This window comes from Cricetulus griseus, chromosome 3, assembly GCF_003668045.3.
Source record: "Cricetulus griseus strain 17A/GY chromosome 3, alternate assembly CriGri-PICRH-1.0, whole genome shotgun sequence".
Taxonomy (NCBI): domain Eukaryota; kingdom Metazoa; phylum Chordata; class Mammalia; order Rodentia; family Cricetidae; genus Cricetulus; species Cricetulus griseus.
Genome location: NC_048596.1, coordinates 61768658 through 61888188, shown reverse-complemented (window position 1 = coordinate 61888188; position 119531 = coordinate 61768658). Strand labels below are relative to the sequence as shown.

Sequence of the window (119531 nt, the reverse complement as noted above, 5' to 3'; positions counted from 1 at the left end):
TCGATTACTTTGGGAGCCCTGGAGTATAGTGTTTGGGGGCTGCAGGGTCCCAGCCTTCCCAGTGGGCTCCCGAGATGGAAGCTCTGTTTGTCTTTGGCATCCTGATTGAGGGTGTGGGGCCCCAGCTTTTTTCCAGCGTTCCCATCTGCAGCAGTTGAGTTTGATCCAAGCTGCACTCTTGGGGACCCAGGAAGGTGTTCATCTCCCGTGCCAACAACTTACTGTTTCCCAACAGCTGAGAGCCTGTGGAAGTTCTCCATGCAAACACAGGCGGCAGGGCTGCTCCCTGACTCTGTTTTGACATAAATCAGCATGCTGTTTCCCCATCCATATGCCAGGGCCATTCCTTGCGCTACCCAGGGGTGTTGTTTCTGCAGCTCAAAAAGCCTGAGTCCGCACGCCTGCTGGCTGAGCTCCCCACTGCGAGTGCAGGGGTGGGATCAGGAAAAAGCCTGTTGTTACCACCCTACCCTCATCCCCACCCCACTCCATCCATTTTAGTTCCTCAAGCTGAGCCCTGGATATGTTACCAACTCAAAGGGTATCCCCAGTCTCACTGCAACCCAGTACTGAAGTTTCATTAGCTGCTCGCTCACCAGAGAGAGGACAGGCTATGGCCCTTGTGCTGACCTTCTTTAAACACATCACAGTGCCACGAGGCAGGTATTGGCCTCACAGCCACCACTTCAAAGGACATGGAGCTGGCAGGAGACTTCCAGGTGTGCTCTTCACCCTCTGCAGCCAGCATCTCCCCTGTGTGCTGCTCCATCAGTTCCTCTTGCTCTTCTTTGTTAACCCATGAGCTCTTGAGGAGGTAAGCATCAGTCTGTGCCTGCAGTTGTTGCTGTGGAGTCCTTGGTATAGCTCCTGATACACCCGGATAAACACTGCATGAGAGAGAAAATCAGAAAACGACTATGCTCACAGTGGCTAAGGACCGTGTCCCATCCGGCCACAACCTCGTGGCCCACTATGCTTCCCGGTGGCAGAGGCAGTGGAATATTCTAGGGTCACTAAGATCACCCCCATGCTGGACAGCTCACTAGGATTCACAGGTCTTGACCTGTTGTCCCACTGTGGTTGAGTCTTCATCACAGCTGTGCCATTGGACACACAGCTTCATCCATACAGGGGAAGCAGAGATAGGGTCACAGGGTCATGAGCAGATTTCTGTGCTCTTCCCTTCCCATGAGGTCTCTGTGGAGCACACTCTCCAAAGAAGGGAAACACAGCCACACTTATGCAGCACTGCCCCTGGGGGAATTCACCTGAGATGCATAGTTCCAGGCTTTTCGGAGGTTTGCTTGGTTGGGCACCCAACCCTGGTCCACTAAGTTTAGACCTGGGAGGGAAGGCAGGGCCTGCTGTAGTCTGATCGTTTGTGTGGTCCAAGCAGAAGTTGTATTCCCAACTCCAGGTTGTGGGCAGGAAAGTGGCTTCAGGCTTCCTGACCCAGAGGCACCTGTGAGTGAGGAGTTGGGGGTCTGAGCTAGCACTGGGCCAGCAGTTACATGTAACACTGAAGAGCCCCAGATACTGAGACCATACACACAAGATGGCTTTATTCTTGCTTATCCTGTGCCCTGCATGGCTCCAATCTGATTGGAATCTTGAGCTGAAGCTGAACTAGCATCTAGAAAGGGAGTAGATGGAAGGAGAATAGTATATTTTCAGAGCCTTGGGCTTGGGCTTGGGGAGTGGGGCAGGAGGGATTTGGGAGGACTAGAACCCTGGGATCAAAATGATGTCTCTGTGTATATATGTATGTGTACCCAGTATGCATGTTATATGGCTGTATGGGTGCATACATTGTGTGTGGTGCAGTCACAGGTGAGGGCAGAAATTCAGTCATTCTAGAAACTGTGCATGTGTATGCGGGTGTACACTGTGTGCCCATATATGTATATGAATGTGCTGTATGCTCCTGTGTGTGTTGTATTGTATGCAGATGTGCACAAATGTGCAACTATGTTCAGTGCGCTTGTGTAATATGGCACCACCATAGGTGAGGACAGAAAGCCACCCACTCTGGAAGCTGTGTGTGTACGTGTGTGTGTGTGTGTGTGTGTGTGTGTGTGTGTGTGTGTGTGTTAGCACTCATGCACCCGCACATGCAGTCACAGATGAAGGCAGAAAGCCATCCACCTGGAAACCAGTGGCAATGAATGGATTGTGTAAGCAAAAGCAGGGCAGCTACCAACTCAGAAAGCGATAGAGAGAAGGACCCCAGGCAATTGAATGTCCTTTGTCTCTCTCCGACTTCGGGAGTGGCTATTTAGGATTCTGCATTATTTTCAATGGATTTTTGTTTCTGCTCGTCATGTGTAGTTCATACTCTGGACAGTTGATCACGTAATCCATAGAGTCAGGGGTATGTGGTAAGAGCCTGGGGTGGGAGGGTTGGAGAATAGATCATCAAGGCCTCAGTCCTTATTAGCCTGAAGTGTCACCATGGGAATTCCCCCTTATCTCCTTTGGAGCTTTGACTTTGTGCCTGTGAAATAAAAGGTCTAGAATAGAAAGAGTCCCTTTCCCCCATATTAATATTCTAAAAATAGATGGCTCCATAACAACCTATTTAGAAGTGAATCAGATTAAAGGCAGAGAACGTGCTATTATAATGACAGCATCAATTCCAACTATAATGTGTGGAGAAGCTAGCATATGTACAATGCAACTGTTTATTTTAATTCTTTAAAAATTCTTACATTTTTATGTGTATGGGTTGTTCTGCCTGCCTGTGTCTCTATGAACAATATGCAAGCAGTGCCTGGGAAGGTCAGAAGAGGGCGCTGGATCCCATGGAGCTGGAGTTACATTAGCGCCATAGGGGTTCTAAGAATCAAATCCTGGGCTTCTAGATGAGCAACCAGCGCTTTTTAATGACTAAGCCATTTCTCCAACCCCTATTATTTTGTTCTATGTGAGGTAATATCCTCTTAGGTTAGTGCTAGCATCTGTGGTCCTGGGTCTCCCCCACCCACTGCAGCAGGGGCTGATCTACTTGAAAGAAACCTTAACAGCTCCTTTGGTGGCTAGGAACATTAAAAATTTGAAATTAATAAAAGGAAATGAGAAGCTAGCAGAGGCACATTTCTTAAGCTCAGAGAAGAAAAGGAAATTGAGAAGAAATTGGCAGCCTCCAGGGACCACTGAGGGAAGGTTCAGATGAATTCTACAGTGAGGGATACAGACTAATTCCACTCTGTGTGTGAATGTGCAGTATCCTAGGAGGCTGCCTGCTCAGCCAGAGGCCCCTGATGTGTCATTAGTGTGGGATCCACAAAGCCAGCACCACCATAATGGGGTAGGTACTATTGCCCACATGAAGAGTCAGTCTGATTGTAGCTCTCAATCTCTGTGCTCCTCTTGACACTACTCTTTGAGGGCTGCCCCATATTGTGAACACTCCTGTTTGTGTCTCAAGTATGTTACACTAAAGCCCTTGTTTCTACTCTTTTTATTTTCCAGAGAGAAAACAGTGCACCCTTAAGGATGGTTCAAGTGAGATTTCCACTACACATCCAGGAAAGTCTTGCCTTGTGTGGACCAGAACACATCCCTGGTTGGAGGTGGCCCTTCTGTCCTCATCACATTCTTGCTAGTCTAAGGTTGTCGCTCTCTGTGCTGAAGTTAGGAGGGTGTGTGTGTGTGTGTGTATGTGTGTGTGTGTGTGTGTGTGTGTGTGCATGTGTGTGCTTGCTCAGTGAGAGGTCAGTGAATGGATTAGAGCCCTTTCAAACACCTAGAATTTGATTGCACTGGATGGTGAGATTCACGGCCAGGTGTGACTGCTACATTCAGCATTGTATATTACAAAGCCCAGTAGCCAGGGGGAGGAATGAGAAGGTTGTCTGAAGGTATTAAGTTCATTTTATATTTGTGTCAGAAGAAATGTTCTGCTGTGGAGCAGATGACCGAGCCGTTAAACACCCCTAGGTCAAAATCAGAGGAAAGTTTACAGGATTGGACACACAGGCCTTTTCTTCAGTGGCTGCAGGATTTCTGCTGGGAGATGCACTAAGCACTTGGTTCTTCCTGTTGTCATTCATGCCATAGTTCCTGATGCACTCGGACAAGGCACAAACCCAGTCGTGGCTTCCCTAGCTGAGCCTGACATTGGGTTTGGCCTTTGAGTCTGAAATATTCCATCCTGAGTGCATGGAATTGTCTGATTTAGATGACTACCTTCTCTTGGTCCATTTGCTGTAGTCAGCACTGAATGGCAGCAATAGCCTGTATTAGTGATGCTGCCAGATTTATAGGTGAGGGAAACCACTGGGTTAGAGACTGATGGACTGTGCAATATGCCTATATGTCTGGAAACTGTCTCTGTTCCATGCATCTCCCTGCCTACCAGAGCTCCTGGCCCAGCTCCAAGTGAGCTTGCAAGAGAACAGTAGCTGATTGGAAACAAAAAATTTGCACTGTAAACTCACCCCACCCCACATCCCTCTGGTTTGTTTAGATCATGGCTTTGCACATTGTGTGAGTGTCTGGAATAACTTCATAATACCCCTAACACTCTAAATCACAGGTCTGGGAACATTTTGTTTGTTTGTTTGTTTTAAAGAAAGACTTATAAGAAAGAGAAGCATGTAAATAGGTACCAATGCTTATGAAGTCATTATTGTTTATGTGTAAAGTATATGTACATAGAAAGGAAAATGGCTCAATGAATGTTAGATAATATCCCACAAACCAAACTGCATTTCTACCCAGCTGTGTTCCTGAAAGCACATGTTTAGCTGGAAGGCTATACTCTCCTTAGATCTCATTGTTTTTATTCAATGTGTCATAAGCACCTTCTTGTCACATGATCCCAAAGTCTGGTCTGAACTTTGGGTGTGGGGGGTGTGCATGTGAGCCTTTGTTACCGATTCTTGCTGCCAGTGAGCATTTGAAGAGCTCAAGCATTTCAAAAGTAAGGTGCATTTTCTAAATCCCAGACTGAACCTTTCACTAAGTGCTGGGTTAGACGGGATTCCCTCCCACATTTGAGCTCTTGCTGCTAGCTCCTAAAACAGGACATCCATGTGCGATGGCACTGCCCTGCTGAAGCAAGAAGAGGGACCCTGACATGTCCCCCAGGAACTCAAACTGTGCCACTGAGGTGTGGGCCTCGACTTCACATTGCATTAAGTTGTCAGCCTGCTCACTCTGTGTGCACGACACAGAATGGCATAAGCCTTTTCATTTGTCTAAACTAGAAATCCACGTAAAACGCAGAGTCCTTCGTGAACAGCCATGTGGTGTCTACTTCGTTTCCATGGTCTAGCGTTCTGTTGCTGAAGGCCTATGGCTGTGACTTAAGTCTCTGCCCTTGCAGACTCTGTAGCCTTCAGGAAACCTGAGTGCCTTACACGGCTTGTAAACACCACCTGAGAGTCGGGAAGGAGGGTGGAGAGTGGCTTTGAGGAACTGATAGTGGATCGGCTCTTGCCATCACTCCGTCATTGAACCCTTACGGTGGGTTGTGTGTTATTATACAGTAATGGATTTAAGTTTAGGCTCAGGAAAATCATATTGTGAATATATGTATCAAAGCATATATTTATTGTATCTTTTCTAAAAAGCTTTATTGTAAACTTATGCAAAAAGGAGCAGAACTTGGTTTCTCATGGCAGAGTGCCAGGCAGTATTTGTGTTCAACGAAGCAATCCTTAACGCACCCCCCTCTAAACACGTGACCTTTCTGTTCAGTGCTAAACAGTATTCCCAGGCTTAATCTAGGTTTGTATGGTGGTCAATTATAAATTTTACACATATTTTTGTATTGTGGTTCCTATAATATATACCAGAGAATTTCTACTTATTTGTAAATTACTGTACAGTTTTAATAAAACTTGTTTTAAATCCTAACTCAAGGTATCTCCATGAGTATTATTAAAGTGTGAATTTATTATCTGTGTTAGCCTTTTCTGTCTTCACCATGTAACCACCAGTGCCTCTTTCTGTGCCAGAAAGGGAATTTGGACCGGCAGCCACATCTAGAGAAACCTAAAGTCGTTGGAAGGACAGCCCTTTAGTCAGAAGAATCTGGCAGCCACTAGCTAAGAGTAGCTACCAGGAAGGTCTCTTCTGCTGGCTTTATGCAATACGTAGCTTGGAGAAGAATTCAAGTAGCTAAGGAAAGGAAAAGAACTTTGGCATCTTAATAGGAACAGCTGGCCACATCCATTGCAGAGGTTCTCACACCGCTGAGGAGTGGATAGAGGTTTACAGGTACACTTAGGAGAGTGTGAGTCCAGGACAGGCAGGAAGATGATGGCCTTGGCTGGCTGACAGGCCCATGGTCTCCCAGTAGAGTGTCCCAGCAACTTACTGTCCCAGCATGTGTTTGAAAGGAGTTGACTGAGTGGACAATGTGAAGGTGGGGGTCTTTTTATTTACAGTCCATCACTGTAGACTCCACAATGACAACAATAATTGTCTGTGACCTTCTGGGGCTGAGGGTGTGTCTGAGAGCACCTCTGCCTTGTCTCATCCCAAATCCTTGGCCTTGGCTTTAGAATAGGCTGTCCTTGCAGATCCTTAGACCCTCTTCTTGCATCGTGGTCCAGTAAGAACGCTCCCATAGCACTTGGAGTAGAACACCAGCTTCATGGCTCTCTCAACACCTCTGAACACCAGCTTCATGGCTCTCACCAGGCCTAATGAGTTTGGGGAAGAAGTGCCCTGAAGGCAAACCACCAAGATTGTTTTAGGACAGTAAGTGCCTCTGGTTCTGCCCAGCTCATTCAGCACCCTCTGCTTTTGGACAGCATCAGCTCAGAAAGGCTTATGTGTGCTCTGGGTGGCGGACACACCATGAGACTGCTGCTGCACGCCCTGGTCCACGTGTCCTGTGCACAGACCTTATGCTGGGGGCTGAGGACACCTGGCCACAAATCTCCCACTCTCACCATGATGGCATCATGTCCCTACGTGTCTGGGAAACCCCTGGATGGGCTCAAATTTGGTGTTGTCTTCAGCTGCCTTGGAAAACAAGGCGCTACCAATGGATGCATAACTTGGCAGGCACAGAGGTCTTCAGGTCCTCCAGCCACACTGGAAGGACCCTGAAGAGCCAGGCATCGACCATTCAGACAACACATCCTGTCCCTGGGGCCCAGCAGGTAGAGGGAGCAGGGAGCCAGGCTGTGGGCTGGCAGCTGTAGACCAGCAGAGTGTCGTCAGTTATGATTCCACTGATTTCTCACCCTGAGTCTCCACCTCTGTCTTTCCTGCCCCCCAGTCCAGCCCTTCCATCTTCATCTCTCTCTGCTTGACTGTTTCTCTCTGCCCCTCCAACTTGTTCTCTCCCTCCTGCCCTAGACTGGTGTGACCTGCCAAAGAACAGTCTACCTAGGCACCACTGTTCCGCGGTCACGTCAGACAGGCTCTTGTGCTCCAACCTGAATCCATTCCTTGAAGATGTCTGGATTTTGCCAGAGATATCAGGCTAGATTCTGGCTCCTGCAGTGCCTCTGCCCAGATGCTAGAATTAGTTTTAAACCCTGTAGCCTGGGTTGCCTCGGGCCACCACAGAACAAGGTTAGGCGGGGCCAGGCTGGACAGGCATCTCTCCTCCTGTCCTTCCGCGAATGCAAACTCCATACAAATTGGTCCCGACAGATCGCAACCCATTCCTCTCCACTAAGCACAGACGGACTTGGGTGTAGTGGTCACCGCCTGTGGCCTCTAGGGTGCTCTTTTGGGAGGAAGGGAGGTGAGGGAAAGGGAGAGAGGGAGAAAGGGAGAGAGATCGCTGGCAAGCTAGCACAAACGAGAGCAGGGAGGAGGGGCCGGGATGCAAATGAAGGTCGATGGGCGGGGCATATATGCAAATGAGTCCATCGGAGCCCTGCGCCCGGCCGGCTCTCACTTGGACTAGCTAAGCTCCGCGCGTGTCTCCGCCGCCCCTTCTGGGGACTCACAACCCGCCCGCGGATCAGGATGTCCTTCCAAGGCAAGAAGAGCATTCCCCGGATCACGGTGAGTCGGGCCCCCGCCCCCACCCCCGCTGCGTCTGGCGCCCCTTGCCCACGGCGGGAGAGGTTTGCAAGCGCAGCCGACGATCCTCCGGGCCCAGCCTGAGTCCCACGCCGGCTCTAGACCCCGGCCAGGCGCCAGCCCTCCCTCTCCTCTCCTTCGTGTGCCGCCAGCTACGGAGAGAGCTCTCCAGGCCGCGCGGAACCCGTTGCTCAGCTGACGCACAGGCCCGGGGCCCACCAGCTCTCCGAACTCGCGGGTGAGGCTTGGAGAGGCGGGGTGAGCGGCCTGCTACCCGGAGCGTAGGTGGCCAGCCTCCCCGAGTCTGAAGTGGGGCAGATGGGGATCAAGCGGACATTGCCCCGGGCTCTGTCTCCAGGATGGCCGGTGGACACCGCCTTTGTTGGCCCCGGGCCTGAAGGCACTCCGATGTCGGATGCTGTTCCTAGAGCAGCCCGTGGGCAGCCTACCCCCTGGACGCGCGGCTTCCGTGTCTTTGGAGCTTTGTCCGAGACAAAGCGATTTAGCCCTGACTACTAGATCTGGTTGGTGCCCCTGAAGTCCCCGAGACCCTGCATGAAGCTGGGTTCGGGCTCTCCACGGGAAGTGAGTACTAACTGACCACTCCGACCAGCATCCCTGTGGCACCCGCTTTCAGGACAGACCTCCCCAAAACAGACACGCAGAAAGCAGAAGGTCAGTGTGTCCACCCAGCCGTCCAGGAAACAAAGCCTTCCCACCGGAGGGAGTGAGGGGTGGCCCGAAGCCTGGGAGGAAGAAAGGGAGGCTCCTGGGATCAGCTGGACCAGGTCAGGGAGCTGTAGGAGATCTCAAAAAGCTCTGGACTCGTTCTCAGCAGCGTTAAGAGCCCTGGAGTCTAATCAGGCTGTTGGGGAGGTCAGTTCCCTAGCCATCCGGAGGGAGTCCTCTCCTTTAGAAAAAAAAAAAAAGTAAAAAACACTCAAAGAGGAGAGACACCCTTCTCATAGGGACCTGAATTAGTTCCTGCCTACTACTCCCAGGGATCCAGGCCTAAGGAGGAGGTACCAGCAACCAGCTGGCAGTGAATTGAGATGGTGATGGCAGGGTCCTGCCTAGTCAGACAGTCCTGTTTATGTTGATGGAGAGGGCCCGCCAGAACCCCCATTCATCTAGATGGGGCCTATTACAGCATTACTTGTTCTCCCAAACCCAGGAGGACTCCAAAATACAAATTCTGGTGCTTGAAAACAGGAGTCTAAATAGGGACCCAGAACTCAAGATTTCTAGCTCAGATTTCTCCTAACGGCTGAATTTTCCTAGATTTTTCTGATAATGGCTAGAACAAGGGGGAAGAGAAAGGGTGTGGTCCATAGTAGCAGGCCTACAAAGAAAGTGGCTGTGGTAGGTAGACCTGGTGACCTCACCAATAGACACTAGTGCTCAGTGGGACTGATCAGTGAGCACCTACAGGCATTTGGAGAGAGACTTAAGCTGCAGCCAGGCTTGGTATGGTCAACAAGCTACTTCGACGATGGGCCAAGTGGTAAAGCCCCTTCAGCTTTGTGGGCCACACCATGTCTGACTCATACTTAAGGACCCCTGGGCAGGGTGGTTTCATGGACATGAATGAATCTGTGAACTTCACCTGTAGACGTTGAAATGTGGATTTCATAAAATATTTACAAGCCATTCTTTTCATTTTCTCCCCCAACCAATATAAAACTTGAAAACTATTTGTGATTCTGGCCTGTACAGGCAGAGGGCTGGGTGGTATGGGCTGGGCCATAGATGCCAGGCCTTTTGAAGACTGTGTGGTGGTGGTAGAACAGGAGAACCCTGAGAAATCAGCCCAACACTCTGCTGTTGGTCAAAACAATACAAAAGACCCCCCTCCCCATCCTTGTAGGCTCACAGGGTTCTGTTTGACACACTCTCAGCTGGTTCTCCTGGTCTCAGACTGACGGTATAACATAGCTGAAGCTGGCGAGGAGGCCACACGGGTCACAGGAATTCTGGCCAGGCTTCCTTGTTTAGTATAGAGTGCTGTCCCTGGTTAGTTCACAGGGGAGTGTGGCTCAAGATGGGTAGGAAAAGGACATCAGTAGGTCTCCCCTCTCACATGCGGGTCTGCATGTGCGTCTTCGTTTCTTGTGTTTCCACTGTTCTCCACCAAAGCTAGGCCATCGATTCTGAGGTCCATGCAGAGTTCATCTGCAGTTTCCACTTTCTGCCTGACTCGTTTCTCCTGGTTGGTCTTAGGAATGTCTGTCTTATGGGACAAAGAGCAATCAGAACCAATCAGATTCCATGCCTCCGTTTTTCTGAGGTTAGCACACAGGGAGCTGCCCTTGCCCACAAACTCTTCATCCATGTGAATGTCTTCACATTGCATCAGAGCCTGTGGCCATCTGATCCACCCCTGCTCCCGTCCTTCACACCCATGGCCTCTCTATCTGTTAGTTCTGCCCATCAATTCCCAGCACCCCCATCAAATCTGCCTTCTCATGCTCATGTCCATAACACTGACCAAGAGCCTCTCCCCTTCCCTGAACAACCTATGAAGTCACTCAAGCCGCAGCTGTGCTCTCTTAATCCATTTCTTCCTGACAGCCCACGTGATCTCTGTATTAGCAGAACTAATCAAGTGCTTCTGCCCCCAGTGTCATCCCATGGACCCCAAAACCTTGCCCAGCTCTGATGCCAGCTCTTCCTCTTGCTCTTCCCCTTTAGTTGTAGCTCTCATGTTCTGAGGCTTAAAGCTAACCCAAGCACCTTCCTGCCTCAGGGACCTTTGTACAGCTGCTCCCTAGCCTGGAACAATCCCCCCGACTTCTGCCACACCACACTAGTTCCCCAGAAAAGCCCCGTGATGCTCAAGGTGGTCCAAATTCTTCTCACCCTATCTTTGTGCTCTTCTGTCTGTTCCAGTTTGATGACCTGGGCCTTGGAGAGTAGTAGAGGCACACTACCTCCATCTGTCTGTCCCTAGGCTGTAACCTCTGGAGTCAAGACTAAGATGTCTGGCATCCTATCTGCCCCAATCTTCTGGCACCACCATGGGCCTGTAGCAATTCTGGTATACCAGCTTGGCTCTGTTAATTGCCCACCTAGCTTTGCCAATACAGGTGGGAGGGAAGCAGGCAGGTGCAGATTGAGAACGGTGAGGTCACCAGGTCTTCCCTTAGGCAGGTCTTCTTTCTGATGGTCAGATGGAAGGTTTCAATGTAGCAGCTGCTTTGCCATACTTTCACCAACACAGCTTTGCCCTGCTGTTCCCACTCAGTCCCCCTCCCTGCCACCTTCAGCATCTGCCCAACAGTAGTTTGTGCCAGGGCCATGTTGGACACTGCTCTGAGCACCCTGTTTGGAGTACTGCAAACAAACCTTTGGAGCTGGTTCTTTTTTAAAAAAATAATTTGTTTAACTTTATGTGCATTGGTGTGAAGGTGTCAGATCTCCTAGAATCAGAGTTACAGATGTTCTAAACTGCCATGTGGGTGCTGGGATATGAACTCAAGACCTCAGGAAGAGCAGTCGGTGCTCTTAACCACTGAGCCATCTCTCTGGCCCTGAGCTGGTTCTTAATGGCTACAAAACGCATCAAAATGTTTCAGTCATTCTAAGGTAAGAAGTTGCTAATGGTCCAGAAAGTCTCTGTCAGCACCCTCTCTTTTGTCTCTTGTCAGAGCGACCGCCTTCTCATCAAAGGGGGGAAGATTGTGAATGACGACCAGTCCTTTTATGCCGACCTGTATGTGGAAGATGGTCTGATTAAGTAAGTTTCTACACAGGGGTGTGTGTACACATGTGTATGTGTGAATGTTGGTTACTTGGCACCCAGGAGCCTGCTTTGGGGTGAAAACCATGCAAATGCTTTCTTTTCCAAAATCCTGACCCTGGGCACAGTCCTTGAGGCATGATAGTCTTACCAGAAAACCATGAAGCCTTGAAGAACACAATGGGTCCAGTATCCATGTATCCTTATATTATCATAGCACTTAGACAAGTCTGGGCTCCTGCAGATGAGCAGAAAAAACTGACCTATTCACGCCTCTGCTTTATGTGTCACAGAGCTCCAGTATGGGTCCATAGACACCAAACAGGGACTCCAGTTATGGTCAGTAGACAGCAAGCAGGGACTTCAGAGGAGAACAGGAGGAAAGCCATGTTGGCACAGCACTGGGCCCTACACACTGTCCTCCTGAGATAGTGAGTTTTATTCTCTAGCACCTGGGCAGGCGCTTTTTTCTCATGGTCACGTTGCCAGGCCCTCACTTCTTAGAGCCACTGCCATGGAGCATGTTCGAGTTGTGATCTGAGCTCTCTGTGAAGTGACAACTCTTTTTGTTGCTTTCAGACAAATTGGAGAAAACCTCATCGTCCCTGGGGGCATCAAAACCATTGATGCTCATGGCCTGATGGTATTGCCCGGGGGAGTTGACGTCCACACCCGGCTGCAGATGCCTGTGCTGGGCATGACCCCAGCTGATGATTTCTGTCAGGGCACCAAGGCGGCCCTAGCAGGCGGGACCACTATGATACGTGAGTGTGCAGGCCACTTGCCAGGTAGTCATGAAAACTTGGATAGCACAATGGTTCTGGCTCCCGTGTATATTTTTGTATTATCACAACACTTAGTACAAGGCTGGGTTCCTATAGATGCTTAGGCATGCTGGGACAGTGCATGGCCCGTTTCCTTGTTGCATGAGGTGGTTTTTCCCAGTTCTGTTTCTCTATTATATCTCCATCTAAAATATGCTGAGCACACTCCTGCTGTCCCTGCTTCTCTTTCTGGGCCAGTTGCCCTGGCTAGCTCTAGGATGCTGATGGGTTCTGGATAAGCAGATGTGTGCCCACTTACTCCTTCCAGGGGATTGGCTGCTGGCCAGGAACTGGGGTTCAGAAATACCAGTGCTCTGAACCAAGAGAGCTGAGCCTGAACCTTGCCTCTAATGTCTGTTTGCAGCAAGTTCTTGCCTGTGCTAAGCACTGAGGTTGTGGTGTTTGAAACAGGACATTTATACTACTCTGTTTGAACTGCTCCTGTGCACATCTCTATATATGGTCTCAATATTATGACCCCACATACTCACGCTGTATACCTTCATGGCAGGAGGAAAGGCTCTCTCCTTTCCTCTAGAGGCTGGGGATAAAAGATTTACCACACAAATTTCTTGTGCACTTGGAACACAGTAAATGCTGTCCTAGCTGCTACCAAGGAGTACAGTTTTGAAGACTCCAGGCACTCCACAGCAACACTCAGCCATTAGCTTGGTTTGGTTCACTCTGTCACAGACTGAAGGAAAACTAGCAGCAAGGCAGGCCACCTCAGGCTCCTGCTGCTCAGGTGCATGTGGTGGGCCAGGTGGGCCACCACAGCTGCAGTGTTAATATTACCTGTTTGGGAGGTGTCTCCAGAAACACAAATGGCATACACACAAGGCTGAAGCATAGGCTATGTAGGGCATGTGCCCACTCCCAGGGTCCTGGCTGGTGATCTGAGTGATGAACAAATGCGGTGGGGGTACAGGGGGTCTGGCATGGAGGTGAAGCAGCCACTGGTCCCTGAAGTGCACCATTTTGTTTTAGTAGTCAGAGCTCTCTCCTGACACATCCCAGGATTGGCCAGTGAGCAGTGTTTGTACCTTGGGATGGGAAGGAGACAACACAGTGGCCATGTGTAGGAATGCTTTGTACTATTTGGGGCTTGTGGAGTCAGTGAGACCATGGAAACCGACTCAGTGGAGGAAGTTTTCTAGACGAGTACATGTCCACAGGGCCACACTGTGGACAGCTGGAAACCCTGTCACTGCTGTTCCTGGGGAACCAAGGTCTGAAGGAAGAGGGGTGGTTTGAACTTGGGCTCCCCTCTCAGAGCTCTACTCAGAGGCTGGAGGGACATGGGACAGAAGATGCCTGTGAGCAGACAGGGGCACATGGGACAGAAGATGCCTGTGAGCTGACTGAAAGAAGAAAGAAGGTGGCAGGACAGGACCTCCCTTTGCTGTGTGTTCCTCAAGTCCCACCGTGGTCTCCAGAATGTGAAACAAATTCCCCCTTGGAGACAATAGTGGGGCACCCTGGCCAGTCTTGGGAGCCTGGCTGAATGTGCTGCCCCTCCACAGTGGACCATGTGTTTCCTGAGCCTGGTGTGAGCCTGCTGGCAGCCTATGAGCAGTGGAGAGACCGAGCAGACAGTGCAGCCTGCTGTGACTACTCCCTACATGTGGACATTCCCCGCTGGCATGAGAGCACCAAAGAGGAGCTGGAGGCCCTAGTCAGGGACAAAGGTGAGCGGCAGTGATGGTAGCCAAGGATCACTATGCCTACAGGCAGACGGGGGTGGGGGGGTCCCTTCTAGATCCCCTGGGATTTGCTGCAGTCTGCCAGCCAGATCCGAAGGCAGGCGTTTAGGAATTGAGTTGGAGAAGAGTCACTCAAAGTCAATTGTGCTTTCAAAGACTCTGAACGAGGAGGGACTATGCCATGAACACATTCTGTAATTGGTCTTTCCACTGAAGCTGCCCTGACCATGCAGTCCTTGGCTCTCTGTTTTCTAGAAAAAAGATGCCCAGAAGACAAAGAAGTAGCCACATTTACCATCACTTGGGTTTTTCTCCTAGGAGATTCTTTTAAGCTCTGTGTTGAAACTAATTCAAGTGTTAATAAAGATTGGCTCCATTCTATACAATCGTCCTAAAGCTAAAACCACACCAGATTTCTCAGTGGGCTTGACAAAAAGTCATACAGTGCTGAATGCTTGCCTTGTCACTGTCCCATGTGATGTCTGTAGCTCTCAGACGAGCACACTCATAAGGGACACTGCTACCTGTCTGCTGTCACCCCAAGGCTATCTCCTTTAGGTCACAGTTCCCAGAGAATGGCAGTCCTCACACTGGTGCCCTTTGGAGCATAAGGCCCCACACCTACTCCACCTGGGTATAGTGGAATCTGCTCTCTAGGTAACAGTTAGACTCCCTGCAGTCTCTCTGAACCAGGGGCCTGCAGAGCTCACTCTCCCTGTCAGAATTGTCTTCTAATCAGAATTTGCCATCAGACATCACATGCAAGTCATTACCTGGGAGGATGGCACAAAATGACTCAGTTCTCCTCAGTGTTACCCACATTGTTCCTTTCTATCCAGCAAGGGGGACAGGGCCTTTGGGCTGGGTGGGATTGGCCTGCCTTTATGCCTCAATGGACCATCATAGGTCCTGGTCCTGGGAGGTAGGCAGATTCTGGTTGTCCAGGAGTTGGGAAGGCTCAGCCTTGCTCCTGACTGGACTCCAATATTGTGGACATCAGCCCCTCTTCCTCCTGTGTGTCTGAGGTCTCAGCCCTGAGACTTGCCTGCCCCTCTCAGAGTGTCATAAACATTCACAATGAGCTTGGTATAGTGAAGCAGGACTCAGGACCTGTAGGCAGGTGATATGACAGATGGCCCAAGAGAGGCTACCCTGGCATGCCAGCCCTGGCTGCTTTTCCTGAAGAGAGCACATGGAGCTTGGACCACAAGCCAATTCCACTGCTCTGTGTCGTGTAGGAGTGGAGATCTGCATGACAGGTGGTGGTGGTAGTAGGTACATTCTTACCTGCGTGGCCACTAGGTGAGCAAACAGCCCCGAACTCGAACAGCAGTGAGGGAATGACCGGGGCATAGCCACCTCTGTCCATGGGGCCTGACTTATTGATAGGGAAGGTTTGCCTGTAGGATGCTGTGCTATGTTATCCAGCAAAGCCTCTGTGGGAGAAATGCCCCATCTCTGGGCTCTTCTCCCGGTGTCTGAGCCCCTCTAGCCTCTTTTCTAGGTGTGAATTCCTTCCTGGTCTTCATGGCATACAAGGACAGGTGCCAGTGTACCGATGGTCAGGTGAGGCCAAATTCAAAGGGAATGAACAAGTGGGGTGCCTTGGGCTGTTGTTGGGGAGAGCACCCTCCAAACACAGGACTCTGTCTGCCTTCCTTACAGATGTATGAGATCTTCAGCCTCATCCGGGACCTGGGAGCCTTGGCCCAAGTGCACGCAGAAAATGGGGACATCGTGGAGGAGGTGTGAGAGGCTATGCTGCCCCCATCAGGGTTGGCTGGGTGGGTCAAGCTGATGCCTAGTAGGTGAGCCTCAGAGGGCAGGCAAAGCTGGGTAGAGACCTTATGAGAGCTGTGACCTCTGTGACACTTGGATGGGAGGAAGGGAATATTAAGTCAAAGGTCAAACAACCCATGAGTTAGAGGGTCTTTAAAGGACATTGAAACTACAACCTGGGTTCTCCATGATGGTCACAGATCTTACCAAAGTACCCATGCCAGTCCCTTGGGAGATTACAGTGTGACAGCAAGGGCCAAGAAGGGCAAAGGGGGACTGATTATCTGCCAATAGCCTGTGCCTTGAGCTGGCCTTCCCCAAGCCGACTCTGGTATGTGTTCTTTGTGGTTGCTCTATTCTGGGATGTTCAGGGGACCAGGACTATGCTTAAGGTATGGGGCTTGCCGCCAGGCACCTCATGTCTGGAGCTTGGGATCCTTGGGACTGGAACAAAGCATCCTATTGATCATTTAGGAACAAAAGCGCCTACTGGAGCAAGGCATCACCGGCCCTGAGGGCCATGTCCTCAGCCACCCAGAAGAGGTAAGAATATTCTCTGCTCTGTAGAGAATACCATTTTTGCCCTGGCCCTGGGCTAAGTTGGTCCTGCTTCATGGCCTGTTCATCCTATCCTCATCTTGGGGGCTTAATGCAATGACTCTGCCTGCCCAGTATCCATGTCAACCACTTGTCACTCCACAGCCCTTACTTGAGGCAAGAAGGCAGTACACATGGGCCCTGAGAACTGTGTGGGTCAACCCAGATTCTAGATTCTGAGCCCTAGGCTGGGCCCTTGCTCCAACAGGGATGGCATGCCTCTGGTGCCTACAGTCTTATAGGTGATCTTTGGGTGCCCCAGAACTCACTTGGTCAGGAAGTCTCAAGGCTCTTTGTGTTCTGATTGCCCCTCCCTTCACCGTCTTCAGGTAGAGGCCGAGGCTGTGTACAGAGCAGTCACCATTGCCAAGCAGGCCAACTGCCCACTATACATCACCAAGGTGATGAGCAAGGGAGCGGCTGACATGGTTGCCCAAGCCAAGCGCAGGGGTGAGTGCCAGCGCTCGCTTCCTACATGTTCCTATCCTCCCTGAGCTCTGCTGACAATTGAGGACCTCTAAGTGCTAAAGAGGAAAGACCCAGTAGAAAAGTGGGCCTCTTCGTGGTACACCTGCTTACCTTGGTACTAGGGTCACAGGCTCAAGGGAGGTTTAAGAGCCCTGTGTCCCCATGAGGGATGGGGCTGGACCTGAGTCTCCAGCATTGTTAGAGTAATAACTGCCTGCTAGGGGTCCTTAGCAAATTGGGGCCCTGTGTATCTGTTCCCAGGTGACCCAAAGGCAGAATTCTCTGAGTAGGTATCCAAGAGGGATTCTCAGTTCCACAGCAGGGCTCACATATTTGCTATGGGTTCAGGAGCTGGGGTACACATTCTGAGGGCTGAGGGGCTCCATGACCCTCAGCACCTAGACTAGATAGAGGCAGACGCCTATGTTCTTGCAGGTCCATAGCTGTGGTTGCCAGGGGCTAGACTGTGTGACTCACAGAAAGGCTGTGAGCTCAGAGGGCCAGAGATGCCCCAGAAGTCACCAGGGCATCGGAGAGGGCCAGGATTGGGGCATAAGACAAAGGTCATGCATAAAAGGGGCAGCATGTTCAAAAACAATGCAGGATCTGGCATCCATTTCCCCACCCAGTCTCATAATGAGACCTCATTTCCTAGCTCTGCCTTGAGACTGTGAAATCCCTGGGGTGGAAGTAGATGTGTACAGGGACAAGTTTTCTTCCCAGAGATTGGCACAGAAACCCACTGTGTTTACAAGGAAGAGGATTGGTTTAGCAGAGCCTGCAGGGCTCACCCAGGAGCCATACTCCTCCTTCCAAGAAGTTACTCTGCAGCAGGAACAGTCCCCACCCTGCTCTGAGCCTGGTGCTTTCCCATTTACTTATAGGAACAGCCTCAGCCTAGTTCTGAGCTCTGGCACAAGGCCTAGGCCTGGGACTCAGAGCCTCTGAACTGACAGGTTTAATTGGTTAAGTCCTGCCTTGTGACCCAGCAGCCTGATCCCCAACAGAGATTGTAGGTATGGAAAGGATCATTGTCTCAGTCACCACACCTCCCAAAGAACCACCCCACAGGGCCAGTGACTAGTCAGGGGCTCCAGAAAAGAGGACAAACTTTCCCTGGCCATGAAAGCAAGGAGCAGAGAGGTAGCAGTGTGAGACCCATGCTGGGCTCTCCTAGTAGGTGCAGGTTGGTGGGTGTCTGCCATGAGCTTTGTTCACTTTAGGGGTGGTTGTCTTTGGAGAGCCCATCACTGCCAGCCTGGGCACGGATGGCTCACACTACTGGAGCAAGAACTGGGCCAAGGCTGCGGCCTTCGTCACTTCACCCCCTATCAACCCAGACCCTACCACTGCAGACCACCTCACCTCCCTGCTGTCCAGGTGAGCAGCCACCCCACCAAAGCTCAGGTCAGCCTGAGGCCTCCAAGCCTGTGCTTCCTCCAGACACCTCCAGAGGAATCCCAGGCTTCTGCAGGAAAGAGTTGGGGAGGTACAAGGCTCTCTGGTCCCAGCTGGGGTTCTGCACCCTACACCCTGCTCCTGGCCCCTCATGAGTCTGTCCATGCCCTCCATATTATGCCCACGTTGTCCATTCTATCCCTTCTCTACTTAAGTGCCAGCTCAGATCTCTCTCATAGCCTTGGCTGGCTGCCTAGGAGGCCGGAGCTGACCCAGCTATGGCCAGTTCAGCAGGGCCAGCCCCTGAGCCATTCTGACCCTGGCTTGTTCTCAGTGGGGACCTCCAGGTGACAGGCAGTGCACACTGCACCTTCACTACCGCCCAGAAGGCCGTTGGCAAAGACAACTTCACCCTGATTCCGGAGGGTGTCAACGGTATAGAAGAACGAATGTCTGTGGTCTGGGAGAAATGTGTGGTAAGTCGAGGCCTGGGGGCATGTGGGTGTGGCAAGGGCTGTCAGCAGCATGCTGTGGGAGGAGCCTACCACCAGAAATGCTCACGAGAGAGATGGGCCTTATCCCTTCAAGCCTGAGCTTAGCAGTCCACAGCACATAGATTCTACTCAGGATGATACTATCACATCTGCGGATTTCCCTCCCTGGAGGTTAATATCATATCCATCACCCAGTGCACCCTAAATATGTAATTGTTATGTTAGTGATAACTTCAGATTTTTAAAAAGAATTCATTATAGCCTGGCAAAGTGGTGTAGGCCTGTAGCTCCAGCACCCTGGAAGCTAAGGCGGGAATATTTAAAGTCAGCCTAGGCTACACAGCAGAATCTTGTCAGGAAGAAGGAAGGAAAGAAGGAAGGGTAAAGGAAGGGAGAGAGAGGAGGGAAGGAAGGAAGGGAGTATGAGGGAAGGGAGGGGAGGAGGGATGAAGGAGGGAGGGATAGAGGAAGAAGGAGGAAGGAAGGATGGAATGCAGGGAGGCAGGCATGTGGACAGGCAGGTAGAGGGCAGGTCTCCCTCCTTTGCATCCTGGCCCCGTCTTGAGATCGATCATCCCTCTGCCACAGCTACAAACCAGGGTGACTGTCACAGTGTTGGTATCAAAGAATCGTCATTTATTCGCAGAGGCAGCTAGAAATGGGGTCGTGTCCACAGGAAAAGTCACACCACTGGTCACTGTCATTGGTGCCCTGTCTGGGTAGGCATCCACTGTGTTATTGCCATGGTGAGGTCATGGCTGGAGCCCCTCCTGATCTTGGGATACCCCATGACATCTGTAGCCCACCCTTCCCCTCAACTGGTTCTTTTGCTTCTCAGGCCTCGGGGAAAATGGACGAGAATGAGTTCGTTGCTGTGACCAGTACAAATGCTGCCAAAATCTTCAATTTTTACCCCAGGAAGGGGCGTGTGGCTGTGGGTTCTGATGCTGACCTGGTCATCTGGAACCCCAGGGCCTCGAAAGTCATCTCTGCCAAGAGCCACAACCTGGTGAGGATGCCTCCCTCCTCCGCAGGGCCTAGCAGGACCTGCTGCCCAGAGGGGTCACCAGGATAGGTGGGTGGCAGATGTCACCCTCAGTGTGGCTAAGTTGGTAGCCTTGACCTGTCCAGAGCCACATCTGTTGTCCCCAAGGGTGTGTGACTGGGTCTGTTCACCCATCCTACAGATAAGGAGACTGAGGCAGAGGGTGCCACACCTGCCTAGGGAAGGACAAGTGACCCCTCAGTCCCTTCCCTTTGACTTCATAAGAATCTCATGACTAGGGGTGCCCAGTCAGTTGAGGGTAATTCCTTTGGCGTGTCACTTGTCTGCCTCAGTTGCCTTTTTTTTCTGGGTGGGGCCTAAGCACAGCACCTGCAGGTTACCTGTAGTGCTGGCCAGCTTGGGAGTCAGGGCTGAAGGAAGTTGCCTCTGTGGGCCTCTCTCCAGAATGTAGAGTACAACATCTTTGAAGGAGTGGAGTGCCGAGGAGTGCCCACAGTGGTCATAAGTCAGGGCAGAGTGGTGCTGGAAGACGGGAACCTGTTTGTCACTCCAGGGGCTGGCCGCTTCATTCCCCGGAAGACGTTCCCTGACTTTGTCTACAAGAGGATAAAGGCTCGGAACAGGGTAAGAGGCTGACCTGGGGTGACAGGACATCAAGTGGGTGGCAGGCGTGGAGTTCCCAGTACAGTTAGTGAGCTGTGGAGTGAGGTTCTGCCTCCTGGCTGATGTGGCTTTGGAAGGTACAATGGAAGCCATCACTTGCCCAAGGACTGCTGATCATTGCCTGTTGTAGGGGAAGTTGTCAGGAGGAGGCCATTGGCAGGCCTGGTCCCTCCTGTGCCCATCAAATGCCTACTCGGGGTGGTGGCGTATACCTTTTGTTACAGCTGTCTATAGGAAATATGGTTATAAACCCGTTTATGACCACCTCCCTGAGTGAATTACCATGAAGATGCTAGTACATTCCAGAGCACACCACCTGATCTCCACTCTGTCTCTGAGGAGGAGGGTGGGATTGGAGACCCTAGGAGCCTGTAGAGGACAGTTTTGTATGAGGAAGGTCCAGTCCTATTTGCAGAGGGAGTGGAGATACATGGTAATGGAAAATGGTTCAGTCCTACCTGCTGTCATCTACTGTGTAGTGACACCCCTCCTCCCTTGTCAATGGGATCTAGTCCTCTGGGGATGGCTCAGGCCAGATTGTCAAGTAGGCCTACAAATCCAGAGGGAGGTGCCAGCCAGGAGCACAGGCCCGCGCAACTTCACTCCTTGGGACATTGGTTCATACTGGGGCCCTGGGAAATGCTTTGGCTTTGGTAGTCCTTTTCAGGGCAGACAGAACCTAGAACCTCACTGCATATTGCTTCCTGACTGCAGTTGGGACCTGTATCCGATTCCAGTTCCAGATGGGGCTGCTTTGCTCTTAAATAGCCTTCCCTGAACAGTTTTGTGACTGAGGTTACCTCTCTCTCTCTCTCTCTCTCTCTCTCTCTCTCATCTCTCTCTCTCTCTCTCTCTCTCTCTGTGTGTGTGTGTGTGTGTGTATGTGTGCACATGCGCGCGTGCATGCTTTCGCACAGATATAACCATGTTTGTTGGTTGATTGATATGTGGGGAGAGCATTGAGGAAGCTGTGTGAAGCTGTGTGTGCTCCTCTATTGCAGGGGATCATGGGATTACTGAGCTGGGACAAGCTGGGGTGTAAAGCAGACAGGCAGGGTACTGCCTTCCATCAACTTAACTGACTAAACTCCCAGCTCTCTTGACCCCACAGCTAGCAGAGATCCATGGTGTGCCTCGAGGCCTGTATGATGGGCCTGTCCATGAGGTAATGTTACCTGCCAAGCCAGGGACTGGCACACCGGCTCGTGCATCCTGTCCGGGCAAGATCTCAGTGCCACCTGTGCGTAACCTGCACCAGTCGGGGTTCAGCCTATCTGGTGAGTTGGGTCTGGGCATGGTGTAAGACGCTTTTTTTTCCAGCGTCTTTTTTTTCTGGTCTAGCCAGCGACCAGAGTACTCTAAGCTCAGCTGGGCACTTGGACCTGTACACACACAGGGCAAACCCCAGGGGTAGGCCTGTGGATAGCCGGTATGGGTACTGTAGAGTAGGAGGTACTGACCTTAGTGAAGGGCCTCATTTGGGGCCTTATGAGGGGCACCCCTGCTATGGAAGCCCATTTGTGTCCTGAATTTGCCTTTGGGGTGCTGCTGAGATGAAAGAACCGGCACCTTGAATCAATCAATCTTGGAGAGTAAAATGTTCAGTCTCCATGGGAAGAGAGGTGTCACCCCTGTGGGGGCCCAAGTTAGAATACAACTTCCTCAGCTCCATAAGCTGAGACTCACTAGTGAAGTATGAGGCATGGGTCTGAGCTGTGTCCTTAGCCACTTGAGGACACACTAGAATATATCTGCCATGCTGACCCAACAGAGTTGGCTTTTACTAACTGAGGGGCTTCCCAGTCCCCCATCTTGCTTGAAGACCAAAGTCAGACTCTCCCCACCACTTTCCTCACCCTTGAGTGTGAGCTATATTACTATATTGTCATTGCTCTATCATGTCTCTGCTTGGGATGAAATAATAGTTCCTGGTCACTTGGTGATGTAGGATCAGGGGGAAGTCCTTCAGAATCCAAGGTCGTCTTGAAGGAGGGGCAAGCTCCTGCCATCACAAGGGCCCACACAGACCAAACAGGGCAGGCTTCCTGAAGGGTTGGCCTTTGCCTTCTTGTCCCCACAGATTGTAGGGTCTTTGCCTATACTTTTCAGCCTTTACCTATACTAAGCAGCCAGCCTGGCCACCTGACCTATCAATTGTGGCTTTGGGGAGAAAACCAACCCCGGGTGCACATTTCATGAGGTTGCATGGATACTTTGTGGTCCTGGTTTAGTGGGTGCAACCAGGCACATCTACCTTCCCTTTTGGATGGAAGGAGAGTCTGTATCGCGCCCCCCTCCCCATCCTCCTTACCACACTTACTTGCCCTTTCCTCAGGGTCTCAGGCTGATGATCACATCGCCAGACGCACAGCTCAGAAGATCATGGCACCCCCTGGAGGACGCTCCAACATCACATCTCTTTCCTAGACTTGGGCTCTGGCAAGCTGGTGCTTTCCCCACTGGCAGGGTGTGGGGAGCACTCACTTCAGTTAGCTCCTTCCTTTGTAGATGTGATTGTGAAAGGTGCTCAGCCTTGCCCTCCTTGCCCCATAAACTCTCCCTTTGGAGTCCCAGACCCCACTATGAGGGACTCCCTCCAGAGGGCTGAATCCAGTTCACTGCCAGAGAGAGAGGACAGGCATAGCAGTGAGCAGGTGCGTCTTGCCCACCTGCCCTCACCATGAAGACCTGCCATGAGAGCTCTCCGCCTCATTCCAGGGTCTGGGACTAGGCAGGGTGGGCATTTGCTGCTGCCTCCCTCTAAGAAATCACTGCCCCATGGAAGCCCCCAAGCTTCCACCAGCTTCATGTTTTTAAAGTGCAGCTACCCTTTGGGGCCTGTCCCCCTGACTGCCCCCATGTAGGGAGGAGAGCAGGTGAGTGTAGCCTCCGGCTTGCGGAGCTGCTGTGACTTCAGGGATCCACCAGTTACTCAGTGCAGGCTAGCTCCCTCCCACATACATACTTCCAAGGACCAACCCTGAGCTCCTATAGCAGCCCCCTCTAGGGAGTTTTATGATCCCTTAGCTAAGACAATTTCCTTTTCCTACAAAGTCTGTTTCCATAGATTTATTAGCATAGCAGTTTTGTACTGTCAGGAAACCATAGCCAGGGATCTGCATGCTGCTGTACCAGATGCCGGCCACCGGCCAAGCCTGATGTGAGTCGGGTCAATAAAAAGTCTGGGTTAGAAGCTGCTTGTGTGTTGCTAGCCAGACTTCCCTCCTCACAAGCATTTGCACAAGGATCAGGGAGCCCCTGCAACTACTGCCTCCTCTGCCCAGCTGCATGCTATCTAGCAGTGTGGTCTCTACCTGCTCTGGGCCATGGGCATTACTGGACCTGAATGGTGGGAGGGGCCAGATGGTCAGCAGGAGGATGTTCATGCTCTGACTGGCGGGACTGAAACCACTCCAGCTGTGATGAGGCAGTAAAGGGAAAACAGACATACATACCCTGCAGATGGGACGCGGTGTGGAGGGCAGCCCAGGAGACTGATTGGTGCAGGCGCTCATAGCCAGGCCCCATTCCCAGAAGGAAAGTGGCGAGGCAGGTCCTATTGGTGCCTTCCTGAGGTTGGAATTGCTGGGCTAGCCTCCTGGCCCTAGCCTCTTCTCATGGAGGTGGTCTCAAGTTCTTTATTCCAGGCAAGGGATCCCCCTAGAAGTGGGAGGTCTTTCCCACACCGCCTGTCCCTTCTCCCAACATCCATTTTCAGCAGCAGGAGCATTTCTGTGGGAGCTCATAGCACGGTTGGCATCCAGGATCTTTATAAAATTTCACTGGTCCTAGCAGCAACTCTACTGAAGGCCTGCCTTGGTAGCCCTGCCATCTTTTGGGGTCACATACATATGGTCAGTAAGGCTTCAGGCTTGTGTCGTTTGTTTTGTTTTGTTTTGAGACATGGTCTTATTATGTAGCCTCAGCTGTCCTATGGAGCCGGCTGGCCTTGAACTTAAGAGATCTGCCTGCTTCCCAAGTGCTGGTATTAAAAGTGTGCACTCATGCCCAGCAAAGCTTTAGAACTTGAAACCCCAACTTTGGCCAGATGCTGTGCTCTATGCCAATGTCTTTGTACTTCCCCAGCAAGGACAGGGGTGATGAAGGGACCCAGGAAGTAACTACATTCCTGCTACAATCAAAACAGAGAGTGCACTCTCACCACAGTCACACCTTCCACACTTAACACAAACCCCAGAATTATTCCCTTGTGCACCTGACCTTAGTATGTTTTCACTCAGAACCTGGCTACCTGAGGGGGCTGCAGAGAAGTGGCAGTGATTTGGGTACTTTGTCCATCCTCTTTCATGTTCATGCTGTACTTCTTAGGTGTGGCCCCACTGGGAGCCCAGTGGTTAGTCAATCCTGCTGAGAGGTGGGGGGTGGGACACAGACAGGGGTCAGAGCTGCCTTCCCAGTCCTGGGGCTTCAGCTGTTCTCAGCACAGCCAGCAATTCAGATTCAGATACTGTGGTCACTTTGGCCCCAGGTCACTTCACAGTCTGACCAGGCAAGAGGGCAGCATTTAGTTGGGTTGACTAGAACCACAAACATAGATAGAGATACTTAGTATGGTAACCAGGGTGGCTACTGTCCTAGGAGGGTACCATACGTGAAATGGGATCTCCCAAGTGAACCATGTATGCTTGTGAAGCCCTGGACTAGAGGGGCAGAACCCATCCTGAGACAGGAGAGGCCAGTGTAGTGACTTAGTCACAGTGTCCCTCTGACTACAGAATCACTTGGTTTGAACCTTGATGTTGTGCTCAGTAGCCCACTTCCAGTTTCTATCAATGCTGGGGTAGCTGCTACACCACTGTCCTGTGGCACCTTCTATCTTGCTGCCCCAGTCCATTAGACTTTCTCCATGGAAGACTGCAGGCAATGGATGGCATCACTCCACAGGCACAGAACATACAGAGCCGGCAACACAGCAGTTCTTAGATTGTAATTCTCAGAGGTGAAAACTATACACAAATTGCAGAAATTGACAGAGCAGTGTGTATCTCTAGAAAAAAAAAAACCGTTCTGTGCCATCCCACCCACTCCCTCCCCCAATCCCCACCCTCAATAATATATCAGAATCAGCAAGGCCTGTTCCCACCCCCACAGCCTTGAGCAGCAAACTCAAGGATGTTCTGGTCAGGCCACAGCAAAGACTGGCCACAAGGCTATGTACAGCCAATTCCAAAAGGGTCCAGAAAGCCAAGGGCTCCTGTCCCCGTGTACCACTCTGGCCATCTGTAATCTGCCAGCCTGCAGTTAGAGGGGTCAGCCATTGTGATGGCTGCATGACTCCCTCTATGTTGCAAGTAACCATGGTCTAGGTACCGAGGACCCTCCTTGCCCAACCACGACTCTCGACGGGCACCCATGGCTCCCAGCAGCTTCACCATACTGACAGCCTCACGGGCAGGCTGGGCGGTCAGGCCTTTGCCCCACTGCTGCTTCCTCCTGGCCATCCTGAGTCTTCAAAGCAGCCTGAGAGAGAACTGCCCTTGGACACAGTCCAGATGGCCTAGCTGCTCCCAGATGAGGGGCAGATGGAGCCACACATGGGCAGGGCTGTGGGCTCTGTCTCACTGTCTGCAGTGGAATCTGTCATATCTGGAGTCTCAGGGCATGGGAGAGGCTCGTTCATGAGTTCCTGGCTCCTCTTCAGCCTGAGGGTGGGATGGGGGAGGCAACACACAAGTGGATCTATGTAGCCCACCAAATGGCACAGCCCTCCCAGCATCCCCAGGACCCACTGACGTAGAATATATGGTTTTGCCTAGGACCCATGGGACTTGTCCTTCAGGGATGTGGTGTGGGATGCCAAGAAGGTCCCTTGTTGGAAGCCCTGTTCTGGCACATGCTGGGAACACAGGGAACGGGAAAGTGGACATGGATGCTGAGACCATCAGAGGTATGGGACGCTCAACCCTCTGCTGATGGCCACAGCACCATGAGGCTGGGAGCCACAGGCTTGTATCTCAGCTCATTCAGAAGCTGTTTCAGTAGGCAGTATTGGAACAGCTTTTCAAAGAGATGGCCAAGCCCATGATTCGTGTTGTCCTCTAACCACAGGATGGGGTCAGTGTCCTCAACCAAGCCCACATTGCTCTGTGCACCCTGCCCAGCCTAGTATAGAGCCACTGCCTCCCAGAAGACCTCCCTGATTCCCAGGAAGGAAGAGTGTTGACCCCTCTCAGGCCCCACTATATCAGGCTCTCTCCACTGAGGCATGTGTCAGCTGTCTGGGACCTGTCAGCCACCTGTGCCCTGTCTTTGCCCTTGGTTCTAGACACCAAGGGAAGATTTTCTGAGGGAGTGACCAAGGGTCCACCAGGAAGTGACTGGGTCTGCTCTGAGCCAAATGTGTCACCGAGATTCTAACTCCTGAATCTAAATTCACCTAGAAGATCCCCCAGGGAGCCCCTGCAGGGGCCTGAGAAAGAGGCCACTCAACTCTACCTTCCATATCCACTGCTTGTCCTTCCCAGAGAGTACTGGCCAGGCCTCACAGGCCACAAGGCTGCTGGGATATCTGTGCTGTGTTACCCCTGTTCCCCTCTGTGGTCCCTCACATAGATACACTCACTTTTCTCTGTTAAAAATCACAAAGTCTTGCTGGATGGCATCCAGGCAGTCTTGCAGGTAGTCATTCTCCTGTGGACAGAAAGACCATCTAGTGACTTGTGCCAGACGCTATGGGCAATCCCAAGTACTCCTGAGTTCTGGGAAGGAAACTCCTGGCTTCCAAGGAGCTCTGCTCTACAGAGGCCCATCTCCTACACCTGAGAACAGATTCACCAAGACCAGCTATGGGAGACATGACAGAGGAAAGACAGCTTCCTCAACTCTCCTGTACTCAGTGAACTTACAGTGGCCCCGGTCTGTGTCCCTTCCCAGAGAATCTGGTAGGGACTCTAAAGGCACATTACTCTCTCAGTAGCTGCCCCCACTTACCATTCTACATCACAACCTTATTTGTGTCTCCCAGCAGCACAGCCAGGCTCAAAGGTAATGAACTCGGGGGAACTATAGGGCACATCTATTGGGCACCAGTGAGAACAAGGACAACAGCCTGAGAGTGGGCTTTAGGGCCATAGATGGGCTGTAAGTCAGAACATGAGGTTAAAGAGTGGTGTCTGCAAGACACATTCTCCCCTGGCTTGGAATCAGTTTCCTGGTGTGAGCACCCAGGTTGGGTTTCAAAACACTACAGGACAGCTTTTGGAAACCTGGTTATAGGGCTCAAGGGAGGATCCTAGATCTTCTTGGAAGAGTGCTGAGCAGTCAAAACACATGCATGGGTAGGCTGAAGATGAAAAGTCAAAGGACCTACAAGATGGCCATGTTCTACCACAAGGTGGTAAGCAATGAGCTGGGGAGGGAGATACTGCTAGAACCCAGTCCCTTCTGTCCATGGTGGTGATGGCATATCCAAAAATCCGAAGACCCAGGGGCACCCTGATTCAGGAGGAGCCTGTGGTGATAGCTAGCAGAGCCTGGGGCTCTTGTTGGTCAGAGAGATCAGGGTTAGATAGGCAAAGGCTACCAGATGCTTGGGGGCATGCAATACAGTTATGTACTTGCTTTTCAGATCCAATATCAGTTCTAAAATCCTTTACCTGGAGGGGTTAGGTCCCCTGGGGGTGGCAGCTAGGTCACAGCAAATCATGCTGTGGGGACCAGGCACCTGCCTGCAGCTGTCTCCACAAAGGGAATGTCTAGTGCTTAGAAGTCTGCTGAGTTAGTCCTCAAGCCCTTCTCACAGGGCCCAAGGCCCAGAGACCCACCCTTTCTCTGGATGCTGAAGGCAAGACCCAGGTAAGGTTTATGGCATCTGTCATTGCTGGCTTTCCTACCAACTCGACTCTGGTAGCAGCTGCTATGACAAGGGAGGTGAGGAGGAAGCAGATGTAGGTTGAGAATAAAGTGTAAATTATGCAGATTAGTATATTTTAAGGACAGAGTGTGTAGCATAGTAACAGTAGTTAACAACACTGTATACTTGAGATTCTTAAAGGATAGATTGGGAAATTCAACCTTTCCCCCACATGCATACAATAATGATGTGGAGATGGTGAGCACATTACTTGGCTTTGCTTTGATGATTATTTACCATTTTTGCTTGTAATAGCATGGAGTTTGTAAATCTTAAGTGTCTCTAGCTAAATAAATAAATAAAACTCTTAAATAAAACTGTTTTAAAAATAGCTGTTGTAGAGGGCTTTGTCACAGGCCCATGAGAGATACAGCAGGTGATAACTAGTGTTCAACAGGCTGACCTACCAGATGAGTGATTCTCTGATTGGAGCCTCACCTGGCAGCAAAGCCATGGAGTTACTGGCTGTGGGAACCAGTTGCTCCTGTCTGTCATTCCTCTCATGAGTCACTTCATTTCTTCCCTAAGAAATTCATTTCTTCCCTAAGAATAGCTTTGGGTGTTTTCTCACTGCTTGTGTGTGTGTGTTTATCTCGTGAAAATACTCCATCTACGGGCACACATATCTGTGGATAGTCAGGAAGATGACTTTTCACTTGTATAATTTTGATACATAGAATATAGGCTGGGACATGCTTCATAGCTGGATCTCTTTGTCCTACAAGGACTATCAACACTTAAAGCCTGCCTTGTTCTTTTGCTCAGACTACTACACACAATTAGCTCACTTTCATCTCAGAGCAAATTCAAATTAGATTAAAGGTTTTTTGTAAATAGAACATAAGTTTAAAACTTTACAGCTTGCACAAGGTCAGAGTTGCAGATATCTGGCCTGGTTGTTGCACAGAGCACCCTAGGAAGGGCATGCTGGTTCTTTGCTTGCTAAGTCTGTTAACAATGAACCTGTGTCTCAAAGTTGTCACTGGGCACTGTGCCCCCCACATCAGATCACAGTCTTGCTCTTATGGCCTTGGGGCCTTATATTGCCATGGCAATGGCTCTATCCCTATCGCTTACCCTAGGAATGTGCTTTTGACCAATGAGCAACAACTCTTGTAATTTTTTTTATCACTTCAAAGCTCCTGAAGGAGAAGAGTTTTTAGAATAGAAGAAGAAGGAGCTAGGAAAAGTTAGAAGTAGGATAGGAGACTTAGAATAATGGCAGAAGAATAAAGAAACTGATTCGGAGAAGCACATGTGGAGAATTCATTTGCCTTTAGAATTTCTAAGTCCCTCGCTTGCCAAAGCATCCTCTCTGAACCCTAAGGGGCATTGAGGCTTCACCTCAAAGGCTCCCATTAGGGCTTGGGCTTAGTGTATAAAACATTGCAATGCCAGAAGGCAGAGGCAGGTGATCTCTGTGAATTTGAGGCCAGCCTGATCTACAGAGATCTACAGTTCCAAGACATCCAGCATGAGGACAAGGATTCTGATTCCTGTCGCCCACATAAAAAGATAGGTAGGCATGTTAGCCTACCTATAACCCCAGTGCTCTGGAGGCAGGGGATTGCCAAGGCAGGCTGACTATCTGCACCAGTGAGCTCTGGGCTCATCAAGAGCTCAAGTTAAGGGAGCGACAAAGAGACAGGACATCAAATTCTGTCCCTCCCTATATAACGTGCCCACATACCTGGCTGGACACGTGTGTGCTGCCCCAGAGCACACACATTAAAAGGCAGATGCTGTAATAAATACCCCTAGACCAATTGTACCCCACCCCTAGACCAACCAGCCTATACAATCACTGAGAAGCTTGGCACCCAGGCTGAAGTGAGCAAAAAGAGCCACAGTCAGAGACGTTTATCTTCACCTCTGTCTTTGCATTATGGTGTCTCATAAACTTCCCATTCTGCACAAGTCATTCTGCAAGAACAAAGATCCCCTGGAAACAGCCTTCGAGAGTCAAGGATGAGTGGCTATATCTCACATCTCTTCCTACTGGGAAAATGGCACAGACCCTGGCCTGTTTCTTAACCTGTAGGAGGCAGCTGGTTTTCTTCATTCCTGTAGAATGAACCCACAGAACCCATCTTGATGCCATGTCAAGGGTAGGAACAACACTTGTGCACCTGATCACATGCTGTTTGATCTTTTCTTGTGGCTTTGTTCCCCAGTTGGGGGTCTCCTCTTTTTGTATCTACAGCAGGTACAGACCAGGAAGTACTTGGCTGAAGGCTTGAAGGAACTCTGAAGATCTTCAGATCTCTGTAGCTCTCTCCTTTGCAGGAGATACCACACACCCAACCTCCTGCCCCACCACTGTGGCCACCCTCTGGGTCTCCATTCCAACAGAGGATCTGACTTTAATCACCAAGAAGAGACTCCTAGATGGGCCTAACTGCATCCCTCAGAGTACTCTCTGATGGAAGCAGACAGACACAAAATTCTAGTCTGAGAAGTAAACGCAGTTTTAGGCTCAGGCCCCTCCAAGATGAAGGTCTGAATGAATCATGGTCTTAGACAGGATTCATCCAACAAAACGCTGAGGTTATCAGAGGTGTGTTGTAATGGGAAGGAGCCAAATCTGAGGTAGTGGTGTAAAAAACAAATATCAGCCATGGCCTGGCCATTTGAGCAGCACCATAGCAGGGGTGGTGGTCTGTTCACTAACCTCCACATTGACATATTCTTAGGAAAACAAGTGCCCAGTGGCCTGAGGAGCCCCTGAAAAGACATCTAATAAAAGGGACTCCATGAGCCTCTTTCCTACAGACTATTCCTCTTGAGTATTCCAAGTGCTGTCCTCAGAAGGGCTCCTATGGTGTCCTCCTATGCTGGTTCTACTGGGCCTCCATGCTGAGCATCCACATTCAGCTCTTCTCCAGTGGCCTACGGTGGACTGTTGGAGCCTTTGCCAATATGGAGCCACCAAAACCTAGATTAGGTACAGGAACGTGAAAGTGTGGCTCCTTCAGAGCTGGTCATGTCTGCACCATAGTCTGCGCCCTTGCTGGCTCAGGCTGAGGTGTGGAGCCTTAGTGACTGCTCCCAGGCATGCTTCCTTAGTGGCTTGTATGTATGTATGTGTATATGTATGTATGTATATACATATGTGCACATGAATCCTCAGGTTGGGCAGACATCAGCAAAACTGAATAAATACTCAGACTCAGCACTAGACTCCAAATGTCACCCATGCTGACAAAGAGCCTGGGAAATGGAGACCAGGTCCAACCCCTAACCCTGTTGCAAACAGCTGTGTTGAGGAGCTCGGGTACTGTTCCTAAACAGTTCAGAATTCACTAGAAATGCAGCAGCAGACCTAGACCAGCACAATAATCTTGAACAAAAATAACAAAGTGGGAAGAGTCACAATTTCTGGTTTCAGCACTGACTTCCAAGTGACAGTAATGGAGACAGCAGGTGCTGGATGAGGACGGATCAATGGGGCAGAAATTAATCCATAAATAAACCCTGCTATTTATGGTCAGATTGATTTTTGAAAATGGTGCCAAGAAGTTGGGAGAAGAATAGGCTTCTCAACATATTTCTGCAACCATCTGATATCCACATACAAAAGAATAAAGGTGGACCCTCCCCCGACACCAAACATAAAAATCCGCTCCAAGTGGATCACAGACATAAATATGAGGCCTGGAGCTATCAAACACACAAGCAAAATCCTCACGACTACAGGCTCAGTGACTCTCCCCCACACAACAATATACAAGCAGTGAGCTCCCAGCAGCCAGGCATCAAAGACTCCAGCTGCAGATGACACACCCACAGAGAAAAGGCAGTCTGGCAAGAGAAGCAAGCACATGACAGTCTCCATCTGACAAGCATTTGCACCAATGTGTAGAGAAATAACTCTTAAAAGGAAACAAAAACCATAAAGATTTCTGCATGGGGTCTGCTCTGTAAACAGCTTCCATGTTGCTGATCCCATTCTTTCAATCAGGAAAAAAAAAAAAAAAAAAACGATGCTTTGGAGATCAGTGGCTTTTCTTGGACCTGTCAGAGCTGAAGACAGAGGGTCACAGTGTCCCCAAATCTACAGAAGACAATAGAGTCTCAGATGAAAGGGGTTTCCCTGGAGCTGCAGGATCACTTCCTGGAGGACCCTAAGGCTGTATTCCCAGGATACCAAGGTACCTTTATGGACTTTATTCTAGGAAGCCAACAAGTATTAATGGAGAATCCAGAAAGGTTCCCCACTTAGGTCTAGAAGAGGGAAGAACCGCCAGGTGAAACACACCCAGAGCCTCCCCCGTAGAAGTGGAAATTGGCGTCCAAGGGAAACCTCACTGTACTGGGGAGGAGAATTTTCTAAGAGCAAACTCTGCTAGCCTTGGTACTTCAGTGGAAGGAAGGGAAAGAGCTGAGGAATGTTGGTGAGGGCACACAGTTAATACAGACTACAGACTCTCCCCACCTGAGTTCTGCACTGAGCAAACAGTGACGCACAGCACATGGTGAGCAGTGTGGACAGGAAGGGGCTTCTTCCTGTGAGAACGTTCTCCCACTTGGATGAAATGATGTTATTTGAAGGCAAACTTTAATTGGCTACAGGCATATTGCAGATTCTACTACAACTACTGGAAATACTTTTACGTTGATTTTTGTGCATGCATGAACAAATACATATGTCCTAGTGTGTGCATGAAGGTCAAAGGACAACCTTCAAAAATCAGTTCTCTCCATCCACCATGTGGATTTCAGGAATCAAACTCAGGTCATCGGGCTTGGCAGCAAGCACCTCTACCCACCGAGCTGTCTCACCAGCCCTCCTAAAACTACTATTGGAAGACGTGTCATTGGTGAGCTGAGCAGGAGATGGAGGAAAATCATGTAAAATGCTTGGTGAAAATCAGAGGAGGCAAAGCTGGATAGGAAAGAACGCGAATGGTGTGTAGACTGGCCACAAACACAGTCAAAATGAATCTATGTCAATGTGAGTGGTCTAAACACATCGGCCAAGGACAGATATGGGCACAGGGGACTTTGAAAGATAATCCAGCTTTAAAAGGACAGAAAGGGGCAGTTCTCCAATAAGCTATGTGATAGGCACAAAAGATGTTCGTTAATCAGTGCAAGGCAAATAAAAAGCAGCCGTGACATCTGGGAGTGCCGCTCAGTTAGTAGAGCATCTAGCATGCATGGGACATTATGGGGTATAGCAGAGCATGCCCCTAATCCCAGCACTTGAGTGGTAGAGGCAGAAAATTAGAAATTCAAGGTCATTCTTGACTATAAAGTGGGTTCAAGACCAGCCTGGGATACAAGAGACCCTGTCTTAAAAAAAAAAAAAAAGGCATGCAAACAAAATACAGCTACAAAAAAAAAAAAAAAAACACACACACAAAAACACCCTTCACTGCTTCATACTCAATATTGTAGTTACAACTGAAGATGCAATCTGAACATTAAGAACTGTTGAGGACATGAAGCATTGGAGTCCTCATATGTGGCCAGTGGGGGTATAAAGTGGTACACCATGGTGGGTTCCTAAAAACTAGGGCAGAGAGGTGGCACATAAGCCAAATGTCACACTGAGGTACCTCCTAAGAAAAAACGAGAGCACACCCCACAAGGATCTACACACAAATTCACAGCAGTGTTACAATGGTTCAAAAGCGGAAGTGACCCAAAGTCCAGTCAGGTGACAAATGGCAGAGGGAAATGTGACATATTCACGAATAAAATACAAAACAGAGAGGGGGTGTTTTTCACAATCAGAAGAAGGGAGGTGCTGGCCTTTGGGACAGCATGGATGAGTCTTGAAAGCATCATGTCAAGTGCAAGCAGTGTGCAGGACCACACACTACGATTCCATCTAGGTGAAATGTCAGAGTAAGGACATCTACAGGGACAGAGGCAGCTGCAGGAAAAGGTTGGAGAACAGCAGCTGATAAGAAGGAGCAATGAGAAAGCTCTCAGCTTAGATTGTAGTGGTACGTGTGCTGGAAGCCAGCTATGTCACACTTCGTGTGTGTGTGTGTGTGTGTGTGTTGTGCGCTGTGATTGTAAGAAAATAAAGGTATCCATTAAAGTGCCTCAGTCTCAAATTTCCATAAGAATGTTGGATGTTTTCCCAGTGTTAGCCAACTTGCAGAACACTTCCCACCCTCCAACTAAAGCTCCCACCAACTGCTGCAGGACAGTGCTGTCCTCTAGGTGCAGGTGTCTACCCATTCATAGCCTCTGGAAGTCAGCATGGCAGTTAGAGTCTGGATTCTCACACTAGGTACCCTCTCCCACACAGAGCCAGTTTCAATTCCCCAAAACCCTGGTTCTAAATTCCCCTAGCAAGAACCTCTGCCATACCAACTCTTGACACCTGTCTCAGGAGCTGTCAGGCTGAAATGCAGTACACAGACACCAGGGGTGTTATGGGAAGTCTAAGGAGAGTGAGGACAACCCCAGTCCTGCATCCCACACCTACTCAGGAGCAACACAAGGCCCATCAGATCTGGGGGGATATACTCGAGAGAGAGAGAGGCCCAAGTAGAGGACAAACACTGACCATTGATCATACCACTCTGATATCAACACATAATGGGTGCACTCACCAATTGTATCCTGGTATTAGGAACTAAAGTGTGACTCCCCCCCCAAAAAAAGTTCAGGATATAAACCCTAGAACCTGTGAACGTGACTTTATGTGGGATGCTCAAGATTGACAGGCACCCCCAAAGCCAGAGAGGCAGGGAAGGAGCCTTCTTGGAGACTTGGGAGAGCAGAGCTTAGACAACATTTTGATTTTGGACACTAGTACCCCTGAGCACTGATGTACCAGGACACAAGTCACCTGAACACTAATGCCCCTGGGCATAGCATCAGGGACTTTTCATGCTCAGTTTGTGCCATTGCTAACAGCAGGTGCCACTGTCCAGAAGGAGCAAGCAGCTGAGGGCAGCTATATGGAGAGGCCGAGTATGACCAGGGAAGCTGGTGAAGGTAGAGGGAAAGTCCTAGGCCTCCTTGGGACTTTAGGAGAACTATTTCTGGGCTATAGAGCACATGCTCTCCCCAAGGCCATGCAGAGTGTTCTGAAGGAACCTTATACACCACACATAGGGGTGAGGAAGAGCTGCGGCCTGAGCCTCGCACTCACCGACTGCGAGCTGTCTCTGCTGCTGTCCCTCGACTTGTTCTTAGCCAACCTCTTTTTCTTCTTGTGCAGAGGCCTCGATTCCAGAATCATCTCCTCCAACTCAAAGGTGGGGTCACAGTGCAGGCGGCCTTTCTGTGTAGAGGCACAGGATACTGAGCCCAGACTGTGGATGCCACCCCACCCCAACCTCCTGGAACTGCCTGTCCGAGCACACAGTCTTCTTACATTGGGCACAAAGCCTGGCTCCACCTTCTTTTCACTCAGGTCATCCCAGAGCACATGGGCCAGCGATGGGGCTGTCTGCATGTCTTGGAGACTGGAGAACCGGTGTTCGGGGTTCACAGTGAGGAGCTGTAAGAAGGCCCCCCTCTCAGACGAGTCCCACAGAAGAATGGCCACCTGCCCCAGGTTAGAGCAACCCTTGAAGGTGTCCACAGGTCTGCAGTCTAGAACTTCAGGTTCACAAGTGACACGTGAGGAAAGGTGGCATCAAGCAATATGGCCCGAGGGACTCTGTGATCCCAGTGCCCTGATGCCCAAGGACAACAGAGGACCTGCAGGGACGTCCTGCCAAGATTTACCAGCAGGTGGCAGTGGTAGTCTGGATAATGTTCTCTCATGCCTGCATGTGGGCCCAACTAACTACATCAAAGCCACATAGTCACCACGTATTACCACATGTTACCACGTAGAACCTCCAGGCTCCAGAGACCTAGGCATCCATGTTGGGTCAGGACATCAGGTCACCAGGACCAGATGCCTCCTGTTCAGGTCTTGTATATAATAACCCTTTCTTCACACCTGTCCTGGCCATGGGCTCTGCTATCTGGATCCACCCCTTAGGGTACTGCAATCAGCATATTTAGAAAAAAGCTCTTCATGCTATAAACAACAACCCCTAGTCCAGTCCCAGGACACATAGTGTCCCTGTGTCCCTGATAGCTACTATCCTCATCCTCCTCCCAGCAGCCATAGACAGAACTTGCCTGTGAGAGGGATGAGGGGGACTGGCTTTTTTCTTTGCTTGCTCCCTGGGAGTGATGTCCCAGGCCCTGTGCATCTTTCAGGGTGGGAGCAGGGACAGAGGACAACTTGAGCACAGTTTAGTCATATGCCAGCCTGGTACCCTCTCTCTCCTACATGTGTAATCCAGGAGGCCTGATGCCTGAATTCTTTGCCTGGGTCTGAGTATCTTGTAAAGTGAGTGATAGCCAGGTCCTGACACGTGGGTTTCTGACAGGATTATAGACAGGGGTATATCACTATTTAACTCACCATGAGGGCCCAATCAGGCTGCCTATGAGAAGCACACAGACAGCCTGCTGCTGGAACTAGAAACTCACTTCTCTGAGCCAGGCAGGGTTTCAGAGTGATTGTTCAGGAAAGGTTATGGCTGTGCTAGTGAAGGGGTCTGTGCCCATGGAAAGATGGAGTACCTCCCTGAGATCCTGAAAAGGTGAGTGCCAAAGGGCTAGGACTCAGGGGTGGGGGTGAGGAGGATGGAGGCTCACCTTTCGAAGCAGGGCTACCATCTCCTTGGACCAGGTGGGCACATACTGGACACTCACGGTGCTGAACAGCTGAACGAGGGACTCCACAGCATTGCTTGAGTGGATATCGTAGGGCCTCTGTGGGCAGGAACGTACTGCACCAGGTGCCTCTCCCCACCACTGCACCCAGGCACAAGTGCAAACACCCTGGGAGCCCACCTGCAGTCTAATCCCAGGTACAGGTCCAGCTCTGAAAACAGCAGCTACCTGATTCAGAGCCCAGGGGGTAGAGCTTGCACCAGGACTGAAACTCATCTGCACTCCCTACCACCACCAAGACTGAAGGCCTAGATGGGTCATTCCCAAAGGACAGGAGGTGCTGTGTTCATCAGGACTGGGGTTCTGAGGAATGGTGGGGGTACGCCAAGGGAGGACACAGAGGGCAATATGAGGCCTAAGCAGATCAGTGTCTCTGCCCCTAGAGAAAAAAGTAAAACCCCTCCTAGGAACCTGCCGGACACACGCCCTGTCCACCATTGACCACCCAAGGAGGCTCGCTTACTCAGCATCTATCACACTTTGCTAAAAGCCTGAGTCCTCTAAGGTTTGGGAGTACCACCCTCCCTCTCTGGCTCTCAGCCAGGCTGGGGCAAGGAAGTGGCAAGCTTAAGGTTACAAGGCTCCATACCCATCCTCGTAGCAGCTCATAAGCCATCACCCCCACCGACCACCAGTCCACCTCGAAGGAGTAGCCAGTCCCACCATTGACGAAAGAGTGGAAGATCTCTGGAGCTTTCCAACAAAGAGAAGAAAGAGATGAGCTGTGGGGCTAGAGGGCCTGGCAACCCAGCAACTCACAGCCAGGCCTGGAAAGAAGGCTGCACCAGGTCTAAAAGAAAACCCTACCCAACCATGATTCTGCACTTTTCCACTTACAGGGAGGAGCACCCTTCCGGAACAGTCCACAGTACTTAAAACATTGGGCATAGCTAGACCCTTTGGTTCAAGCCCTGGTTCTCTGCTCTAGTGAGTGTGCAGGGATGAAGGGGCCATCTCATTTTTTCATCCCATGACTCTCAGATACACACACAGAATTTTCTGCATGTATCAGATTGATCATATAAAAAACCTTTCCTGTCAATCCTCTTGTGACTTTATATCTGACTGTGGAGTAAGGATGGAGGAGGAGGCATTGCCCTGTATGGCCAGGTGTCATCTGAGGCCTTAGGCTTACCCATGTATGGTTTGGTCCCAGCTAAAGCTGTCGCCCTCTCCCCATCCTTTATGATGGTGGCAATGTTGAAGTCGGTCAGGTGTGCATGTCCTGTGGAGAGAGGCAGACATCGTTTTCCAGGTTCTAAGCATGGTGCCATGTTCCCCTCAGTGTCCCAGAGCTCCAGTTACTCACCTTGCTCATCCAGGAGAATGTTGTCAGGCTTGACATCTCTAGGAGGGCAGAGGTGACAAGAAAAGGAGCTTGAGCCTATGCCATTCCCGCTCTGACACCTCTGACGATCAGGGGCTCTCCAGACACCCCACCAGGCAGAGGCCTGGAAGGCATGACTTGGTATTTAGGATGAGTCCTAACATAGGACCTGGTGTGAGGCATGGTAGACACCCTCCACACTATTTAGAGGGCACCAAAGTAGCAATCTTCTGAGTCTTGGTGGCCAGAGAGCACCTACAACTGGATGGCCCCAAGAACTACAGAACACCCTCAGGGACAGGTTCCCATGATGCCCTCACCAGAGCCCTGGAACTGTGTGGAAGTGAACTCATGTACATTTCAGTCACAACTTGGTTTCGGTTTTCTCCCCTTGACTTCCATCCAGACACACAGCTAGTGTTCAGTAACCATCACACAACTTAACTATGGCCAGACAACAGAATCCCCAGGCCAGAGAGGCAGAAATCAGGTCTATTTGACTTACACCTCGCTTTACATCGAGGCTGCAGGATTTCAGCCTCATTCCTACTTCCTAATTAGACATTTTCCAATTCCATCCGCTTTGCAAGAACACCACAGTGTGAAATCCCAGAATGTGGCTACTGGACAAATAAGAGTCACTTGGATGTGGCCAGGCCCTGTGGTCCACCCTTGAGGACTAAGTCCTCTGTGTCCAGCCTCAAACCGGCTTGTTTGGACAGGGCCCTGATGGGAATAGGTCCTGATGGGAGGGTGGGATGAAGAGCTGGACTCTGCTAGACTAGGTACACCCCCTAGGTGGTGTGACCCAAGGTTATTACCAACCATTCAAACCAGGAGGTGGCTCATCCCACAGGTGTTCACACACCTGTGGATGATGTGCTGGCTACGCAGGTAGTCCAGGGCCAGGGCCATCTCACAGATGTACAGCCTCACTGTGTCCTCCGAGAACTGGACATTCTGCTGTAGGTGGTAGCGCAGGTCTCCACCCAGAAGCAGATCCACCACCATGAACATGTCCTCCTCATCCTGGAACGAATACCTGTGGGCACCAGGGGAAGATTCTTGGCATATGAATGGCTAGGGAGCCAGAGCAATGGGTCCTGCCACACCTGGTCCTTCCTCCTTCCAATCAGATTGTGTTCCTGCCTAAGGCAGTGTCTACACCTCTGCTCAGAGCTGCAGCAAGACACTAGGGAAAACAGAACAGCCAGACCCCTACGGGTGGCTCAGCTGCAGAGCAGAGGTGCCCAGAAGTGACAACTGGAGAACAAAAACAGTGTGCATTCCTGGGCTGCTGTTTCAGGCTTCCATGGGTTCTTCTATGAGAATAAAAAAAATTAAAAAAAAAAAAAAACCACTGGTAACAGAAGAACGTGAGACAGTGCCAATGAGATGCTTTGCTGGAGCTGGGCAAGAAATTCATGCTTAAGGACTAGAAGCCATGGTAGTGATGGTGGCAGTGACAGTGGTGGTGATTAAAGATGGTGTCTGGGTATGAAATCCCAGAATGTGTCTATTGGACAAATAAGAGCCACTTGGATGTGGCCAGGTGGTGATAGAGATGGTGGGGAAAGTGATGGTGGCGGTGGCGGCAATGGTGGTGGTGATGACAGTAATAAAGATGCTGGGGGTAGTAGTGGTGACACTGATGATAATGAAAATGATGGTGACAGGAGCTGAACAATTCTTTAAGGACTTTCTTCCACTCAGTAATTTCTTTTGTGAGCTCTCAGAGGTAAGTCCAATTTCTAAACAACTGACTCTTTCATGAAGGAAGTCACAGAGAATTCAGTTTCATGTGGTGTCCCCCTTCCTGTCCTCCATAAGCCAGCCTTTCTCATCCTCAGTAGAAAGTGGCCTGGGTAAGGTGGCACAGGCGGGAATCTAAGGAAGGAGTCAGGAAGAGGGTCAAGGAGCAAAAAGACCCGGGATGCCACGGCAGTCCCAGTGCACGCAGCCCTAGATGTCAGGTGACATCCCCCAGAGGGCTGGTGTATGGAGAGGTAGAGTCTGATATAGATTCTGAACTCCTGGCTTATGGCCCAAGTCTCGCCAACATCTGCACAGTTGCGGAGAGCAGCACTGGGACCTTCTGCTCACTACTGAGTAGACAACTAAGAGGTGAGGTGTGTGGTCTACAGCATGGTGGGGAACTCAACCCAGAATCCGTGTACCAGGCCCTGAACACAGAAGCTGAATAGATAGATGGTGGGAGCAGGGAGGACCAGCACGGGAGAGGAGGAATCCCATTGGTATTAGAGCCAAAGAACAGCAGGGCCCCTTGTCCCACTCCAGGGCAAATCCTGCTATAGGGAGCATCCCTGTGGGTAAATCCCACTGCAAGGGGCATCTGTGGCAGCCCTCGTGTGGGCTCACCAGAGGTTCACCAAGAAGACATGCTCAATCTCCTGCAGGATCTCCAGCTCCCGGAAGACATTGCGGACCTCGTCACGCTCGATGCATTGCTGCTTGTTCATGTACTTCATGGCATACATTTTCTCAGTGTCCCGCTTCTGCACGATGCACACCTGGAGGGCCAAGGGCCAGAAAGCAAACTCTTCAGCTGCCTCCACACTGAAGGAGCCAGGATTCCCAGCCGACTGTGGGATAAGGCTGTGAACAGACCCCTTCTACAGACTGGCAGAATCCAGTTTCAGGCAACCTAGACAAGAGTCCTCGTTTTGTGGTGGGCTGGCTGTGTGGAGTGCTAAGCCCCTCACCAGCCTTGACCTGTGTAAGCAGTTACACCTACCAAGCTTTAGTACCCTCTTCTGTCTCAGGGCTCACATCAGCATGCAGCTTTGAGGGTTCATGTGTTTAAGCGCCTAGCTTCCAGCTGCTGGCGCTGTTTTGGAAGCTTGCAGAAGCTTTAGCAGGTAGAGCCTTGCTGGAGGAAGTAGGTCACTGTGTTTGGGAGCAGGGGTAGAGGGCTGGTTTGGCCCTACTTCCTGTCTGCTCTCTGCTTCCTGGAAATGCCCTCACGGACCCATGCAGAGGTGTGTCTCTTAGTTGATTTCCATTCCAATCAAATTAGCATTCAAGATAATCATCACCGGAATGAAGAGGAGAACCCACTTAGTACAAAGCCGTGCATCCACCACGGGATCACAGTTTCCATTGAGAAGGGACTGTCCACGACAGCAGGACCCTGTGCAGTCATTAAGGCACGGCACTTTCTGAGCATTGCACTGTCATGGCCAACTACTTAGCAGAAAGGAGCAGGTGATAAGGATGAGGTGAGGAGAAAAGTAGCGGGTGTCCCTTGTGGCCAAGGAATGCCAATCAGAACCAAGGACAAAGATTCTCAAAGGGAAACAGGAAGTTAAAATACAAAAAAAAAAAAAAAACAAAAAACCTGATACTGACTGAGCCAGTACCTGGTGCCATTGCAAACCACAGTGACCCTCTTAAGCACAGGTGATCAGGTAACCAGAGCCATTGCCGAGGGTTTCTACAGACTGTGGTCTCCAGGTCTTCATAGAATGCTAGATGCTGGTTGGAATGATTCTGGACCTCAGGGTAGGTGAGACTTCCAGGTGTCACCAAAAAGCCTGGAGCTCACCATACACCTCAGTGGCAGTGGCCTCAGACCAAAATCTCTGGATCTGCCCTGAGACAGCCCACGTTTCTTTTCCTGGGAATACACACAAGGCAAAAGATCTCTAGGACTGACTTCTAATCCCTACACCCAGCAGCCTCCTGTCACAGAGTGGTAAGCTTAATACTGCCATTCAGCCATTGACGACCGAAAGGACTTTTAATGACATGTAACAACTTTGGAACACCAAGCAAGGACATTAAGCTGTGCAGTATAAACAGCAGGGCGACACACAGTCTGCAGAGAAGCTAGATGTGAGCCATGGAGATGAAAGCGGCCGGGGTGGATGGAAGCCGTGAAGACACTTCTTGGCTGTGGTTTTAGTCACTCTACTATGATGCTCTGATGACATCTGGGGGTGCTTCTATGGACCCTGTCCTACAGCAGTGGTAGGGCTGTCTGGAACTCTGATCTTGGATGAAGGGTCTGTGGATGAAGTGGCTGAGCAGCTTCTCCCAGTCCTGAGCCCTACATATCCTCCCACCATCCAGAGACACACCCTCTGTATCCACAACTGCAGTTTCCAAGGCAACACTGCATACATAGCACCTTGCCCACAAACATTGCAAGCCCAAGGGAGCTGAGCCTGAGATATGATGCCACCAGGCTATGGAGGGGATATCTGACTGTCTCTAGAAGCCCACCTACCTCAGCATAAACTCGCCAGTGGCACAAAAACAGCCAGGTCCCTGTGCAGGCCACAAAGACACTTGCAAAACTCTTCTGGAAATTTCCTCCGCTGGGGCTGTTGCCCCAGGAAGACTCTGGCTCAGGGAAGGGAGCTCACCCTGAATACACACCAGCTCCTACCTCCAAGGCTCACCACAACCCCTGTACCCCAATCTCAGCACTGCTTTTGAGGAGCAGGCCTATGGGAGCAGGTGTTGGGTGTAGGGCCCATAGAGGACATTCAGAGAAGGGGGTCTTGTCTCTGAGAGTGGATTGGGCCAAAGATCTTTCTCAAATCTTTCCTTTCATTAAAAAGATTAAAGCCAAGTGGGGCTGTACTGAGTTGATAGAGCAATTGTCTAACATGCACAAAGTCCTGGTCCAACCCCCAGCATTGCATAAAACTAGATGTGGTGGTGCATTCCTGTAAACTCAGCAATGAGGAGACTAAGGCAGCTCAAGGTCATCCTTAGCTACATAGTGAGTTCAAGGCTAAACATAAGACTCCCTAAAACACAAGAAAGAAAAGAAAAAGGAAGGAAGGTGTGGTTTGACTAAGAACGACCCCATAGATTCATAAGGAGTGGCATTGTTGGAGGTGTGGCCTTGTTGGAGGAAGTGTGTCACAGCAGGGTGGGCTTTGAGGTTTCAGAAGCTCAAGCCAGGCCCAATGGCTCACTGTCTCTTCCTGCTGCCAGCAGATCCAAATGTAGACTACCTCCCCAGCTACCTTCACGGCATCATGTCTGCCTGGGTGCCACCATGCTTCCTGCCATGATGATAACGGACTGATGTTTTCCTTTGTAAGAGTTGCCATGCTCGCCAGGCGGTGGTGGTGCACGCCTTTAGTCCCAGCACTGGGGAGGCAGAGGCAGGAGGATCCCTGAGTTCAAGACCAGCCTAGTCTACAAGAGCTAGTTCCAGGACAGCCTCCAAAGCCACAGAGAAACCCTGTCTTGAAAAAAGCAAACAAACAAACAAAACAAACCAACCAAACAAGCAAAGAGTTGCCATGCTCATGGTGTCTCTTTACATCAATAAAGCCCTAACTAAAATAGAAGGGAAAAAGAAAAAAAAGAGGGACAGACACACACACACAGAGGGGGGGAGAGAGAGAGAGAGAGAGACAGAGAGAGAAAGAGGGAGGGAGAGAGGGAGGGAAGGAGGGAAGGAGGGAGGGAGGGAGGGAGGAAGGGAGGGAGGGAGGGAGGGTGGGAGGAGTGAGAAAGAGCTCAAAGGTGGTTTCCAAAAAAGTCATAGGGTTCACTAGCTGGCTGCCCAGGATACATAAGAATATAAACCCAAAAGGGCAAAAGGGCCTTAGACAGCCAGTTTTACTAACCTTTCTGTGTCCCTGTATGTGTTCCATGGACTGTCAAGCTAAGTCAGTCACCCAGAAATCAGGCTAACAAAAAGAAGGTGAAAATCATGGCTACTGGGCAGCTATGCAAATGTGTCTGAATAAACACGGTGGCACCAAAAGCCAAACCATCTGCTTGTTCACACTGGCTCTGCAAACACACTCTCAGAGCTTCTGCGCCTGCTGAGAAGGCAGCTGGATCCACCTCTGTCCTCTTGCTAGAAGATCCAAATGTCCTGGAAGGGAGCTGCAGCAGGGCCCTGAGCAACAGGTAGAGCTGACCCAAAGGCCCCTGGCCAGAGTTCCGAAAGAAGAAAAACTCAGAATGCCTCAACAGCCCTTCGGTAGCATCTGGCCACTTCTCAGAGTCCACCCACCCCCAAACCAGCACTGGCACAAGCCTAGCCAGGTTTGTGTACAGGCCACGGAAATCCCTGCAAAACTCTGCCTGGCTCTCAGACTAGTTGTGTCTCCTCCTGGGCATTCTGAACTTGGATAGACCTTGACATCAATCCCACTCCATGATTCCCAGGATGAGCTCCTGGGCTAGAACAGGGTGGCCTCTGGGCACCTCAGCTCAGTCTAGGACTAGGGGTCAAGCCAAGTCAGCCACGGTTGCTACTAAACAGCATCTGCCCATTCAACAGTCTTGCCCACAAGGTTTCCCTCAAGTCAAGCATGGAGTTGTGACTCAGCACAGTGACAGCCCGGTCAGGGAGGGAGTTAGAACTATGCCACTCTGGCACAATGACTATTTTGAATTGAAGGTACTTTTAAAGAGAACAGACACCAGCCAATAGCTGACCATGCTGTCTCCTAAAAGCAAGAGCTAGACTCCCTCCCTTCCCTAAACTGGAAGGGAAGCAACATCCTTACTCAGAACCCAAGATTAGAATGGGAGAGCTGTGAAGACCATACTTGTAGCTGTTCCTGTTTAATCCTCCTACATGATCTGGTTGCTTCCTTGCAGGTCAGTAGCTATGAGATGCCAGTAGTTCTTGGTCAGACCACCTAGACAGCTAGATGCCTTGGGCGCTGCCTAAGTACTGGCCTTCATGGGCTCAGCTCTGTCCAGAGACTGTGTGCTATCATGGGGCCCCTCCCTATTAGCACATGGGTCAGGTTAGCAGCACCCACTATCTCCTGAGCAACAGGAAGTCCCATTTGGGGTGGCACCTGTAGAGGGTCTTATGTCATCTCTGGTTTAAGATGTCTTTATAAGAAGATTGTGACTCAGACCTTCCCAGCATCAGCAACCACCAAGGAGACCCAGGAACCTTGCTTTCCCTCTTGTCTTCTGTTTCCCTACTGAAGACAGCAGTCCCTGCAGGGGCAAGGCCATCAGGCACAGACGCATTTGTCACCTCAGTCCTCTGCAGTATGGGGAGAGATGCTTTGCAGGATTTTCCATTAAGACTGCTAGGTCAGGCTAGACCTCTTACCCTATAGACAGGGTTAGGGTCTTAGACATGGCCCACTGGCCCAGACCTCTCTGACCCAGCTTTCTGGTCATGAGATTGGCCATAGATGAATGCCCCGTTTGGATCAAAGAAGCAGGAGTGATATGCCCCTTCTCTAAGCTCCAGATGTCCCTCCCTGCCTCAGGTGTCCTCACAGCTGCCCCCAAAGCTTCTGCACCAAGACATTTTTAGTTGTCTGTACGCACTCCTCCACCTGCTCCTGCTCTGGAAAGCTTTGGAGGCTGTTCTGTGATTGCAGAGGAACCCGTAAAGGTCAGCATGTGGACCCAGGAGGCACCTGTCTGGGTCCTAGGCTAGTTCAAGGGTGTCCCTGGAGTCCCCTCTCTGAGACTCACTCTTCCCTCTTTTTCTCCCTTTTTCCAGGGTTATGGAGAGCATACAGAGACAGGGCAGCTGCAGAATACTTGGCATAGGCTTGCAGAAAAGTCCTTCTGATGGCATGTGAGGGGCAGCTTGTGTGAATTGGGGCTGTAGGGCAGTGGAGGCTGGAGAACATGACCCAGTCACTCTCCAGAAAGTGGGTGACACAGATCACTCTGCCCTACTCCATGAATATGACAGGAAGAGCCTGGGTAGTGGGGGGGGGGCGACTACTGAGATGTCAAGTCTGTGGATAGAGGATCCCTGGGGGTTTGAGAAGCCCCATCTGCTCCAAGACTGAGCCAGTGGCCGGTTGGCAGGCCCCACAGTCAGAACGACAGGGGAAAGCACAGGCAGCTGAGTGCTGAGCCGCAGATTTTTTCCCCCTGAGCTAGCTACAATCCTTTTTTTAAATTATTATTTTGAAAGCCTATTGAAAATTTCAGAATGAAAATAAGTGTCAGCCGCAGCAGGCCACCCAGCCTACCAAGTCCTGGATCCAGGCCCTTCTCTGCCTGAAGCTCATTCTTCTCCCACTGAGCAGAATTATAAACTACCGGTTAGAGCCCAGGCCAGTCAGAGCATGGGCACAGGGGCTTCTTGTCTCCCTCCCCAATACCTCTTCAAGCAGGAGGCAGAGAAGGCCGATCACTTCGAAGACAGAAGTGAATGGGCTGAGAAACTACCCAAGGAGGGCCTACCTTTGGGAGGGCAGGAGGGTCTTTGCCCTAGGTTATTCTGTCCCTTTTGTGCCTCCCCTATGAAAGCTGCCTACATAACCCCTGCATAGGGTCAGCCATATACGCCCACATACATCACAGGCCCTTTCTCTAGGATCCTTGGGGGGACAGAGAATCCTTCCCTCACTCAGTGCAGAAACCCCACAACTACTGCCAGGGAGATTCTCTATAATTTTCACAGTACTGGCCCCAACAAGGAACCACCAGGAGCTGCTACCAGCTACAGAGTCACAAAGAAACAAAGGGAGCAGCATGCAGCCATAGATTTCCAGAGCTTTTGGGATTTTGATTCCTGAGTCTAAGGACGGCCCAGGTATGGTGAGAGCCTCTGGAAACATGACCAAGCTGAGGGTCTGAAGGTCATGGATGAAGGTGAACCCTAAATCAATGGCAGATATCCTCACAGAAGAAAAAAAAAGTATAGGGAGACATAGAGGACAAGGCCACATAGAGATGGGATAGATGAGAACATACGGGTCCTGATGATGGGGGCAGACAGCCACAAGCCAAGGATTGCTACTAAAGACTTCAACAGCCTCCAGGAGCCCGTAGGGACTGAGGGTCTTTCTCTCTTGCCTATAGGAAGAGTCAGTCCTGCTTCCATGTCAGGCCTCAGTTTCCAGAGAGAGTATGGGTTGTGGCTGTTTGCAGCTGGCATGTAGTGGGACTTTGCTTCAGTCCCAAGAAGTCAAACTGCTTGTCCATCCTGAGCACACCCATTGTGGCTACACCGGCTCCCCAGGGGAGCCAAGACCTTGGCCTAAACTTGTAGTGCACCCTCACCTGGAGGCACCTTCTCTCTCTTTTCTATCTGCTGATCTGGCCCCTAACTCCTCCTCTCCTTATGGATCCAAACCTTCCCACACAGGCTGGCCTGCCCATGTCACTGCTGATTAGGGCTGGCCACAGAGCTGTGGGCTGTGGACACACAGCTGCTAGGGAAGATACTGAGTTTTGCCCTTAAGATGGGCTTCATTAATTGTATCTAAGTGCCTTTTGGTGGAGGCAGCTGAGGAGGTTTTAAGCCCAGCCGGAAAAGCCTGGCTCTGCTGGCCTCCAATGCCATCCCCTACAAAGAGGCTCCAAGGAGGAGTTTTATGCTGCCCTGATTTCTGCTGCAGGTATGGCGGATTCAGCAAAGCAACCTTTCAAAAGGTGAAAGGAGACCCAGGGTCTCTTACAGCTAAGCTTTTGCAGCAGGCCCCACTGAACTATTTCCTCAAAAGAAATCGGTCTGGGCTTTCCGGGCCACTTCCTCAGTAATCCACTTACACCAGACAAAGAGAAAGCGTGATCAGATCTCAGAGGAGTGAGCCCTGCTGCTCCTGGGGCGGCAGGGTGCCCTGCAAAATGCCACTGCTCAGCCTGGAATAAGCTGGTGACTAATGGCAGTGTAAGTGCCATTCCAATTGAACACTGTTTACGTATCTTGCAGATTTAAATGATTCACCCCAAGCTCTTTTTCTTCCCAAGTCACTTTTGTTCCTCAGAAAGCAAAGGGCTGACAACAGGTACTTAAAGCCTTGGAACACTGTAATGAACCCACCTCCTGGGAATAGTAAAGCCCAGGGAAGGCAGACTGGACCATGGGGGACCAGGTCAGGATCCTGCCTTCCCCAGGATTCTGTTGGTTGCCAATCCAGCAGCAGAAAAATCACAGGATGGGTCCCGGAGAAGGTGTATGTAGTTGCCAGACCTTGGCAGGGGTGCCTGGGTAGGGCACAAAAAGAACAGTGTCCCCCAAACAGAGCCAAGCAACTCGTGCAGAAGCACAGCAGGGTGAGGGCAAGAATGGAGAAGGGTGTTTAGATGACTCGCAGGAATCCCTGACAGCAAAAGACCACACCATTCTCTTGCTTCTCCCAAGAGGCTGCGATCTTGATCTCTTTGAGGTCAGTGCTCCTCATATATCATCCTGGTCATTTCCTGGATCAGCTCCTACTGTGCCCCAGTGTCCAGCACCTGTCTTCAGCCTAGACCAACTCCCTTGCTTGTGTCTGTGTCCAGCTGTCCCTTACTGTCCCCTAACCTCTGTCCCTCAGAAACGTCAGGGGAATGCTTGTCCTTGAGAAGGTACCGTCTGGAGGGGGTATCTAGTTCTGTGTAGTAAGGAGAGGGACACACACAAGGAAGAGAGAAGGGCATAAAGACTTGGTTTCCTCAACTCTTACACACTGCTCCCTGGGCAGCAGCTGGTGAAACTAAAGAAGCTTTGGATGTCACGATGTATTAGTCACATCTTGTCATTGTAACAAGATACCCGACAGAAGCCTCTCAAGTCTCGAAAGATTTACTTTGGCTCGAAGCTTAATAAGGTACAGTTCACCATGGTAAGGAAGTCATGATGGAGTCCATGGTAGCAGAACCCCGAGGCTGGGACTCCAATATCCCACAGGATCAAGCAGAGATGCATGTTGGTGCTTGGATTTATCTCCTTTTCTTCCCCTTTTCTTCGATCTGGGTCTCCAGCTCATGGGATGGTGCTGTGCCCACTGAGGGTAGGTTTTCCTCCTGAGTAAAGACTCTAGGAATACTCTCATGCATATCAAGTGGTTAACTCATAAGTGTGGCATCAATACATGAAGACAGCAGGCCGGTGGAACAGAATGGAAAATCAAGAAACAGACCAAGCTGCACAAGGACACTTCTTGGGCCATTACTGGTGGCTTCTCAAACTTAAGCTTAAAAAATGGACTTTTTAATAAGTGATGTTGGGATCAACTAAGTCAGAGGAAAACTGGAGCCATGCCTGACACCACAAGCCAGAATAATAACTCCAGGTTGTGAGTTTCAATCTGACACATAAAACCTAGAAACAATAGAAGAAAACATGAAGATGTCTCCAAATGGAAGTAGGGGCAAATTTCTGTGGCTCTGAATCCAAAAGCAATTTGGAAAATAGTTGATAAAAATGGTTGCATGAAAGAAAATACTGTGCATGGGAAAGGGTGTGTAAATGAACTTGAAAGACAAGAAAACTGAGAAAGTACTTGCAACTTGGGTCAGAAATCAAGGTTGTCATTTCTAATAAATATATATCAAGTTCCAGAAACAAAGAGAAATATCAACTAAAGAAGAAAGTGAAAAAATAGGCAAATTAGCCTACCATAAGAGAAATGCAAGGCAAAGCCAAGTGAGTTGCTTCGCCTTGTCTGTCAGACTGGCAAAAATCCAAGCAGCTGGCAACACGCCCTATGGCAGGCACCCTGTGGACCACAATGGTGCCACCCCTATGCAGGGAGACTTGGCAATTTCTAGCACAGTTCGTGTGTACCACCCTCCAGCCCACATACTCCACTTCTAGGAACTAGCCCAAAGACATATTGCAGAAGCACACAGGCATGGCTAATGCATGAGGCATAAGGAGAGTGGGGCTTGTTGGCACACCTTCAGACTTAACAACACATCATGACATGAATGGCTGGCAGAATGATGGCCTCCAGAGGCACACGTGACCCAAACCTGGAACCTGTAAATGTGTAACTATACATGGGAAAGGGACTTTTCAGCCATAATGCTGATCTTGGGCGAAGGACAGCATCCTGGACCAAAGACATCTGATGCTGCCACATGGTCCTTGCCAGGCAGTGCTGGAGGCAGGGGAGCTCAAGTCAGAGAAGAGACATAAGACAGAAACAAGTGGCAGCAAGACCACCACTCAAAGAGTGAGGAAATCCTCTAGATGTGGGAGGTGGATTTGAAATGGATTCTACCATGGAGTGTCCAGAAGGAATGCAACCCAATCCATACGAGGCTGTAATAGATAAGTGGTCAGCACTCATGAACAATGGCTGTCAAGGTCAGATGCACACAGGTCTCAGGCAGAAGCAAGGCTCTCTTGTGGTGACATATTATTTATTAACGCTTGCCTGAGGATTCAGAAAGCAAAGTCAGCCACAAGCCATAGAAGCCAGGCACACACCTTTGATCCCAGCATCCAGAAACTAGGAGGTGGTGGTACATATCTTTAATCCTTGGACTCAGAATTAAGAGGCAGACATATCTCTTTGAATCTAAGGCCACCGAGATCTACATAAGATTGGGTAAGTCTGAAAGAGAATTATAGCTCACACCTTTAATCCCAGGACTCATGAGAGGTATATATGACAGGAACAAGGTCTCAGTATAGAGGCATTCATTCTTTAGCCACATTGAGAATAGGAATGGCCCAGCCCTGATAGAGGTAAGAGCTCTCTGGTAGCTTGCCTGCTTTGCTTCCCTGATCTTCAGGTTAAACCCCAATATCTGTCTCTGGGTCATTTATTTATCATGTTACACTCTCTGATGATGGAGCCTTGCTTCAGTCACAGGTGATCCGACAAAGACATCTAGAGATGGAAAGGGTCTCACAGACAGGGTCTCTCAGGACACAGCAACCTGGGCCTTAACCAAACTACACAGCAGGGGAAGGAGGGGCACATACAGACCAAGGAGACCACCCACTTGTGTACAGACACATTGTCAACCTGATTCAGAGAAGTAGTAATATAACAGTCACGAGGTCATCAGGAGAATGCTGACCCTGACCCATGTTCACAGGACTACAGGCGTGAAAAAGTTTTGTAGCTATGTTTAAAAAAAATCATCCTTGTGCTTTGGAGATACCAACTGAAATACAGAGAGAAGATGTGAGCTGCTCTCTGTAATTTAGTTTAATGCATCACAGAGTCAAGGGAGAGGAATGGCTTCCGCAGGGGGTAGCCAGGTCTACTTTTGAGCTGTGGACCTCAGTGGCTCAGGACAGACCCAAAGCTGCTGTTGACAGTGGTCAGAGGAGAGGTACAGTCAGCATTAGCATTCACTGGGCTTTGCTCTATTCAGAGGCCTGGAACCTCAGGCTCAGGATGAGATGAGGACAGCCTTCCACAGAAAGGGTCAACACTTGCTCTACTGTCCTGGCCCTAGAAACTTGTGAATTAGTACAAGGCATGAGGCTCCCACAAGGGGGCGACACACTGAGCAGAGATGGGCCTTTGGAGTGCCCAGATAGAGAAGGAAATGAGGTATGTGGTGAACCTCAAAGCATGGCCTGTATCCTGGACAGCTGTGTTCCCCAGCCCTGTGAGCTTTACCAGCAAGGGGAGCTCCTCCAGGCCCAAAAAGCAGGGAACAACCACCCTGTTCCCAGCAAGGCCACCCTCAGCTGAACACCCTTGTTTGGTCCTCTCAAGCCAAACCACCCGAGTACCAGGTATGGCAGGGGGATGACAACGGCCTTCACACGCCTAAGCAGAGAAGAAAGCAAGAGCTCTCTGCCTAAGCCCGTCTTGAGGGAAGCAGCTATTTTGAAGGCACCAGCACTGCCTGGGTGACCCTGAGAGGCAAGCCTGGCACATTCACATCGTGTTTTGGCCCACTTAGGAGCATGTGATAAATGCTCTGCTTCATGCTGTCCCTGTGGGGCGGTGGCCAGGAGCTTTCTTTGTCCTGTGGTGGCAGCAGAGAGAGCCCAGAATGGAGCTGTTAGAAGAGGGACTTGCAACAGGCAGCTGATGCCCCAGGCCATAGCATTCTCAGCCTTCACAGCCCCCATGGCACTGTTGGTGCCCATAGTACCCACAGTTCCTGTGACACTCCTAGGCCGCCCCAGCCCTGGTGGTACCCTCGCCAAGACTCAAAGTACAGCAGCTCTCAAGAGAACATCTCTTCTGATCTAATGAGGGAGGAAGCCCCTCCCCTTATTCAGCCTCTTGTGGCTGGTGCTGACCTCACCTCCCGACCTTTAGGAACCCCCTGTAGCTATGCTCAGATCACCTGTGGGTTTCTTTCACCTCCAGTCCTGGAAGGGGCAGAGTCCTTTTTGATCCTCAGCATTTCCCCCTCTTCAAAGCCACTGCCGCCAGCAGCCCTGGTTTTCATGGAGAAAGGCCACTGGTGGGGACACCCTCAGTGTGGGAGGCACAGGGAGCCTCCTAGAGTGAGGACAGGGCCCAGATGGCTTCTAGAGAGGTCTGTGCTTGGAGGCCCACAGAAGAGAAGTTCAGAGGACATCAGGCAGACTGAGTGCCCCAAGGCCACTTCAGTGAGGGTCGCAGGCACAAAAGTTCACAGTTCACTCAAAAAAAATTTTTTTTTGAGGCAGGGTTTCTCTGTGTAGCTTTGGAGCCTATCCTGGCACTCACTCTGGAGACCAGGCTGGCCTCGAGCTCACAGAGATCCGCCTGCCTCTGCCTCCCGAGTGCTGGGATTAAAGGCATGTGCCACCAACGCCCGGCTAGTTCACTCAGAATTTAAATCCCGGAACCAGCCTGGGCCTGAGTGGCAGAGCTCTGAGATGGAAAGGTGAGGGTTAGCACCCTGTAGCTGGGCCAGTCTGTATGAGATTCACTCCGACCTGACAACTGTCCACTCTGAATGTCTCTACGGCCCTCCCGAGTCCATCTGCTGCTGTGGTCCCCTAAGAGGACATCAGTTCCTACTAGAAGGGGTCCTCTTGCCTCTTTCCTCCTCCACTAGTATGAGCATGTTTTCTGTTACAACCAACAAAATCAGCAAAAGTTCAAACAAGAGTCAGTTTCAAGCCAGTCTAGGTCCCAACCGACATAGTCAATGGATACCACTGTTTTGAGGTCTCCAGGGCACACTACCTGACAAATGAGATAGCCCAGTAAATGTGCTTGGCCCTAGGAAGGTCTCATCAACCTCTGCCAATGGGGTAGACTCCACGGGATGTCCATGAGAGGGGACTAGGCTGGTGCTTTAGCCAGAGCCTGTGTGCTGCAGGATCAGAGGGTCACAAGCTGTGGGAAATGAGGCTCAGACATGTACAGGGAACATAGAAGCTGTGCTCAGGGTCAGCAGCACCAGGCATCAGGCAGAGACTTCTGCAGCCATTCAATACCATCTGATATTGGTAACTCTAGTGGCCACCTTGAGCTTACATTAGTGATGCTGACGATTGATGCTCCCTACATTGTGACAGCCAGTCCCAGGATAGGCCCACAAAGCAATGGCCCTGACATCTACATCACAAAGATTTGAGATGCTAAACCCTAAAGTTGAAGATTCAAGGCCTGAATGTCTTGGGAGAAAAGAGTGGAGCTAATTAATGTGACAGGCAAGAAAGTCACTTGACACTGCCATAAGCATCAAAGGTAAGTTGCTGCTAGCACACTGCTCTCCATCCTGTTATTATCAGAATCCACTGGCTGTGAACATGGAAGATAGATGGTACCACCTGCCCAACTCAGATGACACAGGCTGCCTCCCAGTGACCTTCTCATTCTGGTGTCTTGGGTGGTCCATATAGGCTGTAGGCAGAACTGGCCCCAGCAGGTGATCCAGGCCCCATGATTCAGTATTAACAACTGGGTCACATCCCAGAAGTCAGGCATCTCTGAGCTCTCTGTGGTCATGACTGGCCTCCCGCTGCTGTGTGGAGCAGCGTCTTAGAACCAGATTCTCCGCAGACAGACTCGGTGAACCAGAGGCCCAGTGATGTCCCACAATATTCCTGGCAGGATGCAACTGCTGAGAGGTTGCCATGGCAACTACAGTGCTATCTTGTCTCTGAAATGCTGGGTAAGGCAAGGTGTCATCAGTGGGGGCCGCATTAACAGATCTGTCAGGTAAGGGTAAGGGGGGCCCTGGCCCAGCCTCACACCAGCCAAAGCCCCCAAATTGCATGACCACATCTGAGGATGATTTTCCTCCGGCTAAAGCCTCTCCTGGATCATCTGAGGATTTAAGGACTCAGCAGGGTGGAACTCCTGGATTGGTTGGGGACTATGTCAAAGGGATTTGCACCCAACTCTCTTAGTTCTTTCCCCATAAGCTTAAGAACACAGATGTTGTCAGTATACTTGGACTTCCTACTGGTGTGCACTCCCTCCTTTCCTATATAAGAGCTCCACGAGTCCTTCTGTGAGAGCTCTGCAGTCACAATGCTAGGCCCAGCTCCTTGGAAATGAGGCCTCATGCCCAGACTGTAGTAGGGGAAATGGGGCAGGTTTCCCTCCCTAGGAATCACTGTGTCCAGGCACCCTGCAGCCTGTGTGTGAGTTGTGATTGGCCTTAGTCTGGGGACAGAAAGAAGAAGAAAGAGGTTCTAAGGAACATAAAGTGACAAGGGCAGAGAGAGGTTAGAGAAAAAGGTGAATGAAGAGATCCATCCAATTTGAAACTGCCCATAAGGCCCTAGGCAGGTTGAAATTCCTGCCAAAACAGCAAACTCTGCCTGCTGTGCCAAAGCCAATCAAGGTACTAAATCCCTACCTGGACTAGGTCTCCTTCATGCCCTAGGACATCCAGACCCTGGAGTCAGGCATCTCCTCGGGATCTTGAGAGGGTCCCATTGATCTTCCACTTGTGATGTCACTTCTCGGGATCTTCAGGACCACCACCTTACCCTACACTGACTGACGTCAACCTTCAGCCTTGAGCCTATTTGGTACATCACAGGAAACAAGCCTCTAAAACTCCACACACCCCCCGGAAGCTGGAACCAGGTCCTATTTTCCCAGCAAGAAATGCCCACAGGCTGCAAGATTATGACTGTGACCGCCTAGACCCCAAATTGGGTACAAGTTCCGTATCCAAACCTGTCTAGCCTCTGCTCAGCCATAATAGCGCTCAAGGAAGCAGCCTTTCCCTTCACTACTGGGGAGCCGTTATGGTGGGAGGGCTGATGGGCAGGACCAACAACAGGATGCACAGATCAAACAAGTCTCCAAATGGAAAAAATGAATCGCTTACTACAAGAACCAAACACCACACAGAACAGAACAGCACACAACTCTAAAAACATGTGACAAACAACAAAATATGGGAGACGTGAAGGACGGGTTCCAGTGACATCCCCAAGCCTGCCACTTTGTGGTACTGAATACTGTGAGATGAAGGACAGAAAGCCAACAAATGCAGGAAAGGTTTCCCAAGAGTGACCCAGATCTGCTGAGGACACATCCTCTAGGTGCCCTCCCCACCTCCCCTCTCACTCTCAGTCTTCCTTCTCTAGGATGGCATGCCCCTCACAGAGGGCATAGAGGCACACCTAGCCCCAGATGGGTCTGATCACAAGCCAGCACAGCTCACCTGTACCAACAAGATGTTCCCAGGTATGTCATGTACTCTACCTGAGTGTCCCTTCTCCCTTCTAGATCTGACTCTCAGATCTCACCACATTTTGGGCTACTCATTTTTGTTTGACATGATACAGAAGAAATTAAAAGCTAATAAATACAGCTTTTTCTTCCTCTGTGGCCAGTTTACACACACACACACACACACACACACACACACACACACACACACACACACGGAGAGAGAGAGAGAGAGAGAGAGAGAGAGAGACAGAGACAGAGACAGAGACAGAGACAGAGACAGACAGAGAGATAGACAGAGAGATAGATAGAGAGAGAGAGAGAGAGAGAGAGAGAGAGAGAGATAGAGAGAGAGAGAGAGCTTTCATAATGTCCCAGTGACCCAGTGATAATGATAGCTGGGGCTAGAATCCAATTTCCTGGAATTAAAACAAAAACAGTTTGGGGAGGGTGAGCTTCTAACATATAGCCTCTTCCAATCTTAGAGGATGCCAAGGTTTTAGTCAAAATGAGTGACAATTGAGAGGGCAATGAGGGGAAGGGTAGACACAGAAGTTGAAAGACCGAATAAGCACCCATACCAACAGGAGAGCAGATTTATTTTCTTAGAGTCCTGATCATTCCCACCTGGGTGGTGTGTCTTGGAATGAGTTAGACCCACGTCACTCCCTAGTTAGTTGAGGAGAAGATGGGGTCAGGGAGGGAATCTAAGTGCTGTGCTGCCTCCTGCAGAGGTTCTAGAGCCCTGGGGAGGTGCACACAGACTCTCAGGGAGGAGTCTGAATGGGCCACAGCTCTGAAAGAGGCCTGCTGGGGACAGAGAGTGTGTCATCTGAAGCCTCGCTCCCTCCTAGCATCCTCTAAATATAGCCAGGTTGTCATGATGCCTCAGAGGACTGAAAAAAGGTGGCGGGGTGGGGGTTGGGGGGTGGGGGGCTTTATTCCATCACCACACCTATGATGATTTTATTTCCATGACTGAAGAATGAAGACTGGCCCATCTCCACCCTCCTATCTTCTTGGAGAATAAAACTCCCTTCTCCAAGACATGACTTTTCCAAGTTCTAGATAACTGGTAGGTTTGGTTAAGTCTCCTGCTCTTCTAGGCCAGCCTATCATTTCCAGAATGGATGGAAGCCTGGCAGAAGAGAAGTCTTTCCCTCAACAGCACCCTTCCTACAGGGATGTCTAGGATTCCGATAGGATGTTTCTTGGGGTTTTGGTTAAACAAGAAAGTTGAGTGTGAAGTTCTGACGCCTGACTTAGGGGAATACTAGGGCCATTTGCCACATGCAGGTGACCCTGGGTACTCAGTTCATACTTGATAAAAGAAGACATTGCAAAGCCAATAGGTGGTCAGGGCCAAAGTCATTCTGTCTCAAACTGATGATAGGCATTTCAGCCAGTAGGTCCTTCTAGTTTTCATATTCACTGCCATACCAGTCATTCAATGTTTGACTTTCTATTTCTGTATTTCTGATTTAAGCTATATTTCCCAAGCAACTGCCTGTGTGTCCCAGTTCACTCTTCTGAATGGAAACAACCCAGCAGACTCCTTCCCAGGAACAACTTTAAAGGGCTCCCTGAACAACAAACCCATTACAATAGAATCAGCCCTCAACACCCCAGCAGGAGGCCAGGGGAGCCCAGACCTTACACAGCAGAGGCTTGAGTCTCAGACACCTAGACATTGCCCTCACAGGCTCCTACTGAGACACAAGAAATTTCATCAGCAGATCTGTCTGTCACCATCAGGGGAACACAAGGAGACAGCCTCTTCACTTCCACTGGGAAGGCTGTGACCAAAAACCCAGACCCTGACAAATATGGCCAGGAATGTGGAGTGATGTGCCCTGTGGTGGGAAGGTGACATGATTTAGACTTTGCTGAAATACCATGGCAGTTCCTCTAAGGTCACACATAAGATTGCCCTGTGATATGGCAATCCCACCTCTGAGCAACAGAATTTAAAGCAGAAACATCCAGAGACTGTTATACACTCATGTTCACGGCAACAGCAGCATCCATAATGGTTCATCTGTGGGAGCTACGCAAGAGTCCAGCAACAGGAAAACACCATACACAGGGTCAGTAGGATCACTCTACCTTCAGAAGGATTCTGATACACGCTACAACAGACACACTTTGAGGATATTTTGCTACATGGACCCAACCAGAAACAAAAGATACATTTCACATAATTTCACTCACTATGGCATATTGAATGCTTGTGTCCCCATAGATTTGTACATTGAAATCTTATGCAACTAGGTGACAGGGCAGACCGAGAGGGTGGGTAGGACTCATGAATATGACATGCCCTGATGATAGACCCCAGGGAACTCTGACCTCTTTCCACCATTCAAGAACATAGCCAGGAAGTCAGTGCCCATCAGACACCATATCTGCCTTCATTTTGGACTTCTGGCATCCATAACTATGAGAGATATTTATTGCTCAAGCATCCAGTAAGTGGTGCTTCCGTCATAGAAGCTAGAAATAACCAAGGAAAGGTGTCCTGGTACTCAAAACCAGAGACAGAAGCAGAACTCTGCTGCCGGGGCCTGGAAAGGGGGCAAGGGAGAGTTAACACGACCATGAGGACAAGGAACTGTGTCCCTGAAACAGTGTAGATGACAAACATTATGCTAAATATAGTTTACCAATTTTTTTTAAGAAATTGGGGAAAAGTCAAGGATTGGTTATAACAAATTTGTATAGCTTATCTCCAAGAGTCATAGTCCCAACAGGTGAAATAGCCATTGGTTAAAGGGACATTTGATTGGAAACACTGGTCTCACATACACATACCCTGTCACCGCCTGGCACTCTGCATGGCTTCATTGGGCTTCTTCTCACCTATACAAGAGTCTTCTGTAGGGGCACATCCTCTGGACCACAGCATACAAGAGAATACATTCTCAGGTCTATCAGACATCCCAGCTTCTCACTTTCCAGGTCCCCGCTCCTTCCTGCCTGGATCTACTACTGTGGCCACTGACAGTAGCCGGAAGAACAGAACCCAACCCATGACAGGCCTTATTCTCTCAGACACCACCAGGGAGCCTAAGACTCCTGGTGGCCCAACTGCACTACCCACCAGCTCAGAAAATATGCCTGTGTCCCCCACCCCACAGCAGCCTGTTTCCAGGCAACAACTTTCAAAACCAAGACTTGGTCAGAGGACCCACAATCCTGGGCTTCTGCAAAATTGTCATAGAACAGTATACCCCAGACACCCTCATGAGGATCAGGAATGTCCCCCACCCCCAAGGAGTGTGGGAGACAGTAGTTTCAGGAAGGATTGAGTAAGGGGTACCCTGAAGTCCCCCAGGGGAATGAAATGGGAAGATTCCCAGAAAACAGCACCTACCCCTGCTCCCCGTGACTCCAGCCTAGCCCACTAATGGTGGTCTTCATCCTGGGATGTTACAACCCAGCCCTCCTCAGACCTAAGTTCTGAATGCCTCCTTATCCCAGAACATCCATCAGCTACTTTCCTGAACCCAGTTCCAGCTGCTGCCCTCTGCTATCCCACAATCCCCCACACCCCCTCCTACCCCGCCTGTCTCTCCTGCCTGCAGCCTCAAAACTCTGGCAACATCAGCACAGAGGAGTTTCAACTGGTCTCTGTTAGGCCAACCATCTTCACAATCCCAAAGCAGTAGGCCTGGAGGAACCTCTGGGACTGGGGCGGGAGGGGGTGGAGGGTGGGGTGAGTTTAGAAACGCCTTCCTGTGGTGTGTTTTCTACACTGTGCAAAGTGCTCATCTGCTTTGACTTACATTCACCGCAGGCTCCAGAACATCAACCAGAACAGCCTCCTTTGTGATACAATGAAGTAGAGGCAATTAATCGCCCTCAATCACCCTGTGCTTTGTACTCTGGTGGCTGTACAATCTCTTTAGAGAGGGCTTTCAGAGCCTAAACAGACACAGTGCCCAGACAGCTGTGAGGCCGGAGGGGAGGGAAGTGCCCGGACAGCTGAACAGAAACGTTCAGGAGGGGTCCATCCACAGCACACCATGCTGCAGAAACTGAGGGCTAATTCCAGCCTTTTCAGAGCCCTAGTTAAGTCTCTTTGAGTTATAATTACCCCCAATCTGTAGCTATCACAAGGCAGCAATCAGGAAGTTAGATCTGGCCAAGAGAGAACAAGGCAAGTGGAGACAGACAGGCTCAGCAGGCTGCCTGCTTGAGGGACAAGAGCTTCGAGATTGGTCTGGGAGAAAGCAGGCTGGACCACCACAGCCTGGGGTCTGTCACCTTGCACCTAAGAAACAGATATAGGTACAGCCTGGCCTATGGACTCCAATGTGGCCTGAGGTGCTGTTTCGGTTGGCAGGTCCATCAGATGTCACAGTAGCTTGGGGAGCTGGCTGCACAAGGCAGCCCTTCTAAGATGCCCCTCTTCTAGGCCACAGTGCACCCCTTATTGAGGAAATCACTCAGACTGCAAGACGGCTACAGTATTGAGTGGGTGGGTGTTGGAACGCAGAACTTTACAGGATGACAAAGGTTCTGCAGAGCCAAACCAAGCCACTCTGTTCTCAGCTGAGCTGAGAGTCCAAAGACCCTGCCTGAGAGGTGGCAGAGGGCTGTGCTGACACCCCCACAAAGGCTCAGAGCCCCTACTTCTTCCCTGATGGTCCTAAGCCTTTTGTCCCAGGAGTGGGACTAGCTTCTCTGAGGAGAAATGGAGCAATGTGTGGCTCTGTTGTCCCATATGTTCCCACCCTCCCCTGGCCCACCCACACACTCTTCCTTACCTTGCCAAAGCTGCCCTTCCCAATTGCTCGCAGAATCTGGAAGTGGTCGAAGTTCACTGTAGAATGAAGCAAAGAGACACCAGGTAAGGTGATGGAAAGGCCCTGTGCCAGGCACAAGCCCCACCCTTGAGAAGTTTGCCCCTGCTTGGCAATCCTGCAGTCTATCAGAGATACATCCACTTAACCCTTCAGGAGGGCTGATCATGTCTCTGGGTGAACTCTAGCTGTACAAAGGATGGCTCAGACCCTCCTTGTGGATTGCTATGGGATGGGGACATGTCTAGGATCACAGGCAGGACTGGGGTTAATAAGCCAATGCAGGCTCACAGACTTCCTCTGCTGCAAACCTGCACCCAGCAACTCCACTGGTATCACACCCCATGAAAGATGTGCAACAGAAAGCCCAGGCCTCTCAGCTCTTGGAGCACCAGCCCCTGCGCTGGGGTTCTCCAGCAACAGCAGGGAGCATTTGCCCTGGTGGAGATCACTGGACAAGCCTGGGATTGCAAGGGTCTCTTGATTAACAATGGGGAGCAGCATGGGATAACATATAATACAGCCTGGTTGTCGTTCCAGGGATCACCCCTGCCCTACTAATGAAGCAAGCCTCTTTGCTGCCATAGCCCTGGGCACCCGCTGCCTGTGCATCAAATCTTTTTTAGTGGAGGGCTCTGATTCCCAGACTTCCTGCTGTGTCCTGACTGAAGCTTTCCCACGAGGTCAGCATGTGTCAGCCTCTTTTACGGTCCTTTTCTCAGGTAAGGCCTGTGGGGATGGGCTCAGGCAGTCTAGGCTTCTGTCCAGCACCACTGAGACAGGCCCCTGCAGGCCAGCAGCCTAGGTCCCCTATACCACTTGGAGGGTCTACCCAGAGCCTCGGGCCTAGCTGCATGGGCACTTACCCTGAGGAGAACCCGGATTGCCTGTGGCTGGTGGTACATTACTTATTCATTCCATAACCATTTTCTCCTTGGGATTTGGCACTAAATGGGACTCCTGCTTCTAGCTTATGGACATAAGACAGGTGCTCTGCTGCTGCCCCAGAGTGGGGAAATCTGATTAGTACGTGCCTAAGCGGAAACTGGGTTAGTTGAGGGGTGAGATGAAGTGGACAGGGTGCCAAGCAGCTGGACTGGCAACCAGGTTAATCAAGAGACCCTTGCAATCCCAGGCTTGTCCAGTGATCTCCACCAGGGCAAATGCTCCCTGCTGTTGCTGGAGAACCCCAGCGCAGGGGCTGGTGCTCCAACAGGTCGGGAAGGCCTGTAGGGATTGGGTCCACTTTGTACAGAAGACAATGCACAGCCATCTCGTCCAAGCCTGTGCAACACCAGACAATGTGTCATTCCAGGACAGGGTCTACTGACCCAGGGCTGCCTAGCTCGTGGGCACCTGCTGGAGACCTCAGCCTCTGGCCACAGTCTGTGTTGCTCTCAGCACCCAGACTCATCTGAACCTCATTCCACAGCCACTCATGATTTCACAGTTTGGGTTTTTTGTTTTGTTTTGTTTTTGAGGAATCTGCATACTGCAGAGAGACAGCAGTCGCAGCAGGGTGGGTAGCAGCCAACCCCACAGCCCCTCCTATGAACAGTAAATCATGGTTGCTGCTTAGTGTAAGTCACAGCATCTACTATCTAGGACAGGAAGCCTGGTTGTCCAAGCCCATTCACATGGTGAAGACAAAGCTAAAAGGATAAAGTGAGAGAGTGGTGAGTGCACGGTGGGTAAGGTGGGCAAGATATGTAGACACCATCCAGCAGAGGCCCACATGTACCTTGCTCTTCTCTTAAGCCCTACCCTGTCCCATAGGCATGGCTCTGCTCAGAGCTATGAGGCGAGGTGATGGTGCCACATGCTTCAGCCCCCACCAGAATCTTTCTATACCTTGCATCTCATGCTCATCCATGACAAACACACTAGTACCGACTAGTGATGAGGTGTTACACAAGGTTCCAAAATTAAATGAGCAGGGGTTGGGGAGGGGGTCTGGCAGCAGGCTGGAAGTGGAGGCTAAGCACTGACCTTGGGGTCTAAAATAAGGTCTGCATCTTGATGGAGGAGAACAGAATATCAGGGAGGGGAACAAGCGTGGGCCAGCCACAGTACAGCTTCTAGAGATAGGTTCTGCCAGCAAGCTTTGGGCCAGAGTCCCTCTGCCTGCCCAATCAGAACTCAGATACATCTGCTGCTGCCTAGAGGTCCCTGGCCTCCTACAGCTGCACAAGAGACCTAACACCCATAGTTAGGCAGCCTCGCCCACTCCCAACAGCTGAAGAGAAATATGACCTCCATGCTCACCTCCAGAATGGCAGCAAGATGTCTGCTGGGCCCTAGCCTCACTGATGCCCAGAGTCCAGCCCAATACCACTTGAGAAACAGGTTCGCCTTCCCTTGCCCATGGGAAGCTCACTGTGATGTCCCTGGCACCTCCTCAGCAGCCAGCACAATGCAGGGCATCAAGTGTCAGCCCAACAGCTGTGAGTTCACGTAGGAACTCAGCTAAGACAACTAGCCTTTGAAGAGCCTGGGCATAATTTTCTGAGTTTAGCCTTTACTGGAAAAAAAGGATGAGAAATAAAATACATTAAATAACAGGTCAGAAGCATGTGGGAATCTCCTAGCAGCTGTCCTGCTCCATGCTCAGACACCTGCACAGCTGAAGGCACCATCCAGGTTTGTGGGGATGAAGCCTCTCAAGAAGGCTGAGTACAATGGTGCATGCTTTTAATCCCAGCACTTGGGAGGCAGAGGCAAGTGGATCTCTATGAGTTCAAGGCCAGCGGGACCTAAACAAGTTCAGGCCAGACACGACACATAGTGAGACCCTATCTCAAAAACAAACAACAAACAACAGAAAAGACTCCAGGCTCCTAGAAAAGAACTGGCAGGATCCCCTGAGGGCCAGAGCCAAGGCATACATAGTGAGAGCTGTGGTTTGGACACTGGCTTGTCTGTGGCCTCCCAACAGCCCTCAGCTTGCTGCAATGGGCCAGATAGCTCTGGAGCTGCTGCCCACAGTGTGCCCACCTCCTTGGATTCTTGGTTTCCTCCTATTCTTCGGGCACATGAGGATCTTGCCTGCCAGCTCCTGCAGTGGGTGAGGGAGACGGGCAAGCACGATACTACACTGACTGCAGCATTGAGAAGAAGCAGGTGCCAGGTGGTTTCAGGTTTCAGCACACAAACCTCATAGGCACATTCATTCCACAACCAATTCATAAAAATACACAGAGATGTGGCTGCCTTGCCCCAGTGTTGGAAGTCAACATGGCCAAGACAGGGAAAAAAACCTGCCAAGACAAGAGTGCCGAGTTCATCAAGTCAATTGACCAACAGCCACATGAAGATGCCCTTGGTGTGGAAAAAAATCAAAACAGAGATTCCTGACTTTCCCCAAACCAGCCTCATTAACAATGCTTTGTCCTTCAAAGTGACCAGGCCAGCTCTACTTGCCATCACCTTACTAGCAAACTTAGTTTAGCTTCACCTCCAGAGACACTCAGAATCCAGCCCTGCTGCCAATCCCCAGATGCAGGCTCCTCTCCTTCTTTTTAGGTTTCCATAGCAGCCAGGGGTCTGGCTAAATACCCCCAGCACCCGGAAGAAGAGTCTAAAGCCCTGGGGTCTCTTTTCAGGCTTTTACTCATTGGGGAGACACAAAGAAAACTCTGGTATGGAAGAAAACACTCTAGACAAAGGGGGTGCAGCCTTCCTGTTTTTACAAGGTCACCACAGGGACATTTTTGAAGCTGACCCTGAGCAGAAAAAGAACCCAGGTGAGGGCTGACCAAGATAGTTTGTACAAGTCCAGTGCTATTTGCAGTGTAATGATGAAGTGAGATCTTCCCCCAGTGCTAAACACCTCATAAATTAAGTAGGTAGAAGAAAACACTGGTTCAATTACCTACAGGTCCTTCTAACATGTCCATATCTCCTGCCTGAATCAAAATGTGTGTTTGAAGAGGAGACAGTCTGCCTTGTATGCAAGGAAATGGCCCAGCTCAGAGCTCCAGGCCCCCAGATGCTCTTCCATGGTACAACACACTCAAGAGCGTGGGCAAAGACTCTTCCCAGAGCAGATAAATATTTCAAAACCAAGGGTTTTTTTTTTTAAAATATTTATTCTTCAAGGAAAGTTCATTTTGCAGAGCGTGGCTGGAAGCAGTCATTGCTATATGAAGACAGGCCACCTCTCTTGTACCTGTGGCTCTGCAGCCGTTTTCTCAAGGACGAGGTACCATGTGAGGAGGCATCAGAGCCATACAGAGTGCTGTTCAAGTCATTGGCTGGGGTCACAACCACTAAACCAAATGCAGCAGGAAGAGACAGGGTATCTCAGTGTCCCAATCCAGCAGCTCAGCTCAGACACATGTTCTCCCTGTGTGGCATCTGACTGTGATTCTGAGTGACCCATTCAATCCTGAGGCTTCACTGGGTGAGAAACACACACCACAGGAAAGATGGTCAGCACTGCCATCTTCTCTCTGGTTTCCCTGTGACTGCTGGCTGCTGTGACTGAGCAGCCTGAGCAGGTGTTTTTGCACACGAGTCCTTGGCACTTTTGAATCACTCACGGAGTGTTGCCCATTGGTCCTCCTATGGCAATCAAATTAAGGTTAGATGGTAGGGGCAGAGGGAGCAATCATTCTAATGACAATATCAAGACCACGTGTCAGGTAAAAAGTCAGGAGAAAGCCAAAAACATAGATTCTTACACAATTATCACAAAATCCTAAACAAAACCTACAGGTCTTATTTGAACATGCTTCTCCTAAAACCAAACAAATGCCCTGCCTGCAAGTGACTGGGCCAGGCCTCCTCCCCTGCCCCATATGGCACCTCAACTCTGGCACTGGGTCCAGCACATAGACTGTGGTGGGCATAGAAGCAGTGCTTCCCAACGGTAAAGCAATTGGGAAGTGCCAAGTCACTAGGTTCTAAGTTAAAGCAGACAAAAGCATGCCCCTGTGAGGAAGGCAGAGGAAGATAGTCCCTGGGAAAGTAAAAATAGACCTGCGGCTGCACCATGAGTCATGCTATTGTTATCGGTGGCACAATCAATGCACAGCCTGAAGGCCTCCCCCGCAGGCCTGGAGGGGCAGCTATGCTCTCCACATCCCAGAGACATCTCCAGAGAGTCCTATCCAAATCCAGGACAGACCCAGGAAGTTAAGTACTAGATAGAGAAAAGTCAGGGAAGAGGGGAGCTACCAACATCCTCGGATGGAGCTGAGGTTGGGAGCCATCATACAGGCTGCCTCTCCTGCTCACCCGTGAGAGCCTCCTGGAGGCAACCCTCCTACAGGGCCAGCTCCTCACCCACAGGACAGTTGCACATGAAGGTGGAAACTGTCTGAAGTGATCACAAAAGCCTGCAGGTTACAAGTCGAATTTGCCATATAGCCCATGACCCAGAAAACTCTCATGAGGAAAATCTCCCACCCTAAATGACTAAAGGCCTGGTTCGGCATAGTCCTGTGGCTCTATGAAATGTGTGGCCCAAGATCATGGGCTACCTGGGGTACAGACTCTTGCCTTGGTAGGAACCAGTGACAAGTCAGGCAGCCCAACTCTATCCTGCAATAGGCTACCTACATGGTACAGAGAGGACCCAGGAGTGGCCCTCAGAGCTGCTCAAGACTGTGATAGCTGCCCTTTCCTACATGAGGAAGCTGAGTTGGGCAGACCAGCTAGCTGGCAAAGGAAATTAGGTATTATAAGGGATGAAAAAGATTTCCTCTTTCCTCAGCCTGAAGATGCCTCTGGCCCAGAGGGCAAAAGTTCAGAAGCTAGGAGTCGGGAAGTAGATGCCCGCTATGGCTCTGATGCTGGACCCCAAGTATCAAAGGTGCAGGCAACAGTGAGTCTACTTACTGCTGTCTCTAGACTCCCAGCCACCTTCCCCACCTTCCACCACCCCAGTTGGCTACAGGAAGAGCAGCCCTCTAAGGCTATGAACTTGGGGCCTAGGCTACTGCCTGTACTGCCAGGGATGCTGTTCTCAGCAGTCACCCCAGCTAGCCAGGCCACCCAGGGAAGAAACCAGGCCCTGTGCCCCCAACTGGGAACTGCTTCTGAGATTCTCCTTGCCTGGCCATCTGCTTGCTCACTTTCAAGCCTTCTCTCAGAAGCTGGCTGAGGTATGGCACCCCTTGGAGCCCTGCAGTTGGGTTGTATCTTCTACTAGTCTGTCTCTAGCCCCGGGGCTGGAGCAAAGGTCTCTTCCTGTGTTTCCCTGCAGCAGACATAGGATTTAGAAGTAGCTAAGATAAAGCTGAGGTCCCAAGGGACCCTGAATCCTAGAACAATCCTGGCTTCTCATAGCCAGGGATATGCACCCCACCACTAGTCTTCATGAGGGCAGTGACCTGGGCCATCCCCCACCTTCTGTTTACAGTAAATGCTCCCACCAGTAGGTAATGGCTTCCCAGACTGCTCTGCCCACCCTGGCCCTGCCACCTGAGCCATTCTGGAATCCTGTTCTGTGTTCCATTCTGACATCCCCAGACTGCACCGGAAACTTCCATAAATTAATGATTAGGGCAGCAGCCAGATCAATACAATGGCTCTGGCCAGCCGCAGCTCAGCTCCTGGGGCCTGTGGGGAAGCTGCCTGGGATGGGCAGAGAGCCTACCCCACAATGGTCGGAACATGGGGTTCTCCCACAGTTGTGGGCAGCAGTACTTCCCCTAAGAATGCCCAAGGGATCCCTGTTGTCCAAAGCCTGACTTTTGCTAACCCCTCAGGTGCTCAATGCCCTTAGGACAACCAGGGACAAACCTGGGAAGCCCCAGGTCCATTAGTTCCCCCATTAGACAAGGGCCTACCCTGTTAGGCTCACAGTCAGTGGACACAGGACACATTGTGACTGAGGTGTGTGTGTGTGTGTGTGTGTGTGTGTGTGTGTGTGTGTGTGTGTGTGTGTGTTACTGTGTTACTGTGTTACTTTCCCTGGCCATGACTTATCACTGAGACCCAGGAGAGCACCCCTGCTGTAGTACCACAGTTGGCTTCAGTCATCACTGGACTTGGGCCTCCATCAGCTCCTGGACTCAGGTGTTTGGGGAGTTAGAGAGCCAAACCTGCCTGGGGACTCCATCCTTCAGATCTCTAAGCTGAGAAGGCAGGATAGAGTGGGGTTCTTATCCAGGCTCCCCTCCCAGAGACCAGAAGAATTTTATGTCCAGCTGCACAGGATCCAAGAATCACAGACAGGAAACCTGTGAACTCACCTGCTGCCTCAGATTCCTCTCCACCCCAGAGTTGATCCCAGTTGCACATACTCTCTGTAGAACTCAGCACTAGGGGCACACCTTGATTCTGTTCAGGTTCTCTGGAGCTCCCTCCACTGTGAGACATCCTGACCTTTTTTGTAGTGCAGGAGCCCCTCTCCCCAACAGATAGGAACTCCAGGTTTGGAGTGTAAGTGCCTCCTGCATGCTGGGGTGGGTACAGCAGTGGCTTCACACAGCAAGAGTCCAGCCAAGGGCCTAGAACAGCAGGCAGCTCTCCAGAAGTGGGACCAGGAATGGATTAGCCTCACACCAATGCACGAATGGAGCAGACAGGCAGGCCTGAGAGGAACCTAGGATGCCCTTCCACGGGCCACTGCAGGATCTGGACTTCTGCTATAGCTCCATCAGGCTCCAGGCCACCAGCCCCCCAGAGGAAGACAGAGGAGCTCCTAGGAAGAGGCAATAGCCTGGCAGCCAGAGGCAATAAGTTGCAGGCCTGACCTTGGGCTCAGCACTTCTAACCTCCTCACAAGTGGGGCAGCCACATCTACTAGGCAATCTGTGATACAGAAGAGGCTGAGGTCCCATGACTGATCACCCTGCAGGGTAAAGGACAAGCATAGCAGGGGCCACAGAACTCAGGGAGGTCCCATCCTGTGCTTAGCTCTGCTGCTTCTGAACTTGGTCAGAACCTGAGACAGCAACTGCCTGAACACTCTGGCAAGTGTCTTGCAGGAAGTAGTTGCCACCAGCGCTTTTATTCCCCTGTTCTCCCAGGGATGAGAATGGAGGCCCAGATATGCAGACCCCAGGACTACAGTAGGAAGCAAAACCCAGCAGCAGGTTATGCAAAGTCTTGTACCCACCACCGTAACCTGCAGACACTCACTGCCCAGTGATGGGGGAGGGAGGACTGCCAAAGAGGTGCCAGCATCTGCCTAGTGCAGCAGGGCTTCGCAACCAGACAGGCGTGAACTCACATCTTACTCTCACACACATTAGCACTTCTAGAGAGGCGAAAACACCTTCCCAGACTGTCAACAGCACTTTCCCTGCGGCCTCCTCTTTCCTGGAATGAAGGGCACAGGGGGAGAAACTGGTGCCCTGCCTCCCGGGCTATGCACTGAGGACAAGGGACACTTCTGTGCTCTTTCTACTTGACTTGCCAATGGCAGGAATGACACTACTCCAAACTCACACCCTGGTTCATAAGAGACAGGCTCAAAGCTTTCTCTACCAAGAGAAAGAGTTTGGGGCCCTGAGATGGTCCCCTGTGCATCTGGAGTCCCAGTTGCCAGCTCCTGTCCACAGAGTATACACAGATTCTCAAAAGGAGCCACTCACTGACCCCTGATGTTTGAGTCTTTGCCCCTACCTACACAGGCTGGGGCACATGGGCACACATCTCAGTGCTTGCTGTGGACCCCAGAACCAAGGACAGGGACAGAAAACACTTAACATACTTGAATTTCATCCCACAAAGACTAGGGGTGAGAACAGGCCATTTTATCCTGAAAGCATTTTATTCTAAAAAATGTTAACAATAAATGGTAGGAAAATATCAACTTGCTAAAAGTAGCCCCTCCACATTGGCCCAAGGACAGGACTCACTGCCTGAGATCTCTTCAGGGTATAGTGACAGCCATCTCCTCCTCGATGGCCCACAGGACTGAACCAGGAGATGCCAGAGTTGGACACTGCTGCCAGGACACAAAGGGACCAGCCACTTCCTCCTTTAGAAAGCAGAGAGGTTCCTGGGGATGAGCCAGGTCACAGCCAGAGTGGAGCCACCCCAAGGCAGCCTCCTCATGAAGCCCATAGCCTATGCAGCCTCCTCCTTGCTAGAGTGACCTGACCATAGGACAACTCACACAGATTGGTGAATGATGGAACTGTGCCCCCTTCACACACTGCTGGCACAGACACCTTGCTCAGAACATACCCTTCTCTGCTTTCCCATTTGAGAGGAAAGGCCATAGCTTACCTGGGGTCTGAGCAACCCGACACTCAACAAGAGCCCAAAGGTTCTGCTTGAATGTGGCCTTGGTCTCTGAAGATCATGGGGCAACTCCAGTCACAGAACAGGAGACACCAGAGATGTCTCCTGGAGATGAGGCCCAATGGCAACCTCCAGCAGAAAAGGGGGGAGGGAGGGAGGGAGGGAGAGAGAGAGAGAGAGACAGAGACAGACAGACAGACAGACAGAGGCAGAGAGGGAGAGAGAGAGAGAGAGAGAGAGAGAGAGAGAAAGAGAGAGAGAGAGAAGGCTGAAGGAATAGCTAGCTACCTTCTGACCCTCACCACCAGGCACTGGGATGAACACAATTATGGGCAGCAGGAAGGAAGTGGCTAGGAGGTGGCCAGGCTCACCTGACCTAAGAAAATTGTCCATCAATTCCCAGGGTACCAGCCAAGTCAGAAGGCCCCTGGGGAGCAGGCTACAGTCCTCAGATATACAAGACCATGTGGACCTACATCTGGGCTTCATCTCCCTGAGTTTGACAGGACCTGTCCCATTTCCCACTCCCTTACCCTCCCCATCTCCTCCTACTGGAGGGTTGACCATGAAGGAAGCATCTAAGACTCAGCAGGATGCATCTCCTACATCCTTTGACAAGACAGGGGCTTGCCAGTGCTCAGAAAGTTGCTAAGGCAACGGGCAAAGTGCAGTGTGGGAGGAGTCTGGAGCATGCATGAGCATCAGTGTCTGCACACACCAGAGCAACATGAGACTGTGTCTTCACACTCACACCCATTACAACCCAGGGCCCAGAACACAAGACAGTCTTACACACTCATAGCACAACTTACACCCACACACTCACACATCCATCTTACCCACACCAGCACAGGCACACTCACATCTTCACACATATTCATATGATTTCACGCCTACAACATTCACACCCGCCCCACATACACACTGACTCCATGGGCGCTCCACCCAGTCCCGAAGCCTGGGTGGCCTCATTTCCCACTGGTCATTTATGCCTTGCCTGCAATAGCCAGGGAACTTGAACAGGAAGGGACCGACAGAGGCATCTGCCACAGAACCACACCTCTCTACCCCCAAGGTAACCCCACCTCCAAGTCTGACCCCAGTGACCACTGTGCTTTGAGCCTCAGTTGCCCAACCCCAAACACAGCTGGCCTTGAGAAGTCCTACCCGGAACCATGAAAATATCAGCCATGAACTGATAACACACACACACACACACACACACACACACACACACACACACACACACACACACACACACACCACAAAGCCTGGATAGGCTAAAGTTCACACAACAGGATTAGTCAGCTCTGAATCTCAGGTTCGGGTCCGAAAGGAGGAATGGCTGGAATCTTGAAACCCAGGCGATGTCCTCCTGTCTTGGGGAAAGTCCACAGCAGGTGGAGGGATCGCAGCATCTTGTCCAACTTTCCTGGCTCTGCCCAACAGAATCCCAAGACTCAGGCACTGCTGAACTTAACAAGCCTCTATTATAGCTCAGCTCACAGGACATATTATGTTGGAGACATTGGAGCTCCCCTAGGCACGGCCAACATAGCCTCCCACTCTTCAATTCATATTGGTTTCTTAGACGTTTTTAATGACATCATAAAACATATAAGGCACTCAAGCAATAGAACATTAGAGTAAGTCCTGAGGCAGCACAGGACTGGCCCAGGGCCGGTGTGGGTTCCTGTGCACACCCTCACTTCTCCTCAGTCAGACATCACTTCCATAGGCTACCCTTAGCATCCCAGTTTTACTTCACAACACCAGGAGTCTGTTCTGCATGATCTCAAACCTTAGCCAGGACCCCTACGTCACGTGCTCCTCCTGGACTCTAGCTCCCCTTCGCAGTTGTGGCCTACCCATACCAATCTTTATGGTTCTTCCCACATCTGCATGGCTTTCTTCTGTGGGTGCACACTCTCCTGTCTCTTTTAGTGGGGTGTCTGTACCCAGAGATACTATCAAGGGGAGCCCTTCTGTTGAGTCCCTGGGCTTCTTCACTTCCTACGAACACTAGCCAGTGACCACAATGTGGCTTAACAGAGTACACATTTGTTATCTTGGGATTCTGAGGGCCGAAGTCTCATGTGGGTCTTGCTGAGATAAAATCCAAATGCCAACAGGCAGATAACATGGGTCTGCCCAGCCGTGTGTGTTGAACATCCCCCCAGGGTAATAGTACCACCATATGAGGACATGGCAGAGAGACACCGTTCATGAACCAAGAGGCAGACGCAGCTGATGATAAATCTGCCAATGTCTTCATCTTGGACTTCCCACTTACCACGCTATGAGACGTAAATGTTTGTGACAACAGCTGTGAGGACCAGGACAGCACATCTTTCTTTCTGAGACTCCAGCGAAGAACTCTCCCTTGCTTTCAGTTTCCAGAGGGGCTGAGCCCTCCACAGCTTCTCTTCCATCCTCAGCAGCAACCCACCTTTCTCTGGTCACGCTCTCCCAGCCTCTCCCTGCTCCCACTGCTCCTTGCTCTTGCCCTTCTGCCTCCCTGATGGTGGAGACAGCTGGTTTGCACTAAGGGCCCACCCCAGTACTGCATGGCAACCTCCCAGCCTCAAGAGCTCTTTCTTAGTCACATTTGCAAAGTCCTCTTTGCCATGTGAGGTGACAGTCACAGCTTCTGTGGATTTAGACATGGACACCCTCAGAGCACTGTCTAACCCCCAATAGCATGTGAGTGTGTACTAAAGTCCCATCCCTTGGAGTTGCTGAAAGGAAGCAAAGGCAATGAAGGCTCAGAAACTGCCAAGCAGAGGGCGCCTCTCTGAGGGACTTTAACTTGCAATGATTTACTAGGTGATTCTCCTGGGTGCCAGAGTCATGTGGGGAAGGGTTGCAGGCCCCTGTCTCTCCCTAGAGGTTACACACACAGGCAGAGTCAGCAGGCTCCCGCCTCATCCCCAGACTCTGGACTCACTGAACAAACATGCCCTAAGAAGACTGTCAAGCAGTGACCTCCCCAAGCAGACTTCTTTAGTGGCACTGTCTCTAACTGTCTTAGTTGGGGTCTCCATTGCTGTGAAGAGACATCGAGACCACAGCAACTCTTATAAGGAAAATATTGAATTGAGGGGGCTCGCTTACAGTTTCAGAGGTTCAGTCCATTATCATCATGATAGGGAGCATGGTGGTGTACAGGCAGACATGGTGCTGTAGCTGTAACTGAGAGTCCTACATGTTGCAGGCAACAGGAAGTCAACTGATAGTCACACTGAGGGAAGCTTGAGCAAAAGAGACCTCAAAGCCCGCCCCCACAGTGACACACAAAACCATACCTACTCTAACAAAGCACACCTCCTAATAGTGCCACTCCCTATGAGTGGCACACCTTCAAACTGCCACACTACCCACCACTACCTGCCTGCTGAGCCAGATGCTCTGGCAACTGTGGGCAATCAGCAATGCCCCCATCTCCCAAGCCCATCATTATGCATCCAACCAAAAACAGTTTCTATTTGGAGACTAACTGTTCTGAGGGCTTCTTTCTCAAAATGTAAATTTGTGACTGAGATTCTAGTTCACTGAGACAGGCCCCACCTTGCCCAGCACACCTTCAATGTCTCTTAGAAATATGGGAGAACTTTGTGGGGCAGGCCTCAGGACCTGAGCCACCAGGGCCAGTGCCACCAGATAAGGTATCTTAGCCTCACTGATGTAGTGAAACTGCACAGATGCTAGCCAACACCTGAGAATGGAATGTGGGTCCTGGAGTCATTTGGAAGAGTCAGAGGTGGCTTCCTAGAGGAGGGGGCTGGGCTGCCCCACAGCTAACCTAGAAGGGAGTCAGGCACTTTTGCGGGATTTAGGGATGTGGTGGGTGTGGCTGCATTCGCAGAATGTAGGACCACACACTATAAAGGGAGACCCAAGATCCCAGTGCCAACAGCAGAGCTGGACCCATGAGCAAACAGATGCCCAAAGTACCAGGGTGCCAGTGACTCATTCTATCTGACTGGTGAGACCAGGGAATCTGAGCTCATGTGTTCTCACTGGTATACACACACATATATAGGTGCTTGCATGTATGTATGTGCACATTTGTGTACTCTGGACTGGATTGTTGTATGTGCCTGCATATCCATGTGTGTATATTTGTATCAAACACATGTCTGCATGTTTGTGCTTAGGTAAGGGTTTTGTGTGTGTGTGTGTGTGTGTGTGTGTGTGTGTGTGTGTGTGTGTGTGTGTGAATGTGTATGTGCCAAACACTTCATTTCTGCATGTTGTGTTCAGCTGTGATTGTCTTTATGTATGTACACATATGTGTATATTTGTTAGTATGTGTGTAAGTTTTTGGTATTTGTGCCCACCTGAATTCCAGCATACTGAAACACAATGAGACTCTCACTCCAGAGCGACTGCCAGCGGCCAGCCCGACTTCAGGTGATGTCTTCCCACAGCACTGTGGACTCCTTTGAACTTTGACCTCCTTCCTGGGCCTCAACCTGAGAAAGTGATCCAGACCCAAGTGGAGACTCTCTGCCCTGTATCCCCATCCTTCAGACCCCCCAGTCAGGCGGGGAAATTGGCATTGCATCTTTTCTCCTTTCCAGGACATAACAGGGTGAGACAACTCATATTTCTAGAAAGCACCCAGAAGTCTCTCAGCTAGGGATAGAGGTCTCCATGCACTTCAGTCTTTTGGGGACATGTGCCCTGCTGAGAAAGTCACACTAACTGGGGAGCATGCTTTCGGCCTTCCTTAAACACACACAGCTGGTCATTAGAGACAGGTTGCCATAGTTCCCTGATACTAGCGAGTCTTCCATGTGGGCTCCTGATGGAAGCCATGTGTCACCAAGGCTGCAGAATGCACATCACAAACATAAACAGCACTGAGTCAGGTCCAAGGAAAAGAAAGTCCAGGTAAAACCCTGGTGTTCAAAAGCATGACCACAAGGCTTGTGGTCCCTGCATTGAGACTATCCCACAAATAACTGCCTGCTCTGCACTGCTCAAACATAGCCATTCTCCCTGGGACTTCTTCAGACCCAGGGTGATACACCAAGTCCTACCCTAAAGAACCCAGCCATTGGTTAGAACAATGGCTGTCTGTGCAAGGACAGCCAGCTCAAAAGAGAATAGGGCAACATGAAGGCTGCCCTTAGTGGGGCTGGGTGAGCAGCACCACATCTCACATAGCCAAGCAAGCCATGGCCAGTGTGAAGTCCAATCTCTGCCATTTACTCAGCCTCCATAGGCTCCTACAGAGGACAAGAGTGGACACTACCACAAACCCCAGTGCCCTGAGCCTCTCAGAGTATTCAGGGCACTATCCAAGGTACAGACATGAGGGGTGGGAGCTGGTTCCCGCCCCTAATCTGGGAGACCACAACAGTAAAGGGGACAGTGCTGTTATTACAAACACCCTAATAGCAGGTACTGTCGGAAGCCATTCAGGTACATAGGCTGCTCTCCCAAAGCACCTAGAGCAAGCTTCAACCTGTGCCCTGTTTGTATGAACTAGCAGCGGTCATGGGGCACTATTTAATCCAGGGAGCCATCACCTCAAAGCCAGCAAGGGTGCATATGACCTTCTCTTTGTTGGTTACCCTAGTTGGGAGGTAGAGACAGGACAAAGATTAACCATGAGCAGTTAAAGCAGCTTTATTCTGGTTATGTTTTTCATTTGCAAATGGCATTAAACTGTGTTAAATCAGATTCTGAGCCCTGCTTATCAAGCCTGTATTTATACTGTATTTATACTCATCCAATTTCAAGAAAATACTGGGGATGCTGTCACAACTGTTTGGTGCATCTCTGTATCAGAGCAACAAGGGAGGCACTGGGCACTGTGGCCAAGCCCTTGTAACTGTGGTCCCATGATCACAGCCCTGGGGACGGGGAGCACCAGAGCATGGGGCCAGATCCTGTGGTTGCCCTCCCATGTGCCAACCCCCTGTCCCCTTTCCTCCCAATACAGCCCAGTTGTCCAGGGTTCAGCTCCATGACACACACTGACCCAGCCTGATGGCTTCTAGACCACCACGGTATTCATTGAGATAACAGGCTAATATGAGCCTGAAGGAGCCTAGGGATATTCCCTGCATTGGGAGAACCTCTCAGAGCCTGAACCAATAGAATGCAACTTATCTGAAAAAAAATGGAGGCTGAAAGCAGTTGGCATCAGCCAGCCTCTGAATAGTCCTCAGGACACCACCCAGGCGAAAGCCATTACTTCTTACTGAGGCTCAGAGTCAGGTCAGCCCCCCAAACAGCCAACATATTAACAAACAGGTGATTAAAAGCAAGCAAAGGACTCAGACAGGAGGAGTCACAAAAGACCCAAGGCAAGAGAAAAGACACTGGCCCTGGTTATCCATCAAGAGAGGCCAACTAGACCCCAACCACAGCCCTGCCCCTACAGCAGCAGTAAAACCCATGTCACATGTGTGAGCAATTCAGGGCACCACTGGAATCATACACTATGATGGGAGTGTGACAGGCTGCATCACTGGGTAAAACTTGTGCAGTTTCTTAGAAAGTCAAGCATATACTGGCTGAACAGCTCAGGAATTCCATTGCTGGATATCAGCCCGAGAGAAATGAGGCGTGCTGACGGCCAAGTGCTGGAAACCACAGGGTGTGGTCACAGGACAAGCCCTCAGGGGACTCTTGCTTTCTGTACTCATGCAACAGATACCGCTTGATGATTTGTTGGGCTACTAATATACTAAACAATTGGCTGAATCTCGAATGCACATTAATGAATGAAGCCAGACTTAAGTAAAAAGCACTTACTGCATGATGCCCTTTGTACAAGTTCAAGAACAGATACACCCATCCATGTGAGGAGCCTCACAGCCAGGGTGGCACACCCTATAACTCCGAACACAGAGGTATAGGAGAATGGAGAGTTTAAGACCAGCCTGGACTACACAACGAGAAACTCTTAAAAATGGAATGGAAGAGGGAACTAAAAGCAAGGGATGGGGAAAAAGTTACTGATGTTTGTCAGTGGAGAGAGAGAAATGCCAGGAAGAGAACATGAGGAGACGTTCCAGAAAGATGACCAAGTTCTATACTTTGAGGGACCGTAGCTTCTTAGGACACATGTTTGTCAAGGTTTCTCTCAGGCTGTGTATGATTCTGATCTGCACCTGCGATTCCAACTCAGAAAATACCTGACATATTTAGGGTCTTATGGGGGATGTTAGGTATTTAATCTGTATTTCTGGAGAAGTGTCTGCTGTCTGATGACAGTGACCCTTAGTGACCTTGGCAGTTAGGATGAACTCTTCACAATCAGCTGATGGACAGTGCCAACAAGACCCAGATCTGTCTCTAGGACCAGCATCAGAGCTAGGCAGAAGGTGAGATGGGCAGAACACAGGGCTGAACTGAATAGGGCTAGGTTGTGGTTGGGGGGGAGAGTGGGATTAAGAGGGAGGGAGACCAAGTGGCAAGGTGTTGACCCTAAAGGCTTCAGAGACCAGGGGTACTGAAGATGGGTGAGGCAGTGGGAGGACCTACAAGGAGAGCATCTGAAGCAGGGCTGTCGTGGGTCAGAGCAGCAGAATTTCTGAGCCAGTCTGGGCCTGGGGATGGCAATGGAGGCTGGAAGGGCTGATGGGGGCTGGAGGACAGGACCCCAAAAAGCCAAACCTCCATTTCCACCACTCCCTTGAGCTTCAGGAACTTGGGCCATTTGAGTGGACAGCAATGTACACGCGCGCACGTGTGTGTGTGTGTGTGTGTGTGTGTGTGTGTGTGTGTGTGTGTGTGCGCGCGCGCGCGCGCGCGCGCGCTGCACACACAGTGAGCACAGAGGTCCTATGCAAGGTTCTTTTTGTATGAGTCTGTTTTGCTTCAGGCCTCACTGACACACATACCCTTTCCAAAGTCTGGACACAGCTCTGTGGTCTGAGCCCCAGGGGATGTGAAATGAAGCTACTGCTAGCTGAGTCAGTTCCTCCCTGGAGACCTCAGAGGCTCCTCCATCCCAACCTGCTGCTGAGGGAGAGCATGCAGCTCACAACCACTTATCACCATCACTGCTCCGCTTGGAGCCAACACCTCTTCCCTGGACTGGCTTCTGGGCCACAGCCAGCCAGCTGATGAAAGCTGCTCACTAGGCCAGCAGGCAGTAGATGACCTCACCCCCACAGTCTGGCTCACAAGGCAGACCTCAGGTTGTTTTAAACCACATTCACCAGGAGCGTTCTGAATCTCTATCTCATGTTGGAAAAGTGGGGTAGCTCAGGTTCTCCTCCATCTAGGCTTTCTCCTATGGGATCACGAATCTTTCTGCTTGTGGGATCATAAATCTGAGCTACAGTGGCTGCAGCCTCCAAGCCTCAGAGTCAGTAATGGGGAAAATCTAGGTAAGGCCATGGCAGTTGACATCTGAAGGTGGTCTCTCTTGAATGTGACCTGCTGCTGTTCTCTTGAGCTAGGCCCATCCCCCAAGGCTTGCACTGTAACTCAGCTCCACACCCCCACTCCCTGGTATCTGTCAGCAGGGCTCCCACCCATGGTCACAGTTTCCTGGCAACCATGCAGGAATCTGCCAGCTGATCCCTCATCCTGGCCTCATTGGCCCAGTGCTGACTAAGAGTAGCACCCATGGTTATGAGACTCTAGGGAGGTTGCCACGCTCAGCATATGCCTGGCTGAATGATACCCAGAAGTGCTCTGGGCCCCAACCCTTGGAGACTATGAATGAGTCACCTTCTATGGCAAAGGGAACTTTGCAGATATGACAAAGTGAAGAAGGATCTTGAGAGGCAATAAGGACACTGGGTTATCTTGTTAGGATAGAAGTAATCACAGTGACTTTATAAGAATGATGCAGAGGGGGGCACTCCCAGGGAAAATAATGGGATAGCTTAGGAAAGATACAGCACTGCTGACTTTGAGAATAAATGAAGAGGCCACAAGTCATAGCCCACAAAGAACACAGCCTCCAGAAGCTGCAGAAACAAGGAAGAGTATTCCCCCCAGAGCCCATAGATAAAGAATGGCCCTCACACCTGATCAGCCCGGGAGGCAGCTGACAGCCATGTCCTGATTCCACTCAGGGGAGGGCACATGGGGTCTTAGCTGAACATCAGCCCCACATCAAATGGGATCAACAGAAGTGACACATCACTGTTGAGAAAAAGTTGCTATTTCAAATTCTACCTTGAGGAAAATATCCGGTTTTACTTCAGACTTTTTTCTTTGTATATGCTCTGACAGAAAGTCGATATTTGAAGATTAACAAATCACATGGTTATTTATTTTTTCAGGAAATGTGTGTTGATAAAGCCTTTTACTGGGCTGTGGAAGCTGAATCAAAGAGCTGACATTTACCCAAGGTTTGAAATCTAATAGGATTGATCTCAGACCCTTCCCTGACCCTTGCCCAGCATGTACTTAGAGGCATCAATCCTTCAGGTACTGGCCTGTCCGAGTGCCAACCAGAGATAGCCCAGTCCAATGGTGCCTCAGAATATAGGGCATTTCAAGCTCCAGGTCACCTGAGTTCAGGGTCAAGAAAATTCGACTGGAACTGGGTCATATCCAGAGGTCCTTTAAAAAGAGCTTCAATCCATCTTTCTCCCACTATTAGGGAAACACCCCAGCTTTAAGAGAAAAGCAACAATAAGGGAGACAGTCATGACAGGGATTGTAAGAAATCAACCCCAAACCGCCACATACAGGGTGGTGAGGAGATAACCTTCCTGCCAAAGGCAGCCGGAGGCCCCTGGGAGCTGTCCCCGGTGCTGCCGAAGGTCCCCGGGAGCTGTCCCTGGTGCTGCCAGCCTACCCTCTGGAACCGACACCACTCAAACTTTCCCAGGCCTAGGCCCAGACTATCATACGGGCAGGGGTGTGGGGCTATCCTCCTCCACACACTCACTGTCTCCCAGGAACATGCTGCCCTCGGGGCCCTCACATTCTCCCTCAAGGTCCTACGGCACAGCCAGTGGAACCTGAGATACTGGGTTCCACAGAAACAAATACAGCATTGTCCAGAGACCATAATAAGGCTTGTCAAGGGGGCAAGAGGGCCTGGGGGTGAGGGTGGGGTCGGGATGAGCTCTCTCATATACCCTCTGAAGGAAACCAGGTTCCTGGCTTGCCTTTGTCTAGCTCAGCACCAGGGATTAGTCATGGAAGGCAAGCCCCTTTATCTGAATCTTAGAGACAGGAAAAGTCTGCAAACACCAAACCCCACCATCTTACTCTCTAAAATCACACTAGTCTCCCAGAGTCTCTGCCTTATTCCCCTTAGGCACACTTCCTTGGAGTATGCATGTCAGGTCATATGACCACCCCAAGCTAGTTACATGTGTTTTAAGGGTGTCCTGCTAGTATTCCCAAATGCCAAGACACACATCCACAAAGCAACAGTTGTAGTTTTTGAGTGGCCAAATGCCTTTTAAGTTCAAATACCTTCTATCTCAGTGACTCCTCTGCTGTCCTTGTCTGGCCTGACACTTCCTAATATGTCCAGTTATCCCCAAGGATCTCAAATCACCCTGGCCTGGTCCACCCTTCCTTCTCTGTCCAGAAAACACAGAGTGTATTCCTCCCAATGGCATCTATTAACCTGGGCTGATCCATCCATCCCTGACTATCTAGAGCAAACACAGCATCCAGCTATCCCTGAGGGCCCCAGTTATCTTGGCCTGGCCAATTCATCTCCAACTGACCAGAAACCACGGGGTCTGTGGATAGTCCTGAAGACTCAAGGCCACAGCTGTGCTCCAGCTCACTCTGCAAGGGAACAGCCAGTGGTGAGTTCCCCCAACCCCCAACCCAGCTCCTCTCCCTCCTCCTCCAGATCAGGAGATGGGATTATTGCCCTGGAAAGGGGCACACCTATTTTTAACCAACAGAATTGAATTAAGGAAAGGCATTATTTCTACACGGAGCATAAGACTTCTGTTCTCTTTGATGTTTCCAAAAATAAGAGTCAAAGCCATCACAGAGCTGGGAGTCAGCTCAAGCCTGCGGTTTCCAGGATGAGTGTCTTGGCCAGACACAGACGCCTGTGATGGTAGGACAAGGACAGCCAGGAATTCTGTGATGGCTGGACAAGGACAGCCAGGCCTCAGGGCCTTCTCTGAAAGCCACTTCAGAGCCCAGTGCCAGCACCGGCACTTAGGCCTCCAGACCCCAGCACAGTGACGCCCCAAAACTGGCTCCAGCCCCATTCCCACTCTGTTCAGGGAAGGAGGCCAGGCTGGATGGTTGGGGCCACACCCATGGTTCTGGTCCTTTGGATTGTGCAGTGCCATCTCCCCAGCCCTCCTAAGCAGTTCCTCTCTCCTAGAGACAGCTCTCCAGAGCCTAGGGGGCCAGCATGACTCCAGCCTCAGCACTGCACCCCAAAGCCCCATAGGCAGCCAGTCAAATCATCTTCTTGCCTACAGTCCCCATGGTCCATGTTCCCAGGACTACAGGGGTCTTTATTTGGTCTTAACGTGGACCTTCATGCTTCAGACAACTGGTTTCTAATCCAGTGCTCTAACAAACCAACCCAGAATCTCAGTGCCAGCCTTGTGTATGCAAATTGTCCTGTAGAAGCAAAGCCTGAGTTTCTCCTGACCTTCCATGGCCAAGCAGGCGTTGTCATGATGGATACTATCCAGGGACAGGCCCCAGACACAAAGTTCTCTCCATCCACTCCTCCTTGCAGACACGGCCTATGACTTGGCCTTCAGCTGTATATTCAAAGGAGCTACAGCTGAAGAAAGCTGGATTTCCTCCTCATTCCCAATGATGAAATGAATTGCAGATGCAGCAAAATTCAAAGACAGAGAGAGAGAGAGAGAGAGAGAGAGAGAGAGAGAGAGAGAGAGAGAGATGGAATCTACATTCTATGGCCATGAGAAGTGGTGATCTTATCTGTAGTCTTGTGGCAAGAAAATCCTTTCCTAGCAAAAAGTAAACCCTAGAAGCCAAATGGGAAAACACTGGATTCTAGATGGATGGATACCTTGGTGTACCTAAAACCTAATACTTCTGACTAGAGAAAAATCAACACCATCCTGCAACTCAGAGCACTACAAACTGAAACACTGTCTTGCCATGCAGTGCCCGCAGCCGTGTGAGGATGTGCCATGAAGCCCCGTGGGCTGGCACAAAGCTGAGCACTGGGCTTCCCAGCCTTCAGAACCATGAGCCAAATTTACCTCTATTCCCCATAAGTAAACAAACAAAGCCAGGAGGTGGTGGAGCAAGCCTTTAATCCCAGCACTCGGGAGACAGGGGCAGGCAGATCTTTGGGGATCTGAGGCCAGCCTGGTCTATAGAGAGTGAGTTTTCCTGGACAGCCAGGGCTACACAGATAAACCCTGTCTCAAAAAAAAGGGAAAAGAAAAATATTTTGAAGTGGGCAATTGGGGCAAATTTTCTTAAAGTACAACAAACCTGCACCAATCAGTGAGAAAAAGAACCCAACAAAGAAAGTAAAGATGCTGTGAGAACCAATCTATAATGGCCACATGTCAGATAGGAGCCTGCTTAATGCAGTCAAAATACCAAGGGGACACTGCTTTGACTTATCAAATGAAACAGTGCTCACAGCCTATATGGGCTACCCACACACCATAGTGGCATGCTAACAGCAACCCACACCCCATGGTGGCATGTTATCAGTGACCAAAAGTTGAGACAATATTGTGGACAAACTCATCCCATGTCACTGGGTCAGACAGCAATACTCACAGCCAGGAAGTACAAAGCTAGAGCTGGGGTCCATCTAGGCAGTTATTTTCCTGTGGTAGAGCCCCAAAATGGAATACAGTATTAAAAGTTGGATAGGTTTAGGCTAAAAAGATGGTTCCACAGTTAAGGACATGTACTGTTCTTCCAGAGGGCCAGAGTTCATCTCCCAGCACCCACACTGGGCAACTCACAACCACCTATAACTCTAGTTCCAAGGGATCCAAGACCCTTTTCTGGCCTCCTCAAGCACTGAACATACATGGTTCACTGATATACATGCAGGCAGAACACATGTTCTCTTGCATATGTAGAATCTAGCTAATAGAGTGTGTGTGTGTGTGTGTGTGTGTGTGTGTGTGTGTGTGTGTGTGTGTGTGTGTGTGTGTTGTAAATAAATGCACATGAGGGCACAGTTGTAACATGAAGAAAAAAAGAAAAAGATTAATATAAAGGGTGAGGAGAGACCAGATGGAGTACATTGCACAGACCTGCACAAAAGCCGGCATGAAAGGGGAGGGGCTTCCTAGACCCCACCCATAGCTGAGGAGCTATTGACAGCTGACAGATGCCAGAGGCAGAAGAGTCATTTTTCTTTAGATGTTTGGTTCCTGGTAGGTTGACCATGCTCCGGGAAAAGGCCCTATACTCAACTACACAGGCAGCACAAATTGGAATTAGTGGATTGTAAAAAACAAAACAAAACAAAAATTTAAGGATTGTGAAGTTGGGATAGGGAGTGGGGTAGATCTGGAGGAGTCGAGAGAAGGCTGGAGGTAAATATTACCAAAATAAATTGTATGCATGTGTCAAATTCTCAAAGGATTAATAAAATATTATGTTTTATGTTTTCACTATTTTATATGTTAATTATGTTTTAAACCCATTGATGGGCTAATTAGAAAATCACACCATGACAACATGAAGTGTTTATAGAAATTCAGAACATGTTTCACGGGATGCCTCTACTCATGTATACTAGAGGCTCTCTGTAGTTACCACACATACATAAATGCATATGTGTAAAACACAGGAGAAGAAACATGTAAAGACACATAAAGGAGTGCATGCAAAGACACACATATGAACAAATGAGCATGATATATTCATGAACAGATGGTGAGAGCCTTACTTCCCATCTCTATTATGTTCATGTTTGAACTTAAATATGAAGACCCTTCCTCTGAGTGTGAGGCTACCACTCTCTTATGTCTCCTAGGAGTGGTTCTGACAATTAAAACAGGAACCTTCTGACCTTGTACGGCAACAGCCCCCACTGTCCCCAGCTCACTTTCCTGTATCCCTCCCCACTGGGGAAAAAGTAGCCATTTGTAGCTCACTCACTGTTGTCCAGAATCAACAACTGTAGGTGTTTTTAAGAAAAAAAGTTTTAAGAATAAACACACATACTCAATTTGGAAATTACCATCTTCAGAAACTCTGGTTTGCTGTTTCATGATTTGTTGTTGTTGTTGCTATTGTTCTGATTTTGTTTTTCTGATGGGTTTGGGGATTGAACCTAGGACCTCTTGCAAGCTGGGCTACTTTCTGCCTCAGAGGTACATCCCCAGCCCTCTTCTGTAAGCTCATTTTTAAACAGGGTCTCACCAAGTTGCCCTCTCTGATGTTGAACTTGCTCTGTAACTAGAAACTAAAATCTTACCTGGAGTACAATGTCTCCCAGGTAAGAGCTACTCCCACTAGCAGGAAGGTCCCAGGTCTGTTTGTTACTACCAAGTGAAAACATGAACTGCAGAACACTTTAAGGTCCTTTGGTTTTGATTCAGGGGTCCACAGAAGCCTGAAACACCAGGGAGAAAAATACCCAGCTGTGGTCAGCAGCTGGGTTCCACTCAAACAGTGGTCATCACAGACCAACCAGAGGAACCTGGGCCAGCAAGGTGAGGATTTGAACACTCTCTGAAGAACATCTCTATGGAAGCTGACTCTCAAGTGAGGGCTGTGGTCAGATGAGCCGCCAACTGGCCACCTGTGCACATGGTACAGTGTGGGGTGCCTCCCGCTAAGGCAGGCCGAGAGTAGAGTCACCATCTGTATCCTACAGGTCTGGGGGTACCACACGTGCTGGGTGGGGGAGAGGTGTTAAATTGTATAACACTCCAGCCAGTCAGTGCATTGAGCAAGAGCTTGGCTGTGCTTAAAATACTTCAGAGGTGCCGATGATCCAGCAGCACCTCACGGCCTCACAGAGCCACCCACTGCCGCTCTCCAGAGTGAAGTAACACACCACGCAGCCCCTCCTGAGCCACGTGTCCTCATAAGCAGTGTGCCAGTCCCGGCCTTCCTCGGGTGCCAGAAACAGCGAGCCAGGCACACTGTCCTCTGAACAGGCATCCTGATAGCTTTTTGCTTGCTTGCTTGATTGGTTTGTTTTGTTTGTTTGGCGGTTTTGTTTTTGTTTTTCAAGACAGGGTTTCTTTGTGTTGTGTAGCTCTGGCTGTCCTGGAACTCACTCTGTAGACCAGGCTGGCCTTGAACTGACAGAGATCCGCCTGCCTCTGCCTCCTGAGTGCTGGAATTAAAGGCATGCACCATCACTGCCCAGCTTGTCCTGATAGTTTCTTGAACACCACTTCTCAGCGGCCAGATGTGTGGAATCCCATTTACCACAGGGTTGGGGCCATGACAGTGATGCTTAGAGATGGCCCAGGAGGGCACAACATCAGTCAACTGTCAGGAACCAGTTCTTATCAGCTTGTCTCAGACTCTCAGCTGATAACAGAATGCCAGCCTTGCCAAGTGCTGCAGGTCAAGAGATCCTCCCCACAAAGGATGACCATCAGCATGGCATCCTGCACTGGGCCCTCCAGGCCCAGGAACACACCCAGTCATCTCATTTCAACAAATGGTGCCAGACAAATGTACACTAGACTGCAGATGGAGAGAAGAGGAAGAAAGCAGGGGGAAAACCCTCAACCTCACCTTCTATAGAATGCAAACAGAAATTAATGGCTATGAAACACTAAAAAGAAACAGGAGAAAATCTTTGTAACCTTGAGCTGGGCAAATATTTCTTACCAGTGTATAAAAAATAAACTATATAAGAATTGAAAAGAACAAAATACACACACATACACAAACACCTTTATCATGAAAGTACCTATTTCTAGGCCAGGCAGTGGTGGCACTTTAACCACAGCACTCAGGAGGCAGAGGCAGGCAGATAGATCTCTGTGAGTTCAAGGCCAGCCTGGTCTACAACGCTATACAGAGAAACTCTGTCTTGGAAAAAGAAAGAAAGAAAGAAAGAAAGAAAGAAAGAAAGAAAGAAAGAAAGGAAGGAAGGAAGGAAGGAAGGAAGGAAGGAAGGAAGGAAGGGAGAGAGAGAGAAAGAGAGAGAGAAAGAAAGAAAGAAAGAAAGAAAGAAAGAAAGAAAGAACCTATTTCTAAAACCACCATTTAAAAAAGGAATATTGGCCAAGTAAGTGGTGGTGCACAGCTTTAATCTCAACACTCAGGAGGCAGAAGCAGGTGGATCTATGTGAATTCAAGGCCAGTCTGGTTTACAAAGTGAGTTCCAGGACAGTCAGAGCTACACAGAGAAACCCTGTTGTGTGCACAGCTTTGGTGGACTTCTATGTTAATTATGGCTTCTATGAGCAGTAATGAACTACATATATATTGGGTCGTTGGAAAGCAAAGGTCTGGGGAACCTCACAGGTGTGCTTTGATGCCCTGAGAGCACCCATCATCACATGGTGGTGTGATTCTGATAAAATCCACTGAAAATTGGGTGTGGCCACTCACCTCCTTACTGTCAGCACTTGGGGGACAGAAGTAGGCAGAGTTCTATAAGTTCAAGGCCAGCTAGGTCTACTAGCAAGTTCCAAGCCAAAGATACATAAGAACACCCTGTCCTCAAAACATAAAATAAAAAAACAAACCATCCTTAGAATGGATTGATTTGGGATTGAATTTTTTTAACAAACTATATTAAATAAAACTGATTTTAGAAATCAACTGTATTCACATGTATTGGCAACAAAAAAAATCATATGAAAATTGTCACTTAGAATAGCATCACATAACCATAATTACTTAGAGACAAATTTAACGAGAGCTGTGTATGACCTGATTACCAGAAGATACAACCCACTAGTCAGAGAAATTCAAGAAAATCTAAATAAATGAAGAAAAGAGAGTTCCAGTCCAGCCCTGTCTCAAAAATAAATGAATAGATGGATGGATGGAGGGAGGGGAGGGATAGAGGGAGGGAGGGAGGGAGGGAGGGAGGGAGGGAGGGGGAGATATATATACTATGTTGGTGAATTGGAAGACAGACAGGAATACAGACATCTGCTCTCCCTAAAATTGGCTTGTATATCTAATACAATCCCAATCAAAACATCAGCAGGTTTTATGTGGATTCAAAATAAACTGATGCAGACTTATACAGAAATAGAATGGTTAAAGTAAGTTCGGAGTCCAGAGAGATGGCTCAGCAGTTAAGAATGTTTGTTGCTCTTGCAAAGAACCAGGTTGGGTTTCCTGCACTCACATGGCAGCTCACACATGTCTATAACTCTAGTTCCAAAAGCTTTGATGCCCTCTTCTGACCTCCACAGGCACCAAGCACACATGTGGCATCCGTCCATACATGCAAGCAAAAGACTCATATCCATAAAATAAAATAAATCTTAAAATAAGTTCGGAAAATGAACAAATTTGGAGGATACATACTACTACTTCCATTCAAGATTTACAATAATAAAGTTAACTGGCCAAGGCAGTTAACACACGGAACGACAAGAAGAGGGGCAAAAAAAAAAAAAAAAAAAAAACCAAAACACTTATTTGCTGAGTTTTGTCCAAGGTGAGAAGGAATCCAGAGAAGAAAAGACAACTCCTTCCAGTGAGAAGGGCTAAAATGACTGAATATTCGCATGAAAAACATGAGCCTCCATGTGCAGCCATCCCAACCGACACTCTGTGCACAAACATATCTAAATGCATCTGAGACCTCGGGGGATGGCGTGCAGCTCTGTGTCATGACTTTGGAATGGAGTTTGATCCCAAGTGCCACAGCTGATTAAGGGGCAAATAAAGATTTCCTAGACAAGAATGAAGAAACCACTAATTGGAAAATATTGTTCATCAAAAGATAAGACTGAAAGAATCGAAGAGTGAGCAACAGCCTGGGAGACAGGATCTTCTCATATATTTATCCAGGAACTAGAATATGAGTTTACGACACACACACACACACACACACACACACACACACACACACAACACACACACACACAGAGAGAGAGAGAGAGAGAGAGAGAGAGAGAGAGAGAGAGAGAGAGAGAGCAGAAGTATTAAGTATCCACTTCACAAAATGGCACTCGAGTCCAGGATACCAACAAATGACCATGGACTGGTAGCCCAAACACTTACTTTTCTTCTTTCCCATGATTCTGGAGTCCAGAAACACAAGGTCAAGTTTAGAAGATGCCATGGCTGGAGAAGGCCCACTTTTGGGTCTTACCTATGCTCTTCCTTGCTCCCCGCCCCCATATGATAGATATGGACACTAATTCATCGTGAGGGATCCATCAATATGACCTATTCACCTCCTACCTCCCAATACCTATTGTCTCAGGATCTAGGATTTCAACATACGAATGGAGCGTCGAGCATTCAGTCCATCACAGCAACCAATAAGCACAGGAAGGAATAGTCAATATTATTAGCCATCAGAAATGCAGCTGCTCCCAAAGCCAGAGGTCCTGGGTCTTTACCTCTGAGAACGTCTGTCAGTGCCACAGAAGAAGCATCATTCTCAGTATCAAAGTGTGGTCTTCTAGTAACAGCAGAATACACTGTGTATTCCAGGACACACCACATCTCAAATCGTATGACATTCACGTGACCAAATTTTCACAGGGTGCCTGGGTGCCTGCTCTAAGTCCTTCCTTATCAACTGTCTCTCATCTTTCCAGCCCACCTTAATTAACTGCAGTGCCAGTTTGCTAGTGTGCACTGGACACCTACTGTGCAAAGCTGAGTGAAGTCTTGAGTGACCATAACCTGGCCCCTGACTTCATGGCTTTCTCAACTAGGTAGAGAAATGAGTTCTTGCCTCAGGTGGTTCTGTTCTCAGGTGTCTGTTCACTGAGGGTGTGTAGGGGTTCACATAGCTCATAAGAGATCATTTCAAAGCAGAGAGCCAGATCTCATGGCTGGATCATCTAAACTGACACTCATGATGCCATCAGAAGCCCTTCAGTAGCCAAAGCCTCCAGAAGTCCTTTGGGTGATGCCTCAGGAACCCTCTTTCCCACAGCCTGAAGCATTAGGCATTGCTGCCCTGAGGACCCAAGGCTTGAACTCATTACCCAGGGACACCCAGGAGCACCACACACAAGGAATCATGAAGGATATCACTCCAAGGGGTCATGAATCTAGAGATATCCATTCAGACATTCACCCATGGACACCACACACAGGGATAACCACTAAGTGACACCCACCTAGGACACCCAAGGGAGTCAACATGGGCAAGGCACCACCAGATCTGGAAGGGAACTTCTGCGTCATCCATCTCACCTTGATGACTCATTTGCAACTCACTGTATTGCAGGAAGACAGCAGAGAAAGCAACTGTACTACTGAGAGAAGAGCCTGCTAGACGGCAGGTGTAATTAACAGAAACTTCCGAGCTTCCCAATTAGCTCAGTCTGTGAGGAGCAGGCTGTGCTCTCTAGGGTACTACAAGTGTAATTTAAAGGAATCGTTATTCATTTTAGCGAAAGTTTACTGAGATTACACCATAGTAGAGCCCACCGAACACCACCACAGACAAGACCAAAGCCTAGAAGGACCCATCTGACTCTAAGCAACCACTGAACCCTCTGGACCCTATCAGTCTGTGATGTGTCCACTCCCAGACTGCACATATGGGGCCTTGAGATGTGTGTCATTCTTGTGAAGGGGCAGGCTCTGCCTTCCAAGGACCCAGGGACCCTCTGGACAAGACACCTCTCTTGTCAGCCTTTAATAAGCCCAAGGCTAAACTGTGTGAAGCCAAGACTCGGTGCTGCCTCCGAGGAACAGGCTCCCAGGTGAGGATGGGCAGTACCAAGGATCACCACCCCATTAGGTGACATAAGTACCTTGGACCACCCAGAAATTCCCTCACTAGCCCAGGGTTAGTGAAACATCATAAACCATCTGCTCTCCTCTACAGATACCTAAGACTGAACTTTGAACTGATACCATGAGCAAAGGTCCTTGTCTCCCACACAAAGTAGAATGCACTCTCACCTGGCCAGGCACATCCAGCACTGCCAATCTGGGCTTATGGCAGAGCCACTGGGCCAGAATTGAGAAGCATCACTGCCAAAAATAGGCATGCAGAGAAGCCACTCCTAGGGCTCTGGGAACCCAGGACCATCCCCCTACAGCTCTGACCATGACTGCTACCCTGGAGCTCAGTTTGCAGAGCTGGTGGACTCAGAGCATGTGTCTACATATTACCAGCCTAACTGCTTGCCTCAGGCAGCCTAAAGAGGTAAATGTATGTGTGTCAGGGGGCGTCCACCTCCCACACGCCTCACAAACACCTGCAAGGAAAGCAGGAGGCAGAGCGCCTGAGGTGAGGCTGCTCACCAGCCTCTCTTCCCCTACCCAACTTGGGGGTCATACTTTAAACCCAAAGGCTCTGGCTGCTCCGGAACCTTCTGTCTCAGGCCTCAGGTCCTAGAAGACACAGCACCTTGATGCTCCAGCCACTTCTTAAAGATGCACCGTGTAAAGATTGCTCTAGATAGCGAGATCTACCACAGGCACCTGCACCAGATATCCACATGTGTGATGGTCAGGGTAGCAGAACCTGAGTCCAGGAGCCCCAGCCTAATCCTGGCCTGCAAACTCTGGGACAACCTGCCAGCCAAGGCTCCTTGCAGACACCACTGGCCTCAGTTTCCATGCATACACTCTCACATACTGTGAATGCTCACACTCACGGCACCACACATGCATACAAACACACCCACGTGCACTCTCCTGTGGATTCATTCTCATGCTTACACATGTATTCACACCTTCATACACTCACTCATACACAGGCTAACCACAGACCCTCAGTAATGGCCTGGTTCTCTGGAACCCTTGCCCCGATCAAAACAGGCCTTGTAGTTGGCAAACAGACCAGCAAGGTTGGATTGTACCACACAGCTAGTGTATAAGCCCTGGGAGAGCTGGTCTTTATCCAGGCTCTGTGATACACATGAGGCCAAATGCTTCTCACAATCTCTTCAGGACTATCTCTCTCCAGTTTGCTTTCAGCCCTGGAAGTCTCTGGAGCCCATAAGCCATAGTCAGGCTCTGAAAGCAACATCCACCTGCCACACTCAGCCATGGCTGCAACTGCAACCCTCCCCAGCAGCTACAGAAGTGGCAAGCCTCGGGGTTCTCACTTGCCTGCACAGCTGCTCTCAGGGATATGTAGCAACTAGTTGCAAACACAGAGAAGGCTGCTACTGGTGGCAGTGAACAGAGGCCAGATGCTGCCAACATCCCACAGTGCTTCTCTCTCGTGGAGCTACCAAGCCCCAGTGTCTACAGTGTTGGAGCTGGGCCCAACCTGGGTTGAGATGGCTCAGGAAGCCACTCAACATGGGAGTCTCATCTTCAGCCATTCAGGGACCTTCCTCCTTTAGTTCAGGGGATATCTGCGCATGACACAGAACAAACCCTTGTCATGCATCAAAGCCGCCCCAGCACAAGGCATGAGGCTCATGCCCTTTCCCCAAACCAGATTTTCATCTCATGTTGATTCATAACCAGCTCCATGCAGAGCTCCTCTCTCACCTCAAGGAAAGGATTTCCAGGAAGATGTGCCTGCAGTGACCAAGAGTCATACTGAGGCCGTCAAAAGGTGCTGGCCAGCCTCAAACAGCTCGTGAAATGTCCAGGCATCCACCCATCAGGCCACTCTCCTAGTTTGCCCTGGCACTGAGATTTGTCAGTTTCTCCATATAATGAGATAGCCCAAAGAGTGGTAAAGCACAAGACAGAAGACACACCCATAAAATGATGGGCAGGGAGCATGCACAGCAGCCAAAAGCCGATCTCCAGGCCCTGGGATAGCTGGGAAGGCACAGATGCCTAGGCCCACTTGACCATTTGACACCAGGTCCTATCTACCAGTCACAAGAATCACAGCTCAAGTCACAGAACTGCTAGACTCTCTTGGAAGAGGCAGGGAGAGGATCCTGGGAACATTTACTGAGGTCTGGCTGAGTGCTATTCTGTGGGGTCTTCCATGGGAGATATCAAAAGAGGGACTATGAGCTGTCAACCTTCCACTACACGGACACATCACCAGCGTCCCACACCCCATGTGCATTGCCCTACAGACATCCCCAACATTGACAGGAGCTACATCCTCTAGGAACTAAGTCACTCGGAATACAGGAGGGATGAACGCCAGAGGTCTGTGCCTCAGGAGCTACCTTCTTGAGAACACACAAGATGCACCATGGCCAGCAGCATGGAAAAGCACGAGGAAGAGCAGGTGAAGCTAAGCTAAGAGGTGGACAGGTGGCAGCCATCCTCCAACATCTGGCCTGGGCTTGGCGAGTGTCCCTGCTGACTTCTGAGACTGCTACTGTAACTTTTCCAACTGCTAAACCATGAGCAACTCTCAGGTCAGGCAAATTCTTTGCCAACAAGAGACCTTCCAGAGCTCTACTGCCCCTCTGACCCTCTGCTTGGGCCAATGTGAAAGAGACAGGTAAGCTATGTCCCTGGCTGAAGATGAATTTGGAATGAGAAACAGAAGCAAGTTCTATGATCCTGAGCAATGCCTGGGAACTAGTCACCAAAGTGTGCCCTGCCATCCTGACTATTAGATAAGCCAGGTAGCCAGTAAGCAGGCAGAGCAAGAAGATGGGGCCTGAGTGAGGATGGTGCTCAGAACACATGAGGAAACAAGGCAGAGAGCCATGCTGTGACATACTCTTCTAAACAAGGAATCAAGAAGATACCCTAAAGGATGGCTTAGGGACACGTGGGAAAGAGAGACCCTGAAGATAGGTCATAGGCCTGGCCCTTCACGGGAAGAATAATCGGAGCCATTACTTCAGGTGGTGATGACACAGGGAGGAGCCAGAGAAGGACTTGGCTTGGTCATGATGAATGTGAGGCATTTTCAAAGACATACAGAGAATCACATGAGGTCAGAAGCTGGGCAGAACATGTGGGATGTGGGAGACAGGCCCCAGCTGGGTTGTAAATTTGAAGTCGCTGGCATATAGACGACATTTGAAGCCATGAGATCACTAGCGCAAGAGTGGAGTGAGAAAAGAGAGGGTGGCCCAGCCTGTGAGAGCCATGGAACCAGGAGGCGGGCATGCTCAGCCAAGAAGGCTGAGAAGGGTCCTGGAATGTACATCACCAGCCACTGAGTAAAAAAGAAGGGGTATCTTGCTGTGGTAAAGGCTGTCAGTGCATTGAACATTAGCCTTACTCATGCAGAAGGGACCTTCACGAGCCAGGGAGCAGTAGACAAAAGTCCAGTCCCGAGGCTGGAGAGATGGCTCAGAGGTTAAAAGCACCAACTGCTCTTCCAGAGGTCCTGAGTTCAATTCCCAGCAACCACATGGTGGCTCACAACCATCCGTTATGAGATCTGGTGCCCTCTTCTGGTGTGCAGATATACATGGAAGCAGAATGTTGTATACATACTAAATAAATAAACCTTTAAAAAAAAAAAAGTCCAGTCTCATACTGCTGAGAAGATGGGGGTGCTAAGTAATGGGGACATGGGATCGAGGAAATCTTCCTTACCATGAGAAAAATAACACATTGCTATTCACCCAGCAATCACGCACGGGAATGCCACCTGTGACTAGTGTTATTCTCTACTCTAGGGACACAAAAATACATGGTTCATCCTCATACATCCTCCAGAGCCTGTGGTATGGCAAGTCAACAACTAATTTAGCACAGTCCTGCAGTTCCAGGCACCCCCTTTGCCCAGCAGATGCCCCCATAACTGGTACCTTGGACAGTTCACAATCCACCTTCACCCCCAAATCCTTGCACTCAGGATTCTCTCCTGAGGCACTAAAAGTGGAGCTGACTAAGAGTCCAGAGGTATCTTTAACTTTCAGGTAGAGTTTTCAGGACAGGAAGGGCCCAGACAAAGATCTGGTCCTAGACCAGGGACACTTCCTGGAGGTCAAGATTCTGGGTCTGCAGCTGAGAGAGGCTGTGGATCCACAGAAAGAGGGTGACAGGCAGGAGTCACAGGGGCACAAGAAGCATATGTGGAGAAGAGTTTAGGAAATGCAGATGTGTTGGGATGTGATTTACAGACCTTGATTTTATCTATTTGTTTATTGAGACAGAGTCTCACTTAACCCAAACAAGCCTTGAACTCAAAGCCATCATCTTGACTCGCTTTCCTGAGTACTGCGATTACAGGCATGAGTCAACAAGCCTGATTGCAGGACTTGCTCTTGACCATGCTGAATTTGTGACATCTTACAGGAGACACATAGAAAATGATGTCAAATTAGAGGCTAGAAAGTGAAAGTCAAGGCCCAGCTTCGGGTGGTAGTTTGAAATCTTTCCCCTGAGCTTTCTTCAAAGTGGAACTGAGCAGCAGGGGACCTGTGCCCAGCTACTTTTGTTGGCAATATGGTTATGAGATGTGCCATAATGTCATGTATAGCTGGTCTCCTGTCCCATTACGAAAGGGTTCTATGGCATGAACACACAAGAATGTGACATCCAAGTCATCTGGTTCCAACTCTTAGTACCACACACAGAGTAATGCGGGGATTCCCTTTGGTGCCTCTGAGGACGAAGACATGCACATCTTGTTGGGTCTGTACTTGGGGCTATATTTGCTCAGGGTTATAGGCTCAACACTGAAGCCAACAGAAGCATGCTATAGTTGGACACAGTGGATGTAAGGCTCTTTGCAATATAAGAGAACACACGCCATGGAGAATGTAGGGTGCCTCGGGAAGATGGTGCTAGAAAGGACACATGACAGATTTACAGCTTTTGGTAAGTGAACTCTAGGTGGGTTTGCCGTCCCCAAGCCCTTGATGCTTAGCATGTGGGGTAACCTTATGATTGGCATATCCATAACTCTTACATAGGAGCAATGTGGCTACCTGAAGCTGTGGCCTGCAAAGCAGCCACTGTCCCCATATTATCAGGTATAAGCAGCAGCTCTCACTCAGGTTAGCCCAGATGGGAGCTCATCATTTAGGCTAAGACATGTCATGTTTCAGGCTGTGTTCACGTGTGGAGGTCTTGTTCTGTCCTGGTCCTAGTTACCACAGTATCATGGGGGGGGGTCTTGAATCTTTTGTGTTCTACAGAGAATAGTAAAGCCCCACTGGGAGTGTCAAGCCAGGAGCAGCGCCTGCTGCCCATCCCATAGGGCATGCAGAAATGCAGCTTCAACAGACAGTTTTCCAAAGTGGGGCATCAGCCCACACGCCCAATAACGTGAAGAGAGTGCAGAGAAAACATGATGAACTGAATGAATGGAGCAATTGGAAAAGCAAGATCTTAAGCAGGCAATACACCCAGGTTTGGATTTTAAAGACAACTGTCCCCAGAAGCAAGGAACACACCCAGTATATAAATCTCAGCTTCTACAACATCCTTCTAAAAACAGAAGCCAGTGTTCCTTGGAGAGTTGGCTGACCCTAGGGTTGGGTCAGGAAACATGCAGGCTAAGCCAGGAATAATGTGTGCCAGGATTAAGAACATTTTCAGCAAGAAGCAGCCACAATGTTGATGAGGTATGCCAACAGAGTCAGGGAAATAATGCAGACGGCACACTAGGTAGGGCTGGATCATATCCCCACACCATGAAACAAATGTCTACAAGTACACAGTAAGTACACAAGTGACAGAACAGCAGAACAATTGGAGAAGAGACAAATCCTCTATGCAGAAACAGGGGTCCCTTCAAGAGGGTGACTGCGAACATCTCAGTACAAAACACTCGTGGTTCACCAGCTTGTTCTCTCTCTCTCTCTCTCTCTCTCTCTCTCTCTCTCTCTCTCTCTCTCTCTCTCTCTCTCTCTCACACACACACACACACACACACACACACACACACACACACACACACACACACACACAGAGCACACACAGCCCTTACTGTGAACTGCTCCACTGCTCTCTTCTCTTAAGTCAAGACAATGGCTCTTCCTTCCGCCCAATCCTGGGCTTTGAGCCTCCAACAGTGTGAGCGAATAAACTTCATTCTTCTCTGTAACAGAAGCCTGGGTCAGGTATTTCATTACAGTAACAAAAAGCTGACGCACACAGCCCCTTAACTATGTGATCTAATCTGTGTCATGATGAATGGTGTGGACTTCGTGAGCTCTCAATAAGTCATGACAAATGGTCCCTTGTCCCTGAGGTCTTCCTCCCCAATACCACAGCCCTTGACTAATCCTGAGGGAAAAAAAATGGATTAACAGCTTACGTGTTACATGGGGTGTGCTACACAACATGTGAGTGGCCATCAAGAACACAGGACATGAGATGCTGCCACCATCATGAGAGGCCTAAGGAGACACAACACAAACCCAGGTGGGATCCAGGTGGGGGTCTAGGGATAGCGGGGACATTACAGGGGACTGAAGAAATCTGAATACAGCACAGAGTCTGTTCATCACAGTGTATCCCTATTGTGTCACTGGCTCTGACATACACTGCATTTTGTTTTAAGAAGGGTCCCACTATATAGCCAAGGCTGGCCTTAAACTCACAATTCCCTTGCCTCAGCCTTCCCAGTGTTGAGATTACAGGTGTGTACCATCACACCAGAATGCAAAGTACCACAATGTTAAGATCTTACTGTGAAAGAAAATAGGCATTGGGTATACAGGACCTCTACCAGCTTCACAGCTTTCCTACAAATCTAAATATCTAAAATAAATTTATTAGAAAAAAAAGTTGTTAAGAAATGCATGTGTTACGTATGTTGAACTGTGGGTAGGACAGAGAGATGACAAACAAAAAATGGCTACTACATGAGTGCTGGGATTACATAAGACAATGGATTTCTTAAACTTTTTTGTCACTTTTATTACATAAGAAAAAGCTATAAAGGAGGGAAGATCGTCTGGTAAGTATCTGGCAGTTAAGTAGAGAATCCATATAATTTATCACCCAAACCAGGACACTGTCATGAGGGAAAGGGGACACTATTAATAACCATGCTAGGTCAGCAGCTAGAAGCCAATGTCCCAGGTGACCCTAGGTGCCTAATCACTGTATGGAAGCAGAGTTCACAGGTGAGCGTCAATGACCCCAGGAAGGAATGTGAGGGTCAGCAGAGAAGTCAAATTAGGCAAAAAAGAGCAGGAGGGGGTCTCTGAGATGGAAAGAGGGAGGCAGGAGGTTGAGGTGAGGGCCAGGGCATCCCCCTATCCAGAACAGTTCCTCCTGATTAGCCCCACCCCACCCTGCTTGTCAGTGCCTGCACCAAGCCCGGATCCAGGCTGGCAATCCTCACCTTCTTCCAGTCTTCTGGGATAGGTTGGCCAGATCTCATTCACTGAAGACCCATTCAGATTTGCACGCTGTCCCTTCTGAGGTGTCACCTCAACTCAGGGCACCTAGGGTCAACCTTGCAGCAACTGTGTCCTGCATGTTCAGAATAGCCAGTCCATTCATGCACCACTCACCCACTTCTGGTTCTCAGCCCCTCTTGTTGGGGACACCACAGCACTGATGGAAAGGGCCAGAGGAGAGCAAGGATACATAGAGCCTGGGATCCTGCCACCTCGTTTAAAGGCTTTTGGCTTCATTTTCCCCCCTAATTCCTCTCTGTCACTGAGTTTTATAAGCGCTCTTTTCTGCCTCTGGAACTAAAAAATGACTCTAGAGATACAGAGTAACCTTGATACTCAAAAGAAAATGAATAGATTGAGGTGTTGGCATAGTCAGAAGTTCCTGCAGCATAAACATGGGGATCTGGGTTCAGATCTCCAGCCACACACAAAAGGCAAAGCAAGGTTGTGCACATCTATAACCTAGCACTTAGCAGGCAGAGACAGGTGTATCCCCAGACCTTGTTAGTAAACCAATCCCCAGTCAGTCTAGCCAATCTATGAGCTTTGAGCTGACTGAGAGATGTTACCTCAAGAAAAATAGAGAGCCACAGAAGACACTCAGCATTGACCTCTGGCCTCCACAAGCATGTGCGCATGTGTGCAAATGAACCCACACAAACACATGCATGCACTACACACATATACACAAGTGCAAAAATAAATAAGTAGGATGAAAAAGCAAAACAATGGGAATAAAACAAACAAGACCCGTGGACAGATATTGGCAGATCCTAAAGAGACCACCCAAGAAGCCAGAGTCTTTAAGAGGGTTCCAGAAAAGTCCCCACAACTAGATGGAGACAGGGCCACAGCTGAGCAGTGACACCCGCCCCCCAGCACACACACACACACACACACACACACACACACACACACACACACACACACACTGCCCCGAAGGCTTGGTGCTTCAGGTACTTGGTGCAAGCTGGTTTGGGGAGTGGGGTGAGTACAGAGTAGCCTTGGCCAAACGAACACCATGTGTAACCCATGCTACACATGGCAGATTCCTGGCAGTCTGCACCGCCAGGAAAGGCTTTGTACTGTATTGGGTAGGCTCTCTAAATGAAGGTCACTATGGATAGACATGCTGACCATGGCACTTCCAACCTGTCCCAGCTACTCTCTGCCCCTGTTCAAGTCTTGCCTACAGCCAGCCTTGACCTACAGCAACCTCAGCACACCTACAAGCAGGACCTTGGCCCTGTTAAGCTTATTTTCTGGGTCCAAGTAGAATCTAGAACTGATCTCCACAGCAGATGCAAAAGAAGGGACTCTGCTATCCAAGTCTACCATCTTCCACTTCTGCCCTGATATTCCACCATGGAGACTATGGGATGTGAGAAGCCGGAGACCATGAGAATAGCTGAGTTCAGATGTGTCCTCAGGTTCTAGGGTGCTCCCTTCAGAAGGCCAATCTCAACCTTAGCATACGCTTAGTTCTTGCTTCTAGAAAGATGAGGCTGATGTCGTGTGACCTCAGAGGTTGGAGATTTATTTGGTGGGGACTTGAGGCTGGCAGCAGATCCCATAGCCCTGATGCCCTCAGAGAAGAGCATCCCAATGGACATACCAAAGTCTCGGGAGACCCCTGAGCAGCTCTGCTATGGAGGCCACTCTAGGAAACTGCTACATTGTGTACTGGTAGGATACTAGGTCTTGAGGCGACTCATTAAGCTGCAGGATATCCTAACACATTAGCAGCAGCAGGAACTCCTGGATTCTGAGTCCTAAGTGAGGACGCCACCTTGATGTCTGATCCCATGAACGTCTCAAACTGCCTGGCCACATAATCACAAGAAACGATAAAAAATATTTGTTAAGTCAATATGTTTTGGAGCACCTCGTGAGGAAAAGATAACCAGCATGATCATCCCCAGGTCACCAAGTGAGTCTGCCTTGAGAGACACAATGCCAGGGGTTTCTGTCAGGGTCTTGCCATAAGCAGTAATTCCAAAGCTAGATATGGCAAGTGACCGTGGCACCTATGGAAAAACGGGGGTGCCACGGAGATGGAACTCAAGGTGGGCCTGAGACCTTTCCTACCTTCAAGACCTCATGTCAAAAACAACAAAATACCATACACACAAATGCTGGAAAGTGCCAGTGACACCCATAATGAACTAGGAGAAACTCTACACACGTGCTGTTTATTTCTCACTGTGGTCACAAGTTAAGCCTTCTGTATTCGAAGCATAAAGAGTCATATGGTAATTCCGAAAGCCCAGAAACCTTTCCAAAGTCAACTTCTTAAATCACTGTGAAAAAGTGGAATGTGCCTGTTCCTATTTTTAATAAATTGGGGGCGACACTGCCTCCCACCTACAGCATCTCCTTGGCTTCAGATCTGAAATAACAACGAGCTGGGGCTTCACACAATCCACGCGGGCCAGAGTATGGGAGGAAGCATGCTGGAGATCAGTGTGGGCTCCCAGGTCACGTTTGGGGGGAACAGAGACAGAAGCAACTCCTGCCTCATAGCTGGACCCAGTCAGGTTGACAAGTATCCAGTCTGTGCTGGTTTCCCAGACACAATGACCTCTGTTAATGGTCTTGGCTTTTTTAAACATCAAGTTTCAAGTCAATGGTAAGTGAGCTTTTGATGGAGCAGGCAGTTTTTCCCTATGTGCCATGGTCGCTTGCCATATTTATTTTAGTTTTTAAAATAAAAAACCTGTATTAATTAGTTTCCCCCATATTGTCCTAAACTTTGATCATTATAATTCTGCAACATGTGGGACAGTGGTGATTAATATCAGCAATTTGGTATAGGATCTCAATCACAGGAGAGACAAACTTCTGGGCATGTCTGTGAAGGAGTTTCTGGATTTGGTTAACTGAGGTGGGAAACACACCCTGATTATGGTGGCGCCATAATTCCATGGGCTGAGGTCACTGCACAGCATAAAAGGGAGAAAGTTGAACACCAGCATTCATCTCTTCCTGCTTCCTGGATGCAAATGATGCCAGCTGCCTCACATGCTTGCCACCGTACCTTCCTTGCCATGATGGACTGCATCCTCAAACTGTGAGCCAAAATAAATGCTTTGTGGGGGGCGGGGGTGCTGGGAATTGAACCCAGGTCCTCTGGAAGAGCAGTCAGTGCTCTTAACCACTGAACCATCTCTCCAGTCCCCCAATAAATGCTTTCTTAAGTGGCTTTTGTCAGGTATTTTGTTACAGCAATGAAGAGAGTCCCTGCCTGATTGAGGTGGGAGGGAAGCCCTGGTCCGACCCCAGCAAGAGTGGGACACATTGGGAGAGCTCTGGGAACAAAATGACATGCTCACTCTGGGGAGACAGCACCATGCCCAATGCAAGGGGAACAGCTGAGAAAATCAGGCCCCTGTCACATGCCAGTGTAGCAGCAAAAGCTCAGTGGTCCTGGAGCTTGTAGCACAGAGCATAGGGAGGGCCACAGAAACACAGCTCATCATATTTTCAGATGGAAAGGAAAAGTATAGAAAGGAAGAATGACACGGGTAGAGGCCCCAGCCTTTTGGCTAAAGTGAACCACAAATGTAATTCTGAGCATCCCTCTGAGGAAGGAAACATGATCAGGACCAGAGGGTCCCAGGCCTTAGCATCAGGACCAGAGGCAGTGTGGATAGCTCCCTCAGCACCCACTGGTTTGGAAACTGGTGGATATAGTGGGAAATTACCAATATGGAGTCAGGTAGAAATATAAGGGTATTTAATAGGGAAAAGCCTTACTTACAGAGCAACCTAGCCAGCCAGCATCGCAGCAGTCTATACAGCAAGTACCAAAGTGAAAGCGAAAGAGCAAACGCAGTCACACTAGGTCACCCTGACCACGCCCTCACAAGCGTGGTGGTCAGGCACACCTGTAGCCAGCCCCTAAGTAGGCGTGGCTACAGCTTCCCCTACAGGTGGAAACGCACATCCTTCCTGTAGTTACATCTGCAAAACAAAGACACAGTGGCCAATACAACAGCTACCTCTCAACAGCCATGCCTATAATGAGAGTCCTGAACAAATGCTAAGGCCCAACCTAGAGGCAAATTGTTGGTGTGCTGAGCAAATGAACCATATGAGCACAATGTGCAGCCATGTTTTGGTTCCACATGAGAAAGGAGTAGCCTGAAAGCCTGGAAGGGGCAACATGTAAATAACACACTGACTGCAAGGTTCATGTGACAGTGGGGGAAAAATGGCAGCTCACTGAGAAGTGCCGTAGCCATAGCTGCGTGTCTGCTGTGGAGCCAGCATGGAGCAAAGCCAGTTGGGCATCCACCTCACCATGAGTAGCTCATTAGGGCTCAGGGTATGTAGGTCTTACCAGCTCCCTGTCCTCACTCAACAATACATCTGCTGCATACTCAAAGTTCTTTGAATTGTGTCCATGGACCAGTGACACTTCCTGGAATCTGGCTGGAGATAAACTTGTCAGGCCTCTAGACCCCCACGAGCCAGACTCTGTCTTTAAAACCCTCCCCCAGGGGCATGTAGGCACCAAAGATGCTTTGAGAATCTATGTGAGCTAGCCAATCCAACTATTTAGAAGCAATGCTCTCCCACAGCTTGGCCTCCCTCAGCCCCCCCTCAGCATTTCCAGCTTATCAGCAGAGAGAAGCCCCAGAAAAAAAAAAAAAAAAAGACTTCCAATGTTGCCTGCATTGCTTCTCAACCGAAAACTGGGTGGCTAAATTTTTAAACAAAAAGCTGCCTTATTTTTAGCATTGTAAACTGCACAACCAGATGGATAGACACACAGAAATGACATTTGTTACATAAAAATGCCTGACAGTGGGTCCCAAGTGCATTCCAGAGGGGCCTTACTGGTCAGAAAGAAAAGGAACACTGGGTTCCACAGTCATTGACGGATCCTCCAAGGATCCTCCTGGGCCTATGTGCTGTGCCTGGAACCCAGGGACTCAAGAGCAAACATCCAGAGAAGGACAAAACAGCGACCAAGAGAGGAGCTACTGGCCAGGACCATATGCCTCCCTTCTCAACCTCAACCCAGGCCCTACCCATTCAGACATGGCTACAACCAGGGAAGATCTTCATTATCTGCAGCCAAAGACCTCCGGATACCACAGCCTCTCCGGGAATGGGGAGAATCATTAACAAGCCAAGCCTGAGCTACACAAGAGTCCTCCTGTTCATTTTCACAGGGCTGGGTCAGTAAAGTACTTGCCATGAGGACCTGAGTTCAAGCCCCAGAACACACATTTTAAAAGCCAGGTGTGATGGCACACTTGAAATACCAACACTGGGAAGGCAGAGAGAGGATGATCCCTGCAGCTCACTGGCCAACCAGCCTAGCCTACTTGGAAGACTGCAGGCCAGTGAGAGGCAGTGTCTCAAAAACAAACAAAACAAAAAGTGGAAAATACCCGAAGAACACCACCTAAAGTTGTCCTAGACACACACACACACACACACACACACATACACACACACACGGTCAGTGCCTGAGGAACAACACCTAAGACACCTAAGGTTGTCCTCTGGCTCTGGCCTGCACACATACACACCACTCAAGGCTACAGCTACCTTGACAAAATCTCTTAGTAAGCTGGGCCAAGCAGACACTTTGAAACACACAAGCGCTTGAGTAGGGGCCAGCAGCTTGAAGCTTAGACCCTCACTCTCTGCTTCCTGAGCTCTGGGTAATAACAATAAAAGAGAGGCAAATGTTGCTGCATAACTAGAACCATGGGTTGCAGGTGGCATGGCATACCTCCCAGGACACCTAACAAAAGTCACTAGAACACTACAAAGACTAGCAAGGGTCTCAGAAAGTATCCATATTCAGGATGAATGGACTTACTTTGATTGGTCAGCCTGCTCTCTGATTGTTAAGCTGCCTCACTACATGCTCCATCCAGGTCTCAAATTCATGATCCTCCCGCCTCAGAGTTCTAAGTGCTGGGATTACGAATGCTTGGCAAATGAATGTTTGAAGCAGTAGTCTCTTCAGCCAGCATTAACCATGTGAAACAGAACCAGTCAAAAAGCCACAGCCACAGCCCAACAATGACATGGAACCAACATACAGGAAGACTGAAAGACTCAGCCTACAAACAAACACCTTCAAACCCAAGACTGACAACCCGAGTTTGAACCCTGGAACCCACATCAGGAGAGAACCAACTCTCTCAAGTTGTCTCTGACTTCCACACACATGCCACAGTATGTGTTTGGAAACTGTGTGCTGTATCTCAGACAGAGCCTCCATCCCTATCCGAGTGATCCAGCCCTGGATAACTGTTGTGACATAGCTATGGCATTCCTAGAAATTCTTCCTAAGGTGACAGTGATGATGAGTGACACAGAAATGAGCATGCAAAGACAGACATTCGTGGCCATGTAGTTTATGATATTTCAAAAATGTTCTCCACTAGGAAATCAGGTAAACAGAGCAGTCACATCTACAAGGAAGAACAGAGGCTGACTGCTCCTCAGAGTCACAGGTGCTTCACAAAGATGCCTCGCTGGGACGTGCTAACACGAACCTTTAATCCCAGCACTCGAGAGAAAGAGGCAGGTAGACCTCTGATCTCTGTGAGCTTGAGGCCAGCCTGGTCTATAGAGTGAGTTCCAGAACAACCAAGGCCACACAGAAAAACCCTGTCTGAGAGAGAGGGGGGAGGAAGAGGGAGAGAGGGGGGGAGGCCTGAATATCAGCATGAGCTAGCCCATATCAACAACCTGAACCTCTGGGAAAGGGCTTGGTGTTTTCAAAAGTTGTCCTCTCAGGGCTAGAGAGATGGCTCAACAATTAAGAGGCTGCTCTTTCAGAGAACCTGGGTTCAATTCTCAGCACCCACATGGCAGCTCACAACTGTCTGGAATTCCAGTGACAGGGGCTCTGACATCCTTACACAGACTTGCATGCAGTAAGACATTAATGTACATAATGTGAGTGTGCATAAAATGAATAGATAAATTTTAAAAACCAGGTTTATTTTTTAACAAGTGCCCACTGAATGTGTTACACCACCCAGGTGGAGAGATGCTGATGTGAATCCAGCTGCCGGTTGATGCTTTGGACCTCTTAGACGTTGCTGACATGTTGATAAATAAAAAAGCCAGTTACAACACAACGGTGTCTCAAACGTGATCCCATTCTGTACAGGGGAAAAAAAAAAGGTGTCTCTACACAGCTGTAGGTGTGACTGCATTCCTAGATCCCTGGAAGAAAGCCTGAGAGACGGCACCCAGGCGTTCACTTGGGAACCTCACCATGCTGAACATGCTTTGGCATCAAGTATAATTTCTTTTTTAAATGTATACATTATATTGGTTTAATTTAGCCATGCCATTGTGAACATACTGTATTCTGTATCATAATGGTGCATGACTTTATTTATGAACCTATAATTAGAAAGTGGGGTTTTAAACATTTTTAAAGCAGTGTTTTAAGTGTTTGGGTCCCTGTCCTACACTGTGTGCCCCAACTTACTGCCCTGGAGAGGCACCCTCACCCATTTTCAGGGTTCTGGATGGGAGCAAGCCTTCTCAGCTACCAGGAACTCCCTACAGTTAAGGGGACACCACACTGGGTCAAAGATGGCAAATCTCCGCCTGCTAGGAATGGACAAATGTCTCAGCAGGTTACACTAGTGAGAAGGTACTGGAATCCCTCAGCATCACAGGAACACCAAGGCAATGACAGGACTTCTCCAAATACAAGTCAGAGCAGAGAATGAAGGTCATGGGGAAGGAAAAGGAGCCCTTTGTTGAGGAAGAAGTGCAGGGAATTCTTCACTTGCCCCAAATACCTACAAGGGATGAACAGGACACTAGGAACAGGACACTAGGGTTCGGGGATATTCATAGGAACAGAGGCCGTTTGAGATCCTATTTGGCACAACTATACTCTTTTAGTTGCAATCTACCTGCTACTTTGTTAAATTGCCCTCCTATTTTCTTCCTTTCCCCCCTTTGCTGAGCAAATTTGATATATTAATTAGGTGTTTTAATCTTAAAAAAATTCATCAGAAGGTCTCACATTACCATGGCAACTGTACAGTTCCAGTACATGCAAGTCACCAGCACAGCACGGCTGCCTCTTAGGCCCCACTACCTCAGGAAAAAGGGGGTGACTTATGCACAGGAGCCTAGGCCCTACCTTCCCTCTCTGAAGGCTGCTCTTTTGTCCCTGCTGCACCCTTTCAGGTTAATGAATCCTACCTAACACCTTCACATTAAGTACTTGGTGGAAGGAAACACTGTATCCATCCATGATTCTGTTTGTACCCTGCAAATGACACAGACAAGTGGTCACCCTCTCTGAGAGCATTCTCAGCTGCCAGACCCACTAGGTCTCTCAAACCCACTAAAACCCACTTTTGTTCTAGAGGTATGTCAATCTAGGGTCACACACCCAATCATGAGCATCACCAGTGACACTGCATACAAAACAAGGCCTGGGGAGCCACATCAGTGGATCACCTCACACAACCCAGAACAGTCAGTACCACTGCCATCCCTACTAGAAGCAAGTAAGGGCTTAGGTTCCCAAGTCACTGTGAGCACAGCTGGCCTTGTTCCTGTGCCCCTTGAGTTCTGAGACAGCACCCCATGAAGAAGAAAGAGTGGACTTAGACCACCAATCGCAGCAGCAGCAGCCCTTGTGCTACACCAATTTCTGTTTCCATCCTGCTGCCTTGGAGACATGACGCAGAGACATGGAAGGGTAGCCAGCCCTTGGCTGGCACCAGCAAGTACTGAAATCTAATGTGTTTCCCAGGCCACTCATCTCGTAGCCAGAAACCAGATGCAAACCCATTTACTGATCTGCACCTTCCAATTGGGTGTTTTTGTTTGTTTGTTTGCTTGCTTGCTTAACTCTGAATACTGATGTTGAAAACAAAAGCATTAACATGTGAGTCCTGCTATCCCCCAAGTTCAGAGCACAGTGACCGGCCACCTCAGAACACACTGTGCCTGATACAGCCGGACTTGAATGCCCCTCCCCCGCTGACCACACTCAGCAGAGGCCTGGCGCTCAATGGCCTGACCCCATGCCTCCCATTTCCAAAAGGAATGCCAACATGTAGCCCCACATGCTCTCCAACACAGACCTGGGTTCTGATCATTGTAATTTCCTAAATGCTTAAATTATTTATTGGAAATAAGTAGCTTGGGCTCCTGTGCTGAGCTGTGTTCTAAAATTATAAAAAAAAAAAAAAATCCATCATATCTCTGCAGGCTGCCTACAAATGAAAATGCATATTTCAACTATTTTAAGAAAATGTCAAAAAAACATCAAATGTGTCATGATTGTACCATTTAAAATTATCCTTATGGCATCTGTAGGGAAAAAAAAAAAGCTATATGTTGCATGTGAATCCATCACTGTTCCCCCAAAGCCACATCCAGCAGGTGCTAAGTGAAAGGTCCCTGTACCCAGCATGGCTCCAGCTGTTGTGCTTGCAGAGCCAGCTGTCTGATAACTCTCATCCTTGGCTTCCTACCAGAGGCTATCCTTGCCCTGCTACTCAAGAGACACAGGTCCTCCAGGTCAACAGCTACCCTTGCAGAAAGATTTCACAGAACCCGAGTTCCCCGAGGGCGGGTCTTTGCACAAAGGCAAGGACTGACTATGCAGCACAATCAGTGTATGTTCTGGACTTACAGGGTACACCGCAAACTGAAGGGCCCAGGCCCCTGTGCCACCTGTAGGGCAGCCACCTCACTTCACAAACTACACACCAAGCGAGCACCTCCTGGAATTAAAAGTAACCACGCAGCCTGCACACCACCCATAAAGGAAACTGAAAACACGCTGTGTGCGTTTGCGGGTGGTGTTGCTCCTGAGCCTAGAGCCTCCACGATTACCTACTCTCACCTCGCAGCACCCTGCCTGCTTTCCTGTCACTGGAAACAGGACGTGCATGGGGACTTCAGTGGTGGTCTAATAGTTTTCTCAGGAAACGCAGACTCCCCAAGAAGCGGTCCCATCCAGGTGGCAACTGTGTCCCAACGCAGAGAAATGCCACCTCCGCGTCCGCCCTGCGACAGTGTGCAAGGTCTCCAGGGGACCGGGTACCCGGCTGTCCCTGGGAGTCCCCAGTGGGCGGTTTCACTCACCGTCCTCCTTGTCGTCAAACACCGGCCTCCGCGTGCTGGCTGCCGATATGGACGACATAGACATCCTCTTCTTCCACTTGCTCCACTGAAACAGGGGGCGCGGCTGCGCGCGAGCATCGCCAGCGTCCCGGGCCCGGGGCTGGCTGGCTGCGGGCGGCGGCAGGGCGGTGGGCGCATCGGAGCCCGCTGGGCGCGCGCGACCGGGAGGAGGCGAGCCTGGGGGCGCCGCGGCGCTGCTGCCCCTGCGCTCGGCGCCGCTCCTCATCGCCAGGCCTGGATGTGCGCAGCGGCCACAGCCCGGAACATGGCCCGCCGCCCGGCCCGGCAAGAGCGGCAGCGCTAGAGGCCGGCAATGCCGGCAGTGCACCTTGTAACAGCTCTGGCTCGCCCGGGGAGCCGACCCGCCTGCGGATTGCGAGCAGTGGGGCGGGGCAGGAGAGGTGGACTCGGGGTGGAGTCCGGAACCTGGGCGGGGCCAGGCGGGGCCGGGGCGGGGCTGGTGTTAGATTCAGAACGACGCTCTCAGCGTGGGTTCCCAGCCGAGAAGGGTCTGCTTCGCGTGGGCTCGAAAGCCCTTGGACCGAAAAGGCAGCGGCGATAAAAGCGAGAGCGGACAGATACCAGTCTCCTTCCTTCTATCCTGAAGCGCCCAAAAGGTGAAGAACAGGGACTCTTCTTCACTGGGCGACGGAGTCCTTTGGGGGCCCTGCAGGAATGTTGTGACCCGCGAGCAATCGGGAATCCTCTGGGCCTTCCAACCTCGGCTGACTTCGTAGAAAAAGCCGCGTGAAGATTTCTGCCACTCGATTCTTAAAAACCTCAAACTTAAGGCCGCGGCTTTGCGCTGTGCACGTAATGGGGGTCGCAGGAAGTGGCCGCGCTGCCCTGTGGTGGCAGAAGGGTGCTATCCCGCTCCGAGGCCACAGGAGGCGCGGCATCTCCACGCTTGAGGCAGGCGGGAGCAGGGCGGGGTCTGGCACGCAAGCTCCGCCCAGCGCGGACACCAGGACCCTGGCTACAAGAGCGCGAGCTTAATCCTAGTTGTGCTGTACCCTAGTCTAGCTCCACTGACCTCTCCTATATGGCTCATTGGACATAGTCCAGAGAGGAGCACAAGTCGTCCAGGGTCCTGTGTCTTCGCCAGGATTCCACTAGGACTTAGCTGCACATTGGGAAGCCTGGAGCCAGTTTAGCCTCTCTTGTCTCTGCTCCTTCACAAAGTCAGGATGCTTTGGCTTCCAGCATCTAAGGCCTGGTCACTGGGAACCCTTTTTTGGTTACTCAGTAGTCTGACTTTTGGAAGTCTCTGCCTGCTTCGGTCCTGCCCTAAAACCTGGTCACAGAGACAGCCTTTCTCTCCACCACCTGAAAGTCATGGGTGGTCTTCCTTGTGCCCCTGTGCCGATTATAGGTGACCACAAGGCCGCAGGTTCCTCCCGCACCGTTATTTCTACAACATCCTTCCTTCAGCCACCACCAGTTCTTCTTCTCTTGGAAATTCAGTAAGGCCTCCTAACCTGCTTGGCTGGAAAAAATCTAAGTACAGGTGACCTGAGACTTTTCTCAACATTTTAGGAGCTAAAACCCCACTGGTTTACAACCCCCACCACCACCTCACCACCCCCTGCTAAACAGGAGCCCCCCCTTTTTTTTCTTGGCCAAGACAATGGATGACACAGAGGACAAAGTACAAAGGAGGCATCAACTGTTTAGAGGATGGGGGGGTGGGATTTGCTGTGTAGCATAGATTAAGGTCAGCCTGCTTTATCTACCACAGGTCTCCATGGAGTCTCCAGGGCAGAGACAGTGGGCCAAGTCCTGGCAGATGTCTACAGTTTTCTACACTTAGCGCTGTTACCACTGCCTCAGCCTACACACATCTGCTGCATGGCCTGCTCAGAGGAAGTCCTCAGTGGAGGCCAACCAACCCACCCTGCAACATCAGAATTCCCCAAGGGCCTTGACCCAAATAGTGGCACAGTCTTTCCCTCCCAGACCTCTGGAAACAGCAGGAAAGGAATAGAATCTACAGTCATGCCCCCCCCAACACACACACAAGAGTAAGGGGGAACAGAAGGAAGAAGAGAAGACAAAATACTAATGGGAGAGGGGCTGGGAAGACGGCTTAGTTGGTAAAGTGCTTGTCTGCCACATAAGCCTGAATTCCATTCCCAGCGCTCACATAATGAGTCCCATCCCCAACACTCATTTGTCTGCCACATAAGCCTGAGTTCCATTCCCAGCCAGGCATGGCAGCATGAGCCTGTAGTTCTAGCATGGGAAGGCAAAGACGGGAGGATCTCTGGGACTTGCTGGCCAACCGGTCTAGCTGAACTGAGTAAACTCTGGGTTTGTTTTTGAGACCTTGACTCCAAAAGTAAGTCAAGAGTGAATTAGGAGTGTCGGCATTGATGTCCCTGACTGTCCAAGTGTTATGATCGATACTTACGGAACCTAAGAGGCCAGTAAAGCACACCTCTGCATGTGTCCTTGATGGTGTTTCCTGAGAGGACTGACATGTGGGACCACACCTGAAGGGGAAAGGTCTACCCTGACTGTGGGCCACCCCAATCCACAGCATGGAGTCCTGGGTGGGATAAGGGGGGAGGAGGAGGAAATCCACCGGCACAGATGTGCTGTTTCTGCTCCTGCTCACCACAAGATGAGCAGCTCAGCCTCGCCGCTGTTCTGATTTCACTAGGCTATTGTGATGAGACAATAACCAAAAGCAACTTATGGAAGAAAAGGGTTTAGTTCAGTTTACAGGTCACAGCCCATCATCAAGGGAATTCAGAAGCAAAAACCATAGAGGAATGCTGCTTCATAGCTCACTCAAAGGCCCATGCTTACTTGACTTTCTTTACCACCCAGGGATAATGTTGCCCACAGTGGACTAGGCCCTCCTATATCAATTAATAATCAAGACAACCCTCTACAGACATGCCCTCAAGTCACTCTGATGCAGGAAATCCCTCAACTCAGATTCCCTGTTCAGATGACTCTAGACTGTCAATGTGAGAGTCGAAGCTAACTAGAACACTCAGGTATTTGTCACAGTGAGAGAATATCTGATGAAAAACTGGGTGACAGCCAGGCGTTGGTGGCGCACACCCTTAATCCCAGCACTTGGGAGGCAGAGGCAGGTGGACCTCTGTGAGTTCAAGGCCAGCCTGGTGTCCACAGCGAGTACCAGGATAGGCTCCAAAGCTACACAGAGAAACCCCGTCTTGAAAAACAAACAAACAAACAAAAACTGGGTGACCCAGCCATAGCTCAGGGTCCAGAGATGCATAGACCAAACAGAAAGAGCAGGCTAGTGAAGGGCTCATAGCATAAACAGACAGGAACTGCTGTACTGAGACTCATGTTACACCTAACTTCCCACCAAGGAGGCTGGAGTTTGAGCCAGCCATGATGAAAAGGGGAGCCAGAAGGCCAGTAGGGGGTTCCCAAGCTCCCTAATATTTTCAAGAGTCTTGACATAAACACCCAGTGTCAAACCGCACCTGGGTATTTCCAGCTCAGAAGTCTCGAACTTCCTCATCTAAATCAGGCACATTGCCCGGCCCTGCCATCCACTCACATTTTCGCTTTCTGCAGCATCAGTTATCCTGGGTAAATTGCTGTCCAAAAATCTTAGCTACAGAGGCTGAAAAGATAATTCAGTCAGTAATATGCTCAGAGCATAAGCATAAGGACTTAAGCTAGACCCCAGAACTCATGTCAAAAGCTAGGTAGGATGTCACACACTAACAATCCCAGCACTGAGGAGGCAGGTCCAGGCTAGGGCTGAGCCAGCCTAGCTAAATCTTTTTTTTTTTTTTCACTCAGTGCCCCCTCTCCATTATTAGACTCACTGTGGTGATATCTGGCACTCAGAGTTAAGCAACCCTTACTTTACTTCTCACTGGCCCCAAAGAGTAAAAGTAAAAGTGACATTGAGGACTTGGACATGTGCCCAAGAGAAGGTCTGAAGCCCTTCCTGTAAGTAAAGAGGGGAAGTATTCCACTTAGGAAGGAAATAAACAACCCTGTATTGAGACTGCTAAGACCTGTGGTAAGAATAAATCTTGCCTGTGAAATGATGAAGAAATACTTTCTGGCTTTGCTGGCTCACCACACTGCTAAACTTAACACCATAGTTGTGACAAGTGCTTTGCCAAGATGGGAAAGCCAGTGTGTGAGAATGTGTGTGTGTGCTTAAGCTACTCCAGACAAGTGCGCACATACAACTAGCCCGTTAAAGGATCAACCCTGTGGGGAAGATGGAGTAGAGTATTTTACAGATCACATAGGGGCATCAAATGGATATGAGTGAGACAAGAATGTCACCCAACCATGCATACAGATCTTAACAAATAGGAACAATTTATTTGTCAATTGAAAAGGTAATAAATTTGAAGAAGATATTATATACTTAAAAATCACTTCAATAAGCCAATATAGCAGAGGTGGGATTTTATAGTCAAGGGAAGGAAAGATGAATGTGAGAGGAACTTCAAAGAAAGAAGAATTTAAACATAATGGGGGTAAAAGAATTGGAAAACAGAACCCATCACAAATCTACAAAGCAGAACATTACAAATGACATCAAAATAAACAAAACAAATCATTAGTCCTTTTATAAAGTCCCAAAGGGGTGGGCAAGGTAGTTCAGCTGGTAAAAGTGCTTGAAACTCAAGTCTGATGACCTGAGTCTGATTCCAGAACCCACAGTGGAAGTACAGAGCTGACTCAAAAAGTGTACTCTGACCCCTACATATGTACCAAAGCAGGCTGGTGCCTACACACACACACACACACACACACACACACACACACACGAGAGAGAGAGAGAGAGAGAGAGAGAGAGAGAGAGAGAGAGAGAGAGAGAGAGAGAGAGCGCCAAGTGGTAATTGATAGTAGCATACATCTTTAATCCCAGCACTCTCAGGAGGCAGAGGTAATCGTATCTCTGTGAGTTCAAGGCCAACCTGGTCTACAGAGCTAGTTCCAGGATAGCCAGAGCTGTTACACAGAGAAACCCTGTCTCAAAAAAACCAAAAAGATAAAAATTTAAAAATAAAATAAATAAAAAAGACCCTGTCTCGAAGAAAGAAAGGGGGGAAAAACAGAAAGAAAACAAGACATGTAATCAAAAACTTCCCACAAAGAAAACTGAAGTTGCTGAGACAATACCTACGTGAGAACAGCTTAAACAAATAATAATTCAAAGAGAAGAAAAGGCCAAACTAAAACCTAGAACTTACAAAAACTAGAAGAAAGCTCTGATTTGGGGATAGACATAAGGTATTAGATATGAAATAAAAATCAGGATAATTAAAAAAAAAAACAAACCATAAACTGATCCCAATTAACACAAGAAACAATGGCAATGCAGAGAGTACCATTAAGAGAATAAAAAGACAGATTGGGCCAGAGGCAGTGGGCGGGGCCAAGAGCAAGAAAACAACTCAGTCACACAGTGGATAGATGCTACACCAAAGAAGTCATATAAACAGCTAACACACCCATGAAAATATGACCCACATCACAAATCACTAGGCAAGGAAAACCTAAACCACAACAAGGTGCTATTACCCACTCACAAGAATAAAAAGCTGTAATAAAAAGTAAAAACACCGCCAAGTGTTGGAGGTGGCCAGTCTGGGACTCACATTTTGCTCACAGGAATGTAAAGTGGCACAGCTGCTTTGGAAAACACTGTCTTAAATTTTTAAGCACACTTACCATGCGACTCGGGAATGCAGGAATATAAAATATATGTCAGCCCAGAGTATGAATATTCATAGCAGCATTATTTCATAATAACCGAAGCTAGAAATAGCCCAAATGTCTGTCCCCTGGTGAATGGACACACAAAAAGCATATCAATGCCACAAAGTGTAACTGGGAAAGGGAGAGCAAGGGAACGCTGACACCTGCTATAGCACAATCAGCCTCAACCACAACCTACCAAACCAACAGAGCCATGTGAAGACTGCATATTACAGGATGCCATCTGTGAGAAATGCCCAGAAGAGCAAGGTATAGAGACAGACAGGAGGTAGGCGCTCACTGGGCTGGGGTGGAAATGGGGGTGACTGCCGGCAGGCTTTGGAATGCTGAGTTCAGAGGCTCTCTGAGGCTAAGTTGTTTTGCTGGAGACACTACAGATCCATGGGGAATCTTCACAGTGGACTGAGGCCAAGGTCTGTCTTTCTGCTTTCTGTCACCTTTCATCTCCGCTATATACTCACGTGATTGACCAGCTGATCCCCAGCTGCTGATGAGGAATATTAGTTGAGGAGGTTTTACATTCTCTTTTGCTGTGGAATATTTGTTTATTGATGCAAAAACGTGTTGCCTTTTTTATGTGGCTTTTGTTTAACTCTGTGAAGCTATGTTACACTGCCTGCCCAAAACACCTGATTGGTCAAATAAAGAGCAGAACGGCCAATTGCTAGTCAGGAGAAGGATAGGTGGGGCTGCCGGGCAGTGAGAATAAATAGAAGGAGAAAAAAAGAAGAGAGAGGAACAAGCAAAGGAGGAGAGGAGGACATCAGGGGCCAGCCACCCAGCTACACAGCAAGACAAGAAGGTATATAGGTAAAGGGAGGTATATAGAACAAAGTTAAAAGTCCAGAGGCAAAAGGTAGATGGGATAAAAGAAATGCTGGCTATTAAGCAGCCAAGTTAAGGCCAGGCATTTATAAGGAAAATAAGTCTCTGTGTATTTATTTGGGAGCTGGGTGGTGGGCCCGCCAAAAGAGTAAAGAGTAATAAAACCCAACTACAGTGATGCTGTTTGACAAGGTTGTGAAACCTTTGTAGTATGTGTCCTGGCTGGCGATGGTGGGTTATACTCATTTCTGGATCTGGCCCAAACCCTCTGCCCCCTGGCCTGACTGACATGGGAGAAACTCAGACACATTTTGCTGTCATATGGCACACACATACCATATACACGATGAAGATGATAATAATATAATTTTAGTAAATGAAATAAAATCTTAAATGGTGAGAGATCCCACCTTCTTGTGCTCTGCTGCTCTAGGATAGGAAAGGCAAAGTACCTGGAGACTATGCAGACACTAGGCGCTCGAGAGCCGAGCCAATTTGCTACCTCCTTTCTCACTTCCAGGGGGTGACACAATCACTCAGTTTGTTAGGTATAAAATCAGAACAACAGCTTAAGCTTCCAGCACTATAGAGTTGGTATGTGACTCCCTTTAGGAGCATCCAGTACCACTCTAAATTAAAACTGAATTGCAAAACCTATTTACTGGCTTGTCAAGAGTGAGGACCCCACTGAGGCACTGGGGAGGAAGCTATTCTCCCTTCTGCATAAAACCTACCCTTACCTTGCTCGTAAGGGAATCCTGTTCAGATATTTCCAGAATCTTTAGAAAAGGGCCAAACCAATTCCTCGCATCATCTGGGTTTAGCAGCCCACGATCCTCTTTTCAAAATAGGCTTAGTGTCTCATCCGCTTTTGACACTGTAAAAGGGGCAAGTTGTGCAGGACAGCATCAGTCTGTGTGGGTACTGAGGAAGTACTGTCCCTGGGGGCCAGCCACCTTCTGTGGCTGAGGACTTCCCATCAGAAGCTCCCAGGAAGGTTTAGGTCTCTCCAATAGGCATTATTTGTCACTGGTACAGATTGTAGCATTCACTGGAGAGATAATAGCCCCAAGGTCAAGGCCGTTGTTCAAGTAACGAGTCACCCCTATGGACCCAGACAGCCCCAGCCTGGCGTCCCAACCAGACCAGTGGGACTCTGAGGTCAGAGTTGCCCAGAGCAGATACCTATGAGGAACAGAAGCTTCACAATACAGTTACACCTGCTAACCTGGCCTCCGGTGCTCCTTAGATGTTCACCTGGGTCAGGATCCCCTGGGTATCATTATTCTTGATTGAGATCTAATATTGTGGGCAGAACCACTACCTGGGCAGGGGATGCTGGACTGTAAAAGTGGAGAAAGCAAGCTGAGTACTAAGCAGGCATGTACTCCTCTTATCTGCTTTTGACTGTAGATACAATGTGACCAACTCCCTCTAGTTCCTGTCACTGTCACTTCCTTCCCCACAAAGATGGACTGTAACCTGCCTGAACTCTGAGCCCAAATAACTTTTTGTTAAAAAATAATATGGAACCCTTTAGAAATTTGCGTGTCTTTCTTGCAAATAAAGATGATACTTGGTATCATCTCAATTTTAGTATACATGCTGCCAAAGCAAAATTAACTTTCAAGTTGCTTTGGTCGGAGCATTTTATCAAAGCTGTAGCAAAAGCAACAAAGACACTAGCTGAATTTTAACTTTTCTGTTGTGTTCAGATGGGTATCTACAAAGGAAACATGTAACAGATTGCATGGTTTGAACAAGAATGGCCCCCATAATCTCATATGTTTGGATGCTTAGTCACCAACGAGTAGAACTCTTTGAAAGGATTAGAGGATTAAGAGGTGTGGCCTTGCTGGAGGAAGTGTGTCACTGGGGGTGGGCTTTGAGGTTTCAAAAGCCCATGCCAGACCCAGGCTCACTCTTTCTCTGCCTGTGGATTAATTAGGATGCAGCGCTCAACTACTCCAGCACCATACACTCCCTGCCATGATGATGATGGGCCGAGCTTCTGAAAAGCTCCCTTCCCCCCGAATAAATGTTTTCCTTTGTAGAGTTGCCCTGGTCATGGCATCTCCTCACAGAAGTGACTAAGGAACATGTATGTAACGGGGAAACGCCAGCAGATGGCCTCCACCTAGCAGTTCATCTTTTTGTTCCCAGTCAGGGGGCTAGAACCCTCTTGCCTGAAGAGGAATCCTGGGTAGGTAAGAACAAGCTCTTCAAACGCTGGTCAGCAGGGAACAGTAGCTCCAGACCTGCAGGAGTAGCAGCAAGTGCTGCCCTCTAGTGTTACAGCTCTGGTGCAGCCCTTGGTTAACTAAACCGGTAATTCCCAAGGTCCTCCTACAAGTCCAGGTTGCTCAGCCCTTGATGGTAACCGCCGTTACAGCTTTAGAATCTGGGGTGTCGGGAGACTTGTGGCCCTAAAGACCTTACAACTCTAAGGAACTCTTCAGTGACCAGGGCCTGAAGTTCGTCTTCTGGCTTTTTATGACTTTCTATCATCCTTCATTTCCTCTCTACTTCACTGGCCCTCTTGTTTCTTCCCTGCCCCTCTCAAACTGTGCAGCTGCGTCTTCCTGTGATGGCTGGCCATTGTCACAGTTACTACCATTCCGGGCTGTTCTGGAGGCAGCCGCTGCTGCTCTAGAGCTGGTGCTGTCTCTGCCACTGCTGCCAACACCTTCACTGCTACTCCCTGGGCACTGGTGTTTCTTCGTATTACCAGCTCAGCACACTCAAGGGAGCCTTTTGTTAAGCCTAAGACTGGAATACCAGAGAGGTAGCCCGGGATGCTATCTCTCCTACCTAAGAGGTCCTGATCAGCACCTCTGACAGCCCATGCAAACTGAGGCTTGTGTTTCAACCAATGACAGAATTGGCTTTAAAAAAAATAATAATGTTATAACATTTTATTTCTATCTAAATACAATTTGAAACAATACAGGAAGATTTCAATAGCCAAAGTGGCTGCAAAAGTAAGCAAATTTGTTTTATTAAGCTATGAGTTCAGCCCTGTTTTCATTGGCTTTGAATATATTATTGAAAGTAGATATACAAAATCATTAGGAAGTAGAGTTTCATTGTGATGAAGATATATAAACCAACTTATTTTCATCTGTTGCCTACAGTGATAGATACAATTAGCATTATTGAGAAGCAGGCAAAGTACCTGTGGGAAGACTATAAATGACAGCAAACATCATTTACCTTTTGGGCCACTTGCCTCACTGTTTATAAAATACCAAATACCAGGGGGCCTTCATTAACAGTATTTTTAATTGAAGTTTAAAACTTAAATATATGCTTAGATCTCAAATATTCTAAGCCACTTGTGTGCCTCTCCAACATTAAGCTCCAGGCTCTCTGAACAAAACATGATATGGTAAATATATAACACATATCTCAGCCAACCTCTTTTAAACAAGGTGGTAATTAAAAGGTTTAAATTTTTTTTCAAGTGATACCTGCCAGAATGATGTGGTATCCTAGCAACAGTGATACTATCCCATTATTACAAATGCAGAATATGTTCATGTATACATGAATTACAATCGCAAAGAATTCTATGGGGACTGGATACACGGCCCAGTGGTTAAAGTACTTACAGCTCTTACAGAGGACCTAGGCTTGGTTTACAGCACCCACATGGCAGCTCACAACAACTTGTAGTTTCAGCTCCAGGGAATATGATGCCCTCTTCTTGCCTCCTCCGGCTCCTGGGCTCACATGGTAGACATAAATCCACACAGTCATTGTTGTGTGACACTATTCTTCCAGAGATATAAACAAACATCTACTTGTGCCAGACAGGGAGCCAATGACAAACCAAAGCAATGATACTATCAAAGCCCAACTTAGTGAACTACTGAGAGTTGTTGGGTAATTTGAGTAAGGGGTTACTTACGGGACAGAAATTACTCAGAGACAGCTACCATTGCAAGCATGGGTGACAAGTTCACAAAACCTGGACATCTGGAGCTCACTGCACAGCCTTCAGGCAGCTTAACAAGTTGAAAACTGTCTCTTCCAGGCAGCTCAGTTAGTCTGAGCCTCTTCGAGGAATCTCAGCTTATCTGGGACTGTCTCCCAACAGTCCTTACTGCTTATATATGCGTGGGGGTGGGAGAGGCCTACTGAATCTGGTCACTTCCTGAAGCCTTTCATTGTTTACTTTCTGAGCTTAGTGAGTTTCCCTGCAGAATGCAATGTTTCATGTCTCTTCCGACATCCTGTTGTTTCTAACATCCGGTTTCTTAAGGAGCTCCCCTCTAAGAGGGAGAGTTTTAATTTCAGAGGAAATAATAAAATAGAAATAATTCTAGGTACAATGGGTCTGTACTACTTTTAATAGTTTTTTATATATAATTGGAAATACTTTTTTCCCCACACAATGTATTCTGTTCAGTTTCCTGTCCTCCAACTCCTCCTAATCCTCCCCAATTCCCCATCCACCCAACTCCCTGCTTTTCTCTCTCTTTAGAAAATCAACAGGCAACAGAAACAAGCAAACAAACCAGAATTTAGAAGAAAGAAAGAGCACAAGAAAATCACACAAAATCAGAAAACATAATATAAAAGCCAAAGACCAGTAAGACAAAAAATGCCCAAACAAGGCAATATGAGTCAAAAAGTCTACAAGAATACTATTGAGTTCATTGCATTTGCCGGGCATGGGACCTGCCCATGTGGTTAATATATGCAGTGAGACTCCTTTGGAGGAAACTAATATTTCCTTTGCAAGCAAGTGTCAATTGGGAATAGCTTCTTGGTGAGAGGTGGGAGATCACGTCCACTTCCCCCCATCTCAGCCCTGGAACCCAATCTGATTTGAAGCCATGCAGTCCCCGTGCATGCTGCCACAGTCTCTGTGAGTTCATATGTGTGTGTGTCCTGTTGTGTCTGGAAGACACTCTTTTCTTGGTGTCATCCATGCCCTCTGGCTCTTAAAATCTTTCTGTCCCCTCTTCCACATAGATATAAGAAACCTGAGGAAAAGGGTATGATGAAGACACCCCAGCTAGAACTTAGTGCTCCAAAGTCTCTCACTCTCTGCACATTGTCCAGATGTGGGTCTGTAATGGGAATTCGTTTCTACCAATAGTTTCAGAGTCTTGGGGTGTGGCTTCGGTGTGCGGAGGTGATCCCTTATAAGAAACAGGAGAGGTCTGTTTGCTCTCTCTTGGGGTGATGGGCTGGGACCTGACCATCATCCTGCATCATAGCATCCTGTGTCTCCAAGGACAGAAGACCTCGGTGGTACTTTTCCTTTCAGTGTGTGAGTGTTTCCTAAATAAATATTTGTTATTCGTTTACTCGGGCATTAATGGATTTCCTTTATCCTCCCACATGGGTCTCTGTCTTAGTTCCCATCTACTTCAAGGGGAATTTTCTCTGATGATGGGTGAGTAAGAAACTGTTATGTGGGTATAGCAGAATGTCCTTACCAGTCATTTCATTGCTATGCTCCTTTAGCAGAACAAAGGCATTCGGTTTCCCCCTAGGCCTCCATATGGTCATATGGTTTCCATATGATCCCTCAGATGGCCCTTAGTATTAGTTGTCCCTCCTTGTATTCCCTCCCTTACCTCTTCTTCCCGCCCCCTCTCCATTTAATCTTCCTGCTCCAGTCACCCCCATGTCTCTCTGTAGCTATATATTCTACTTCCCCCTCATTGGAAGACCCTCCCCTCCCTAGTCCTCTACTGTATGTCTAACCTCTGTGGTATATGGA

General features: G+C 49.5%; 2 protein-coding genes across 4 annotated transcripts; one reads left to right on the top strand and one right to left on the bottom strand.

Annotated features, from left to right (window-relative positions):
• Window positions 1-7938: 7938 nt before the first annotated feature.
• Window positions 7939-23093, top strand: Dpysl4 (dihydropyrimidinase like 4). Its single transcript, XM_027409075.2, has 14 exons — window positions 7939-7977; window positions 11643-11731; window positions 12314-12498; window positions 14082-14246; window positions 15766-15827; window positions 15927-16007; window positions 16515-16583; window positions 16967-17087; window positions 18329-18485; window positions 18838-18979; window positions 19836-20006; window positions 20448-20627; window positions 21778-21943; window positions 23002-23093. Exons 1-14 carry the CDS (start codon window positions 7939-7941, stop codon window positions 23091-23093), a joined length of 1719 nt encoding a protein of 572 aa, XP_027264876.1.
• Window positions 23094-26184: 3091 nt separating this feature from the next.
• Stk32c (serine/threonine kinase 32C) lies at window positions 26185-107456 on the bottom strand. Of its 3 annotated transcripts, XM_027409074.2 has the most exons (12): window positions 107192-107456; window positions 60594-60649; window positions 40952-41103; window positions 39441-39614; window positions 38555-38592; window positions 38381-38470; window positions 37835-37938; window positions 37168-37284; window positions 35882-36007; window positions 35657-35788; window positions 27250-27317; window positions 26185-26329 (listed from the first exon to the last, which is right to left on the bottom strand). In XM_027409074.2, the coding sequence occupies exons 1-12, from the start codon at window positions 107454-107456 to the stop codon at window positions 26185-26187; spliced, it is 1467 nt and encodes a 488-aa protein (XP_027264875.1). The 3 variants fall into 3 exon arrangements, with proteins under 3 accessions (XP_027264875.1, XP_035297171.1, XP_035297172.1); XM_035441280.1 differs by lacking the exons at window positions 26185-26329; window positions 107192-107456 and having other exon boundaries at window positions 27246-27314; window positions 60594-60641; XM_035441281.1 differs by lacking the exons at window positions 26185-26329; window positions 38381-38470; window positions 107192-107456 and having other exon boundaries at window positions 27246-27314; window positions 60594-60641.
• Between the last annotated feature and the right edge of the window lie 12075 nt (window positions 107457-119531).

Coding starts and splice junctions, on each gene's coding strand:
- Dpysl4 (XM_027409075.2), top strand. CDS start 7,939: ATGTCCTTCCAAGGCAAGAAGAGCATTCCCCGGATCACG. Junction 17,088..18,328: donor TGCCCAAGCCAAGCGCAGGG/GTGAGTGCCAGC, acceptor TGTTCACTTTAG/GGGTGGTTGTCTTTGGAGAG. Junction 21,944..23,001: donor GTCGGGGTTCAGCCTATCTG/GTGAGTTGGGTC, acceptor CCCTTTCCTCAG/GGTCTCAGGCTGATGATCAC.
- Stk32c (XM_027409074.2), bottom strand. CDS start 107,456: ATGAGGAGCGGCGCCGAGCGCAGGGGCAGCAGCGCCGCGGCGCCCCCA. Junction 39,615..40,951: donor GTCTTCTTGGTGAACCTCTG/GTGAGCCCACAC, acceptor TGGTGCCCACAG/GTATTCGTTCCAGGATGAGG. Junction 38,593..39,440: donor AGCCAGCACATCATCCACAG/GTGTGTGAACAC, acceptor CTGCCCTCCTAG/AGATGTCAAGCCTGACAACA.